Here is a 142,338-nt window from a genome sequence, read left to right as displayed (position 1 = left end):
GTTTAAGCGGAGTTGTTTATTTTCAGTAGCGCTGCCACCGGCCCGGCGGGGCAATATGGCCGCTGTGGGAGGTGGAGGAACGGCGTTCGAAAAATTGACACGCCGGCACGCGATTAAAGTGGCTCCGGTGGTCAAATGCTCGGTGGAGGAGTGCTGCCTCGCGGTAGGTGAGCATGTGGGCTATGGAAGCATCAAATCGGCGTCCAGAATGAACGGTGCAGTAGTCATGTTTCTGGACAGTATTGATAAGGTCAACCAGGTGGTGAAAAGTGGTGTGGTGATTAGGGACATGTTGACTCCCGTTCTGCCGCTGGTTAACCCAGCCAAGAGAATCACCATTTCCAATGCTCCCCCGTTCATGAGAAATGCAGCTTTTGAGAAGGAGCTTGCAAGATACGGACAACTAGTGTCCCCCATAAAAATGGTCTCCTCCGGTTGCCAGTCTCCTCACTTGAAACACGTTGTGTCCCATAGGAGGCAAGGTTTCATGATTTTGAAAAATAATGCAGAGGATTTGGATCTGAAGCTGAAATTCAGGATTGATGACTTTGATTATATTGTATTTGTTACTTCTGGTATGATGAAATGTTTTGGCTGTGGGTCAGAGGGGCATTTAGTAAGGTCTTGTCCCGAAAAGAGTGAGGGTAGATCTGAGCCTCAAGGGCCGCCTTCGTCCACCGATGCCGCCGCGAGCGGCGCATCTCCGGCTGGAGACGGCGCGGCCGAGTCGGCACAGGGCAGACAGGAGGCTGGGGAGCGAGGGGTGGGAGAAACAGACCAGGTGGTGACACAGAAAAAGACCGAGGCTGGGGAACATGAGGAAAATGGACGGACTGAGCAGGCAGGAGAAGGAGGTGTACAGGCTGAGCATATTAAAACCGTTGAGCACACTGAGAAGGTGACAGAACTTGGGCAGGTCACAGCTGATGGCCAGGATGAGCAGGTAGGGGAGGTTGAACGGAATGAAACGGAAGAGGAAAACAGCGAGACCAGGGATCATAGCAAATTGGCTGGGCCAGATACGAGTGGTGGTCGGAGGACGCAAATACAGCAGACTGCTGTTAGAGTGGCAGAGTCTGTACTCGAAGAAGAGGCAGAGATTATGTTGGACGATGAAATAAAATCAAAAAAGTCAATTAAAAGGAAGCCGACTGAAGGTAGACAGGAAAATTTAAAAGTGAAGAGGGGTTCAAAAGATAAAAAGCCATCCTCCTCTTTGTCTGATGAGAACACAGACGAAAGTGAGTGTGAGTTAGGTTCCTCTCCTCGTACACAGGTGGACACAGAAGGCAGCTATGCCTTTCTGAAGATCAGGAAGTTTTTGCAGGTTACCAAGGGTTTGAGGGCGGTCAAGGTGGAATTTTTTTTTCCAGACTTGCAGCTTTTTATTGAATCAGTTAAATGCTTTATGAAAAACACAGGGGACTTGGAGGTGAACACATTCACTGAGCAGGAAGTCTTCAGACTGAAAAAACTTGTACAGAAGGTAAAACTGCAACTTCATGATGATGATTAAGACACGTTTGGGTATTGTTATCTTTTTGGTCAGTGTACGCTTGTTTCTGGCACAGTTCAGCCCCACTCTCCTCATGTGTAATATACAATTAGGCACTTTAAATCTGAATGGAGCAAGGGATGACATGAAAAGAGCTGCTGTGTTTAAACTGGTTGAGCTGAAGAAAATAGATGTCTTGCTTGTGCAAGAAACACATAGCACAGCAGATAATGAAACTGAATGGAAGAGGGATTGGACTGGAAAATTGATTCTCAGTCATAAATCCAATATTAGTGGTGGGGTCGGGATTCTTTTCTCAAGAGATTTTTTGCCATGCTCCCTTGAGGTAGAGGAAGTAGTCGAAGGCCGGCTACTGAAAGTAAGGGCGCAGTATGACAACGCAACACTGGTTTTTATAAATGTTTATGGTCCAACCCTTGGCCCTGAAAGAGTAGTTTTTCTGGATGTGTTATCTGATGTTATTAGTAAATGTGACAGTGAGGAGTATTTATTTCTGGGAGGGGACTTTAACTGTACAGAGAATTGCAAGTTGGACAGGAACCATCAGGAACCACATCCTGCATCTCTTAGTCGGCTCACACGCTTGGTTAATTCGTGTGAACTGACAGATGTTTGGAGAGCTTTTTATGGGACCCAGAGGCAGTATACATGGACACATCTAAAAGATAACGCACTATCCATGGCACGGCTTGATCGGTTTTATTGTTTTAAACATCATTTTAATGTGTTTAAACAATGTAAAATGCTTCCAGTTTGTTTCTCTGACCACTCTCTTGTACAGTGCTCGGTTTTCATACGAAGTGTTAAAACAAATAGTGCTTTCTGGCATTTTAACACAGGCCTCCTAAATGATAACAACTTTAGAGATGCTTTTAAGTTTTTCTGGGGCCAATATAGGAGCCGAAGGTCTGAATTTATTTCTCTGCAGCAATGGTGGGACATTGGCAAGTGTCAGATAAAGCAGTTTTGCCAGCAGTACACTCGCAATGTCACCAGAGACATAGCCAGATCTATGAGAGATCTAGAGGATGAAATGGTGGAACTACAGAATTTGGCAGATTCCACAGGAGACAGAGGCCATGTGGAAGCTCTCAAATCCAGAAAGTCTGCTTTGGCTAGCCTGCTGGGTATTACAGCACAGGGGGCACTGGTCCGCTCGCGCTTTCTGAACGCCACACATATGGATGCTCCTTCTCACTTTTTCTTTAGTCTAGAGCGGAAGAATGGGCAGAGAAAAACCATTCACTCTCTGCATACTAACACTGGTGTGCAGCTGTCAGATTTTTCTGGAATTCTGAAATACGCAGCAGGGTTCTACAGTGACCTCTATAAGAGCGAACTCAGGCAGGATGTGCTGGGGGCTGAGTCATTCTATCATGGGCTAAAAAGGGTTGAGGTAGCGCTCAATACAGACCTCGAGGCTCAACTGTCCCCTGAAGAACTCCATGACGCCCTGCAAAGTCTGGAAAGTGGCAAGGCACCTGGTATAGACGGGTTACCTGTTGACTTCTATAAGTCTTTTTGGCCGGTGCTCGGAGGGGATTTGTTGACTATACTGAGGAATAGTGCAACTGAGGGGCGATTGCCTCAGAGTTGCAGAAGGGCCGTCATTACTCTCTTGCCGAAGAAAGGGGATCTGCAGGACATTAAGAACTGGCGGCCAGTGTCCTTGCTCTGCGCCGATTACAAGATCTTTTCTAAGGTGCTAGCAAACAGACTGAGAAAGGTGATGAAGGAGGTCATCCATGTTGACCAGACTTACTGTGTGCCCGGTAGGTTGATCACTGACAACATTGCATTAATTAGGGACGTTTTGGACATCTCTAGTTCATTGGGAGTTGAAACTGGTCTTATTTCCATAGATCAGGAAAAGGCTTTTGACCGGGTTGAACACCAGCACTTGTGGCAAACCATGAAAGCTTTCGGTCTCAGCCCAGGTTTTATAGCTACGATCAAGGTTTTGTACAGTGACATTGAGAGTGTACTTAAAATTAACGGTGGTTTGAGTGCTCCTTTTAAGGTTCAAAGGGGAATCAGGCAGGGATGTTCTTTGTCTGGAATGTTGTACTCCCTGGCCATTGAGCCCCTGTTGCATAAATTGAGGTGTGAGTTGTCTGGAGTTGCTTTTGCTGGTTGCGGCACGACTTTTAAGCTCTCTGCCTATGCCGATGATGTAGCTGTTTTTGTAAAGATATTGATGTCTTAGTAAAAAATGTTATCAAGTTTGGTCAGATATCATCGGCTAGGGTAAACTGGGGGAAAAGTGAGGCACTGATGGTAGGAGAGGGACTGAACAGTAAACTCATGTTACCTGGGGGATTGACATGGAAAAGGGGAGGGATGAAATATCTGGGAGTATTTGTGGGGAATGACACCTTCTCAAATAAGAATTGGGAGAATGTCTTGGAAAAGGTTGAAGGGCGTCTTAGGAAGTGGAAATGGATTCTACCACAACTGTCGTATAGGGGGCGCATGTTAGTAATCAACAACCTGGTGTCATCAACGCTATGGCATCGATTAACATGCGTTGATCCTCCAACCAACCTCCTGGCCAAGATTCAGGCTGTGCTGGTGAACTTTTTCTGGGACAACTTGCACTGGATTCCTCAGAGTGTGCTGTACCTTCCTAAAGATGAGGGGGGTCAAGGGCTAGTCCATCTGGCCAGCAGGGGTGCAGCCTTCCGCCTCCAGTTCATTCAAAGATTGCTCACTGGGCCTAGAGATCTAGTGTGGCGACCAGCAGCCTGTGCAATACTTTGACGGTGTTGTGGACTCGGAATAGACCTGCCCTTGTTCCTAATGGCTATTAAGAACTCAGACCTCAACGGATTGCCTGGATTTTATCGTGGGCTCATGAGAGTGTGGAATATGTTTAAGAAGGAGAGAATGGGCTGTTCTGACTCTCTGAGCTGGCTTCTAAAAGAGCCGGTGGTGTATGGTGGGCGTATGGACACGTTCTGCGACTTTGGACCCATGGTATCAAAGCTGTTCTGCCAGGCAAAGGTCGTCACATTGGGTCAGGTGGTGGAGCTGGCTGGGCCCAATCTTGACAACGCTGCCACTCTAGCATCTCACCTGGGAGTGAAATCTACGCGCCTCCTTAGTCGGGTACTACTTAAGTGGAACGGTCAGCTCACAGCAGTAGAACGGGGGCTTTTGACATCGTACTGCAGTGGTTCTACTCATCCCAATTGTGAGGATCCATTTCCTGTTTTAAAGGTTGTTCCTGATCTGAAAAGTTGTATGGGGCCACTTTTGGATTTGGGAAATGCTCTTAATGAAAGGCTGAATGTACTTAAAGGTAAGACCATGTATAGTATGCTTGTAAAAGTCTTGAATAAAGATAAACTGAGTGGTCGGACTGATACACCCTGGAGGGCCCAGCTGGGCTTGGGGGAGAATGTGAAGCCAGTCTGGAGGGGCTTATACAAACCACCGTTAATTAAAAAAAGCTGGTGATCTGCAGTGGAGGGTCTTGCATGGCATAGTCGCGGTCAATGCTTTTGTTTCTGTGCTAGACCCTAATGTGAATGACAACTGTCCCTATTGTGCCCAGAGAGAAACAGTGTTTCATTGCTTTTCAGAATGTGTGAAGCTTGCACCCCTGTTGCTGCTACTAGACCGCTTATTTAGATCATCTGGGGAAAGTTTCTGCAAACAGAATTTCATTTTTGGTTTCAAATATAGTCAACGTGTAAAATTTAAATGTCAACTCTTGGGCAGGCAAAGATGGCTATCTATGTGAGCCGTAAAAAGAGAATTAAAGAATGTATAGAATGTCATGTTGAACTGTTGTTCTGCAGGATGGTCAAGGCCAGGATAAAAGTAGACTTCAATTACTACAAGGCAATGAAAGACCTGGTCACATTCACAACCTTGTGGTGTTATAAAGGGCTGCTGTGTTCCACCATAAAAGATGAGCTGGTCTTTTCTAAAGAACTTGGATAAAAGAGGTCTTACCTGTTTTTTATTTTTTGAGTTGTCGGTGAATGATTGTTTTTTTGGGCTTGTAAAAATGCTTATTGATTGTTTATACCTCGACAAGTATTGTTTATGTTCGGAGGGATTTCAAGTCTGCTTTTTGTCTAAATTTTTCTGTTAAATAAAGACTTGGTTTGAAATTCAAATTCTCTCTCTCTCTCTCTCTCTCTCTCTCTCTCTCTCTCTCTCTCTCTCTCTCTCTCTCTCTCTCTCTCTCTAATTTGGTCAAGTTATAGGGATGCTGAAGGCTTCAGTGTAAACCAGAAGAGTAATCTGCTGAGGCAGGTTGAAGACTTGTCTAAATAATCTACCTGAGAAATTTAAGTGACAGTCTGAGAACTTTGGCCTCTGCTTGGTGAGAGAGGGGAGGATGGACTGGTGTGTACTGGAGAGATAGTGGTGGTGGTGGTAGGGGGTGGGGGGTTAGGAAGACATATGTACATGAAGCAAGGATCTGAACTGCGAATATAAAAAAGTGAAATACAGTACAGATAAATGTGTCAGAAGGCCTTGTGGTTCGGTTTAAATTAGATTGTGGTTAGTTGGTGGTTTGTTGTATAAACAAAACTGTGTTTTTCTATTTGCTTTGAAGGGTAATTGCTCTAAGCACATAAATAATGTAATCTATCAGAGATGAAGCTGGCATTGGTGACGATGCTGAGGATAATAATGATTATGAACCGGAAGGTATGGGAAGGGGTCATCCCAGCAGGAAGCTATCACCATAGGCTCTAGATAATTAACAGCTTTTGCATAAAAAAAGCAGTCAGAGAATTACAATTAACACACAAACTAACTCATGGGTCACTTCTAACTGTTATCAGTTCTGTAATGATGGTGACACACCAATAAAACTGTCAAAGGGCACCCTTTGTATGCATACTGACAGGCTTAATATCTTAAATCAATACCTACAAAGGACTCTTGACAGATAGAATCAAGTTAATTTCAGACCGCAGGGCAAAATTATTAAGCTGCCAATACAACCGTAGGCGAGGTGAGCTCCCTCGGAGGAGCCTCAGACAGGGATTTAGCAATTATCTCTAGCAAAACAGACAGTTTCATCTGCCCTTTTGCCGTTTTTGCAGATGATAAATGTGCTTCATTACAGAAGTGGTGAGGAATAAGCAAAAGATTGGGTAGGGAAAAGATTCCTGATCGAGTAGCACAAACAAAAAAATAAAAATTACATGCTCTAAATGAAGCCTTCCTACTGACAGACAGAATGCTCGGGAATAACATCCAGCTCCACTTTTTTTGCTCTAAATTCTTGTGTCTCTCCTCTTCCCTTGTCATCCTTGGCTCTCAGCATCATTTGACTTCACCTGCCTTGATCCTCCTAATTGCTATCAGGCACAGAGAGCACTTTCCAATCAGTCCGCTGTTGCTTAATTAGTCTCGTATTGCATTCTGATGGTCAATTTACAGAATCAAAACAGAGAGAGAGGTGCCATGTAGTATGTAGACTTGGGGGACCAATTTGGATGTAAATTTCCTCAGCGGGTTATCTCGGTTCAAGTTGACGCCTTTCAGTCAATGGATATAGTTCCAGGTCTTCCCTACATGCACAATAACTGCTTGTGGTGAGCATTAGCGTTCCCGAGCGCCTTTCACAAGACAGATTCAAATGCATTGATTGCCCTATGGCTGTCACAGTCTCCTCTTTAAAGTCCAAACCGCTCTTTTTCTTCCTCTTTCCTCATGCCCCCGAGAGGAGGCTGAGGATGACAATTCCAGCAGGGCCACAACAAGGGCTGTGTACACAGCAAAGTGCAGTCCCACTCCTCACATCTTTAACAAGCCCCGAGACCCCAAGCCAAGGGAATAGGGGAAAACAAAAATATGGCTTAGTTTCTCTGCACCAATTCACTGTGCGAGTTTAATGATGGAGACAATGTTGGAAAAACAAGTTATGTTAAGATATGGACCATGTTAAAGGCTGTTCATTATAAGCATAAATTATACATTAACTGCTACTGTTGCGTTGAGGCACGCAAGTGGGGATTCATGGCTTTCTCTCCAGGGCAGAATAAGCAGATGACATTTTACAGAGGCAATAAGGATAAATGAAATAACGATGGCACAATTTACAACTAACCTAAGTAATAATAATTCCATTAGCTATCGGGGATTACAATTATCGTAAGTTTTTTTTTTTACTGCTTTGCATGCTGTTGTACTCGTTTGATGAAGCAATTATATGAAAGCGAACCAGCTGACTGGGAAAGAGCCTCGTTTCGTTTGTTTGACTAGTCACGAAACAATGGTGAGAAAACTATAACTGATCTTGTTTAGAGAGAAATCTTTTTTCAAAGGAACTGAATGAAACAGAAAACAGATCAGGGTTTAATTAGACAGAAGGGCCTATAGCTTCTGGTCAAATTAACATGCCTGTTAGTTGAGCCCATTGCCATTTAAAAGCCAGGAATGTTGCTTGTTGATGTTCCATCTCTCATGGTGTTTGCATGAAAAACACATCATCCATTTCTGGTCGACGTTTCCTTTTCTCTTGGAGTCCCAGGACAGCCTGTCGCCACGCTGACCTGACCCCACAACTAATTACTGAGGGGGGTCACCATCCGCTGGCCTATTGTTGGCATGCATCAAAAAAATATAAGACAATATTCAACCTGGGACTGTTTCAACTTCACCAACTCTTGTTCTTCCACCGTTTTCTGCAAAACAACAAATCCCAACTGGTAACGCAGCCCTTAGCAAACCGGCAGCATACTCTTCTGTATAAGTGAGAACATAAGCCTCCTCTCATGAATCAGATATAGACAAGGCCCTCCACACAAACCATTAGCAAAGTCGAATGTGCTTCTTTAGCCCACGTGTCCAGGGCTAAGTGCTCAACGTGGCTCGTATGTCTCTTGCACATGAATTTTGACACTGAGAGGCGCTGATGCCAGGTTTACATTTTGTCTTCAGACGCTGCAACCCACCCACAGCCAACAGCCACAGCAAAGACAGCACTGATACTCCCACAGCAAATGTTTTCATCTTAAGCTCTCTTTCCTCGTAACGTTGGACTCTGCAGTGAGTCCTTTTGAATAATGTTCATGAGAAGAAAAGAAAACCCCGAGCTTTTTGGTTTTCTACCCCCTGGCACCACATGCAGCATTATTAGAATTCTGTTCGGCTGTCTTGCGGCCATTTCTGAATCAGCCACCTCCCCCACACAGTATATCAATACATACTGCCTCATGTTTCCACAAATCACGCACACGCACCCACGCGCGCGCATTCACGCGCATTCACGCGCACGTGCGCGCGCACACACACACACACACACACACGACGCTATCCTAAAATAGTTTCTTACAGCAGAGTTGCTAATGAAAATCAACCACGTCCTATTTAATATAATCAATAGTAACTTATTTGAGGGATATGATACTAAAACGTGAACCATCTCTGATCAATTTTGGAAATGTGAAAAACTGGAACTAGAGAGGTGACTGGTGGAGAGCTTAAGTTTATTTTATCATTTACAATAGCACTCTATGTCGGACACATTAATTTTGAAGCAAATGTTAAATATCAACTAGAACCAGTAAGTGTCGTGTAAATCATCACAGGATACTGAAGATAGTGTCAACATATCACTGGAAAGTTCAGGTGTTAGTTTAGATAAGCACTTAAAAGTAGCATTTATCCGTTTTTGCAGAGCTTCTGTTTTCCATAAAAGCACGCTGAGGAAATGCACCACAAAGACTTGAACGTTGTGTTGTGTAAGAACAAGTGAGTACGGAGAGCTGCAGCTGTTCATTTTAGTAATCGCCCTGATTATGCGGACGAGGGATCACAGCATACAACATCTAATCAAAAACAAAAACTCATTATCAGTCGTTCGTACATTCAAATTTGTTCTTAAACACCCATGGAATATTTTAGCCCTGAGGTTTGTCTCACAGGTCACTGCAGAACCCGGGTAGCCCCTGAATTGAGACACCAGTAGGACCAACACTGAAGTCTCTGCAAGTCTGGGTGATTGTTCGTTGCAAGAGGTGGAATATACATGTTAATGGATGCTAGGGGGAAGGACTTACAAATAACCACCAGGCTTTGCTGTCAGACAATTACCACCTCTCAGTCAAACTTCTAGGCTAAACAACATTCCATGGGTGTGTAAGAACAAACTTTACAGACAAACGATTAATGAGGTTTTTTAAAAAAATTAAAATCCCTTCTAAGACGGATATACATCGCTTGGATGTAAAAAATTGCCTTCATGAGGCTAAGTTTGGGTGACGTCATCGGTGCGGGTAGATGTGCATCTCAAATTAAACGAGAGGAGAAATTAAGTGCTTTGATGATGCGTTCATAAGTTTTGTTTTTGTTTTTTAATCTCAGTTGAGCACCAATATCCCATACCCCCTTTTTCCCCCTCTTTGGTTTGAGAGTAACATATCTCGAAATGTTCTTCCAAGACTGGCCTCATCACACCTAGAATTAGAAATAAAGCATACGTTCGGTTTGCATGTAAACGTATGAATGTGAAAATATAGAAATGACCCCCCCCTCCTCTGTAGAATAACACAAATTACACAGGCAATATAAATTGCCTGTGCAATTTATGTTCATTTTTATATTGTTGTGGTATTGGAGTCTCAAGTGGCTGCACTTGACTGTAAAACAAATTCCTCTCGAGGACAATAACTATCTATCTATCTATCTATCTATCTATCTATCTATCTATCTATCTATCTATCTATCTATCTATCTGTCTATCTGTCTATCTGTCTGTCTGTCTGTCTGTCTGTCTGTCTGTTGCTTGCATGTATTGCATACGAGAGGCGATACATTTGTGTCATTGGAAAAACGGAAGAGGAGTCATAAGACGGTTGGAAAGCCAGATATCTTCATTGGCAGTGGAGAGAGAGAGAGAGAGAGAGAGAGAGAGAGAGAGAGAGAGAGAGAGAGAGAGAGAGAGAGAGAGAGAGAGAGAGAGAGAGAGAGACAGAGGGAGAGGGAGAGAGAGAGACAGAGGGAGAGAGAGAGAGAGAGAGAGAGAGAGAGAGAGAGAGAGAGAGAGAGAGAGAGAGAGAGAGAGAGAGAGAGAGAGAGAGAGATCCTTTGGCTGACTAGTACATGTCTAATTCCCACCGTAGGGCAACGCTGAGCCGGCTGGTTTGGGTGGTGCCCAGCACTGACAGATTTCCCGGTGAAGCTGCGTCAGAGGAGCAGCTACAACCTGTCACCATGCAGCTCCACCGAAAACTTTGCAAGGCTCAGTGGTGCCTGTGCTGCTGACAGGTAAATAAAGGCTTGATGCTGCTTGTGGGGACACCTGTGTTTGACTTTGGTTCATTAAAGATCCTGTTTACACATGGAAATCTCAAATCTGTAGGGTTCAGTGGTTACCACTACATGCATCTTAATTGTAATATGAACCAAAACAACAACACGTATTGCTTATCTTGCTCGGCTTGTTTTTGAAGTGTCCTTTGTGTGCCCAAGCGCAACGAGAACTCATTCAAAGGACCTAATCGTGTTGATGTTTTTTTCTTTTTATACATCATGTTCGCAGCACACGGCAGATTTAAGATTATTTGCCCATAAACTGGGTTGAATCTCGTTAAGGAGTGAAGGAATCAAGTAGAGAGAGATTAACCTGAAGCACTTCACATCACTGGCATGACACTAAAACACCCAATTAACATTTGCTATGATTCAGCCACATGAGAGGGAGTTCAGTTTACACAACGGATCTGAAGGCAACAACAGGCTTCATCAGTTCGCCAACTACTTAGTCTGATGTTCTGCATTGTGCAAACTCACTTGTTGTTCCTCCACCCCTCTAGCATCGAACTGGCTAACGTTAGCTCAAATTCTCCCAAACATAATCAAAAATCAGATCCAGATGACATCCGGAGTTTTGCTGCCCATGGAAACGCCACTGATTTAAAATTAAACTGGGAATTCAAAGTTTGGATGTCATCACTAAAGGCTGCCAAGGCCTGCATGGCTGAACTGGACCGATTTACCAAGACTCCAATGGCAAGAGTACTGATCATGTTTTTCTTTTTCTTCATTCTCCATGGCCACTGCATAGGACTTCCTGCCTTGATTTAGACCTTACACAATAGAAACGAATCAGAAATGTTGCAGTGGCGAAAGATCCAAACTAAAAGAGACCTATGTAATATATGTTACGACAGTTTCACATGTCAGACATGTTAAATAACTACATTACGTAGAGTTCAGTGTAAGGCTTTATGATAGAATCAAAACGGGCAATGGAATGAACTGCTTTAAATGATGAAGATGATAATGATGATGATGATGATGATGATGTCGACGACAAATGTCCGGCACTTCAGTTCAGAGAGTAATTTGGGAAATGCTGAACCAGAGTATCAGAGAATACAAGAAATGGGTCGGTATACCTTGAATCCACAATAATAATAATAATAATAATAATAATAATAATAACTGGAACCCCACAGAGAACCATGACCAAGACTTGATTTCTCATTTGCAGACTAATATAGGATTCCCAAATAAGCGTTGAAATGTTCTTGATCATTAATACTAAACAACAGTCATTCAGGGCAAGTATACTAAAAAACAGGTGCCCCCCCCAAAAAAAGATTACTTTTTATTCTAAGCCTATGCAAGCAGACTATACTTTGTAGTATAGTACCGACACTTGTAATTTGGCAGAAGACTCACCAAATAATGGAAAGGTCAGACTTAAAAGCGTCCTATGGTTGTTGAGGTTATTGTCCCTAAGGCAGGGCATAGTTGGACTGTGGATCTTTCGGTTTTTTGGAGGGAGGTTGACAAACGACATCCCCACCTCCCGATTGCCACTTCCAAAAACTGGATCCTTTCCCACACCAGAAACAGTAAAGTATAGACTCTGATGCAGGTTTAGCGTATAGTTTACCTGAAACCGGGGTCTCCGGGACCCATTTGGCCCCCGGGTGGAGAGACTGGAACGCCGTGCGCACCTCGTGGCAGTTTGGCATGGGCACCTGTCCGCCCGGCAGCGGAAACAGCTGGAAGAAAGCGCACAGGAAGAGCGCGCAACACACAGGTAGACTCTCCATGGTAGGCGACCAGCTACTAGCAAAACTGGGGGACTAGTATAAGAGTCTGATTAAAAAAAAGAATAAACTCCCCCCAACCAAAAAAAAAAAAGTCACGAAAGGCTCCCGTGATTGTGCGGACGAGGTGACACTGCAGCCCCTGCGCCTCCCTCCATAAGCATCCTTCCGCTCTCCACTCAGGGCGCCGAGGAGCCGAGTGTGACCGTGTGCTCCATTCAGTCGGAGTCAGAGGCGGCAAGGTAGGTCTCCCACTTCGGCCGTGTGGTTGCTGGTAACTTGGTGTCCCTCCCCGCCGGCAGCGCTGCTGACTCTCATCTGGCTGCTTGAGACGGATGAGCCCGGGATAAGAAGTGCGCACTCCCCGAGGCGCGCGTCACCGTGGCACTATGCGCATCTCCAACTCTCCTGTAATGAAGACCTGAGCTGGCACGGCTCCCTCTGTGGGCGCGACACTTAACGCTTGGCAAATAACTACCGCCGTGGGCGCATAGATGAATCTATACGGTGGTTTATATATATTATAGAGCTACAGTACTGCGGCTCATGGGCACACTGACTGTGGCCATGCTCGTCTGATACATCAGTGCGGGTTATGGACCAGCAAATGTTATATTTATTTAATTTTCTGTAAATTTTGTGCAGAAATAAAAAAAGAAAAGGGGGGGCTCAGAAAACACTCCGACAAGATTTGCTCTGAATGACAGCACGAATCGGCTGTTCGTGCGGCCATTCAACATCTGGGATACCTCCAGCCCCATCAATAACATTTTATCTCATGCGGAAGACTCCCGATATCTTCATCCCATCTCTACCACACTTGACTTTTTTCCCCCCTTTCTGCTCGAGGGGGCCACCAATAAAGCTGCACGTGCTGCCATCTAGTGTTTACTCGGTCGGAGCTCACCGTCTCCCTTTCAGAGACTAAAAGACGTCATTTATTATGATTGATTGAAGCAATCTCACCTAAAATAGAAAAAAATCTGGAAAGACACGTGGAGTTGTTCGTGACATCTGGCGGATTACAGATGGATACTGTGCAATTTTTTTTTGTTTGTTTATTGAGATTTTGTCGAGTATTAAAATTGCGAAGTCATCCATCCGAAAACAGCAAGACAGATTGGAATGGCAAAATTAAGAAAAGATGCCCTTAAATACTAATATCTAAATAGGGTTTAAAGAAAAAAAATTAGCTTTTCATATGTGCAATGACATGAATTTCAAAAGTATTCACTTACAGCAAATGACCAATCAAACCCCCCCCCCTTTAGTTGCATCTCTGAGTAACAGAGAGCTTTGCATGGATTTGCACAGCAGAAACACATAAAAGCTGAGAGCAGACCACCAAAACTCCCTGTAAACCCACCCTGTGTCTACGTTCAAGCACCAGCTGATGAGCGATAACTCGTGAGAAAACGGACCGGAAATACCGGAAGTGCACACACTGCATGTATAGATACATTTGGACTACCTGCACTGTGAGCACTTTGGAGCTGCCAGGTCCATAAAAAACATGTTCAGATAGTGTAGCGTGCATTTACGTAAAGATAGTGAAATGGCAAATGATTTTATGACACTGTATAGCTGTACAGCAACACTATCGTGGGGGTCTCATCATGCACAGATGGAAAATTTGAGCAGACTAATATGTAAAAAAGAAAGAAAAAGAGAGAAAGCCACTTTATTTTGTCACTGTACAGGTTACAGTGAAATGTGTTCTCTGTATTTAACCCATCCTATTGTATAGGAGCAGTGGGCAGCTGCAGCGCCTGGGGACCAACTCCAGTTCTTCTTTCCATTGCCTTGGTCAGGGGTACAGACAGGAGTATGAACCCTAACATGCATGTCCTTTTTAAGCTATTAAGTTACAGTTAATATGCAGTTATGATTTGATGGGTTTGGGGCTCCAGGGGCGATAGAGAAATCTGGTCCGAGGCAGCTTATAACGTGGCAGAACAAGTCCTCCAGCCAGAAGGAGCAACTAGGGCAGTAGATATCAGACTAGTTCACTAACTACACTAGATGCACCTTAGTTGGAGGACCGTCAGACCAACAGAGATGGGAAAAGTTGGACGAAACCGTGTTCTTGCATTGCTTCCGACCCATGCTACCACAAATGTGGACCTGAAAAAAAACCCCAAAAAGAGTTAGGAAAATTATTAACAACAATATATTACAAGATATTGAATGATCTTCAACTCAAATGGATTGGAGAATGGAGACATTTCACTTGAAAGAGTGAACGCTGAAGCCAGATGTAGTTGGTTTACAGCTGCAGATCATGCCAGGAAACTCACGCACAGAGACGACTGAAACTTAAACAATATATATAAGCTGCAATTCATCTTCTTTGAGCTCAACAGGCAAGCATTTCATTGGATTTTCAGTTCAGATATAAATTAAATTTTTTTTTAAAGAGTTGACGTCACTTTTTGGATGGAAGGTAGGTAAGTCTGCCTCCCAACTTTCAAATGAGGTCTATTCTCCCCCACCCAGTGAGTTTATGGGAAGTCTAAAGTCTGCCACACAGGTCTTTCTAATAAATCGTTTTTATTGTTCAAAACACCGTTTCCACATGTTCCCTGAGGTTTGCATTGTCAGCCTGCCTCGTTTTCTCACGGCGCAATTTCAGTTCAGATATCCAGTCCCACTTTATATATATATACTTTTTTCCTGTATCCGTGTTGATATATATATATATATATATATTGTCAAAGGGCTCTCAGTGGGAAAAGTAGCTCCGGTGCGAGTGTGAATAACTCGTAACTTATTTCTGGATATCTAGGGTTGATAACATTGCCTCAAACCTGCATCAAGCACCCGGATGGATTTCGTCAAAACCCATCAGCGTAATAAAACAATCGAGCGCTACACAACGCTGAAGCCTGCGCCTAAAAAGACGCGGTTTGATTTCACCTTCGCTTTAGCTGAGGGAACCGAGTTGCAGAAAGTGGCGCGAACCACGTCTATACATACCTACACTCAGCTCAACTTTATGGAGCTTAATCTGTCTGCACCCAACAGGTCAATGAACCCCGCTACTTAGAGCAGAGTGTAGATGAATGAATGTATTAAGTATTGAAATTGACCAAGGGGGAAGCCAAATTGGTCAATAAAACACGCGCGCGCGCGCACACGCGGGATTAATTAAATAAATTTTACGTCTTCGGAAACTGCAAACCATTTTTTAGACTGTTTTAAAATACAGGAAGTAATTTTAACAGAAACAAAATACTTTGGAATGAAACCCGGTCCCATTAAAGGACGTGCCTACGACTCAATCAAGTAAAATTAAAAATTAAGGTTTAATGCTGTAGATATTGCTTCTGAAGAAGAAGAAAGGTTTCTTAAAAGTATCTATGATTAAAAAAAATGTATGAAAAAAAGTTATGTAGACAACCTACCTCTTATAGTACAGCTATTTGGTGGGACATTTGACAAAAAAAGAAAAAGAAAGAAAGGAAAAAAAGAAACGCACGGAGCAAATGCTGCAACCCCACACAGGATCCACACGACGTTACCTTTACCGCGTAGATGTTGTGTCCTCTGCAGCCCCTTTCTGCAATCCGTTTGGACCAACAAAAAGTTTTATCATGCACGAAATTGTGTGAGCATCTCTCTCTTTCTTTTTTCTTTTTTGTTGTTGTTGTTTTTCTCCCTTTGTGGGGGTTGGGTAAGGAGCGCAGCCGCCCCAAAACGTGTATGTAGACGTCCTTCTTTTTAATCCACAAGGCATCTCTTCACCATGGTGTTCAATCCGCACCACCTGTTTACGAAGTGCCCCTCTAAAAGCGTCCTGCAAGTCTGAAGTTTGTTAGAAAACAACAACAACAACAACAACTTGGAATCATTGGATCAGCATTTCGCTCTTTGCGTTCAGTATATCCCGGTCAAAAGAAAGAGACCCAGAAGGCTTGTGACCTGTAACCCCCCTCTCCTTTAAAACCCTGCCCCCCACATCCAGAGGCCCCGCTATAGCTACTCCGCAAGAAACGGGCGCAATCTGCACGGAGACCCTTATTACTACAACACACCTCCCGTCTGATGCCGGGTCTGATCCGGCTTTCATGTCGGTCTCAATGTGTTTCGTGGTTATTCACCGGTGCCGAGAAGCATCATTCAGCCATGATTTCAAATTTACGGCTCTTCATCTGCTGAGAGAGAGAGAGAGAGAGAGAGAGAGAGAGAGAGAGAGAGAGAGAGAGAGAGAGAGAGAGAGAGAGAGAGAGAGAGAGAGAGAGAGAGAGAGAAGAGAGAGAGAGAGAGAGAGAGAGAGAGAGAGAGAGAGAGAGAGAGACTCCCCTGTAGCCTTATTTGCCTTCTTCCCCCAAATGAACTTTGACCTACTTCCCCAGATTACATTTCCACTGTTCACACAGACCAGGCGACAATTGGCCGAGTTAAAGAGGGAGGGAGAAAAAAATGCTGCAGCTCACTGACGTTATGATACTCACGAAGCAATTAGATTCCAGTCCGGAAAGGAAAAATGAATCAAAATTGAAAAGTACAAGCAACCAAGTGTGGAAACAGCCATTTTAAAACGTAAGTGTATTTCCAGCATTAGATGTAAATCGGGAGTCAAACCATAATGGTTTTATGAACGGTTACATCATCAAGCTAGGCTAAAGCTAGGCCTGGCAGATCTGTGACGTTAAACTGTCAGTGAGAGGTGAACGAGGGAGAAGACCGCCATCCACAAAGCCCCCTTTCAGCGATATATTTCAGTCCGATACCAAAAGCAATGCAGTATCTTCACTCTTAATGATTTTGACTGTGGTGTGTTTTTATTGATTTTGTATTATATATTTTTGTAAATAAAGTTCCTATTCAATTTGTGATGTTAAATTTAATAGCAGCGATTTCACCCAGTTTCACATGGGGAATATTTGATTGTGGAAAGAATAGAAAAATAGTAAAAGTGAACTGTAGCTTCCAGTATCAGTTGAGCAGACCCACTCTGGAGACCATACATCATATTACGATGAGTGATGTTAACTGTTTGTCTGATTTCTGCCTTTCAGGTGGATGGGGGAGGTTGTTCACAATGCAGGTGACACCATCCATCCATTCATTATCTGAACCGCTTATCCTGCTCTCAGGGTCACACTTTCTCAATATTGTATTAAAACGCTGCCATATCAGTGTCTTTATAGTTAACCGAAGAATGTGCATTCTTAAATGTTGCTGACAGTAGCTGTTTTTGTCCAAATTAAAATGAAGATTTCAGATAGCATGGAGTATTATTTTATTAATAATCTGAATTAAATCGATAACACTGTCTGCACAGATGACTGAAACTGGACTAAGAAGAGTGAGAGAACCACTGGGTGGAGACATTGTTTCCATGAGCCATCCAACGTCCCCTCGATGAGCTATGATGGACATGACAAAGGGCAAAACTTTACTGGAGGTCTGGGCATAGTGGGACCATGCCGAGATGGATGTCATTGATCTTAGTGGGCGGAGGGAAGCGTCTACAAATCCACAAGGGGCACAGCAGACGTGAAGGAGATCGTTAGAGAGGTCTCGAGGTAAAGAGAAAAAGGAGGGAGCTAACTTTAAAAAGGTTCAGGTAATTTTAACTCGTTTCTTGAGACAAGATTGAATTAAACATGGCCGGCGTACCTGGGATGGCCGGGAAAGGTGGTCACGCTGCGTTGGTTGCAGTTGGATGGACGGTGCAGCTCCAGTGGGATGGGGGTGGGTGGGATGAGAAAGGATGCTGCGGGGCGAGGGCTAGCGGTCAAAGGCATTGGAGAAATGAGTGGCATGGGAGCCCTGATGAGCGACACCGAAACACAGACAGAGCTAAATAACTGGGAAGCAGATTACAATCTATTAATCTCATTCATGAGTCTCGCAGGAAAACATCTGGCCGCCTTATCAACCCAAACTAACGTGGAGAATTACAAAGAGACATTTAGATGTTAAGGGAGGGATTTCCTTTTTTCCGCCTTAATCCATTTTTGCTACACCTAAAACGAATTTTAGTCACCCTAGTGATATTACTGCCACACATCCCTTTTTCGTAAGGGGAAGGAACAGTTCTCTAAATAAGGAACCTGGATCTAAAGGGTGAGTCCAAGATAAGACAATAGAAGCAAAGAGACATCAAAGCAGAACCAGTGCAAGGGAGAAGGCGGTACGTTAGCGCTGCCTGGCAAATGGTAGATGCACTGCATTTATGTAGCACTTTCCCAGTCACAGGTTTAGTCGGGGATCTCCGGGGATTTCTGCGCCTCAGATTTAGGCCTGGGTGACATTAAATGAAAGCCACTTTATTCGACATTGTATTCTTACAACGAATTGTATTCTTACAATGAATTTGTGTTCAGCATTTTACCCATCCCATTGTATAGGAGCAGTGGGCTGCTGCAGCGTCCGGCGGCCAACTCCACTTCTTTCCATTGCCTTGCTCAGGGGGGCACAGGCAGGAGTATTAACACTAACATGCATGTCTTTTTTGATGGTGGGAGGAAACCGGAGCACCCAGAGGAAACCCACACAGAAAACATGCAAACTCCACACAGAAAGGACCTGGGACGGCCTGGGGTTCGAACCCAGGACCTTCTTGCTGTGAGGCAACAGCGCTAACCACTGGGCCACTGTGCTGCCCAGTATATCGATATCGCGATATAACCCTAGATATCACCTGGTATTTCGGCTATCGTAATGATATGACGTACGTGTTGTCTTTTCCTGGTTTTAAAGGCTGCATTACAGTGCTATTTGTTTCTACCTGTTCGGACATCATATTGTAACGTGCATGGATGAGTAGACAAGTTGGCCATTGGCTAACGGGTCGGACCCTTTAGTCGACTGGTTAACGTTGTCGCTTGCGTAGTGGGAGACACGGGTTCGCGTCCCGGCTGTGGCGGTTCCCGGGCTACCCCCCTGAATTCGCTACATTGGTGTCAGAAGTGGGACTGTGAGACCGTGAGGTCATCGGAAGCGTATGCGCCCAGAGGCGTGAAGGAGCTGATATGCTTAAGCGCGGGGACGCGCTTCCCGAAGGAGGGGGGTAGTGTAACGTGCATGGATGAGTAGACCCCTTGGCTAACGGATCAGACCCTTTAGTCGACTGGTTGACGTTGTCACTTGCGGAGTGGGAGACATTGGTGCGCGTCCCGGCTGTGGCGGTTCCGGGACTGCCCCCCGAATTCGCTACAATATACACATTACTAAAGAGTGTTTATCAGAAATGTCATTGTGTAAATATTTTGCGAGAGCACCAATAATCATCTCTACAATATCATCAAAACCTAGATATCCGGGTTTTCGGTCAAAAATATCGTGATATTTGATTTTGTCCATATCGCCCAGCCCTAGTTGGATTCCACACTTTGTTACCGCGTGTGATACAAGCCAATTCCAATATTGACGCGGACACCAAACATGTTTATGCCATAAATGTTTTATTTCTCATGAATACTTTCACTCTTTTCTATGTACACCTGACTTCTCACCAAGGCCAAGTAGAGAAAACATTTGGAGCACTAAGGTGTATGGAGGGGGAGAAAAGAAGGCAACAGAGTGAAAAAAATCAAAGCACCACAAACATTTACATTTTAAATCACTAAGAATCTAGTCTTGATCTTACATAGAGGAAGTTGCTTCGCTGCCCTAGCACCATTGCCACTGAATTATAATAAACTCATGTCACCAGAGGTAGGATTGCACAAACATACGACATGATTTCTTTGTACAACAGAAGGTGCTTAATGTCAACTCAAGGGTAGATTAGTTTTTGTTATTGGATGAAATTCTCTATAGAGTGGCTAAGTTGTTTACATCTCGGTTTGACCTATGTTTCAAGGGCGTTTCTATTGGTGTCTATTGAGTTAAAAAAATGCAGAATTATCTTCCAAAACAATCCTGGTGCTGGGGTGTCCGGATAGCATAGCGGTCTATTCCGTTGCCTACCAACAGGATTGTTGGATCGAATTCCCGTGTTACCTCCGGCTTGGTCGGGCGTCCTACAGACACAACTGGCCGTGTCTGCAGGTGGGAAGCCGGATTTGGGTGTGTCCTGGTCGCTGCACAAGCGCCTCCTCTGGTTGGTTGGGGCGCCTGTTCGGGGGGGGGGGCTGAGGGGAATAGTGTTATCCTCTCACGCGCTACGTAAATCCATCCATTATCCTAACAGCTTATCAGGGTCGCAGGGATGCTGGAGCCTATCCCAGCAGTCATTGGGCAGTTGCAGGAGGATGCCCTGGACAGGCTGCCAGGCCATCACACAGGGCTGACACAAACACACACGTACCTAGGAGCAATTTAGTATGGCCGATTCACCTGACCTACATGTCTTTGGACTGTGGGAGGAAACCCATGCAGACACGGGGAGAACATGCAAACTCCACACAGAGGACGACCCCGGGCGACCCTCAAGGTTGGACTACCCCGGGGCTTGAACCCAGAACCTTCTTGCTGTGAGGCGACTGCACTAACCACTGCGTCACCAAGCCGCCCATGCGCTACGTCCCCCTGGTGAAACTCCTCACTGTCAGGTGAAAAGAAGCGGCTGGCGACTGCACATGTACCTGAGGAGACATGGTAGGCGGCAGCCCTCCCAGGATCGGCAGAGGGGGTGGAGCAGCAACCGGGACAGCTCGGAAGAGTGGGGTAATTGGCCAGATACAATTGGGGAGAAAAAGTGTGTGTGTGTGTGGGGGGGGGGGGGTCCTGGTGCTAACAATTGCATAAACCTAAGAGGCCCAACCAATGACGGCCCATTTCAGTAACTTCAACATCCACACCTTGTCTCTTCACATTTCAACAATCTTCTGTCAATGTAAAGTTAATCAGTGGAAAGCCAACCTAATAACTATTGACCACGTTGGCTAGTGTAGCTGCAAGCTAGTTTTGAAGGAAGAAGAAAAATGGTAAACATAAGCCGTTACGTGTACTTCGCTACCAATTTGACTTAATACGCCCAAGGACATTTGGGGAAACGTTTTAGTGAAAGGACGTCCATGTTCAGTCTTTCAGAACAACAATGTGCTGTGACCTCATTAATAATCTATTCTGCACGATGTACCTCAGCTATAAAGAACTGCCAAAGGAAAATTTATGAAAATGGGGAGGGGGGGGCACTCAAAACGTCCTTTATCTTCTGGTTTTCATGGGCAAATATTTAAAAGCAGCCAATTGACTACAAAAATAAAATAAACCTATTTCAGAGTGTAGTCTAGAGTTCTTTCTTTTCGGCTCCAAACATCACATGTGAAGCATAATTCCTGCACTCTGTTCCAATGTGGGTCTTACAAATCAGTGCCAAATCTGGAAATTGACATGCACACATTTTTCCCTTTCATAACGATTTTTGATTTAGAAAGAAAAAAAAAGTTGGTTGGAATTTCACATGATCTTTACCAATCAATTACATTTCTTTAAGTGAAGGCAACATTCATAGGTACCATATGTGAAGTCACTATGAATTAACCTATGCGTGGCACCCAACAAAATGATTCAGTTAGAAATCTGGTTTTTGACGTGAAAGCTAAACCTTCATCCTTGTTTAAGTTAAAATATAAAACATGAACTTTAGGCATGCATACAAACCACTCTATCCAAAATATCAAATAAAATTTCTTATCGAGGAAAGAAAAGAGAGCACAGCACTTACAAACTTAAACCCCATGAGGTATATGCTAGAAGACTGTGCAAACAGACGACATATTTCTTCAAATACGTCAAATGAAACTAGTGACTGACGAGCAAGGCAATGTTCTGTTATTTCTACAGAACCCTTTTCAAGCTGTCCAACTGTCGGGCGAGGAAATTTATTCGATAAGCATCACCCCAAACAAACCTGTTCTGGGTTTAACAGTGCAGGTCATAACTTGACATTAAAGTGCAGAATGATGCATCATAAGCAAACTGCAATGTAATACAAACGGTGTGCGGAATCACAGACGACATCATTCTGCAGAATGTGGGATGAAATTTGAGTTACAGTCGTTCCTTTATAGTACTCACCACACTTGTGAATTTCTGTATAGACACTTTGTTGTGCAGCAGAACTATTTTGAGCTGTGATCGTGTGACTTCAGTTTGCCTCAGATCTAGGTCATGTAGCTTTTGTGGCTATTTTTACCAGAGTAAATAATCAAACAGATAATAAACCTTTGTTTTAACAAGATATTAAATAAAAAAGGTCCTCAGTGCATAATTTGCCTTTACTGGTTATTAAATGTACAATGGTTTCGAATGCTCAGGCCAAGCACAAAATCTAGTTGCCTTTTGAGTCCAGACAGGTGAAACGTGAAAAAGACATCCCTCTTACATTGCCATCTCTCTTGAAAACAGTGGCCATGTTTCTCTTGCAAAAATTTCCCAATTCTCTTTTGGGCCCAAACCCCTAAAGGGAGATAGCATATCATAGCAAAGTCTTTAACATCCCAAGTTCATTAAAATGATAATACATTCTTTCACGGTCTGATAAAATTATAATACACAAATAACATGCTTATGATGCACTATACTGCCTTGTAGGCACCACTCTAGTAAACTGTTAGCAATGCTAATGATTTTGTTCTGTTTACAAGTGCCTGTCTGCAAAGACGCAAAGCCTGAGATGGCATCCCGTCTGATGAAAATTCGCTGAATTTTTTTTGAGTCCTGAAACCTACAGTGCATTGCTATATGGCATTATTCATTCCCATACACCCTGTTCCATTTTCGTTTCTGAGAATTTACAAAGAAATGCTTCAAAATCCATTCTCATTACCAGGGTATACAAATGAGCACTCCCATTGAGATCATTGAGAACATACTGAGTGTCCATGTTAACAATGAACTGATGTCTGGTTGATACCCTGCAGCATTATTTGATGCATTGTTTCTATTTTAGTTTTGACCCTTGCTGGCAAGAGCCCAACTAAAAGTCAGGCACTATTAATTGATTCCTCCATGATTTTGATTTCTCTTTCAGTCCCAGCTAATGCACCAGCAAGTACGGCGGAATAACTTCTGGCCCCAGTAACCTTACACACACACACCAAAGATCTGCAGTATTCACTATAATAATCACTAAGACTACCATGTGCTAACCTTGTGAATATAATTCAAATGTAATTCTACTTAAATCATATTTCAAATCATTAGATTCCCAGGGCAATAACCAATGCTACATAGAGAAAGTGATGTATAAGAAAGATTTTGCGTCAGAATATTACTATTAAATTTCCATTGGTAAATTATTCAAAATCTTCTATATTATCATCTCAAATATTGACATTTCTCTAAAAAGAAATTATTTAAAAGGTAGAACAAGTAAGATTTTCCTAAAAACCAACGTATAGACTCATGGAAAAATAATCTCTCTCAATCATCACTTATGACCCACTAGACATGTGTGGCGGTGTTTGTATAGCAGAGACCCTGTCATCTGCCTGTATTTTCTTATTTTGCTGAGTACAGGATGTTTGTGGGTGTTAACCTTTGGAAAGGACAACTCTATGAAAACGTAGCGACCAGGTACCAGATCAAGATCGTAAACACGCATCGAAGAGGAAGCTATGACAATGGCGAACATAGCACGGAAAAGACACAAATATAGTGAAGTGAAACGTCAAAGTGGACAAAGCTTGTTCCAAAAAAAGAGTGAATCTGGGGTTGGCTTTCACCCACTGGCAAGCACTGAAAGAGAGGATGGGAATGTAGAATGACGTGGAGATGGCCTGTACACTACTGGGATGTGTTCGGGCAACTGCGGTCTGGGGGCACGTGCTTCTGGTGCCGAGTCAGGGAGGAGGTGCCAACTTTGAATGTTGTGTTTACAAACCGCAACCGGACAAATCCTACTCGTTCTACCTTTAAGGTGAATGGATTTGTTGCACGTGTTGCATTTGGCTATCATTTGTAATGTCCACCAGTGGCATCTCAGGGAAATGAGAGAGCAACAATGTTTGGTATAATTTGTGGTGTTATTGTACTTCAGTTAGATCAGATAGTGACCCAAGAGGTTTTTTTGTCAATGAATAAATAGTGCTACACATATTTCCTCCATATCTGGATAGACAAGGCTGACAAGACAGAAAAACTAGGCTACAGGGAAATCCGTCCAGAGGGGAAATTAGTTACTATATAGCAGTCATTTGTTCTGGGAAACTGAAATTTTGACTCGCAAGGGATAATATGATGTATTAATTTTTACATAAAATATCTTCCTAGTGAATAATATAGTTGATAATGTTCAAAAGTGTATTTCCACGCTTCACTGAGTTAGGAGGGTCCAGGGAAATAGACTTAAAAGTGGAAAAAGAATAGATCTGCAAAAATGCAGTGCATGTTCTGCTTGGCCCCCGCGTGGCAACCACACCCAGTGACAAAGCAACATTGGATAAAATGGCTGTGTGTCGGCTCCGACGCACACCATGTCAAAAACACTTGCGGTGGACAATGGCCTTTAGGATTTGCGCGTTATTTTAAAACGAGGCTTTGGATGTGATGGTAAGGTCTTTGCCAGAGAAACTGAGAAAATTGTTTATCTAAGTGTCACAGTTTATGTGGGATCCAATTAACAATCTCATTCAATGTATTTCAATGTCACTAGAAAAGCACTGTGGTTTAAATGCAGGTTCTTGTCCCATCCTTTGTGGGCCCTTTGGAAATCGCGTCAATGTCAACATTAATAAATCAAGAGTAAAGGATGCATTTTTTCACTTAGTACATTTTTATGTTTTTTAAGTAAATATTAGATCCTAGTGAAGCACGTCTCTCACGCTCTCATTTCCCATTCTCCAAGTGCTCTGTAACTTCAACCACCATCTGTAAAACCAATACCACCTGGTGGGGCAGTTATCCCTTATGCCTCGTCTGGTGCTGTGGGCCTCTTCAGGTCCCGTATCTGCTTTATCAGATAGTTTTTCTCGTCACAGAACTGCTCATCTTCTGATCTATCTGTCTGAAAGTGGCTCAGGAAGTCCACCAGCTTGGTTTGGTTCTTCAGCAGTATGTCCAGCACAGGCTGAGTCTTGTTGGGATTTGCAACAAATACCTAAGAGAGCAGAGAGAAATGGAAGGATTCCATGAATGAAGTCTCCACCCAAACTGAGTTAATTACAGGTAAAAAAAAATAGTAAAGGATAGTAGTAACTTCTTTGCCCACTTGCAACACTTGGTGTTTGATTCCAGAATTGAGGAACCACTGTAGCTATTTTACCAACAATGTTTTAAAATTCAAAAGAATCCCTGACATTGGCTTGGGCCAGTAAAAGGTGGCTGGTGTAGTAAAAAGACTATTTAGCTAGTGTTATTTTTCCACGTTGATTGTAGGCAACAAATCCTTTTGCCTTCAAAAGTTACAGCTTTGGATTCTCTATAACATAGATGTTGAATGACGAATTAAATATTTTATTTTCCACAAAATCAATAGATAGCATTTTAGACTATAATCCTCAATTTGTTAACAAAAAACACCATGGAGGACAGTCTGATTTTGATTTGTGTACTCTAAATTGTTGCAATGTCAACACAGAGTGTCTTGTAATTTATTTTGGTATCATGATTTTGATTACATACCTTGAAGACATGGAATGCTTCAAACTGAATATTGCGGCTATTATCTCTTAGTAAGTTCATCATCAGCTTCAAGTTTTCTGCCCGACTGATATACTTGGTCATTACAGTGAAGTTGTGTCTGTCCAGGAGAAGTTCCCCAAGGAGCTAAAAAAAAATATTAGCAAGTAATTTAATGGAAAACACTTTCTTTGGTTTAGTGTACAGTCAGCTAAAGACAGAGCATTTCAGTTACCCTTGAATCAGTAGCAAATACTAATGCTTATGAATATGGGTCTGGATATTATTTGCAAGATTTGACGGATTTTTTTTCCCCCAGCAGTGTGGTGGCGGTACCTTCAAAGACTGACGTTTGGTTACATAGTTGTCAGAATGCAGTAGCTTCTCATATTCTGTGAACACCTGATGGAGAAAAAATGGAAAAACACATTTTCTACATTTGTATATTATATGTTTGGCATCCATGCCTTTGAGGTCCAAACAAGAGTGCTCACCCTGTCATAATTGGTCTCCAGGAAATCTGCACACATAATCTTATGCCTTGTGAGAAGATCCTGATGAGAAACAACAGGGAACAAGTTTTCAAAATACATCTCAGAGTCAAGATACCGTAATCAAAGAGCATGTATAGCAGTGTACCTTGAATGAGGCAAATGCATCCGAGGCAATATCAAAAGTTGACAGCTCCACATATCGGAAGAAGGAATAGAATTCTTCAGAAAACAGGACCGTCCGTGCCAAAGGCTCATGACGCAAGCATTCTCTTAGCATCATTCCACAGTTCAGGGCCACCTCTGCACTCTCATATCTGTACAAGTTTATACATGTTAGGGTTTCAAATAAAATACTGCGCATTAACTGTCCATTGGCCAATAATTACATGTTGTATAATATTAGAGAGACATTTGAAAATATGCCACTCTTAATATACAAGAAGGGAAATATTACATTCTACAATCTCGATACCAGGGCAGATTAAGCTTACCCCCTCAGAAGCATGAAGAGAATCTGGGGGTGCGATGAGATGTATTCTACTGTGGGTGTGCGAGTACCGATTTGGCGTCGCACAATGTTGCTGAACAAATGCACCACATCCTTCTTCCCCTGTGAAAGTCAACCCAGTGAATAACTGACTGAGTGCTAATATGCAAACACAATTTTGCTTTAGGCTTAGCTCTCCCAATAATGCATGCACGCACAATGACCCTGGAAATCAATACTTTTCACACATATGGAAGCCATCCCAGCAAGAAGTACATTTTCTCCACCTCAAAGTCAATCCTCTGTAGATTTGCAATGAGAGCAATGAGGAGGTTGGTGTTGTACAGCTCTTGTGCAAGCTGAGCCACTGCCTCAGTTTGAGGCTCCTTGTCCCCTGTTCCACACAGCACCTCTTTGAGTGATGACAGATTCTTTGATACCTCCTCTGCGACCTTCAAAAAACAAAAATCCAAAAATATAAACCACAAATGACGTTAACAGTCAGAACCCACATTCATCCATAAGATATCCAGAGAACGACCTGTTGAGCAAACACGAGTCACCACAACTGACCTTTTCACACTTTTTGCTCTCGGTAACATCCAGCTTTTCCATGTATGCAACATTTTCTTTCAAAGCCTTGACTATCTCGGCTGGACTCTTTTGAGATTTTCCAAAAGGAAAAGGCATGATGGAGGTAAGGCTCAGGTAAGACACTGTTTCAAACGGGGATAAAAAGAGTCATTTGTATTATGCCATTTAGTAAGTCTAACCTCTGGCAGTTAAAGGGACAGGAAACGGAAGAGAAAAAAAACCCCACACACACACCTGAGGGAAACAAGGTTTTAAGATGGCTTTACTACCCCACATTCAGAAAAAAAACACATGCTGGATAAAATGCACCCTGTCAACTATTACAATTACATCTTAGAAAACGAACCACGCACCTTGACTTGTGACAATTTAACAGGTACATAAAGCTAAACAAAATTCTGCGTTTGTGGGATTTTCCCATTTCACTAAATGACGTTGAAGTTAGCAAAACAAATCAATACATTAAATCGCAAAGTAAAACATGCATGCCAAGGCACCAAACATCCAGAACAAAATGTCTTGAAGGCATTTCATAGCAAAGTTCCAACTTGCTTGTCTGTGATGTTATTGTCGAGAAAAGGGTACAGACATCAAAGTCAGCAGGTCGGTTGGCAGATAAGATGCAGGACGTACAAATACACGTTTTTAATCAAGTGTCAGATCGGTCTGAAGAGACTCACCCGCTGATTCCAAGTTTTGAACTTGAAGAAGGTCTGGTGGCTAAAATGTAGCTAGCTAGCTCGCATCAGCTAGCAAGCTTACCAGGAACTTGGTCCACTGTGCTGAGAAGTGCCTACCTGGACCTCTGGGATTTCTAACATTCGCTATGTTAAATTATAGTTAGAAATTGCCCAAATGGATGACATTGACAGTTAGAATTGTTCATGCAAATCACAATTCCCGTGACTACCCGTTACCTAACTAACTTGCTGGCTGGCTTGTCAGCCTGTCAACTTCATTTCCCCGTTCAGCTTCTGCTCTGTTCTTTTCTAAACTCGGGGACATTGGGCGGGCGTGTTTTGTTTGCGACATCGATGCAAAAGTGACTGACATGCGTTCTAACCAATCACAATCGGCGAAAATAAAACTTGGTAACGCCTCTGCCATTGAAATTTCGACGCCAATGTTAATTACCTGTGTAGCTCGAGCGGGCGGAGTAGGGAAAGAGATGAGCCCGGGCTAAGGGGAGGATGACTAAAGCTCCGAAGCCGGTCTACAACGTATATATAATCGTATGCATCCGACCGCCGGGGGAAAAGTTGACCTGGATTGTGTGTCCATTTGTCTATTTTTTGGTACAACTTCATGATTTTTGACTGCATTTGTTTACTATTGACTATTGTAATTGTTGTGGAAAATAAAATATACAGTGCTCCTTCTACTCTACACTCTTGCAATATACACCCTCTTGTAAGACAATCCTTGATGTTATTTTTTCATTGCAAAGACAAAATGCGGATTCAGCGAAATAGATATAACGCAATCATTAAAAAACAATATTGATCCTTTAAAACACTTCACTATATTTACTCGTTAAACTGTTCTAAAACACTGACTTCGCACGTGGTATGGCCCAAGTAATTTACAATTATTAAGCTGTACCCTATTGGGAATATATAGCTCAGACTACAGCGGAAACTAACAACCCCAAACATACTTTCTAAACGATTTGGAAAAAATAATGCATACGTGTGTGTGGGACATTATCTGAAACATGATTTTATTTGTGCAGCGCAACTGTTAAGCGCAACGCTTTGGCAACGTCACTTGAATGCTACGCAGTGGTGAAACGGAACAGAGGCGCAATCACTTCTCAGAAAGGACGGAAAAGACCGTAGTCAGTCCCGGCCACACCATTCGATCGGTTTTACGCACCCCAACGCAATAAGATTACATTACCAGGTAAGATTTGATATTACCTCTACGAGCTGGAAAAAAAACCCAACTACTGTTTCTGACGGCCTATTGTTGTCACAGGCCCTCGTTGCTCGCGGACAAGCACGCCGAGGTCCTGTTTTAGAGGGATCCAACACGTATGGCGCTCTTTACTTCGAAAGGGGTAGCAAAGACTCGCGCCTGTCATTATAATTTCCCTAAAATTTAAAGGGAAATATTCATAGTAATCGGTTTCCCGTCACAATCCAGTTCTGAGTGTCTCACTTGACTATGATCGACCTTTATTTTTCCGCAGTAAGGGCCAAGCAATTAATCCGCGGCGTTTTGAAGCCCGTACTACAAAATGTTTGCAGATATAGTTTGACGGAGAAACCAACGCACACCCCCCTTTTTTAATTCAAAACTTTGTGGAAGAAATTTGGTCGGCTTGCTTGTTCCGCTGCGAAATAATCTCAGTTGTGCGACGCGAGCATGTTACTCGGTGTTTAGCGGTGGCTGGGCAACATCTTTCTGTACGTGGTAGGTTGAAATTGGCTATACATACAGTTAGTATTTACCTGGTTCGCCCGTATGTGTTTGCACACCGGGGGCTCCGTGGCTTTTGCCGCCGCCCGCCGCAATGAACCGCTGGTTTCTGCTACCATGGCAGATATGGCTAAAACCAAGGCGTCGCAGCAGACTGCTATTGTGATTTAAAAGCAACCACTTTCGTCTCTTTCGACTATTTACGACACTATACACCTATATAGACCCAACACTGAATAGGTTTTTATGATTTAAACAAAAAAAGAAAAGAAAAAAGCTTTAGCTCCCTTCAAGATTAGATCTCCTAACCACCAAGTAGAATGTGTTTTCTATTGCAGCACACCGATTTTCTAGGTTTGATCTGCATCTAAAGACATGGTTTTGGCCTAGTCAAACAGTGAACGCTGAGAATATCTCTATCAGTTTAAATGAAATTATATTTTTCCCCACTTTTATTCTTTAACATGACCTAATATGATAATGCTGATGTCCAAGTAGACATTTGGATGAACATTGCCTTTGTTAACCTGTGTGACCTGAAGATGTGTTCACTCAATAACAGCATGAAATAACACTTTATTCAACAGAAATGGAGCCTATTGTTGGTGGTAACAAGTTAGGAGATTAGGTTGCATCGTTGAATGCGGTCTTAAATGCAATGTTTGCATGCGGGGCAAGAGATGTATTACCTCATTTATGATTAACTTGGGGAAATATTTTTTATGATAAGTTGGTCTGATGTTGTGTAGCGGATGCTACAAATGATGCTGTCTCAATATGAGAACTACCAGGTTGCACGCTGCCATACGTTTGCTGTGTAGAGTTATCACCTTCTGCTATACTGCAAAATTTAAATGTAAATATTCACTTCAGCCCCTCTTACAAGGAAATTAGTGGACTCTCTCAGAATGTTTTGTGTTTTTAAAATATTTTCCAATCTATGTTTTGGCATGATTTACAATTAAGGCTCTGGGACACATGACTGGAAGTCCATACCTTGGTTTGGCAGTAAGAAAAATGTGTGAACCACCAGATGCTTGTTTGTACGAGTCAGCTGTATTAAGAATGGCTTTTAGGGCTTGGGATACATCTTTTGTGATTGTCTCTACTCCGCAGCACTTGCCACACAGCAAGTCCACAACTTTCTATTCAGTATTGTCGCCAGTTGAATCATTTTCAAGTCAAGTCAAATTTAGCTCGTAGGCATGAATAAACAACACATGGAGATACATTCTCTCAAAATCAGCCACATCAGGAGGATGCAAATGCTAGAGAATGAAAATAATAAGTTTTGAGCTGGGACGTAAGGGGGGGTAGATCTTATAGGGAGGGTAATGCTGTACCACACTCTGGGGGCTGCAACCGCAAAGGAGTAGCCACTCCTGAGCTTAAGTTTAGACGGTGGGACAACCAGGAGTCCCAAGTCAGCTGACCTGAGGGACCTGGAGGTGGCATAGAGGGTGACAATGTCTACCATATAGGAGGGGGCCAGCCCATTTTGGGCTTTATAAGCAAACAGGAGAACATTAAAATCAATTCTGAACTGCACGGGCAGCCAGTGGAGAGAGGCCAGGATAGGGGTAATATGGTTTCTCTCCCAGGAGCCTGGCTGCAGCGTTCTGGACCAGTTGCAGGCAGGACAGGGACGACTGAATAATCCCAATACACATGGAGTTGCAGTAATCCAAACAGGAGGATATCAAAGTGTGGATGACTTCCTTCAGATCTTTTTAAAAGAGAGAAACGGCTCGATTTTGGCAATAGTATGAAGCTGAAAGAAACTGGTTTTCAGAGGCTAGTTACCTGGGTTGTTGATTTAATATTTCATATCAATTATCTTTTATTACTGGTAGTAAGAAGTAAACTATTAAATTATTATTCAAACAAAGAACACAGCAGTTTGCTCATTGGTAAATGATAGAGCTTACAATGTGTGGACCCCCAAACTATGGCCAGATGTGCATTCAAAAAAATTTAAGCCATTTATTATTGTGCCGTTTTAACATGAACATTTTGCAACAATTCAACGTGTCATAATCTTACTTTGATGCCATTTTAATGCATTGTATTTTTCATTACATCCCTTACTATCTTTACCCACTTTTAGTTTCTACTTTAAAAGACTTTGTCTAACCCTCTTAAGTGAATTTTATATACTTGAGTTGGATGTGGTGGAGCTGAACTAGGTGAACCGGACTGAACGTGACCCAGACACCACTCTGACTTTTGTCTAACTGATGTTGTTGAACAACTGTTCTGTTTTTAGCAAATTTGCCAGTAAGTCACATTGACACACAGTTTCTCTGTATTCATTGAATTCACTTTCACTCAGAAACTTGGCCTCACAGAGAGAGATTAGCCATGTCGGGACAGAGGAAAGGAGCTGCAGCGCGCCTGCCAAAATGTGCCTTCTGCAGAACCAACCGGGAGAAGGAATGTGGACAGCTGCTCATTTCAGACAACCAGAAGGTGGCAGCCCACCATAAGTGCATGGTGAGAGAAGCACAAAATCAGTATCCGGGAAAAGGCTCGCTCCTTTTGTTCTGTTCATGAAAACCTGTTTTTCATTTAAAAATGCACCATGTGGCAATTTTGTCATGAATATTTTGCTGTGTTGTGACGACACAACGCAGGATGAGCAACATGCAAATATAATGCACCCTCCATGCATGCACTACGGCAGATGTACTCGCATACATGCACACCTGTTGATAGTCCTGATGATCTTTTTTTTTCCATTTCATTTAATTTGTGAGTTTTGAGGCTCAATTGTCAGCAAAGTCAACAAAGACTGTCAATTTCTTCACTGCAAATTGTCAAGGGAAATGAAGGAACATATGATTGGATGAAAACTCGCAGGCCGTCATAGAATGTCACAGTGACCGGGAAAACGGTGCATAAGAGAAAATACCATAAAGTTTATCACCATCTTATGCTTTTTTTTTTTTTTTTATAAATATCACTTCTAGCTTTTCTCTTCTGCCCTGGTCACATCTCACTCAGACAGTGACAACATTGGAGGGTTTTCCATTGAGGATGTAAAAAAGGAGATCAAAAGGGGGAATAAACTGGTGAGTATTGCATGCACCATAACACTGGCTCAGACTTGTCCAGTAGTCATCTTGTAAACCACTAGGCGGTGTTCTGGGTCGCCGCTGGATCCATGACTTAGAATGACATGTTTAGTGATTTCAGATGTCCTCTACATGTAACCAATACTAAAGGTTTCTTTCTTTACCATTATTTAGCACAAAAATTAGTCCAGGTAGGGTTTCACTCAGATTTTATTCAGATAAAGTAGAACAAATGTGTGAGGTTTAAAAAATAATTTTTCATGATGTGATTGTATGATGTGATGGCTTTATCTACTACATTATACCATTTTCTGTTGCGGCAAATGGGCTGAATTTAGGATATTAAAGCAGTATCTGTATCAGTTTCATGGTATTTTGTATTTGCACATCTTTTTCAACAACCAAATGGCGGTGGTAAGGACGGATGTGTGCTGACTATAGTGGATGTTTGTTTTTAGGGGCTGTTTAAAGGTCCACTTTAGTCAATTACTGCTCCAATACAATAAAACACATGTTTTCTTAGGTCTACAGCAGGGGTCGGCAACCTTTACTATCAAAACAGCCATTTTTGGCCAAAAAAAAACTGTCTGGAGCCGCAAAACATATTTGAGCCTTATAATGAAGGTAACATGGCCTATTAAGTCTAAATTAGCCTGTCAACATTACTAATAATGGTAAATGATCATTCATTAATATGTTTTACCACATGTGGCTACTCTGCAGTGGGCTATTTATGATTATTTGGTACTTTTGCATTTCCATTACAATAATGCCATGTTTTGTTGCATTTATGAAATAGAGCTACAATAAAGAAATCTGTTTACACTGAACAAAAGTCCAGTTCACTGCGAGGTGATCCTCATCTTTTCTCCTCAGCCACATATCAACGCTTGGACCTGAGCATAAAACACAACAGTCATTCACTTTATTGACAAACTCACGACTTGCTAAAACAGATACTTTGTGGCAAAGTAAAAGCCTATTAAAGGATAGCGTTCTCACCCATTTAATGTGATTTCTGTTTCTGAACGTCACTGCAGATCTTCTCCATATCAGGGTTTTACAGCAGGCTCTCATCTGTGAGACGGGAGCCATGTTTGGATTATGTAGTTCATGTTTGAGGTACAGAGACTCGAGACCGCTATTGAGGTTCGGCAAAATTTGGAGGGGAAAGGAGCCAGCCGTCAACGTAGGCTATGATGCTCATTTTAATTGGCGAAATGTTGAGCTATTTTATTCTGTGTGGCGAATGTAAGAATCACTAGGCCTACAACAATGATAAATCAAAATTAAAATGTTAAAAATAACCGTTATTCATTTCCATATAATTTGGTCAAAGCCAGAGGGAGCCAATGGGAAGGGGCAAAAGAGCTGCAGGTTGCCGACCTCTGGTCTACAGTTACTTTATCTAATGGTTTAAGTCCAAAATTGCATATTTGCTTTGTTGCGTTTTTGATGTATTGGCCGTGGACCACAACCAATCACACCTGCTACTTATCACATAAGACTTACGACATGATGACGTGGGGGTGTTTACTTTTTCTTCGAAGGTTTTGTGTGTGTGTGTGTGTGTGTGTGTGTGTATGTGTGTGTGTGGGGGGGGGCACTTGAGTCAGGCGGTTGTTTGCAAAGCCTGCTCATTTGTGTGTGTTATCCTTGCATTACGCATACAATTACAGATATTTAATTTATTAAGGACTTCTAAAAACTAGAACCAAATCCAACTATCATCAACAACCACCACTTAAAAAAAAAAAGATGAGGAAACAATGGATTGAATTTCTGACATAATGTGCTCAAATGCCACATATCTTGAATGCACACACACAGGCAATTAACAATTTGAATGTGTTTTCCGATTAGCATCAGTGATTGGAGAAATCACGGAAGGTAATCTGTGCGCTAATCAATAAACCATAATTTGGCCCTTGCTTGTGTGAAAATAAACACTTCATTAAATGATTCTTTGCTTCGACTGAGGAGCATATGCATCGTTGGTTTTGGATGAAATAAATACTGGACAATTAGACATCTGGTGGCTTACTTCTCTCACTGGAAATGTGTAGTGTTTGGCTGCCGAGCAGTTCACGTTCCTTCCCAAAGGATGTTTAGGTGCACTTGTGTTTGTCATAGATGTAAGGGGTTTATATAGGGTATATTATAGGGCTTTCATATGTCCATGCAGGTTGCTCCTCTGACCTTTCACCCTATCAGGTATGCATGCATGGTCTGCATATGTTTGTGTGTATGTTCAGTTCATATGCTGTTATGCTGATCTGGTTGCTTGAATTCCAGAGTTTTGTTCTTAGTGACTTGGTGAGTTATTGACTCACTTGACGGTTAGATCCATTTTATACACATGGATGCATCACAGTGATGATCCCAGGCCCTTTTCCAAAAGGCAAGGTCGAGGAAGAGATAATTTCCCTTAAGCCTCCTACAGACTGTGAGATTTTAGCGATCCTATAAGTTTATTGCAAGCCACACTGTGATATGGATTTCATAAACTTGGGTACGACATCAAGTTTGATGTGTGTAGACTGTATGATGACAACACCTACGGAATCGCAGGCTACAACGAAAGTCCATAAAAACGTCATCAGTGTTCGTGCCACATCAGCGTGTGTAATCAGTCTACGCCGCTGGTAGAGCAACATGACGCCAAGCAGGAATCGAGTCCTTTCAATAGTCGCCGCATTCATGTGTTTGGAAAAACTTTTTTATGCGGTCGTGATAAGAGCTGGAGGACACATTATACAAACAAGGCTTCTGTTGCCACAACTCGATGGGGTTTTCCTCTTTGTTGGAATCCCATATAGTTCTAGCTCGTTTTATTGAATCCATCACATTTGGGTCACAGGCGCTAACAGTCTGTTTGTTTGTGTTTAGTGCCAGCAAAGGTTTTGCATCGCATTGATCAGTGCCTCATTTCGTGCTGCATTTCTGTTGGTTGGTTAGTAGACATAGGTCGTAGCAGCAGTCATGTTGTGAGATGGTCATCCTAAATTTCTGACACTGTCAGACTTTTTTCTCAGGTTATCTTCGGTCGCAAGACCGTAATTACGGCCGTCTTTGAACCTGTCTCACAGTGTGACATAGGACCACCATTTTGGAGCCACGACCAAAGATATTGCCACGTTTAGTCATCTTTCGTCTGAGATGGCCCAAATTCACATAGTGTATTAGTCATTAATGCGCATGTCGCTAGAGCACTGTGGGTGAAGGAGCGATCCCATTTGGTGAGATCTTGTAGTGAACAAAATCTTTAGTGAGAGAAACTGACTGGAAAATTTGGGGATAAGATGGATGTTTAAATGTCTATGCAAAACATTGGGGCTGAGTATTTGAAGGCAAGATACCATATTTTGCAGTTGAGAAAAATGAAGTTATATTCACATAGTCATTGCTCGGTGCGGATATTACTAAAATTAAAACTAGTCAACAAAAAAAAAACATCACTGGTCCTGTGTTTTTAATATGCGTTTTGGTGACCTAATCTCCTTGTAAATATGCTTGTTTTCCACACACTCCTTCAGTTTTTGAGTATTTTTCTTCCCCAAATATAAGCAATATGCTTGTCTCCTCATCAGTCCAAGACTCTGCAGCCATAACTACCATGTCCGTTTTAGTGGCAGCTTGTTATTGAAAGAGTTGTGCTATTTCATTATTGTTGCTAAGGAAGCAAACATTCTACCAGACTCATCCGGATAGTGTGCCCTCTGTTTGTGTTCACCAGCTTTCATACTTAAAAACAGACAATATGGGACTGATGCGGATGCTTTCCTCCCAGTGTGAAAGCCCTGATAAACAAATGTACCCTGTGGTGTAGGCACTCAGAGATGGTACATGCACAACTGATGCATTATATGAAAACTTACAGAGGACAGGCTTCGTTAAAATTGACCACTGTGTGGGCTCTTTAATAAGGCATTTGCAAAATGTAATTTCTTGGTCCCAAGTATGTGTGGGGAAGTATTGGAGCTGCAAACACTTCACTGACTCCAGTGCACTTCCAAATGTTACGAGCATCTTGTCCAGTTGGAAAATAGAGTGGCTTTCTTCATTTACGGACAGCCTTTTGGAGTTGGCGGAAACTTTTCTTTTTTCTCTTTCTTTTTTGCATCCTCCAAACAATTGCTTTATTGCAGGGATCTTTGTTGAGAAAACTGAAAATTACAGATGTGTAAAATTTGAATTTGCTTCCTCAGAACTCTTTATTGTGAGTATGTAGAACATAAAGGCATTTTTCTTAGTTCAACGTTAAAGATGGTGACAGTTTAAAAACATGAAATGTAATATAGTCGCACTACAGTGTATACAATATATGAAAATATACGAGACTACACAATACAAGCAAGTAACAATTTACAAGACAACAACAAAATGAAGCCAACAGCCTGTTAACAGCTATTTTGTCTGAGTAGTGTAGTAATATAAATAAGCTGTACAACCAGTGCAGTGCAGTTAGATTTGTTTTTTTTCTGAAACATGCAGCTTATTTTTCTTCCCTTTCAGATGTGTTCTTCATGTCATCGACCTGGTGCAACTATTGGCTGTGATGTAAAGACATGTCGGAGGACATATCACTACTACTGTGCTCTGAAGGACAGGGCCCAAATCAAAGAAAATCCTTCACAAGGGATTTACCTGTAAGTCAACTTGCCTTTGCGCTCTTTTGCAAGTTAAGCTGAGGCAAATATACGCGCTATTCATTGAATATAGTCTAAAAGTTGTATTCATTTTGCTCCTGCGTGTAGTGTCTACTGTCGCAAACACCGGGATGCCTCCCAGCCTGCCATTGAGGGTAACGTATGAATTAACATTTGTAATACCACTACAATGGACCCTAGATCAGTTGAAGACAGAAATTAATATTTATTTTGTTTGTTTCAACGAAACCAACTCAATATGATAGGCCTTGATCAGTCACCCAGCAGTATTACATTCGTCTTTGAACTGTCTAAAAAGCTGATAGGTGCTATGAGTAATAGTTTGGCTTTCCTGAAGCATAATATGACTAGTAAATATCCATGAAGACCCCCACCACCACCCACACACACTGGTTTATGGCTGTAACAGGCTATGAACCTACCTCCTTTCTTCCTAAAAGAAGTGCATGTAGGCGAGTGAAATGTCCGAGAGCAAAGAAACGGCGTGTAAAAGAATGCAACTGGAACCAGTCGCCTCCCACAGCATTACGAACATAGCAATACAATGCTTTCCTGGCAACAGCTGTTTAACTGCTCTTTGTTGTTCATTGTGCACGTAACACGTAAATTAATTGTGCACATAAATAATTTTGCTTTTTTTGATGGCTCCTAACAGTTTAACTTCATTTGTTTGAATCTGACACTTAGCATAACCGACCTGGGTCAACCGAGATCTTAAACATACCAAACAATCATGGTGGTTAATGTTGCATTAACTATAGTTGTGACAGTTACACGTGTCTTTTTATTGCCTTGCTCGTATCGTATAAGCTGCTTGTGCTGACTTCCAAGACGGGGCCATCCAGCGCATGCGTCCGGGTGCTAAGCTTTATAAGACAGATCTAATTCCCACATCGTAGGTGGACATGGTTTTGCCCAGGCAAAATTCACGAATGTTCACAGTCACAGTGGTCAAGGCTGGCTGGGTGTTTTTATTTTTGTTTGACATCTCGCTCCTAAAATGCTTTGCTCACTCATACTTGCAGTCCTGAGCAAATTAGACAGCTGTCACAGCCAACAAAATCTTCTGAGGCGTTCGAAATGGCAGATGTCTGTAAATATGCCATGTATCCTCTACTTTTTTGTCTGAATAATTTTTTCTTGCTCACTTTGATTTGTTGTTGGTCACTGAAGGATTTAAAAAAGATCAGGTTTTAAATAAAATAACACCTCACCTTTTGTAGCACTGTATTCAGTGCTGTTCAGAGCATCATTAAAAATGCTTACAGTTTGCTTTAGCTGCAGATTCGCTGGGATATGATAATACAGTACACTATAATAAGTTATAGGGCAGTCTAACAGTAGTTTGTGTCAGTATGATCATAAACTACTGCTTCTGTTTTTGTGTATAATCTCCTCAAGTAGAACCTATTTTGGAGCTTTTGAGTAGTACTTTTGACAATTTCCCTTCTTCATCTTCATCCTTTTAACTCTTTATTGTTTTCCATATTTCTTGGCTATAACAGATTTGGTGATGGTTGAAGTAAGATTTTCTCCATTAGTGAATTGTTGTGAAATACACTTTATTGACCGTTTGTAATACTATCAAGAACACATAACTGTTTGACCTGATATAAATTATTGGATATATTTTCCCCATAAAATCCTTTCCAGTAGACCAGAGTTTGTTAAACATCAAAAATGGCAGGGAGGAGAAGGAGCATGGCGATGGAGAGAAGCTACTGTTGCTTAGTGTGTTAAGCCCATTGTTGTTAACTGAGAGCCTGATATTTGCTTGCTGTCAGATGAGGAGGGAGGTGTGGCCAATGATTTGGATTCCTCACCTCCACAAAGTCGGGGCCGTGGAAGGTTTGAGAAGGGAAGAAGCAAGGCTGGATCTCGCGGACAATCGGAAGATGCCCGCTCTACCTCTTCACAGGGCGCAGAGGAGGAGAGTTCATCACATGTAAGGCAACATCCCTCCTCTTATACACACTCAGTCAAACTCACTTGGATTGTGTCTCAGTCCCACAGTAGTGTAGTGCACAATAGCTATTTGGTATATGTGGTCGCTGACAATACTTTGAGTTTACATTGTGTGTGTGTGCGCTTGCACGTGCACTTTTTGTGCTAGCGGGACAGGTCACCTCTGAGGGTGAGCCCCGGCGATAGCGGGCAGCGCTGTGGTTTCTGCCATGCTGGTGAGGAGGAGAATGAAACAAGGGGCATGCTCCACGCCGACAACTCAAAAAAGGTTGCTGCACACTACAAGTGCATGGTAAGATCTGTCGCATATAGTTATGCTGTTTGGTAAAGCTTTTGTTTTATGGAAGATATTGTAAAGTAGAATCTGCTGTACAGCTATCCACACCAGAGCCCTCCGGTCTATATTGGCTCAGTTGAGTTGTGGTGTCCCTCAAGGCTCAGTTCTTGGCCTCCTTCTCCTTTCTATTTTTCATGCTGCCCCTTGGCCAGGTCATTCAAAATCACAATGTGCTTTACCATTTTTATGCCAATGACACTCAATTATACATGCCACCAAAACCCACAGATCCTAGCGCCCTAGCAAATCTCACAGCTTGCCTCTTTGACATTAAACCCTGGGTGTCTGAAATTTAATAATGATAAGTCTGAGGTCATTCTGTTCGGTCTCGAAAATTCCATCAGCCCTTTTGTTACTAATCTTGGTGGTCTGTCAGGAAGTCTTAACCAGGCTGCTAGGAATCTTAGGGTAATATTCGATGCTAACCTCCATTTTGATAATCAAATCAAACATGTTGTTCAGTCATGCTTTCTCCAGCTCAAGCTAATCTTCAAAATTAGGTCATTTTTATCAATTTCTGATCTGCAAAAAATTGTACATGCTTTTATCTATTCTCAGCTTGACTATTGTAATGCACTTTATTCTGGTATCAGCAAGGGCTCTCCATCTGCAGTTGGTACAAAACGCCGCTCGGCTCATTACCGGGACAAAGAGGCATGACCATATCACTCCTGTGCTTGCCTCCCTACACTGGCTCCGTTATATTTCAAATTGATTTTAAAATTTTATTGCTCACTTTTAAGGCTTTAAATGATCTTGCTCCTACATATATTTCTGATTTATTGATTTGGTATATGCCCCCCTGACCATTAAGATCTGCAGATGGAGCCCTGCTGGTTATTCCCAGGTCTCGGTTTGTTTCAAATGGTGATCAGGCTTTTGCTGTTAGAGCCCCCACACTATGGAACTCTCTTCCTGTCGAACTAAGACAAACAAAGTCTCTAGCTTCTTTTAAATCTCATCTTAAAACTTCTTTTTTTTATGAAAGCTTTCACAAATATTTGATGTTTGTTTTTGTTTGTTTATACTGTTTTAACTCTTACTTATTTGGTCTTAAGTCAATTTTCAAGTCAATTTTATTTGTATAGCCCAATATCACAAATTACAAATTTGCCTCAGGGAGCTTTACAGCAACACAACATCCTGTCCTTAGACCTTCGCATCAGATAAGGAACAACTCCCTAAAAAAAAAAACCTTTAACAAGGAGAAAAAATAGGGTGAAACCTCAGGGAGAGCAACAAAGGAGGGATCTCTCTCCCTAGACGGTCTTACTCTTATTTTTGCATTGTCTGGTTTTATTTCTTTGTAAAACACTTTGTAACATTGTTTTAGAAAAGTGCTATATAAATAAAGTTAATATTATTATCATATTGTCCTTGAACCCTTACAGCTTTTTTCATCGGGGACGGTCCAGCTCACAACTACGTCACGGGCTGAATTTGGAAACTTTGATGTCAAGACAGTCATCCAGGAAATAAAGAGAGGGAAAAGAATGGTGTGCAGATTGAACCTTACAGAAATTATTTTGATCTTTTGTTTAGTATTAGTTACCAAAAAAGTTGTACATGGAATGTTTGAGGTGTGCTCATCAGTGTTAATAAAAAAAATTGTTTCCTTTTTGTGTGTCTTTCAGAAATGCACACTCTGCACTCAGTTGGGTGCTACAATTGGGTGTGAGATCAAAGCCTGTGTGAAGACCTACCACTATCACTGTGGGCTGCAGGACAAAGCCAAATATATAGAAAACATGGCTCGTGGCATCTACAAGTGAGCGCAACATCTACTAATGAATACTTAGATGAAAATTCAGTGTTCTTAACTATTGAAATAGTATGAAGAATTTTTCTCCATGAGCGGAATTATTCGTGTTTTAATGCACATTATTAAATAGACCCTTTTACAGTTGGTAAACAGTGATCACGTGATTTAGCTGCCAAAATGCGTGCGCATACTATGCGTGACGTAGGTCATAAAAGGGTCTACCGTTCAGTTTAAGCAACACAATTTTAAGTTAACAAAAACAGAATTAACTTACCCGATATAAAATGGACGCCACATACGCATGCATTTTTAATGATGTCTTCGGCCCAGTCCACTCGTTTTATAGACCCTTTTACAGTTGGTAAACAATGATCACCTGATTTAGTATGTGCACGCATTTTGGCAGCAAAAAATGGCGGAAGTACAGTCGTACCTACTATGTGTGACGTAGGTCATAAAAGGGTCTATAGCCCCTACCCATCATCTGCTTCCGGGGTGGGGTTTTGTATGATGTATATCCATCATTGTAGCTCACGTTTAATAATTTCATAATAACATGTTGAATCGACTTGGCAGGGTAACTATTAAGCAATGTGTTAAGGCACACATATGCACATCTCTTGATTTTTATAAGCCATGAATTATGAAGTGTTACATTTACATGCATGCTAATAATATGGTCATAGACCAATAAATACATTACTCTGACTTATGTAGACAGATAAATGCCTTTATCTGATTATCTTTATTGGGTAAAGTCAAAATCAGAATTGGCAAAACATTGTTAAAGACGCATATATTTTGGCTCAATCTTACAGTTTAATGGTATGTGCAAACATCTTAGTGGGGTTTCTTTTGGCTTTTTTAAAAACTGCACATGTGAAAGGTTATGGATGACGTTTATACAATACAAAGACCTAAGACGGCATGCTGTAGACTATTTAGAAATGGGTCTTTCATTTATTGAAAGAATCCATTTCTACCTGGGTGTTAGAGAAAACACTTTATTCCATCCATCCATCCATTATCCAAATTGCTTATCCTGATCTCAGGGTCGCGGGGATGCTGGAGCCTATCCCAGCAGTCATTGGGTGGCAGGCAGGGAGACACCCTGGACAGGGCGCCAGGCCATCACAGCACCATGTAAAAGCCTAATCGAATAATTGCCTATTATCCCCAGTAACTCGGGTTTTGGTATGCCTGAAAATATGCTGCATGTTAAATTTCATGGCAGTATCTAGGTAGCCTGTAACTAGAAGGAGGAATACTTTCTGTTGGCTGTCTGCCAAGCTTATGTGAACTAATAATATTCTGAAAGGCTGATAATTGTCCAAACAATGCTCATTTTACTGAGTTGGGGTCCTGGTTTGAAATTATATCAGAGAGGAAGCCACAGGTGGAATTACTACTTTATCTAGGGCTGAGCCCTTCTGGACTGAAAAATATGATAACAAGGCATTGCACAATAGAGCGATTGTGTGCACATCCAACCTAGGCCAGGTGCTGGATGACATTCAAAGACAAAGACACTTTATTTGGCATTGTATATACATACAATGAAATTCCTCTCTGCATTTAACCCATCCTGGTGTATAGGAGCAGTGGGCAACTGCCGTGCAGTGCCTGGGGATCAACTCCAGTTCTTGCCATGCCTCAGTCAGGGGCACAGACAGAAGTATTAACCCTAACAATCAAGTGACGAATAAAGGAAAAAAGTATCTGCACACTGTATTGTAGCTTCCGGATAGTCTTTATTGACTACAAGCAACGTCTCAACCTGACCGGGTCTTCTTCAGGCAAATTTGCTTGAAGAAGTTGGGTTGAAACGTTGCTTGTAGTCAATAAAGAATATCCATCCATTATCCAAGCCGCTTATTCTACTTAGGGTCATGGGATACTGGAGCCTTTCCCAGCAGTCATTGGGCATCAGACAAAGAATATCCATACTTTTTTTCCTCTATGCTTCATGATAACAAGGCATTTCCCAGTAACTTGTATACTGCTCAGAAAGGATAGCCTTTTTAAGACTGGAGAATGCAGATTGTGTATTTAATAGATAATACATTACAACATCAACTATTGTAAGGAGAGTATTTCTCTAGGCATCCAAAACTGAGACAAACCTCTCAACTCCTCCCTGGTTGAGATCAGACTCATGCCTAAGAATTTATCACATCTTTGGATTTTAATGTTTGTGGGCCTTCCTTTGTTTTTTTTTGTTTTTTGTCAGGCTGTACTGTAAAAACCACAGTGGCAATGAAGAGAGAGATGAGGAAGATGAGGAACGAGAGAATCGCAGTAGAGCGAGGGCGGCTATCGATCATGGTAGAACAGTGCCCCCATCACAAGTCAATGGCAACTAGGTGGGATACTGATTCATTCATTCAGTCATTAACTACACTGACTTAATCCAAATAAATTGAATATTTAGAACTTATTGATTGTATGTAGTGACTGTGATTAAAACTATATTTACAACCCAATAATTGTCTATATTATGTTAAACTCAAAAGCCTCATTGATTTTCTTCAATATTTTTGATTTACACCGGAGGAAGTGGAAGCAAGTAGATTTAAAGCACGGTCCTATATTTCACTGATGCCAGTCTTTTTACAGGTTGTGAACAAAAACGATGATTTCAAAGATGACGAAGAGACATTTTCTTTTATACTGAATAACGATCCTCACAAGTTCACGGCCTACAACCCTTCTCAGCTGCGCATACCCCCCCCCCCCGCACGCCACTAGACAAATACATCAGCCTGACGCTCATCTGTTCTCTTCATCAACCCTTCTTACCGTATTCCTCAATATCTGGATGAGCCTCTCGCAGACTGGTGGTGCTCTGCAGAGAGCAAAGGACTGCTCCAGGGTAACAAAGGACATGGCTAATCTTTCCCAAGCCTAAATTGTGGGCCTGCGTAATAAGAAGATGTAATATTGGCCATGGCTTGAGTTATGAATGGACAAATATCTTGATTGTTACCGACTGCCTCACAGTCTACATGAGCTAATACAGAACCAGTTTGGCTTTTAAAGGACTCACTTTTTAAAGGTAGAATGAGTAGGATTTTCCTAAAAATCAATGTATAGACTCACAAAAATAATCCCTCTCAATCATCACTTATGACCCACTAGACATGTGTGGCAGTGTCTGTATCTGCAGAGATCCTGTCATCTGCCTGTATTTTCTTGTTTTGCTGAGTACGGGACGTTTCTGGGTGTTAACCTTTGGACAGCGGGACTCTAAAAAACATAGCGACCAGGTACCAGATTAAGATTGTAAGCAGGCATCAAAGAGGAAGCTACGGCAATGGTGGACACAGCCGGCAGGGTTCCCACGTGTCATGGAAAACCTGGAAATCCTGGACTAGTTTTCCAGTCATGGAAAACACCTGGCAAATTCAAAAACCTATAAAATGTCCTGGAAATGGACACGATATCCTGGATAGTTACAGAAATTGTCTGAGATTACATTTTAAAATGTTTTTCTGAGCTCACATTGCACATTTTAGACACTGACGCCCCGTTTCAGCGTTGATACAGCTGTCGTCTTCACCGTTCTGCAGTGCCCTATTTGTTTGGAAGCGAAACGGGGCTTTGATCAACAGTGTTTATGTGAAATCAATACATTTGTGCATTGTTAGCATGTTGTTAAGCATGGTTTTTTAATTGTTTTTTTACATGTAAACATTAATTTCACGTAGTTTTGAGCTGTTGGCCACTTTGTCCAATTTGAATTATTCTTAGGTGACCTGTGAGCAACGGCAAACATGTATATAAATCACGGAATATGTCCTTTGAAAAATCATGGAAAATTATTTCCTTTAAAGAGTGGGAACCCTGACAGCGCCGAAAAAGCGCAAATATAGCGAGATGAAACGCCAAGCTGACAAAGCTCGTCGAGAGTGAATCTGGGGTTGGCTTTCACCCGCTGGTTAGCACTGACGGAGAGAACGGGAATGAAGAGTGACGCGGGAGTTGGCCTGTACACTGGGATGTGTTCTGGAAACTGCGATCAGGGGCGTGTCCTTCCGATGTCGTTGAGCCGGGGGGAGGGGCCAACTTCGAACGTTGTGTTTACGAACCGCAACCTGACAAATCCTACTCATTCTACCTTTAAGAGTGGGGCGCTTACTACGAGTCTCTGAAGTTGTGCGGTTTGATTACTTTGTTTTTGTAATCAAATGTCTTAAGAAACCTCTTTCCATGTTGGCCTCTATTGATATGTAATATTTTGCTACTGTATCCTTACCATAAATAATTTTGAATATCTGGTTTTCAGACAGTCGCAACTTTTTTGGGTCTTTTTTTTGCCAGCATGCTCTTGGATATTTCCACTTTTAAAAGGTGATATTTTTTATTTAGCTGCTGAGGAGCAATGTAGAGCTCTTTAGAACAAGAGGTGGCTTGACTTGTCTGTTGTGCTGTTCCTTGTATCTCTAAAATTGTATCCATGAATATTGGAAATAGAAGATTTTATTTTACACATGCCATGGGCGAATCGAGTCTTGACTTGTGAAATAGTTTCACCTTGGGTAGTGCTCTTGGGCAAGTTCACATGGTATTTGTCTGGCAGGGAGGAGGATTTGTGTGGACTGTATATGATATGAATGGTAGCGAGGAGACGAGGAATGTCACACTACCTGGATTGCGCCCCCTCAACAGTATGACACCTGATTTGTTCCATCCTGGAGCACATTTTTATATTATGTGGCTTTATTTAGTAGTAAATGTCAAAATTGCATGCTACCTTATTTTAAACAATAGCTCATTCCCTATATAGTATCAGTGATTTGGGAGTAAATCTTTTATTTAGTTGAGAATATTGTGCAATTGTAATTTTGAGTTTAAAAGTTTAATGAAGACTTGACAGGAAATTTCTTTTGGGTAGCACGTGGAAATACTTCCTCTAGGTAAGTGTTGGCTAGTGACGTCACTAATTGCACGTTTACCCCCCCCCCGTTCCCTAAACGACACAATTGCGAGATGTATTGATTGATCAATGTATGCGCAATCGTGTTCATCGCTTAGCCGGGCTATTGCACGGATCTGCGTAGTGAAACTAGCAATGTGTAGATTCAAAAGTATTTTTTTGGGGGGGGGGTTCAAGGAAAGGGCGGTGCGTTCAGCGTCCAACCTTGATTTGCCCGCCGTCTCTGCGTCAAACACGGCAGCAGAGCAGTATAAACCACAGCGGAGCGACGCAGCCCGACGTGTGCGGTGCGGTGTGCCTGCTGTCAAATAAAAGGTAAAGTCTCCCGTGACGGCGCCGCGATCAAATCGGAGGATTTACTTTTTTAGTATTTTGTTGTATTTTTTTTTTCAAATTGGAGCGCAGCCAAACAACAAACCAATGCAGACATGGCGACATCCAGCCCTTGTGTTGTGGTAAGTGCCCCCGACTGCCGGAACGGACTGGTTGCCGCTCGAGGTTCTGGAAAGGGGTAGCAGTTGGTTGCCATTCCTGACGCCAAAAAAAAAAGCCTTTTGCGGACGCCGTTGCAGCAGTCAAACTAATTTCAAACTAGTTTATCAGCCGTAAAAAAGAGGCCAAATGGCTCACCTCGCCGCCGGTGTCTTTTCTCGCGATGGTCGGCGTTGAGAGAGTTTTAGCGCGGCCTGAAGCACAATGCGTCACACGCGTGGTGAACGCATGGCGCATGTGACGTTGGCGGCGCTTCATTCATATAAATCGCCATGGGATGTTGTTGCTGTTAATCAAACTACATATAGGCAGGGGTGGTGCAGTTGATTTTCTGTGTTGTTTCAAGTGATCGGGAATTAAAAAAAGAAACCATGAGGTCCAAGTGGCCTGTAGTAAAATGAAATACCCGAGTCTACGCTCTTTTTCCGTGTGAGCTCCGTGCAGTAGGGGCGGGTCGATGTACTGTAGACACGTTTGCTGTGTTGTACTTTACACACTGCTGTAAAGCGTATGAGAGACAACGGATGTGAAACCAATTCGGATTTTCAAACACGATAGTAATGTACTCCCCGTACCCCGCTAATGGGGTCGGCAAGGTCTGGACCTCGGTATTTCTGTTTTTCCTCTCAGGCTGACGTTTTGCTGTGTGTGTATGTGCGTGCGTGCGTGTGTGTGTACACATGATTTTATCATGTGAACGAAAGCGTTTTGACATCGCCATAAATCCCCCTGCCGACGCATCTACTAGGTGAATGTTAGCATAGCCTTGGCAGAACAGTAAAATGTGAGCGAATTCTCTATAGGCCCTACATGGTTGTATCGATCCGCCACATCTGATAGTTGGAGGGATAACAACAACGAGAACAACCAGCAGTGAGTAAGTGTCTACCAACTAGTTCCCTCTTCTTCTTCTTTTTTAAACCAAAATATCCCTAATAACCCTACGTAAATATTAACGTTACATATTTACCATGTTAACATATGTTGAACCGGTCCGTTGACTGCCTGTGGGACAGCAGCAGTTACCCAACTCAGTGGGCTGTTTCACTCATCTACTATCCAGTTATCAGAGTCAGTTCATCTGGACACAACGTTTATTGAGAGAAATGTTCCATCACTCATCTAAATGACTTCTTCGGTCTAAACTGACTGCAGGTATCCCCGCCCTTATAAACAATACAGTGGTGTAATGATCGGTTTCATATGCAAATTGCCGTTTTCAGTTGTTATGCCACTGTGTTGTGTATAAGGGTGGAGATACTTGTGTCAGTTCAGACTTAGATGAGTGATGAAAAGTTTCTCCCAATAAACGTGTCCAGATGAACTGATTAAACGTTCAGTGATCTCCTTACCTGGTTTATTGAGCGTGCATAAAGTTAATCTCAGTTATAATGCACTACACCTTTGTCTACAATTAGGCTAACAGTCTAATTAATTAACAATTAACACTTGTCTCAAGTTGTGTGTGTGTGTGATGATGATAACGATGTAGATGAATAATCATAGGCAGTCAGATTATGTTGAAGTTAACTTATTTTATTGATTTATTTATCTAGGAAAATAGTTAAGATAAACTTTTCTTTTCCAAATATTTGTCCTAAAAGTTGATTTGCTGCCCATAGGTTGTGATCCTTGTGATTCACATGCATTAAAACTTCACCAGAATGTAGGAAATTACATGTCTGAAACTCAAAAAAAAGTACAAATGCACAGCTATAAAATAAAACTGCTCTGCTTATGCTTCTGGGCCCGAATTAAAAGTTTGCCCTGACTACGGCCCTGGTTATATATTAATTTCATTTATGACAAGCGCACACGCTCTCTTTTTGCATCGTGATTCAGTTTATAGCCGTACTGTGATCTGGACATGAATGAATAACAATTGTGGCATTTTCCATGACATTTTAAAATATTTCATATTGCTGATACAGACAGGTTAGTTGATTGCACATTCTACTAAAGAGACTCTTGCAAACTCCCCTCTTCTGTCACACAACTGCTGCTCCTATCAACTATTATTTTTCGGGGATGAAAGCTTCAACAGATGAAGGCGTTTTCAGCTGGGTGAGTGAGCATGAAAAGAGAAATGCCTTATGTTTCATTAGATGCTCAAGTTGAGAACGTGCATCTTCCTTTACTTACCATTCTGTTGCAATCTGAACAACACATAATCCTGTATGTTGTAAAATGCTGCTTGTCCGCCTGTGACACAATCGAACCTTCAGCATCTCGACCTCTGTCCTGGTTATCCAGCCATCTTATGACTCCAGTTAAGTTTTCTTGGTTCAAGTACAGAGCTCTTGTCCTTCAATAACAAATGTGATCTTGAGATATAGCAAACAGTTTACCCCTTGCACAGAATTAAGCACAGTTTAGACAGAGGTTGTGTCCTTTTAGCTTCTGAGAACTTTCTGTTTAGCCCGAAAGTCTATGACATCTTTCAGTGGTAGCAAAAGGAAGCATTCAATCACATCCTAGTGCTGATATGAGTCGAGCAATTGCTCTGCTTAAGAAACTTTGGTCAGCATTCATTGCACACTCCACACGACTGTCGTGGGTAAGTCTAGTATAGTTTCCAACAACTGACAGTCACAAGGCTATATTATAGTCTCTAGTATTGTCCTCAATGTTTTTGTTCTGTTGCAAGAAATCTGTTTCACCAGGGGAAACCATCGTGGGTGGGGTATTGTTGGGTGGGGGGGGGGTGAACCACCTTTCAGCTCTTGCCCTTTCTTCATTCTTGGCATCAAGTGATTGCCTAATGTCTAATGTTAGGTAACGCCACACAGCTATGTTTTAACCCTTTTTTGTTACGCTTCTCCATATCATGTCAATTCTTTGACTGAACACGTTGAGTTTTTGATCCATCTGTTTTATTTCAGATCAGCGATGAGGAGCAGGGGTATGACCTGGACCTTTTCTGCATACCAAAGCACTATGCTACTGATCTGGAGAGGGTCTACATCCCACATGGACTCATCTTGGACAGGTGAGTGGATACATAAGCTACAGCTTATAGTATTTCCAATCAAATGCCCAAACCAAGATAGGAGAACAGTGCCACATTTGGGCTCCAAGACCACCTCACCATAGTTTTTACTTCTGTTTAATTCATTGAACTGAAGTTCTTCATTAAATTTCCAAACCTAACAATACAGTATCAAACGTGAGTTTTAAACATGAGTCTCTTAAGGCTGCCGATGGATTCTTTCAGATATTGCTGCCTTTTTAAACTTTGTCTGAGATACATTTATCCTTGTAGTTTTCATATTTCAAAAATATCCCATGGAGCTTTAAGTTTTTAAAATCAATCAATCAGTCAAAAATCAACAGAAATAAAAAATGCTGATGAGAACAAAGAAAGTCAAATGTGTCATATTTATCTGTATGTTTGAAAATGACAGTTTGGCGATCCCCTTTTATCTGAAGAGAAAAGAGGAAACAGGAAGTAGTGCTTGGTGTTGCAGAAAACGAACTGACCATCCTCTCTTTCCTCTACATGACTCCAGGACAGAGAGGCTGGCCAGGGAGATCATGAAGGACATGGGAGGGCATCATATTGTTGCCCTCTGTGTGCTTAAAGGGGGTTACAAATTCTTTGCAGACCTGTTGGACTACATCAAGGCCTTAAATAGGAACAGCGACCGCTCAATCCCAATGACAGTGGACTTTATTCGCCTCAAGAGTTACTGTGTAATCACAATTTCCTGCTCTATTTTTAAATCGTCTCTTGTTCATATAGTTCTTGTTAAAAACATTGTACAAGTTAAATACATTTAATCTTAATTTCTTTGACTGCAGATCATATTTTAAAGTATATTACATATACAAAAAAACTAAAGATTCTTATTACATAGTATGACATGCAAAAACCTCAATAGATCTGCTTGTTCAGCACTTTTTGTGTGCCCTTGTGCGCAGTGATGAATTATGACCACTCATAACAAATGAATGATGTCAGATCTCAGTATGACCTGTCCTAATTGATCTAATGTCTTTACAGAACGACCAGTCAACAGGTGAAATCAAAGTAATTGGTGGGGATGACCTTTCAACATTGACAGGAAAGGTATGCAATGAATAGGTCTGTATTGTTATGGTAAAAATTATAATTCACTTTATTTTGCTGTGTAAAATGTTCATGATTTATTAATAGCAATCATAAGTCTTGATGATATGGGTGTAATTTTTACTGCAATCTTATCCGCTTACTCCAACATCTTGACTATTTTCAACTACACCAGACATTGAATGTGTTAAAGTTGTTAAAGAGATGTTCCATGACTATTATTTTACATAAATTAATATTCTGACACTTACACAATTTATCCTGCTGCACAAGCATAGTTCAGTTTTTAACCATGTGCTTCAGATAGGCTAACTATGGTTGAGGTCTTTCTCACAACTGTAGTCATATGGGTCCTTTTGTTACTTGGAAATTACTTTTTCAATGCCAGTGATATTTAGGGTAGATGGCAAGGAGAATTTTGCAGAAATTGTTGCCCTGGTCTCACTTCTGATTATGGGTCCCATGGTTTCTTTTGAGGAAATGTCTCTTTTTCGGTCATGCAGTTGCATCAAATGTCTTTCCCATACTTCTATATTTAATGGGTACAGCATGACCAATGGGACAATGATGGGGTCACTGAACAACATTCAGGTTCACATTCCAAGTGGGCTTAATCTCATATCAAAGTGAAATATGTTCAATGTATTTCTTATCCTTCTCTTGCCTCTTTTCTTTTCCCACAGAATGTCCTGATTGTGGAGGTAAGCCTTGCATTTAATTCCCTCCATTGATTAAGACCTTGTTCTTTGGCACTGTCATTGATAAAAAGATTGTCATCTGTTTTTCTATTTCAAGGATATAATTGACACAGGGAAGACGATGAAGACATTATTGCAGCTTCTCAAACAGTACAACCCTAAAATGGTTAAAGTAGCAAGGTGAAATTATCCTTTTACTACTTGCCTTTTATCATATCCGAATGATCTTCTGAACTATAAGCAGACATGTGACATATCACATGTGTGACCTTTGGTATGTGTGTGTGTATGGGTGAACATGTGTCCGTGTGACATACCCATAGGTATGTTACACACGTCCTGACCAAAATCTGGTCCTGATTTTGGTCAAAAAGCTGCCTAAGACTGTCATGTGAAATGTTTTTGTTTTGTTTTTTTTGTCCCTCAGTTTGTTGGTGAAGAGAACACCGAGAAGTGTTGGCTACAGACCAGACTGTGAGTCGTGAGCAAAACATTAAATGTGATCAGTAGACTCTTGGATTATACTTTGTGTGTCTAGACCACGTGTTATATTTCTGCCTCTGAATATTCTTTAGAATGAGTCTATGCACAGCTTAATGTTGGTGTTCTTTCATTTTTCTGTGTTCTTGTCTACTCAGCACTACTATTGTGTTTTAACTCTTCATATTTTCAGTTGTAGGATTCGAGGTCCCTGACAAATTTGTGGTGGGATATGCGTTAGACTACAATGAATACTTCAGAGATCTAAATGTAAGTATTTGAGATAAATGGTAATGCGCAAAGGAAAACGTAGCTCATGTCTCACAATCATTAGAAATTGTTTGAACCGGTGGTTTATTAGATCTGATGGTCATAACCATCAAAACAAAATAATGAATCCAAAGTGAATAATGTTCAATAAAATGATTGTAAACTGCATTTCACATCTTAAATCCCTTTGTTTTTCCAGCATATCTGCGTCATTAGTGAAACGGGGAAGGAGAAGTACAAGGCATGAAGAGCATGCCGCCGTTGTTGATAATGTGTGGTTAATTGTTTTGATCTTGCAATTCATTTTATATTTGATTTCGCTATGTTTGTCTCTTGGAAAAATATCCAGCCCAGGTACAGCTTGTGTCACATGTGGGTTTTATGCTCAGGGTCTCTGAGGAATCACTACTAATGGTGATACTCCTGAAATTTGCATAACCAATTTTAGTCACCCCACACTTCTCCATCTACAGCTGTGTCATTCACCTTTTGCTAAATTGGATTGCCTTTGACCGAGTCGTGACTGTGCACAATGGCATGGAGCCCAGCTTTGTCTGAAGTCAGCATAACGCTTGTTGCCCCGGTCACTGATTCTATCCTGTGTTTTTGTTTTTTAGCTGAGGAGTAATTTATTCAGAGAAATGCTGCTAGCTTGAAGTAGAATATCACAAATATTATGCTACTTCAAATTCTGAACAATTTATTTTTATGAAATCTTTCATCTAGTTTGTTTGGAGCAATCAACAGGACGCTCTTTTTACACTCTTAAAAATGATGCATCACTGTCCATACAACTGTGTCTCATTTGGGGCAAATGTCTTGTCGCAGTACAACATGCACCAACGTGTCCTCAATTGGGTTCGGACCCTAAAATTGAAGGAAACGAGCAAATGGAACATTTTGATGGACCTGTTTTTGTTTTTGTTTTTTTTGTGATCAATTTTTTATTGGTATCTAACACTAGAACGACCAAGGCCATCAGTTTGGAGGTTTTGGATTTTCAAAGTTTAATAACTTTGTGAAAAAAAAGATACAGACCTGCCACTCCCTGAATGCACATAAAATAGCATATATTTGCATTAAAATGAGTTTTAGATCAACTCCACAAAAAAGTTATGAGCTACCTAAAATGACCATGAGCGGTAAAAATGGCCCCACGTAATTTGGGCGTCATCGTGTATGTCATGTCACTATTTATTACGTGTTGGTTGCGTCATTTCCTTCGCGAAGTTAATTGCTCTGTCCTAGAAGCACATTAACATTCTCCAGTGCAGAGAAATAGTCTAAACTTGATTTTTGATTATTACCAACATGTCTGGGTACAACCGCCGTTTCAGACGCACCATGACTACCCCCGAGGCGTTGCAGTATTTATAGGCGTTGGACAAATTAATTGAAAAGTAGTATTAAAGTTGTTGAAATGTTAGTTTGGGTATCAGTCATTTCTTAACAGACATACGCAATGCATTAATATCTCAATTGGGTATTTATCTTGGCAGAATATAGAGTTTAAAAACTGGCCCACGGTCTTTCGTTTTTAAGTTCCGGTGTGGGTTCCATTTCTGCTCGGGTACAATATTGACTTGGGGGTCCTTCGACTACATATGACGTCACGGATTATGTTGCTAGCTAGCTTTATAGTTATTTAGCTGTTTGTTATTTACAATCCACGTTGACATAGAGTTGGTTAGTAAAGGTGCGAGGGCCGAAGGCCCAAGCTGCGCCTAACGTCAATCTACCTTTTCTTGCTGTTCCTAAACTGAACTAGCCCCTACCCAAGCCCGTATTTTTTTTATTGCATTTTTCCTTGTACAGATCAATTTCACAAAAAAGAAACAGAACATAAAAAAATAACCAGACAACAACACGGGGTATCATACAACAATCAACAAGGCACTAAACAAATACATTTAAGGCTTTACAAATTTCAACAGTTTTAATTGCTTTACTATTCTTCAAACCACGTAATGTGTCAATATAATATCTAAATTCTATTTTAAATTGCTGTGTGTGTGGATTTCTTTTGGACCACATGCACTTGTGAATATAATATTTTCCGTACAACAAAATGAGATTCAAGATAAACAGGTTTTTTATAATCAATGTCGTTCTTATCATAATAAAAATAATGTCTCGTTTTTTTCAATCGAGTAGTTGAACCAGTCAATCTCTTAAAGAAGTACTCTATGTCTAACCAAAATAACATCACCAGCCTCTGGAATGATGGCAGATGTCGATCACACACCTTTTGACATCTTCACCTTGTTCTTGTAACCCATGGAGCCTCAAGATTCCATCTCCTTTGCTAGCGCTCAACCTCATTCACCTTTTCTTCAAGCTCCGAAACCCTTTTCTCGTGATCGTCGGCTGCCGTCTTCACTGCTGTGACATCTGCTTTCATATCTTGGAAGAGAAATTCTGAGTTTTCTTTCAAAAGGCGTCGATAGTATCTGACTTTTTCTTGATGAGCTTCTCCAGATCACCGCTCTTCTTTTCTAAACCGTGAAGGAAGCCATCTATGCAAACCTGGGAAAACCATTCCTCAACAGAGGAGGAGGTCTGCGACACCACCTATCTCGCCGTCCTTTCATCTCTACCCAGGAGACTCAAGAAGCTTAGCCTCCAAGAACAACAGTCGATCACTAACGGCTCCAACGAGTCATGACAACTGAATGGAGCACTAACGAAGTCGAAACTAACACACCCAACGACCGTCGCTGCTTAACATCGGATCACAAAGAGTCACGCATATCAATAGCTCTGATAACGACGGGCGTTGCTAAACATCGGAACACAAAGAGCCATGGACATCAATAGCTCTGATAACGACTCCAAAGAGGTTAAATATCTGAGGTTCATCACCAGCCAGTCAGACTAGCTTGGTCTAGTCAGAAAGGAACGAACAGATGAAGCCTCTTGGATGAGAGGCGAAACGTCTTCACGGATATATACCAAGTCCAGTTGCACTCGTTTCAATTCCGTTGGAGAACCATGACCTGGATGAATGAGAACGGTAACAGACCATCAGCCCTCTCGTTTATTTTGTCCACTAGTAGCCTCACAATATTGTCTTGCACTTCAGCAAGGGTTGGTTCAGACGTCCCTTTTTTCTGCGCGAGAGAGCTGGGCACAGAGTCACGAAACGAAAAGTCAGAAAACGGCACACAATCACGGCTAATGTGGCGTGCATAAAAGTGCCTATTTTCATAGGTGACTCCCATCTCAGAATCGAGTCTTATCTGTCTTGTTTTTTTATCCATTCCCTTGTCTCATCCTCTTTTCTCAGACATTGTCGTATTTTTACTTGCACGAGCGAAGCCAGTTAATCACAGAGCTAGCTAGCAAGCCAGTTAATTCGAGAGCTAACGTTAGCTGAGGGTTCGGTCGGCTAAATTAGAGAAGGTGTAAGATGTTAGCTCCTGTGTTTTCTGCCTCAATACAACTAAATGTCTTATAGTATGTGGTCAGATACTAATCCAAAGATTCTTAACAGGATTGAAAATCAAAGAAACGTCTTCAGCCACGAGTGAACGCGACCGAACTGGTCGCCATGCTTTTTTCTACCCAAGCCCCAATGATAATGTGTGAAGTAGTGATGTCATCTGTAGTCGCAGGGCCCCAAGCAGGGCCAGTAAATCAATTATCGACACCGGTCGTTGTGTGAAACTATTTCAATGGTTATTTACTCTTTTTTTTTTACATTTCAAGTTTTATAGGCCTTGTTAGGTTTCTTATATTAGCAATATGTGTTTTCCGTTTGTTTTCCAGGTAATTTCACTTTTTCAAGTTTGCTATTCAAGTGCGACCATGTCTCTCTAAAGTTTAAAAACAGTATTATAACTGTTAATTTTGGTGTCAGTCGTTTCCTAACACACATACTGACATATTGTAGCGAATTCGGGGTCAACCACAGGAACTGCCGCAGCCGGGACGCGAACCCGTATCGCCCGCACCGCGGGAGACATCGCTGACCGCTCGACTTATCCATGCACGTTACAATATTATGCAATGACTTGATATCTCAATTGGGTATTCATCTTGACAGAATGTAGAGTTTAAAAATCGGCGGTAATTTTGACCGCCCATGGTCGCTTTAGGTAGGCGTGAAAACCCGGTCGTTCTTAATCATGGTTCTTGAGGGTTGCGGTTACAAGTCGATTGATCACAAATACAGTAGACGGGTACAGTCATAAACGTCCATGTATAAATCAGCACAAAATTGACAACCAAAAATAAAACAAAATAGAAGAAAAAAGCATTTATTTTGCCCCCATATCCCTCCCTTTCTTCCCACCCCACCCCACCCCACACCTCGTGGACACTGGGAACAATTATATTAAAGATTTTATTTAAGTAATCGCTCGTTCCCAGTATGCAATGTTTTCTGTTTTTGCCTGGTGCATGTTGGCAGCATTCAGTGTTGCATGCTTGCTATGTTTATGAAATCACGAAGCCGTCTTTTTGTATATTGACAGAATGAGGAGCTTTCCATCTACACGCGATTACTTCACCTAGCAGCTTTAAGGCCTGCTAGCCACAGCTGTCTCTACTTAAACACAGTTCCACATTTTGATGAACTTTGTGTACTTTTAACAAACAAAATCCATCAACAGAATAAACAGGCTCAACACTCTGTCAGTGTTTCCTTTTCAGGTACTGTTCAAAGGATTATTCTCCCCACTCACAGGCACACCGCAGTTCACTGTTGGATGCCTTAAACAGCCTCATGCCTGCTGAAACACACACACACACACACTGCATATACATTGGCAGAGGTTAATCATACACAGGCATTCCTCGTTGACCAAATGAACCGTTACTGACCCCATACTAATACCCAAACTACACCCTGTTATTATATCGCACTAAAATGTCCTGTGTCGACAAGTAACACAATTGTTTGTTGTCCCAGACGAGCCACAGTTGTGCTGAAAATTACACACTTTGAGGACACGGTGTCCATGCATTACATTTCTTTGTATGTTATGGAGAACCCAGAACCTTCATTTGGTAAAGAGGAACCCATATTAAAAGTCGCACTTGTGCAAATGTTGAATTGTTACTTAACTGAACCTATGGTCAATGAACCTGACAAAATTTTAAAATCTTGGATTGAATCAGGAAGACCTATGAGTTCATTTACTTTCAATCGTATTCTTGAAGGAAAAAAGTTATCTGTTGTAAGCTTTAATATTTAATAGAATATCATCCAATGGTGCCATCACTGTAAACCAATTACAGCTGCATTTTACAGCATCGCTAATTAAATGTTCACCTTCCTTTCACCAATGGGGTTTCCTAGTTTTTTTTTTACATATCAGGCAATTACTGATTTGTCATAATACTCTTGTGAATACATTATTTGCTCATTACATTATAATTACGTCATGGTTATAAAAGACTACCAAGACTGGAGTGATTAAAGTTCGAATAGAAACAAAAAGGCTCACTTGGATTAAACTGCACACTGGTAAACATTCGCGTTTGCATTTGAATAATTACTTGTCAATAAATACCTACGTCAAAATAAATAAATAAGTTGCGGTACCATAACATTGCTTTCAAGGCTTGCCCACCCGAGAGCTGCTCTCTCGCGGCGAAAGAGATTTCGTGTGGGCTCCGGGACAAAAACAGAAAAGTAGGTTAATGTTATCTGTTTGTTTTTTTTGTTTTTTGCTTTTTTAATCAAGCATTATTTGGACATTTTGTTAGTTACTGCAGCAATTAATATACTTTGAAGTGCTATGGTTGTCACAAATGGGGGGCTTTCTGAGAACAGCTTATTAGGACTGGGGGGGGACCATGCAGTTTAACCAATGCTGCCTGTGCACGCCGGTAAACGGTGACATTTCATTGGGCCGGTTTGCTAGCGACAACGTTCAATTGGAAGGGGCGTGAAGTTTCAAAGCTAGGCTTGGGCTAGCTACTGCATGATCCCGTTCATTGTCGGCGGCGTCCGGGAGAAAGGCTTTACCAAAGTAGCTGAAGACCTTACAAAATCTACTGTAGATAACGGCGTAGTTGCCTTAAATGTGCCGCTGCAGCCACCGGGCTGAGGGGACGTGTAGTGACTTCGTGAGCCGGCCTGCGGAGATGGCATTGTGGCTAATGACGTTAACGCTAACTTAGCTAACCTATCCGGCTAGGTAGCCAGCTAGTGTTAGCTGAGTGGATGGCTCTAGCTGGAACAGAAGTATCGCGTTAGCTCAACGTTAGCGTAGCATTACATTAGCACACTGGATTAGCCATTTGATTCACTGACTACATCAACAGCCAACACAAACGTCGGGAAATCGATGTTGTCATTCGTTAGACCAAAGCGTAAAATCATTTGTAAACCAACCTCCTTGATGGTTTAGTGATCGTAACACTTAATACTAGCCTAAAGCATGCAGATGTAGTTTGGCAGAGCCCCTGCCGCTCTGCCCCAACAAATAGCGGGTCGTTAGCCAGCATTCACTGGGCATTGTGCTGTGTGGAGTGTTATAGGCAACGTTAACACACACACGTTGTGGCGGAGTTGGATTCATCTTAGTTACTTCAACAGCTGGTTGTGTTTGACGACTTAACTACATGACTGGTGGTGATCTAGTACGTTGGGTGGCCTTGCAGATTGTTGTGAGTTAAGTTTACCCTAGCTTGCTTGTTTGCCTCTCTCGAATGTCAGCTCGGCGATTGGCTAAGATAAATGCCACTTTAAAGATGTAAAGTTTTGATAGCTGGTTAGGCTGCCCAAAACTCGTTAATGTTAAAACCATAGCAATACGGGGTTGTTTGGCCAGCTGAGTTGGTTAGCTACGTGACGTTAGCTAGCAAGATGAACAACCCAGCAGTCCTGCCACAAGAAAAGATGGAGCTGGATCTTGAAATCCCATCTTCACTGATTCAAACCGATGGACATCTGAGAAGATCCAACAGTGCACCAATGATAAATGGCCTAAGGTTCTACTTATTGACTCTGTTACAAGAACTTACTTGTAGCGTGTTTCATTACATTCACTGTAACCTATATGAATTGACAGAGTAACGGTAATTAACATGTGTACTTAAAAGAAGAAGCACCGAATGTGAATGTCATTAGATGTCAAATTGTCATTACAGCGACAGTTCCCAGGTGTTCCAGAGAGAAGTTCTACGCAGCAGGAGGAACAGCACCACTGTCGTCCAAAGGCCCAACATGGTACTAAATTTGTGACTTTATTAATAGGTATATAGTATACGAAGAGTTTTGCGTTGATATTATATTGAGTGTTTTAGTAATATTTATTCAGAGGGTTGAGATTATTCAATGTTTGACTCTTCCATACACATCTCCAAAGGAATTGAATCAAGTGCAACTGGACTTGGTATATATCCGTGAAGACGTTTCGCCTCATCCATGAGGCTTCCTCAGTTCGTGCCTTTCTGACTAGACCAAGCTAGTCTAGTCAGAAACCATGACCTGGATGAATGAGAACATTCACAGACTTCCATACACGTCTGTCTCTGCAGGTCCCATCATCACCCATTCGAGTCCCCAGCACAAGACTCCATCAAATAAAACAAGTGAGAAATATATTTAATTCTCTTCTCTCTTTAGGTAGTCTGGACACTCTGGAGATGCTTAATGATGGCCTGCATGTCAGACAGCCAGCTGCTTCTCGAACCATAGAGAGTAGGGGTTATTAAAAAAAAAACACGCAAGAGCAGACTATCTTTAGGTAGCCTGGACACTCTGGAGATGCTTAATGATGACCCGTATATCAGACAGCCAACTGCTTCTTGACCATAGGGAGCAGAGGTTATTAAAAAAAAAACATGCTAGAGCCAGAATAGTCTTTGGAGGTAGCAGGGCCATTGATTGTGCAAGATTGATTGGTATTTATCAGACTCCAAGCCTGTTAAATATTTTTCTGTCCGTGTCTTTCACTTTAACTGTATGTCCTTGTATTATATTCAGAACCAACTTGATAATGCGGCCCTATTGGGAATGCATGGCAGTGTTTGCCACTAAAAATTAAACTATTTACTGAATATAGCATAGCTTTGAGAAAACTAACTTGATTTTAAAAAAATCTACTTTGGTAAACTGACACGTGTGTGTGTGTGTGTGTGTGTGTGTGTGTGTGTGTGTGTTTCTGTAGGAAGAGGGTGTCGATGTGATGAACAGAGAGACTGCTCATGAGCGGTAGGTAATACTAAAGTATGAATGCAGTCTTTATGCATGTTCAATAACCAGGTATGGAAATCACAGAAAGGTGAATCAGTTCATCTAGACACAAAGTTTAGCGGGAAAAACGTTTCATCATTGAAGTGACTTCGTCAGTCTCAACTGACTGTAGGTATCCTCCAAACATATAAACAGCACAGTTGCATAACGACCGAAACCAGCGATTGGTTTCATATGCAAATAGGCATAACCATTAACTAGAGTTTCAATGGCCATGTGTACTATTGACAGAGGACTGGGGACTAGTTGCAATCACAGCATTGTAAGATGGTGACCGATGTATAGGGAGTCAAAGAGGCCATCTATGTGAAGAGGGAACGACCATCCCTGAACTGGGTGAGGCAAGAGTACATCTGTCGCCATACAACGTTGCCTTACAATGTTGCCTTACAATGCTGTGATTGCAACTATTCCCCAATCCTATGTGAATAGTACACATGGCCATTGAAACTCTAGTTATTGGTCATGACTATTTGCATATGAAACCATTAATTGGTTTCGGTCGTTATCCAACTGCACTGTTTATAAGGTTGGGGGATACCTGCAGTCAATTGATACTGACAAAGTCACTTGGATGAGTGATGAAACGTTTTCCCCACTAAATGTGGTGTCCAGATGAACTGATTAAACTTTCTGTGATATGAGTACATGAATTGATACAAGGATTCACTTTGGAGTCTTGCTTGCTCAGCAGTGCAAATTATTCAGGCTAATATCAATTTGGTTCCTTTATTAATTTTTTTCTTTTTATCACAGGGAGGTTCAAGTAGCCATGCAGATGAGCCAGTCCTGGGAGGAAATTCTTAGTCTGGTAAAGAATAATAAATATATCATAGTGTCCTGGCTCAGAAACTGGGCTTTTAATATTCCACCATTGTGGTTGCATGCATTTCTGTGCCTTTGCATCGCATGTTATGGCCTATGGCTATTGCTGACCACTCTGTTTGTAGAGTGTGGAGGGATAAAAACATGCTATATTACAAATCTTGGAGTTAACAGGGCCACCAGTCTCTCAAGAACAGACTGAGTTGGTAGTATAATACTCCTACACTTACCCCCCCCTTTTTTTTCCAAAATATTTCCCCCTAATTTTAGTCAATCTCATCAGCCGGCAGGTTATAAAAGCACATTACAAGTCAACCTACACAAATATTAATCATAAAATCTAACAGTAGCGCTGCAGTTGCAAGTTTTAAGACTAGCTGCTGATCTTCTATAAAATTGCACCTTGATTTTTTTTTTAGTTTTCTTTCAACGGCAAATTCAGTAAATGAAACCCTAACCAAACAATTTAAATGCAGACACTATAAATAAGGTATACAGTGCCTTGCAAAAGTATTCAACCCCCTGACAGTCATCACTAATTTCTGGATTATAAAAGATACTTGCACATCTCTTCCTGAACAATATTATTTTTGTGAACCCATAAGCTCTAACAGCATGTTCCCAAAGCCAAAATGAGTCATGTTTCGCTGACTTTGATAAATTAAAAACTAAAATATAGTGATAATAAATATAAGTCTCTAGCTTCTTTGAAATCTCATCTTAAAACATTTTTTATGTCTTTAGGCATGCTCAATAATCTAGGTAAGAAAATCAAAAATTAAGTTTGATATTTGTTTTTATTTATTTACAGTTTTTATTTTTACTCTTATTTTTGTAACTCACAGAAAGTTGAATCAGTTCATCTGGACACAACGTTTATTGAGAAAAACATTTCATCACTCATCTAAGTGTCAAGTCAATTTTATTTGTACAGCCCAATATCACAAATTACAAACTTGCCTCAAGGGGCTTTACAGCAACACAACATCTTGTCCTTAGACCCTCGCATCGGATAAGGAACAACTCCCTAAAGATAAAAAAAAACCTTGAACAGGGAGAGAGCAACAGAGGAGTGATCTCTCTCCCAAGATGGACAACGTGCAATGGATGTTGCGTTTACACAATTTACATAATACAACAATTTAAAGAGGATAACAGAATTTTAAATAAATGAAGAATACGATGAGGAGGATGCCAAGCAGTGTCCAAACGCCTCCGGAACATCCCAGGACCTGAGCCACATGACCAGCGTCACCATGGAAAAAAAAAATTAGTCTAGTGAGAAAAGGATATAACATTAAAACAGGATAACAAAATTGCATGGATTTATAAGATATATAAAAAGAAAATGTAATGAGGGGGATGCCAAGCAGAGACCTGGGAGGAGGACAGACTGCATGTACACATGAGAGACTCGCATCACACCATTCACACACAAAAAGAGAAAGAAGGCATTCAGAGAGAGAAAAGACATGAGAAGAGAACAGTTTGCAGTAGTCAATAATCTATATGCTATAATCTCGTTGGCAGAACAGTGCTTGGAAAATTCATTGAGACAGAAACCAATCCGCCATGCAATACAGGTTGTGAAGCATTCAACTACAAGGCAACTAATTGTAGGCTAAGGCAAAAAGATGAGTTTTAAGTTTGGATTTAAAGGACTCAGCAGACTTTGTCTGATGGCAGCAGGCAGGTTATTCCACAAGAACGGGGCCGGATAGGAGAAGGCCCTGCCACCAACTGACTTCTTTTTAGCTTTGGGTACACACAGGAGCGTGTTTTGAGAGCGAAGAGCTCAAGATGGAATGTACGATTTAAGGAGATCAGACGGGTAAGATGGGGTAAGCCCATTTAGGATTTTATAAGTCAGCAGGAGCACCTGAAGTCTGATCTAACATGGATAGGAAGCCAATGAAGGGAAGCAAGAATTGGTGTAATATGGTCAAATTTCCTACATTTAGTCGGGATTCTAGCTGAAGCATTCTGAACCATCTGAAGACTTTTAGTACTAGCAGGTGGCAGACCTGAAAACAAAATTACAGTAATCAAGTCTGGATGAAACAAATGCATGTGTTAGAGACTGCATCAGCCATGGACAGGGGAGACCGAATTTTAGCTATGTTACATAAGGGAAAAGCAGTCTTGGTGATTTCTTTAATGTGCTCATCAAAGGAAAGGCTGGGATTAAACGTAACACCAAGATTTTTGGCTGCTACACTTTGTCAAATTAGAGTTGTCAAGCGTTACTGTTGCTTGATCAAATTGGTGTCTGTGTCTAGCAGGGCCAATGACCAGCATCTCGGTTTTATCCGAATTTAAAAGCAGAAAGTTTAGTGACATCCAATTTTTCATAGCAGCCAAGCAGGCCTCTAAATTAGATATTTGAGTAGGATCATCAGCCTTTATAGGCACATACAGCTGAGTATCATCAACATAGCAATCGGAATTTATTCCATGACTGCATATAATTTGGCCAAGAGGTGAAATATAAAGAGAGAAAAGTAGAGGGCCAACAACTGAACCCTGAGGTACACCATATTTAACGTCAGAGAATTTTGATGTAATGTTCCTATAGCAGACACAATGTGTTCTTACAGATAAGTAGGACTTAACGCCAAGAGAGAACTAAACCAGAGACACCAAAATTACAATTTAATCTGTCTAATAGTATACACAGTGATCAGTGGTGTCAAAGGCTGCACTGAGGTCCTTTAGTAGAAGCACAGAAGTGGAATCAGAGTCCATAGCTAGTAAAAGATCATTCACCACTCTGGTCAGAGCCGTTTCAGTGGCATGACAGGCCCTGAAAGCCGATTGAAAAGGTTCATACAGTAGATGGTTTTCTTCTATATGGGTCAAAAGTTGTTGATACACAACACTCTCTAGTACTTCAGAAAAGAATGGAAGACTAGAGACTGGTTGATAGTTATTAAGAGACCCTGGATGGAGGTGTGGTTTTTTAAGTAGAGGTTTAACCACTGCTAGGAACTGCTAGGAACAGTGCCAGTAGTGAGTGATAAATTAACAATGTCTAGCATTGTAGGCCCCAAGAAAGGCCAGAGGTCTTTAAAAAGTTTTGCTGGTAAGGGGTCAGATAGGCAAGTAGTTGGTTTAGAAGCTGACACGAGCTTAGTTAAAGTATCAAGAGAGGTGGTGTCAAAAGCTGTAATAACAGGGACTATCAGTGACTCATTGTATAGATATGAATTTGGTAAGACAGGATCTGCATAAGTAGTTGGAGTTGAAGAACTAAGTTTGTTCATGATTTTATCAACCTTATTGCAGAAAAAGTCTAGAAACTCATGGGCCATGAATGGTGAACAGCTAATAGATGGGTGCATTTTAATAAGTTCAGATACAGTGTCAAAGAGAAATCTGGGGTTATGTTTATTAATATTGATTGAGAGTGATACGCTGCTTTTGCAGAAAATAAAGCACGCTTGTATTTCAATCAACACTTATGCCATGATGGGTAAAAAAAACTTTCATTTTTAATTTTCGCCATTTACGTTCCATTCTCCTGCAGGCCTGCTTAAGAGCACGTGTCTCGTCGTTAAACCAGGATGTAGGCCTCTTTAGTTGCCTAGCTCTGGTAGTGAGAGGTGCAACTGAATCGAGGAGACTAAAGAGGGCCACATTTAAGTCTCTAGTGAAATTTTCAATTGAGTCAGTCACTATGGTGAAAGGAGCCAAGACTTCATGTAACTGCTGGCCAAATGCATCTACAGTGGGGGGACCAATGTGGTGAGTGGCAATTACATCTGTGCCGACATTAACTGGACAGGCCAATAATGCTTCAAATTTGATGAGAAAATTATCTGACATAGCAGATGTGGTTGGCAAGACATTCAGATCAGCAACAGCTATCTCTTTAGATAAAACCAAATCAAGGGTGTTACCACTGCAATGAGACCCCTCGAACCAAGTGAGCGAACCCAAAAGTATCAACTAGTGCCAGAAATGCTTTGCTTAGAGAATCAGCAGCCTTATTCAGATGAATATTGAAATCACCAAGAATTAGAATCTCATCAGAATGAGTAACAAGACCTGAGACAAATTCTCTGAATTCTTCAAGAAATAGTGAGTAACAGACCGGAGGTCGATAGTAGCACAATTTGGACTGAGCTGAGTCTATTCATGGCTGAGGGAGATGGACCAAGAACAAGAGCCTCAAAAGACTGGAATTTAGATTCAAGTCTGGAAGTCAGATTGAAAAGGGATTTAGATATTACGGCCATGCCGCCTATTCTGTCCTCGGTCTTGTGTGTCTGAGCAAGGCTAGACAGATAGCGAACAAAAACGCCAACAAAACTGTGTTCTGGGAAAAAGGTGTGGCTTTACTCGTTGTTTCTGAAAAAAAAACAATACAAAGCATGCATCAATACACTGCACACAAAATGACAACAACAATGTAAATAATTCTATGTACAAATGCTAATGCTCATTAACTCAATAAACACAGTAAATAACTCGGGCTAGCACACGAACTGTACAGCCATTAGCCTAGCATAGACCTCCATAGCAATAAGCTGAAAAGTGAAACAAATGACTAGCATGTGTAGCCATCTGACAGCTAACAACATTTTCCTTCCACAGAACAATTTCCCCATGAAAACATTCATTCTACATCTGTACTTACAGACATATCAACTCCAAGGCTTAAACGAAAGGAGAGAACTGTTCAGTATACACACTGTAGATCGTTCTCGGTTCGACTGAATAAACAAAATAGAGGATGAAAATGAAACTGAAGAAAAATAAGCACTACCTCAGATATCCGCTAGGGACCATTAACAGACCAGTAATGTAAACTAAACGGGGATCAGAAAACTCGTCGCCTGGTATATTAACAATAATACTTATATTATTTAGTTATTTTATCCCTTCTCTGACAACAGTACAACAACCTTTGTAACAGACCTGAGGTAAGTTTTGGCAGGCCCTTGTTTCATGAGTCTGACCTCAACTTTCTGCACCTTGTTGTCACCACTAGGTATGGCTTTGACTATAAGTCCGAGAGGCCACTTAGTCCGCCTCACTGGACTGTCCTGAAGTAAGACGACATCACCTACTTGAATGTCTGGTCTCTCTCCTTTCTACTTCTTCCTTGTCTGCAACGTCACAAGATACTACTGCCTGCATTTCTTCCAGAAACAGTCTGTGAGACTTTGGACCTGTCTCCACTGACTTTTGTAGAGGTCTTTGAGCTTGAGGTTCCCTGGTGCTGCTGACACAAAGATGGCTTTCTGAGTCGGAAGTATTGCAGGTGAAAGAATTTCAGGCATTTCGGAGTCAGTTGAAACAGGAACTAGTGGTCTGGTGTTCAATTATGGCCATGACTCCTGCCATAAGAGTGGTCAATACCTCATGTGTGAGGCCGAGGAGTTGAAGTGTTTAGCAGCAGGCCATCCAGAATGCATCGAACAACACCAATCATTCTTTCCCACACTCATCCCATGTGAGATAAATGAGGTGCATTGAATGTCCAAGTGCAGCTGTGGCCCAGCAAGTATCCTTTGATCTCTGGATCATCAACATTGATTTTCAGTTCCTTGCAGGCTCCAAAGCAGTTGGTGCCTCGGTCTGACCGGAGGTGCTTGACTGGTTCTCTAATTGACAGGAATTGATGCAAGGCATTTACAAAACTGGAAGTCGACATTGACTCTATAACCTCCAGATGAACTGCTCGGGTGCTCAGGCAAATAAATATCACAGCCCACCTTATGTTTTCAGCACTCTTCCGTCTAGTGCGGTGGGATGTGATACCCTATGGCCCAAAAACATATATGCCTACATGAGTGAATGGTGGATCCACAGTGACTCTGTATGTAGGTAAATTGGCCATTTTTGTTCTTCTAGCTTTCCTCTCAATTTCCTGCAAGTTAAACGTTTATGGATTACACTTGAAACAAGCCTCTTGCTTCCGACGACCCAAAGTCCTAATGTGTGCAATGCACCTTCAGTGTTCTGATGGCCTTGGTGAGCTACTTGGTTGTAATAATGCCTGACTAGTAGAGTGGCTACATGGTGACTGGCTGGGATTATCAGGAGGTGTTTTTCCAGTTTTGACGGATCAGCTGACTGCAAGCGATCTCAACTCTCATCATCCCTTCCTCATCAATGAAGGGATCAAGTTTCTTGAGATGGCTTTGGTGGGAGAACTCTTCCTCTTTTGTGAGACTCTTTAGCTCTATGTAAACTTTATGCTGTATACACTGAATGATGGTTGTCTTTGATTGTGAGAGTTCTGTAGTGTGCAGATTGTTGCAGCTTCCTGTGCAGTTTTCTGTGTGAGAAGCCTGAAAAAGTGAACTTGCAATATGAGTAAGTGTTGCATACCTCTCACAAGGGACTTCCAGCTTGAGGAGCATTCAAATCTATGTGATCCAAGCAACTGTTCTGTAGCATTTGTGACAAGGGTAGTCACTCGTGGATGGATCTCTTCATCCCATGATGGCTTCATGAGCTCAAAGGATTCAGTCTTGTATTCCTCCGAATCAGTCTATCTGATCATTGTCGAAGATTTTCTGCATAAAATCAACAAAATGTCTTCTCATATCTGGCTTATTCTGGAGTGTACGCTGCAAAGTAGCGAGACGTTTCAAAGCTTGGCCCCTGTTGTTCAGAAGAGAGCTATGTGGTGAGCAGAATAGCAAGGGTGCCACCCAGTAGTTTGCTTCATCGATGTAGACCAGGGGTGGGCAATCTTATCCAGAGAGGGCCAGTGTGGGTGAAGGTTTTTGTTTTAACCAAAAATTTAGACACCTGCATCTCCTAATCAAGTTCCTCAGCAAAGACTACTGGTTGATTAGTGGGATTAGGTGTGTAACTGCTTGGTTGGAAGAAAAACCTTCACCCACACTGGCCCTTTCTGGATAAGATTGCCCACCCCTGATGTAGACTTCTCTGTCCATTATCTCCAGGAAGATGCCGCCTTCAACAGACAGAGCAGGTTTGTCATCATCTGGATTTCTTTGAAAAACCTTGTCTCCAGGGTCATATGTGTTGGTGGCAGGAGCTACCTCATCGGGACAGAAAAGAGGGTTCAGATGATGTTGTTTTATATGAGCACTGAATTTCTCCTTTATATTGATTGTTCCAGTACAGGGCATGAGAAATGAAGTGTGTCCATTTTGTAGCACATTTGTCCGGAAGACATTCAAATCGGATGGCTTGTGAGCTCCTCCAAGGCAGACCTCACCCACAATTACCATCCTAAATCCAGTCACGGTGCATATGGTGTGTTATGCGGACCATTGTACTCTTTGCGTACCTTGTGTACACTCAGAATGTCCCGCCCTATTAACAGAAGGATAGTAACATTGGGGCGAAGTGGTGGAATTTTGTCTGCGACTGGTTTAAGATGAGGGAAGTACTGTGTGATATCAGGTGTGGGAATTTCAGATCTGTCATCTGGCATCATATTGCACTCTAGGAGAGGGGGAATCACTTCCTGAGTTTTCCCATTGAGTGATGCAACAATGAAATTGCGGGTTTTCCTTTCTGCTGTCTCCATTATGTCTGAGCATGTCTTCAGAGGATGAATCTCCACTGATGCCAAACAGGTTGAAGAACTCCAACTTCACCAGTGACCGGTTACTTTGGTTGTGAACACTGCATACATCCTCTCAGCCTTGTCAGTACGGTTGGTGGGGTACACATGAATTAGGCACATTTTGGAACATGGTCTGGGCCTAAAAGTCTTTCCACAGATTTCAGTGCACTTGGATGTGATGTCAGGCAACGAAACACTCTCTCGCTCCCCGCCGTGCTTGCTCCGTTACCAGAGCCTCCACTGATTAAGGAGCTGGACCTGAGTGTAATGCAGAGATCTGCTTATCACCATTACACTCCTTGCACCTCATAGCTGCCTTACAGTCTTTAGCAACATGTTTTGTAGCTGTGCAACACTGGAAACAGATGGACATTTCCTTCAGATAGGCTTCCTTTCATCTAGAAAGATGCTTGTCTCTAAATCCATGGCACTTTGATAAAGGGTGTGGCTTGTTATGGATAGGACACTGATTGTCTGGTTCGTCTGCTTTCTTCCCATATGTGTTGTCCTGGTAAGCTGGAGGTGTGGCTGACACTTGGGTTTTTCTTACTGACACTGGTGTCCGATTACTGTACCTTACAGGTTTCTCTGGCCTTGAAGGGGTCAAGATACTGGATGTGGAGAACGCAAAACTCGGATCATTGTATGGCTACGTATGAATCTTACAAAGAAACTGAATGATGGAAAGGAAACACTATGTTCTTCTTTGTATTTGGAGCCTTGCATGATCCACCATTCCTGCAGGCCATATGGAAGCTTTTCTATGACTGGATTAACTCCTCTTGCAGTGTCGAGATATGCCAGACCAGGTAGGAGCCTGCTTGACTTTTGCTGAGTCTACCCCCAGAAGTGTCTCCTAGTTTGAGCTGCTGGCTGTCCGTTTTGGAGATTCTTGAAACATTCTCCAGTTTTTGTAGCAGGGAATGTTCAATCATCTCAGAACAGCCATAACTGCCCCTCTAATCACTGCCAAATCATGTGGATACCTGCTGTTGGATTGTGTACATGAACCGATCTGATTCGCATCACTTGTGAAGATGACTCTGGGCTGAGCCACTTAGTGAGTAAGTCAAGCTCCTCTCTGGCTGTTAAATTGAGATCTCTTGTGACATCTTGGAAAGACATTTTCTATGCCCAGTAGTTTTCTGGACAGTCATCGAATTTTAAAAGCCCAGAACACACCATCTCTCCCCTGACCAGGTATTTTGCCAAGTCCATCATTTGTGGTGCTTCACATGCATAGTCTCTAAGGTTGGATGTGTGAGACATTTGCGGTGGGGGACAACATGAGTAGTGTGCTCTTTGCATGTCATCTACTGTCTCGTCTTTAATGCACAACTTCGGCAGAATATTTGCTGCCTTTGCAGGTGGATTGCTGTGAACTGTATGCTTTCTGCGTGTGTGGGTGCAACAGGCAGTAGTTGTGAGACTGGAGCTTGTTGCCAAGCATGTGATACCAAGGAGTGAGTCTGCACATACTCACTGGTACGTTGAGCATGAGCTTCAGGAGTGATCTGGGCTAAGTCTTTGAGAGGTTCCTCTTCCATTTCAGCTGCTGCTTTGTAGACCTCTGCTTCAGCTGAGGCTGCAGTTACACTCCTCTCTTTTTGTAGCACATACAGACTGGCTTCCACCTCTGCTTGGAGGTCGCATTCTGGAGGTCGCGTTCTGATGAAGCCAACAAAACCACATCATCTGTGAAGAGCAGAGATGCAATTCTGAGGTTCCCAAAATGAACATACTCCTCACCTTGCTTGGCTGCACCTTGAGATCTTGTCCATGAATATCACAAACAGAATCAAGAGACAAGGGACAACCTTGGCGGAGTCCGACACCCACCGAAAACGTGTTTAACTTTGTGCCGAGAATGCAGACACAGCTCTCATTTTGGTTATACAAGGACTGGATGGCTTGTAGCAACTGCCTCAGTACCCCATACTCCCACAGTATCCCCCACAGAGTGCCTCACAGTACACGGTCGTAAGCCTTGTCCAGGTCCACTCAACACATGTAAACTGGCTGGTCAAACTCCCATGCCTCCCTCAGCACTTCCACAAGGGTAAAGAGTTGGTCCGTTGTTCCACGGCCATGACAGAATCGGCGTTGCTCCTCCTGGATCCGAGGTTCGACAGTCGGTCGGAGTCTCCTTTCCAGCACCCGAGAATAGACTTTCCCTGGAAGGCTGAGCAATGTGATGCCCCAATAATCGGAGCACACCCTCCAGTCCCCTTTTTTAAATAGGGAACCGGCTTTACTGGTCGTTTCTGTAAATCTAAAAAAACACAATACAAAGCATGCATCAATACACTGCACACAAAATGACAATGACAATGTAAATAATTCTATGTACAAATGCTTATGCTCATTAACTCAATAAACATGGTAAATAACTCAGGCTAGCACACGAACTCTACAGCCATTAGCCTAGCATAGACCTCCGTAGCAGTAAGCTAAAAAGTGAAACAAATGACAACTAACAACGTTTTCCTTCCACGGAACAATATCCCCATGAAAACACTCATTCTAACAATATTTTACATCATACTTACAGGCGTATCAACTCCAAGGGTTAAACGAAAAGAGAGAACTGTTGCGTATGCACATTGTAGAGGCTACTTTGGCCAATATATCTCAAATTGCCTTGTAATTCTCTTTCAGCGCTTTGGTGGAGTCTGCTCTATAGCTCCATCTGGTACTGCAGAGGGATTTTAAAGTGTGGCTAATGTAATAGTCGCTGTTTTAGAGTACTGTATTCCAGCGTTGGGTTGAGGCGCTGCAAAATGTAAACAGAGACTGTAGCAGTTCAAAAAAAAAAGAGTCGACCTCCTCACAGCAATTATCTATGCTATTGACACCCACAAGATTCAACGAGTGGGCAGCACACGGTGTATAATGGATCAGTGGGTTGATTCGAGTGGGCAGCACACAGTGTATAATGGATCAGTGGGTTTTCTTTTTTAACTGCGCTTGGAGTCCGTTGTATTTGCCAGACATGTTGCTCGCATTATCATAACTTTGTCCACGACAGTTTGACAAGTCCAACCCCAGGTTTCGCACCATATTAATCACAGTTTCAGCTAAGCTAACTGCTAAGCTAGGTTAAGCTCAAAGCTAGTAACAAACTGGGAACAAGAAGCTGTCTACTAAATACAAGATCGTATGAGAAAGAAAATTAGAGAATCTAGCGATAAGTGAACTAAGCACAGAAAATAGCGAAATCAGAACAATTGAAGAGGTTAGAGCAGAATATAGAGAAGAGATAGTAAGAAAATAAACAAAAGTTATTGATCTCATGAAGCCGCCTCTCAGGAAGGCGGAAGCTGGAAACAGCTGAGAGTGACATCCACTGACCAACACCGAAGGAAGAGCCACCGCGAAGGAGGAGGTGATCTCTTCAGTTTCAACTGACTACAGGTATCCCCTCCCTTATAAATAATATCGTGGCATAACAAAAGAAAACAATGATCGGTGTTATATGCAAATTGCCGTGTCCAAGGATGTACACATCCTATATAGGGAGGAATGCTGGTTTGAACGGGGAGTCAAAGAGGTCATCTATGTGAAGAGGGAAGGACCATCACTTAACCGAGGAAGGGGCCTAAGAGTACGTCTGTCGCCATCTTACAATGTTGTGATTGGAACCATTCCCAAATCCTCTGTGAATAGTACACATTGCCATTTAAACTGTAGTTAATGTTCACTGCAAGTTGCACATGAACCCGATCATTGTTTTTGGTCGTTATGCCACTGTATTGTTTATTAGGGTGGGGTACCTGCAGTCAGTTGAAACTGAATTCACTTAGATGAATGATGAAACGTTTCTCTCAATAAACGTTTATGTCCAGATGAACTGATTCAACTGTCTGTGATTGTCATACCTGGATTATTGAGCATGCATAAAGATATTTTTGTAACCGTTTTGATTAACAAATTGCTTTCTTCCCTTTTGCTTTTTTTATGGTTTTATTTAGTGCTTTATGTTTATCCTCTTAGGGTTTCTTTTTGTATGTGTGACATTTTTCCAGTTATGTGAAGCACTTTGTAACTTTATTTAGGAAAGTGCTATATAAATAAAGTTTATTATTATTTAATTTGCTTATCAAAGGAAAGGCTGGGATCAAGTGTAACACCAAGATTTTTGGCTGCTACATTTTGTCAAATCAGAGTTGTCGAGTGTTACTGTTGCTTGATCAAATTGGTGTCTGTGTCTAGCTGGGCCAACGACCAGCATCTGTTTTATCAGAATTTAAAAGCAGAAACTTTAGTGACATCCAATTTTTCACAGCAGCCAAGCAGGCCTCTAAATTAGTCATTAGTCATATGATCATCAGCCCTTATAGGCACATACAGGTGAGTATCATCTGCATAGCAATGGAAATTTACTTCATGACTGCGTATAATTTGATCAAGAGGTGAAATATAAAGAGGGAGAAGTAGAGGGCCAAGAACCGAGCCCTAAGGTACACCATATTTAAAATCAGAGAATTTTGATGTAATATTATTATAGCAGACACAGTATTTTTCTAGATACATAGGTAGGACTTAAGCCAAAAGAGAGCTAGGCCAGAGACACCAAAATTACAATTTGTCCTGTCTAATCGTACACAGCGATCAGTGGTGTCAAAGGATGCACTGAGGTCCAGCAGTAGAAGCACAGAGGTGGAGTCAGTCCATAGCAAGTAGAAGATCATTTACCACTTTGGTCAGAGCAGGTTCAGTGGAGTGACAGGCCCTGAAAGCCAATTGAAAAGGTTGATATTGACAGTTTGCGTCTATCTGGGTTGAAACTTTAAAGTTGTCGATGCACAACTTTCTCGAGTACTTGAGAAAAGAATGGAAGATTAGAGACTGGTCAGTAGTTATCAAGGTTGCACAATTTTCTCTAGTACCTTAGAAAAGAATGGAAGATTAGAGACTGGTCGGTAGTATTATGAAGAGACCCTGGATCGAGGTGCGGGTTCTTAAGTAGAGATTTGACCACAGCTGTCTTAAAACTGCTAGGAACAATGCCAGTTGTAAGTGATGAATAACAATGTCTAGTGTTGTAGGTCCCACGAAAGGCCAGAGATCTTTAAAAATTTTTGCTGGTGAAGGGTTAAGTAGGCAAGTAGTTTGTTTAGAAGCTGACACAAGCTTAGACAGAATATCAAGAGAGATGGTCTCAAAAGCTGTAATAACAGACAGGATTTGCAGGAGTAGCTGGAGTTGAACTAATTTTGTTTCTGATCTCATCAACCTTATTGCTGAAAAAGTCTAGAAACTCATGGGCCGTTAATGGTGAGCAGCTAATAGATGACTGCTTTTTAGTAAATTTAGCTACAGTGAGAAAGAGAAATCTGGGATTGTGTTTATTAATTCTGATTTGGCGAGAGATGTACTGCTTTCGCAGCAGATAACGCACGCTTGTATTTCAATAAACACTCATACCAAGATAGGTAAAAAAAACTTCCAGTTTTGATTTTTGCCATTTACGCATCAGTCTCCTGCAGATCCACATAAGAGCATGTGTCATGTCATTAAACCAGTGTGTAGGCCTCTTTAGTCGCCTAGCTCTGGTAGTGAGAGGTGTAACTGAATTGAAACTAGAGAGGGCCACTTTTAAGTCACTAGTGAGATTTTTTTCAAAGGAGTCTGTCTCTACAATGAAAGGAGCCAAGACTTCAGACAGCTGCTGGCCAAATGCAGCGACAGTGGACGGACCAATGTGGCGAGTGGCAATTACATCTGTGCCGACATTAACAGGACAGGCCAATGATGCTTCAATTTAATGAGAAAATGATCTGACACACCAGATGTGGTTGGCAAGACTTTCAGATCAGAAACAGCTATCCCTTTAGATAAAACCAAACGGGGGACGTTACTACTGCAATGAGTCGAGTCTTGAACAAACTAAGCAAACCCAAAAGTATTAACAAGTGCCAGAAAGGGTTTTCTTAGAGGATCACCAGCCTTATTCGGATGAATATAGAAATCGCCAAGAATTAGAATCTCATCAGAATGAGTAACAAGACCTTAGATAAATTCTTCAAGGAGGTCGATAGGAGTATCACAATGTGGACTAAGCAGAGTCTGTTTGTGGCTGAGGGAGATGGCCTTAGAATAGGAGCCTCAAAGGATTTGAATTTAGTTTCAAGTTTAGCAGTTAAATTGAAAATAGACTTAAATATTAAGGTGACACCCCCACCTTGTTTATTTGCCCGGGCTACATGGGCATAAGTATAGTCAGGTGGGGAAGCTTCATTTAAGGGAAGGAAAACATTTGGTTTCAGCCGTGTTTCACATAACCCAGTCATATCAAAACTATGTTCAAGAGTCAGATCATTTATTAGTAAGGCTTTGGTAGACAGTTACCTGATATTTATGAAACCAAATTTAAGCATTTTGTTGAAGTAATCAGTAGTAGACAGAACTTTTAGAGCATTCAATAGGTGAAATATTATTTGGAATTAGACACCTTGTATTATTTAGTTGAAAATTTTGAGGACCTACGCTTTGGGCGATGTGTGGTCACATTTTAGATAACATTAGATGGTTGATTCTGTAGATTATTAGGTACTTCATTGCACATTTCACCACCACCAGTGGTAGGAATTATTATTAGATTATTGTGATTCACACATTTAGGAGAGGAGAGCTTGGGAGCAGGTTGGCACGGTGGCACAGTGGTTAGCGCGGTTGCCTCGCAGCAAGAAGGTCCTGGGTTCGAGCCCCGAGGTAGTTCAACCTTGGGGGTCGTCCTGTGTGGAGTTTGCATGTTCTCCCTGTGTCTGCATGGGTTTCCTCCGGGGGCTCTGGTTTCCTCCCACAGTCCAAAGACATGTAAGTCAGGTGAATCGGCCATACTAAATTGTCCCTAGGTGTGTGTGTGTGTGTGTGTGTGTGTGTGTGTGTGTGTGTGTGTGTGTGTGTGTGTGTGTGTGTGTGTGTGTGTGTGTGATAGTCTTGCGGCCTGTCCAGGGTGTCTCCCCGCCTGCCGCCCAATGACTGCTGGGATAGGCGCCAGCATCCCCGCGACCCTAAGAGTAGGATAAACGGTTCGGAAAATGGATGGATGGAGCTTGGGAGCAATACAGCAGGGAAGGGAGAGGGTCTCAATATTATAGAGCAAGCTGTCAGTCAGGAGAAATTCCCTGACTAGACATATTTTCTAGTTGACACCACATCCACGGTAGGTTTAAACCTAGCAGGCTTTCTAATCACCTGCAGCCCGCTGAATGATAAGTCCCTAGTGTCAGACTAGATGTAGACAGCTATCTATATTGCTAGACAAATTTTTTTGTCTTGTTCCACTTTGAAATGTTTTGTTCATGTCTTTTTTTAGGACCATCCCACCAAGACAAATTTCTCTCTTAGCTGTCAAACTTAAACTCAGATACGAAATAGAAGCGAGTTAGGGGCTCAAACACCTTAAACAGGGGTGTGCATGGTAGTCCTATATTCTATTTGCCTTTCTTAACACTAGAACGACCAAAGACGGTCATATGACCGTTTTGGATTTTCGAGAAAAAAAAAAGATACAGCCCTGCCGCTCCCTGAATGCTCCTAAAATTGTGTATATTTGCATTAAAATGAATTTTAGATCAATTGCACAAAAAAAATGTACAAGATCTACCTAAAATGACTGCACGTAATTTACGCGTGATCGTGCGCGTCATGTCACTTTACGACAAGTGTTGGTCACATCATTTCCTTCACGAAGTTCATTGCCCTGTCCTAGAAACAAGCTAGTGTTCTCCAGTGCAGAGTAACCGTCTAAACTTGATTTTTGATTGTTGCCAACATGTCTGGTTACAGACGCTGTTGCAGACGCACCATGACTACCACGACGCATTCCCGTATTTACAGGCGCTGGACAGCGGCCATTTTAAATTGGTTGAAAAATAGTGTTAAGTTGTTGAAATGCTAATTTTGGTGTCAGTTGTTTCTTAACAGACATACTAACATATACAATGCATTAATATCTCAATTGGGTATTTATCTTGACAGAATATAGAGATTAAAAACGTTCTAGTAGTTTTTAAGTTCCAGTCATTGGGACTGTTTCAATATTTATTTTGAGGTTTTTGTTTTTATTTTTTTTACATTTCACATTTTATAGGCCTTGTTACGTTTGTTAGATTAGCAATATGTGTTTTTCGTTTTGTTTTTCAGGTAATATTTTCAATTTTGCTATTCAAGCTTGACCATGTCTCCCTGAAGTTTAAATTGTTTAAAAATAGTATTATAGTTTTTAAAATGTTAATTCTGGTGTCAGTCGTTTCCTAACAGACCTCCCATGGTTGTTATAGGTAGGAGTGAAATCCTGGTCGTTCTAGTGTTAAGACTAGCTTTTTGAGTATGTCCTTCAGCCTGGCTCTGTTTAGTGCTCCCTATCTGTATTGACCAGACCAGGCTTTTTTATGTCATTGCCCAAGTTCTACATTACACTGGAGTACAAGAGTCATAGCAATGTGTCATACACTGTAGTGTTTAAGGTACCGTATATAATGCGAGATGAGATGCCCACCAATGCACTGAATATTTCCACATTCTTACAGAGTGACAATGACTTGGAGAAGTCGGCATCATCATCTCCAAAACGCATTGACTTTGTGCCTGTGTCGCCGGCCCCATCCCCTACAAGAGGCATTGGAAAAAAGGTACATCCATTGTATCAAGTTTTGGTATTGTGATCTTTGGGTTAATGATTCAATGGTAGACCTATTATTTAGTATTTTGCTCTCAGGTTACAAGCTAATTGTTTTCTTTCCCTTTCTTACAAGTAGCAGTGTTTTTCTCCTTCCCTACAAATCCTTGTGAGCAGCAATGGCCTAACCCCCAGCCCAATACCTAGCCCAACACGTCGCTTCAGGTAAGTACCTTGTCATCATTGCTGGCTGTGATCAAAGAAAGTTGAATCGGTTCATCTGGATTCAACCTTCTTTGATTTCCTTACCTGGATTATTGATTATGCATAAAGACATTGCTGGCTGTGGTTACTTTCAACCTAATGAATTTCAAGTTTATTTTATTATTGCTTCGACCAGCATTTTAGAAACATCCCAGTTCTGTACTGGACTGTGATAGCTTAGGAAGACCCAATTTGATTGAAATGTCATCCTTATTTAATTAGACGGGTTCCCTCAATCTACTCAGTATGGAAGCAACTAAGTAGTTTTCCTCCCATCTGATAATTTTTGAAAGTTAGACATGTTTATATTATTATGAAGGCATTAAATGGTTATCCATTTACATTGCGGGTAAAGACAAGACATTACTGTGTTCCAGACTGAAATCTGGTCAACTTGAACCAGTTGGCTTTGCTGGGCTATTGCTATCCCCATTACTGTTTGTTGAAGTCAATATCTATTCTTGTAACATGCCATTTTTGTAAATGAATAACACTAATGTGACGTTTTATGGAGGTAGTCTGAGTGAAATGTTAGTTATACGAATGAAGTCAAACTGTAAATGATTATAAAAATGTAGTCAAATTACAAATGTATCTATTGTATTTCAAATGAGCTGATTTGGGAATGTTTGTCCCTGAGCTTATATATTTCTTTGTTGTTGTTTTTTTTTTTTTTTTTTTACTTCAGCAGCCGGCGGAGTCAAAGCCCAATCAACTGCATTAGAGCCAGCATACTAGGGCCAATCAAACGCAAAGGTGGGGTAACTGGTAACAATTTTCCCAGTTTATGTTAATCTCTAGTTTGTCCCAAGTAGATGTCGATGAAGTTAGTGGTTGAAATTCCACCAAAGCAACAGGCATTTCATTTATTAACATATAGCATTTACGGTTAACTGTTTTAAAGCCTATCAACGCTACATTTTGAGGATAAAGATGGAAAAATATGCACTCAGATGAAATGTTAAATGATGGCAGTTGTTTTTTTTATGTTTATTTTGGCAGGGGTCAGTTTTCATTAGAAAATAATATTTTGGAAATGTACAGTTGGCTGTTGATCCTAACTACTTGAAAACATTTTAAACCATAAACTAAAGAAATAATGCAGATTTCATCAGCGCCCAAATTCCAGGTGATCATAATTATTAAAACAAATTTTAAGTAAATTTGAAATACTTGAAGACAATGTCACATTGTACGAGCAGTGAGGCTACAACCCATGTTGGCCAACAGCAAGTCAACTGCACCTTCCCAGAAAAGACAATGCTATCCCAGGGACATTTTAAAATTATCTCACAGAAAAAACATACAGATGGGGCAATGCATGGCGACTTTTTTTTTTTTTTTGCCTCAAGAAAAACCTAGAAAGAAGAGACAACATGGGTTGGCAATTCTCCAAAGTAAGCTTGAATTTCTCCTGATAGTTTTCATGTGACTGTCTGCACAAAGTTAATTTAGCCTAGTGGATAGGCAAAATTATCTTTGTGCTAAATTATCTTAGCCTAGTGTGTACTGTTGTGGGGGACTCTTGTTGATTCCCCCACAGCAGTACACACACACAAAAAGAGACGTTCTGAGCAGCGTGATCTTTGTTAAGCACAGTCATTACAATGTTGTCATTTTCTTCTGTGGTCACTCACCAGAATGGTATTGTGGCTGTAAATGTTAATGTCTCCTGCCACGCTAGGCAGTGATGGCTGAAATATTCTGACTGTCAGAGTCTGCAATGGCTCTGTCGGCTTTCTTTAACTCTGTTACACTGAACACCTTGAGACAGCCGACCACTACTCACAATGAACAATTGGCTCATATCGGGGAAATTTTGTCTGAGACAGCCTTAAGAGTGCCGATATTGCACAGTGTGTGTGTGTGTGTGGGGGGGGGGGGCTTTAGTCACTCACTGTGTACCATAGTGGGGTTTAAGGGTATTAATGTCATGACACTTAAATCGGTAGCTTTCACTAAAATTGTCAAGAATATTGATATGTTTTGGGGCTTCCGGGTGGTGTGGCAGTCTATTCCGTTGCCTACCAACACGGGGATTACCGGATCGAATACCTGTGTTACCTACAGCTTGTTCAGGCGTCCGTACAGAAACAATTGGCCATGTCTGTAGGTGGGAAGCCAGATGTGGGTATGTGTCCTGGTTGCTGCACTGGCGCCTTCTCTAGTCAGTCGGGGTGCCTGTTCAGGGGGAAGGGGGAACTGGGGGGAATAGCGTGATCCTCCCATGCACTACGTCACCCTGGTGAAACTCCTCACTGTCAGGTGAAAAGAAGCGGCTGGTGACTCCACATATATCGGAGGAGGCATGTGGTAGTTTGCAGCCCTCCCCGGATCAGCAGAGGGGGTGGAGCAGTAACCGGGACTACTTGGAAGAGTGGGGTAATTGGCCAAGTACAACTGGGGAGGAAAAAAAAAGAAGAATATAGATATGCCAATAGGCGACGAGCTGCATGAATGGTACACAAGTGGAACATCACCAAATATGAAACTACAATTCTGTAGATTTGCATCCAACAAAATATTTTCATTAGTTTTTATCCCCGGCATATTTGAGACAATGGTAATTTCATGAGTAAATCAAATGCTTCTGTGGTTGCTCATTTGGTTACTCTGTAATAGGACTTAATCAGTGGGAAATGATGTGACACACGGTGTTCTTCATCTTCCCCACAGTAGCCAAATATGTGCGACTTTGCTGAAGAAGCAAGGTTATATTGGCTTACCAGTAGACATGGCTGACCAAGCAAATAGAACACATTTACCAATAGATATCACATCAGTGTCCAAAAATCAGATTCACCCATGTAGTTTGTTTGGCAGTGAGAAAGGTGTAACCTTGCCCAGCTATCTCTTTATCTCATGAGCTCAGATGTCGCTCTTGATATAGATCTAGAAAAGCTGTCGTTAATATGAGTTGAGAGCAAATTGGTGAACTATGGGGATTTAGATTTGGGTTTACTCAACGGGGGCGGTACCACCCAGTGGGCGTTCAGAGGATGGTTGGTGCACTGGGCATCGGCGTCGCTAGGTCATTTTGCCGGGGCTTAAGCCTGAACGTGTTGAGTGTAGCCCCGAATATAATTTTACATTTAAGCCTATGTGAAGCCTGACAAAAAAAACGTAATGTGTGTGAATGTCCGATAGTCTTTGTAACATAAACAGCCTGTCAAAATAACTCCGTGTGTGTGTGTGTGTAAGAAAATTTAATATTCCAATAAACTAATGTTAACATAAATACATTTAATTTTTTTTCTCTAGTCTGGTACTGTAGCCTGTCAATAAATGTTTAATGATAGCAGTTGTGAGGTATTCTGCTTCTACTCAATACTAATGCTAATTACTAACAACTACTAATATTTTTAACATCACAATTCATAATTAATCTGGAGAGTATACAACAGTTTTTGAGGTACACATTTCAATTTTTCAATGATTTAGACATGTACTTTGAATGTAAATAAGGTGCCAGAGTGCATGAAAAAGTATCAAAATAGAGCTTGTTTATTTAAAAAAAAAATTCCGGGAGAGAATCCCCCCAATAGAAGTGCAGGCTAAGCCCCGAAGCCCTCAAATCCTGGAAATGTCCCTGGCGCTGTAGAGTAAGACACCAGACTGGGGGGGATTGGGGAGCAAATGGTGGGGGGCATTCATTTCAGCTGACATTAGTGCTTGAAGTGGGCTGGTACTCACTGGTACAATGAAACTGGTTTCCTTTCATATTTGGTGATCTTCCTGGCAAATTCACCCGAGAGTCAAGCTGCTCTCTTGCATGCTGAAACAAATGTTCACATGCACTTTATGTAGCCTACGTTGGGCTTGTTTTGTGGCTCAGCACTGCAGCATTTTTCAAAGTTTGCATTTTGTCTTTGCTTTCATTCTGTTTTTATGCTTTTATCAAAGATTTGTTTCAATGTCTTAATTAGATTCCATGCTTAATAATAAAATGGCTTTTGTCTGTTGTTTTCCCATAAAAAGTGTCTCAGAATGAAATAAAAGATGCAAGGCATACTTTAAAAAAATGCAGCAGGGCGTCCGGGTAGTGTGGCGGCCTATTCCGTTGCCTACCAATGCGGGGGACACAATTGGCCGTGTCTGTGGATGGGAAGCCGGATGTGGGTATGGGTCCTGGTCGTTGCACTAACGCCTCCTCTGGTCGGTGGGGGCGCCTATTCGAGGAGGAACTGGGAGGAAGAGCGTGATTCTCTCACATGCTAAGTCCCCCTGGTAAAACTCCTCACTGTCAGGTGAAAAGAAGCGGCTGGCGACTCCGCGTGTGTCGGAGGGGACATGTGGTAGTCTGTAGCCCTCCCCCGGTTCAGTATAGGGGATGGAGCACAGACCGGGAAGGCTCGGAAGAGTGGGGTAATTGGCCGGATACAACTGGAGAGAAAAAGATGGAAAAAATCAAAATACAGCAGCACTGAGACTACGAACTTACACTCCCTACAAACCTACTAAGCTTGTTTTGTTACAGCATGTAAGCAAATTTTATGGTCCATAGTTTCAAGATAAAATGTCTTGAAATTCTTTTTAACTTAACCCCCCCCCCCCATTTCAATGAGTTTACAAAAGTCATTCCACCAAGTACCCATGATGCAGTCATGATCCAGCGCTGACATTGGGTAAATTACAGCACTGCAATATCATCTATGTAGTGTAGCCTCCGCCTCAACTGATACCATACCTACAACTCTCCACCGGTCTTGCTTTGTGTATGATTACACTGGTCTTATTATGTTGCCAGTTCAAACTTAAAATGCAGCCAAAATGCAGAAAACAAGGTTTGAACCCCCCCCCCCCGGGTAGGACCCTCAGACCTCCCTTTCTGGGAAAGGGAGGTCTGAGGGTCCTACCCGAACCAGCCATCGGAAATCCATCAATTCTCAATGGATCCTTTGTAAACTAATATAGCGAAAAAACTGAGTTGACAAGATGTAGGCTGGTTGTGCGAGGCTAGGAAAATTGCCAACAAAACCATTCTTTTCAAAAGTATTTCTGGAATTTTAGAACGGTCAAACACTAATGTAGTTATCATTGGTTTAAGTGGGTTAGACAAAATGACAACCTTCAGACTGTAGCTTTAAAAAGGTGCTGTAGCACTAATGCCAGCTATCTGGGGACAAATGCATAAACTCCAGTTTTCAAAACTAACATTTGAAAAGATGGGTCATAAGCAGTAAGGCAGGTGTTACTTGCATATTCTTTCATAAATTAATTGGTTAGACAAATCAAACAAAACTTATTGCACTTATCTATTTTTATGGAATTTACATAGACAATGTGGATTGACAGATTCCTGGTTGCTGGATTGTTTTTTTTGTTTTTTTATGGCATTATCCCTTTTCACTGCAGGGGAGATGGAGACCGAGAGCCAACCTAAGCGGCTCTTCCAGGGTACCACCAACATGTTGTCCTCCGATGTCCCCCACCTGTCAGATCTTGGTTCTTGGTAAGGCAATGAGAAGAAAGGAAACCTGCTGGAAAAGCAGTCAAATGCACAAAATTTTGCCAACTGCTTTTAGGTCTGGACTCTCTTAAAGGGTTTAGTACCTCACCTGTTATCATCCTCTACCACCTTGATGAGATAATATCGTTGACACGAGCTACATCTTGTAAATTCATAGAAAGCCAGAGTTGATGCCACACAAATTCTTTTCAGTCTCAGTGAAACTCTTTATCGGCTGTTGGTATGAATTATCATTATTTTGTGTATCAATACTTTAGGCTACAATCGTGAAGACGCCATTTTTGTTTAATTTGCTCACACTTAATGTTGACACTTGTAACTGCATAATTGCTTGACCACTCAAATACCCAGAGATTGTTCAAAATTAAATTTTTGGTCAACACTTTACCCACCATTGAACAAAACAGAACAGAACAGAACAGAACAAATAATGGGGGGTTGCAAAACCAAATTAAGCCAGCAGTAAAACAGAGTAATGCTTGCAAAGGGCTTACCATTGAGATATGCAATTAACGCTATAATGGTCGCCATCATAAACATACAACAAATGACAAAAACCCACAATGCATGTAGGGCTGATTAATTCCAGGACCTGGCTACCCAACACTGATGTGGATATGATGAGGGCATGTCAAATAGAAGTTGAGAAAGCTTCAAATCATATAACAGAGCCATAACCACATGAAGTAGCATATTTTTGTTTATGTGCAGATCAAAGTTCTGCCGTTCATATTTTTTTCTAAATCATGAGGTCCCTGATAGGGGGAGATGATAATGAGTGGTCTGTAAGAGAAGATCCTTGAACGTGTCATGACGTCTGCACAGCACACGCCTTAGACACCACAGTGGTGTTGTATTTTCATGATACAGGCATAGCTTTAATGTTATTAAACGACTAATCATGGGGTTTGATTCTATACTGTTGCCTTTGAATGCCGTCAATTCATTACAACCATGCTGCACAAATGCCCAGGCTATATGCCTACATAAAAAAATTACAATGCAACGACAATCCCCCGTTAACCAGAGTGGGCTACCATATTATTTACGAGCAAAGTTTATACACTTTCAGACAAGTAAAAAGAAAAGGTGAAGAATTACAGTTGCCTTTTGGCCATCACAACACCCACATTGAATTTCCGTTGCTGCATGTTTACTTGGGACTGAAACTGTTTGTTTACAGATGCGTTTTCATTATCAAAAGGTTCATCACCTGGAATATAACAAAGCATAAAAAAAATGATTTTGCTTACTGCGAACCGTGTACATATATAATGTAATAATAATAATGTATATGTAAGGATACTTACTATCCTCACACATAGGTGCCAAAAACACAGGTGGTCCAAAACTAATAGGTGCAGGATCCTGCACCTCACAATTAAGCAGCATTTCAAAATAACAAGATAAATCTTTTATTTTAAAATAAGGCTGATGTGGCTATTTGTTGTGAAAATTATTTCACCCCACAAAAGAGGTTCAAACCCTGGTCCCACTTTTCGCGGTCATAGTTTAACTTAGTTTTAGCAATTGATGTGTGGTTTGTTAGTAAAGATACTTTTACTACCATGAAATGAGCAGCTACAATAGTGTTCAGAGTACAGTACTGGAGTTTAGAGTACACTAGAGTGCGGCATGGTGGCGCAGTGATTAGCGCTGTCACCTCACAGCAAGAAGGTCCTGGGTTTGAACCCCGGGGTTGTCCAACCTTGGGGGTCATCCCAGGTCGTCCTCTGTGTGGAGTTTGCATGTTCTCCCCATGTCTGCGGTGGGTTTTCTCCAGGTGCTCTGGTTTCCTTCACCATCAAAAAGACATGGAATGTTTGGGTTAGTACGCCTGTCTGTGCCCCTGACCGAGGCATGGCAAGACAAACTGGAGTTGGTCCCTGGGTGCTGCACGGAGGCTGCCCACTGCGCCGAGCTACACAGCTAGGGTGGGTTAAATGCAGAGAAGGATTTCGCTTTGCAGATCAATAGAGTATACTACTACTACTACTTTCGGCTGCTCCTGTTAGGGGTCGCCACAGCGGATCATCTGTTTCCATCTCTTCCTGTCTTCTGCTTCTTCCTCTGTCACACCAGCCACCTGCATGTCCTCTCTTGCCACATCCATAAAGCATCGGCGACAGAAGGCGAGAGAGCGAGACAGTTTGTTTGAGAGTGTGTTGGATGTGATGTATGTTTAGAGTTCAGATAAGTAAGTTTAATAGCGATTCTGATATCAAAGGACACACACCACACTGGTCTCCCATCAAGACAGTTTAAATGTACATTTGGTAATAGAAACATTCTGGGCATTAGCTGTTTCTTTGTTGGTCTTTTTCACAGGAAGGTCAAAATCCTCCGGTGGGGTTCATCTATTTAGTCTCCTCTGTACAAAACCAATAGAGTATCGCAAAATTTTAAAAAAAAAAGCAAAAAAATAAATTTCACTATTTGGAGCTTTGTGAATTGGCTATTGATTAAAATATACCAGCATATTGATTAAAATATACCAGCATTAGACCATTTGTCTGCATCCATTTCTGGATGGTTGCTTAAAATTCAGTGTTAGGACATCAATTTGGGATCTTGGAATCACAAGGGAGATTTTTATTACTAGAGACGTTGATGTTGTACCTTATTCACCAGAAGACTGCTTGTCACAGTATCTTGGCTCTCTTTTCAGTCACTCCCCAGATTTGCTGGATGGCAGCCTTAGCAGTGTAGGCTCATCCACGGGCTCCCCAGGAAAGATGGAGGGAGTCTCGCCTTCTTCCAGCATTTCACCCTTCACCTCCCTCCAGGACCTATCCCCAAAGTGAATGAGGGATTGCAGGAGACGCTATAGGACAAAAATTGGCACAAAAGGAGTTTCCTTCTCAGACCCTCCAACTCTCCATCACCTAGCGTTAGTTAGGAATATTTTCCATCTTGCTTTTAATAGGCTGTTTTCTTTGCTGCATTTTGGAGGGTCTAGGTTATGTCTGAGTTAAAGGAAACGAAAAGCCATGGATTTTTGGTTTGTACGTAGAGGCACTGGTAAGCCAAGTAATATGGGGGAGGACTGAAGACAAGCACCAGCTGCTAGTTGTGGATCCTTTATGGTGCTTTAGCCCCCATGGTGATACTGTGTTTATGTGTCTATCCTACAAACGTATCACACCAGTATACCCTTTACTGGAGAGACATTGAGCACTGGACAAAAAATTGACTGTGTGGATGTGTTAGAGTGCCCTGTTTTGTGCCGGAAACCTAATGTCCACGGGCCTTTGTATGTTCACAGTTTGATTTAACTTTAACTTATTGTTTTCTTGCTTTGTTTTGTAAGTATGTACATATTAACCATGTTAAATATAGTTCTAATTTGGTAATTGGCTGTGAGGTGAATGCAGGCAAAGGGCTTCAACAGCAAACATTTTCTTTTATAAAGGAGTAGATGAGAGAAAATTAATTACATCCAGGGTTCAGACATGGTGATTACCTCACCATTTTACTGTAGAAATTGCGCTTTCAGCGGATATTCTATTTACTCTAGTCTGTGAACTGTGGTGGAAAACTCTACCTGTTGCCCATAAGCCAGCTCATCTTTGACTTGCTGCATTTTCATTGTTCTTTGTCTGGGCAAAAGACTCGCCAAGCAGAATATTACATGGAGAGTGTGAGTGTGGTCACCACTGTTGGGATTTGAACACTATTGAGCTTATTCTGAATCCTGTGTTCCTGTCAGGATAAATACTGTGGACATGCAGAGTAGTTAATGTGCATTCAGCTTTCTTTCTCAAATGCTTTCTGGCACAAGTTTCCTGTTTATTGAAAAGCATATTTAAAAAAAAAAGACAGTGATAGCTTTATATTACCAATAAAAAAAAAGGAACTTTGTGTTGTCGTTCACTTGAAATGTTACCAGTTTTGAATTGGTGGAGCATGCTACAAAACAAAATGGTGCCATTACATTTGTAAAGAGGCTGCAGTTTCTGCTGTGGTTAAATTTGTAAGCGAGTTTGATCCAAGAGTTTTATCCTGCAATAACAAATGTGATGTATGCAGGAATGAGTGAAAATTACACAAGGCTTCAGTTATTTCTCTTCAGAGATGATGCTGCGGTGTGTTGGCGAGGCCCAGATTGTGTTTTGCACCCAAGATTGATTGTTGCTAATTTAATGGTGGTTGTCCCCAGTGGAGGTCATAAGTATGTCTAAAGCCCTTCAGCCTTTCATCTATATGTAAAAGCAAGGGAGTGATTGTAAATCATTTTTATGAAAGTGTTCCACCTTTTTCTTTTTTTGAAGAAAACAGTGCATTTGCAGTTAATGAAGCAAATGTCTTTTCTTTACATTAATAAGACAGAAAAAGCAATCAAATCCTCTTGTCCTATCTTTTGACTTTTTTTTCCATGTTGTGTCAAATGGACAAACTGTACTGCGTCTAATCGGAAGGCTATAAATCACCAAAGATGACCATCATCTTATGCTTATGTCCTTCATGATCACCATCATAACAGAACATCTGGACTAAATACATTTATAAAATACCTTTAATAGTATAACTTTTTAAAAATCATGGTTACCGGCTTACTTATTAAACTTAATTTTGACCTTGCTATGGTGCAGCATCCCACAAATTTATGCAAGATGAAGACCGCACTAATGATCTTTAATAAATACAGCTGCTAGTTAAACTATTCTGTATGAGAGAATTGTTCTTACCATCCTGTCACCATTAAAACTGGGCTCCCTTCACTACCACCAAAACTCAAAATTCCTAATTAGAAAATTTGGTAGATCATGGAAGGTATCAAACAGCCAAACATCTCTTGCAGAAAGCACAAAGAGTTCATTAATGTTGAGCAGTTCATCCAAGAACCAAGTTAAGAGCATTAAAATAGCTGTCTGCCAAGCAGTGAGAATGCACTGGTTAATTATTAAAGCTGATAATGTCCCCTTTCTAGGATGACCGATTTCTCAAATAAAATTGTCATATACACAGACGCACACATGTATCTAATGCAATACAGATGTTTGAGCCTTTATTAAATATTTGGGGCACTTTGCAGCATTGATTTAATCCATGTAAACTGTCTTTTTATAAGACTTTCATTTAGTAGCATGTAAATGTCATTACTGCTTAACAATACTCATTCAGACGTAGCCATACATGCAGTGCACTGCATTTAGTCATGAGTCTACACTACCTTTAAAAAAAAGCTTTAATTAGACAATACTACATTGGTTACAAGTGAAGACCGTAACAAAATTTTAATGGCTTTTTACACATGCGTCATGTTTTCTTTAAACACCATTCACACTATGGTATTCAAGTTTACTATAATCCTTTACTTAATGGCAATGGAAGTACAGATGGATTCAAGTTAATATGATGCCATACAACATTTTAAATCAAACGTCCTTATCTCTTCACGGGCCCCCTCTCAAGGGCAGCCCTTCTCACCGAAACCAATCCTTTGACCCCTATAATGGGGTCTCAATTGTTTGCTTCAATTCAACATAGTAATGATAGATATTTAAATATATATTTGAAAATAATCACATTAAAATGTACGCTTCGGAGAGTGGGTGGGTTCACCAGATAACATCACCCTACTCTCCTCTTGTCAACACTGCCCAATGGAGCGGGTCAGAGCTTTGAGTGTGACAGTGTTCTCTTCATCCTTTGAATCCTAGATCTACCATTCTCTCTCCAAGCCCAGGGCACTTCATGTACGTAGGATGACCATTGTAAGAAGACCTTGAGAGGCAAAGACATGAAATTGAATGATTCATCACGAACACATTCAGCAACGCAACTGATAGATTTCGTAAAGAAGAATGAATATGGCTTATTGTGGAGCAAGGAGAACCCCAATCCTTTCCATTAGTAAAACTCATTGCAAAAGTTCTACTTACTTACCAAGAACATAAGCAGCTACAAGTTTCTTGTTAACACTTAAGTGGAGGTAGACAGGCACGGTAGATTCTTGCTCCCCCAGGGTTGGGAGCATCAGGGCGGCCATACAAATCAGCCCAAGCAGCACCGTCAACAAACTAGGCCCTCCAGAAGCAGGCCGACTCTCTGCCAAACACAAATTCACGAGACACTGCTGTTAGCGGTTATGTCCCAAACCATGGGAAATCACCATTCATGACTTAAGAGAAAAATTATACACATACAAAAATTGTATGGATCATACAATTTTTTCGAAAACGCAAAATCAGACCTGCAAGATAGACAGCATCTTGCACTAGACACAGAAAAATGAACAAGTTAAGGTTTGATGAATGTTACAAAAGAAAATGTTTTGTTTAATTAAGAATGTAAGAAAATGTTTCAGGTTTTGTCTTGATGCATGCTCAATAATCCAGGTAAGAAAATCACACTAAGTTGAATCAGTTCATCTGGGGACAATGTTTATTGAAAGAGAAACATTTCATCACTCATTTAAGTGACCTCTTCAGTCTCAACAGACTACAGGTATCCCCACCCTTATAAACAATACAGTTGCGTAATGACCGAAACCAATGATCGGTTTCATATGCAAATTGCTGTGACCATTAACTAGAGTTACAATGGCCATGTGTACTATTCACAGAGGATTTGGGAATGGTTGCAATCACAGCATTGTAAGATGGTGACAGATGTACTCTTAGCCCCCCCCCCCCCGGTTCAGGGATGGTCGTTCCCTATACAATGCAATCCATCCATCCCTCTTCACACAGATGGCCTCTTTGACTCCCCATTCAAACCAGTGTTCCTTCCTCTCAAGGAGGCGCACATCCTCATCCTTGAAAATGCCATTGGTCTGTAGACTGCGGAGTCTTGGTATGACGCATTAGCTCTTCTGTGTTGTGTCATCCTCCTGGCCAGCATCTGTTTGGTTTCCCCAATGTACAATTCACGGCAATCCTCCTGGCACTGAACAGTGTACACTATATTGCTCTTTTTGTGTGGGGGACCCGATCCCTGGGGTGGACCAATTTCGGGCGCATAGTGTTTTGGGATTTGAAAGCAACTGAGACGCAGTGTTCGGAAAATATGCATCTCAACTGTTCTTGCACTCCCGCGATATTCGCAGTCACCACTGGTTTATGCTTAGACAGCTGTTGTCCTTCTGTTCTCTTCAATCGGCTGGTGCACTGGGTGTCTTCCTGGCTTTGACAAATGCCCAGTTAGAATAACCACACTTAACCAGGACCTGTTTGATTTGGGATTTCGCCCCTTCCCCGGTCGCTGTGTCGGTGGGGACGTTGTTAGCTCGGTGGTACAGCGTCCTGATGACTCCTAGTTTGTGCTCCAGTGGATGATGAGAGTCAAACCGTAAGTACTACGTAAGCATCAACAATTAAATGTCCCCCATCACCAATTGCAATTTCACAGTCTAAGAAAGTTGTAACCATTCCCAAATCCTCTTGTGAATAGTACACATTGCCATTGAAACTCTAGTTAACGGACACGATAATTTGCATATGAAACTGATCATTGGTTTGGGTCGTTATGCCACTGTATTGTTTATCAGGGTGGGGATACCTGATGTCAGTTGAGACTGAAGAGGTCACTGACATTAATGAAACGTTTATCTCAATAAACATTGTATCCATATGAACTGATTCAACTTTCTGTGAGTTTCAGGTTTTAGAAGTATAAAACTAGTTCCATGATATTCTGAACAAAAGGCAGGACTCAATTCTGGCAAAAAGCACCAGAAGACAGTTTCAATGCAAATGTTGCCATAGACACCTAGAACAACAGTCGATGTTGTCATTATGTAGCACTACATTACCCTTTCTACAGGCCATAAGGGCACTAAACACCAAATAATAACATTAACAACTTATACTGTATATACATTACTAAAAACTGTTACTACTGACACTTTCCTTCATACAGACTTTTGAACATTTGTACATTTGCATATTTGTATCGATAAATATCACGAGTATACCTTCTGTGTACTCCCCACATTTTAAACTTTTTAATTTTTAACATCTAAATTTTATTCCTACCTATTTGTTGTTCTACCTCTACTTGTTGCACAGTTCGGAGTTTGCCAAAAAAGCATTTCACTGCTCACTGTACTTGTTATAAAGATTCCAAATGGGTGTGTGTGTAGATCACCATTGGTACCGCCTCCCGTTGTGGGGCGGAACTTTCCTTTAACTTCTACAAGAGTGTCGAACCTGTTTAAGTGACAGACCAAAAGCCAGCGACCTAAGGATTACCGTGGAAGTTAAGGGAGAGTCTGATTATAATCTTCTCCTGTCCCCCGAAAGACCTGTTGTGTTCGTGTGTGTCCAGAAAAATAACACACGCCTACTTGTCAATAAACATTTTTGAAGATAACATCTTTGCATTCTTGCCAATGCACCACAGTGGTCACATACTCCCAACCAGCTATGGTTACAGTCCGAGTTAGCAAACCTTCATTACATTTGGTCCTTCGAGTTGGATGACGTCACCACTGTGGAGAGTAAAGATGTTTCTATATAATCGAAGTGAAGCAACGCAGCCGGCTGATACCCGACCCAGATGTCAGATAAGTCCACCAGTCTGGGTCGCTGATTATGACATCTCCCTGCCTGCCGTCGAGAGACCTCCCCTTGCTGCTGCTGCAGTGCTTTCAGTCCAGTGCCCCTAACAGAGGCAGGAGTACTACCACAGTATCGAGAGGATCGCTGAGATGCTACCTCTCACGCCCTGCCCTTTGATAAGTGGAGTCCAGTGGGTGGTACCCGTCCAAAGTATCCCAGGGAGTCAGTGTACTCAAGACCCCAGCACAAAAGCACCCCAGACCCACCGTCTCCCCAAGACATGCCAGAGGCTTCACCTGCAATACTGGAAGCACTGCGACTCACCATGAATGAGATGCAAAGGCAGCCTAATAGAAGTTGAGGGCCAGATCTATCACTTCTTCTTCCACCCTCCTCCATGGTGCGCAGCCCACTCGCTCAGTCAGCAGTGCACGCTGCTGCTTTCAGTCCTCCAGGCCCAGCACCACAGGCCATTGCCCACTTTTCATCAGTGCCTGTGCATGCTGTCAGCAAAAAAAAAGGATGGAGACTGGCCACCCCCCCCCCCCGTGGCAGAGGACACGAAACCTCAGCCCTCCACTATCACACTGCCCACAGATCTAGTGGCGGAGCTGACTGCATGCCTCAGGAGGATGGGGATGACTCCAGAGCAGCCACTCAGCCAACCGACGTCTAAAAACTTTGAGCCTTATGCCGAGTCGGTTGTATCAGGTCTTGTGGAGAGGTCACACCATCTGACAGAGCTACTAGTCTGCTCACATAAATCACCTTCTCCATTAACCCCACTGCTAGGCCCCCTTGATGACCAGATACATGAGGACTTCCACTCCAGCCAACAGACAAAGTGTATATCGGGGCCCTAAATCCACCATCCCAGACTTCAGTAGGGGGGACCCGCGTGAGTTTGCCAGGCTGAAGATCTCCCTGGAGAACCTTCTCCCTAGGGACGCGACGGAAAGGTTTAAATATCAGATCCTGGTAGACCACCTGAAATTTGAAGACGCACTGCTCATTGCAGACTCGTATACAAACTCCACCCAGCCCTATACAGACACCATGGCCTCTTTAGCAGAGCATTATGGGCAACCCACCAGCTGGCATTAAGGCGCATCGCAGACCTAATGGAGGCACCTAACATCCGTAACCATGACACAGCTGCTTTTAAAAGATTTGCCCTCAGAGTCAGAGCCTTGGTGGGCATGCTCGACCAGCTGGGAGGCCATATTGAGCTTCAGTGTGCTTCCTCTGTCACCAGGCTGATGTCCAAGCTCCCACAAGACATGTGGGCTGAGTTTATGAGGTATTTGTACCCCTTCCATGTCCGTATCCCTACTCTGCTAGACTTCACCGACTGGCTGGAGTTTCAGCTGAAGATTCAAGAATATGGTTACGAAGCTCAGCACAGAGGGGGTGAAGAGAGCACAGGGGTAAAGGAGAGGTGGAAGGACTCAAAGGCCGGTAGGCCAACCACAGTCCTCAATGGGGCTGAACAGACTTCAGACGGCCTTGCCGTCCCAGAGTCTTCATTCACCAGGGCCAGTCCACAAAGTAAAGTTGTCCTGTTGTGCCGGTACTGCGTCAATGACCAGCACTACCTGAACCAGTGCACTAATTTCAGCCAGCTTACCACTGAGCAGCAGAGTGCATGGGTCAAGAATAACAGACGGTGCTGGCATTGTAGCTGCTCTCAGCAGGCCGCACAGTGCAGACTGAAGGCCCGGTGTAAAAGATGTGACGGCAGACATATGGAGGCTCTCCATGACCTCAACACTAAGCCAAACCCAGAGAACACCTCATGCCTAGTGAGTGCTGCCAATGAAGTGCTTTACCTGGACAGAAAGTCTGGTTGCAGTCACATGCTCCTGAAGGTGGCCAAAGTTGTGCTACATAATGGAGAGCAGGCCATGGAGACCTACGCAATACTAGATGATGGATCAGAGCGGACCATCTTCCTTCCGGCCGCTGCTAAGGAGCTAAAAATTCAAGGGGAGCCAGAGCACCTTGCCTTGAGTTCTAAAATGGTATGTCCATCTCCTTTTCTATTTCTCCTGCCAGTCACCCCCAAAAGACTTTCAAAATCCAGAGGGCCTTCACTGCCTATTAGCTTGGACTGGCGGAGCACTCACAACCCATTAAGATGCTCCAGCGCGAATATAAGCACCTGAAAGGCCTCCCCCTGCAAACACTGGATCGCGTCCATCCCATGGTCCTCATTGGGTCTGACTACACCCATCAAATTACCTCAGTAGAGCTGTTCCATCTGGGACCTCCTGGAGGACCAGCTGCTGTGAAGACCCGGTTGGGCTGGACCATCCAGGGGCCCGCCAGAGTTGTCCGCTAGCAGCTCCAGCCACAGCAGTGTCTGCATATAGCCATACAGTCACCCTCTAAGGAGCTCCTTCATTGTGTGGAGAAGTTATGGCAAATGGACGTATTGCCATACAGGAGTGAAGGGATGGTGACACGATCACGGCAAGATCAAGAAGCCGTGCATATGCTGGAAACTAGAACAGTGAGGGTGGATGTAGACGGAGTGCATCGTTACGCTACCCCCTTGCTGTGTGTGAAGAATATGCCTCCATACCCCCAAGGACACTGTACTGGCAAATCGGCGGAGCACTGAAAGACACCTGATGGAAGACCCAGGATGAGCATCAGACTATGGGGAAGAGATCTCGAAACTGGAACAGGCTGGGTATGTAAAGAAGATAGCAGAGGAGGAGCTGAGGGAGACAACAGAGTCCTAGTTTATCCCTCACCACATGGTGAGTCACAATGGAAAAAACAGGATTGTATTCAACTGTTCCTTCACACACAAGGGCCATAACTTGAATGAGCTGCTACTACCAGGCCCCACTTTGACCTCCAGCCTACTAGGTGTTCTGTTGAGATTCAGGGAGCATGTCGTTGCCATAAATAGGGATATTAAAGGCATGTTCCACCAGGTCGGGTTGCTGCCAGAAGATAGGTCCCTGCTCCGTTTCTTGTGGAGAGACCTGAACAGAGAGGTGCCTCCCAACATCTATGAGTGGTACGTCCTCCCTTTTGGAACCACATGTAGCCCGTGCTGTGCAGTGTTTGCACTACAGAACTATGTGGCCGATCACAGCCAGCCAGAGGAGGATGTCCAGGTGACCATCGAGCAGTACTTCTATGTGGATAACCACTCACAAAGCCTCTCCTTCCCCACAGCAGCCAGGCAGCTGGTTGACAAATTTAAGACACTGTTAGCCACTGGTGGGTTTGAGCTGTGCCAGTGGACAAGCAACGTCCCAGAAGTCATCAGTTACCTGCCGAAGGAGGCGAGATCTCAACAATAGTGAGTTATGGTTCACAGAGTCAATGGCAGATCCACAGGAGTTCGCACTTTGACTCTGATGGCTTTGTGCCTCGGACACTCTTGGCTACAAGTGTCACCTCACTGACTGCCCCACACTGACTATGAGAACCATCTACCGCACACTGGCAAAGCTTTATGATCCACTGGGCCTCCTCGTCCCCTTCACCACGCAGGCCAAAGTCATTGTGCAGCACCTGTAGGACAAAGAGAATGGGACGACCTGTCTCTGACAGATGACAACCTTAAGGCGTGGCTTACCTGGGAAGATGAGCTGCAACACCTTCCAGAGATCATCTTGCCATGGTGCTACACAAGCTCCTGTTTGGATCACCTCAGCTCTGCCAGAAGCCTCCACATATTCTGTGACGCCTCGGATAAGGCCTACAGCTCAGTTGCGTAACTGTGCACCAAGGGCCCAGGCAGGAAGGTGGAGGTAGCTTTCCTGACAGCATGGTTGAGAGTGGCCCCCAAGTGCCAACAGTCGATGCCCGATTGAAGTTATGTGCGGCGCTGACTGATGCCCAGTTGGCAGCGCTGTTGCAGCATGAACTCACCCTGTAGCTTCACGATGTGGTGCTCTGGACAGACTCCACTACGGTTTTCGCATGGCTCCAGTCAGACTCCTGCCGATTTAAGGTGTTTGTGGGCACCAGAGTCGCTGAGATCCAAGAGCGGACTGAAGCTCAAGCCTGGAGGTACGTGGACTCTGCACACAATCCCGCAAAAGACATTACCCGTGGGAAGACCCTAAGGGAGCTGGTTGAGAAGAACCGGTGGAGCCATGGCCTGGCATTCTTGTGCCTGTCGCCTCAGTGCTGGCCTACCAAGCCAGAGGCTGAGCCTTTGGATGGCACCAAGCTGTGTAAGGCTGCCTTCAGCGGCTCCATCACCACTGCTCCTCTTCCTCACCTAATCGATGCCAGCCAGTTTACATGTTTCAGGGACATGGTAGAGGCTGTTGTGCGGTCATGTCACGGGGTGGCACGTAACCAGTCCACTCCAGTTGCAAAAGACTATCAAGAAGCTGAAAGAGACCTGCTGAGACAAGCCTAGACAGACTGTTTCACCAAGGATCTCCAGCACCTGTCAGACAAAAAACCTGTACCCTCCACCAGCCATTAGATCACCCTAGCTCCTGAATATGACAACCAACTGAAGCTGATCCAGGTTGTAGACTGCCTCATTGTGACCTGCTGGAGCCAGAGACCATTCACCCCATAGTCTTGGACATGGCCCACCAGGTGACCAAACTCATCATTCAGGATGCTGACCGAGATCTCCGTCATTCCGGCTCACAGCGACTCTTCGCAGAACACCATTGAAAGTACTGGATCCTCCGCAGAAGAGAGGCTGTAAAGCAGTTGTTGAAATCACCATTCTTCTCTAAAGGCATGGATTGCTTCGGGCCTTTCATGGTTAGAGTTGGACGGCGTAATGAGAAGCGTTGGGGCGTACTATTCCAAGTGCCTCACCACCCATGCTGTTCACATAGATGTCCTGAGTAGTCTGGGCCAGGATTCATTCCTAATGGCGCTCCACCAATTCAACTCATGCAGAGGAAAACCAGCGGAGCTTCTATCGAACCAGGGCACAAACTTCAAAGGAGGTGAGAGAGAGCTCCATGACTCGTTTAAGGCTTTGCACCCCATTCTAAAGTCAGAGCTGGCTAAACATCAGGCCAAATTTGTGTGCAACCCTCCAAGTGTGCCTCACTTCGGTGGTATATGGGAGAGGGAAATTAAATCGATCAAAGCTGCCCTGTATGCTACGATCCAGACTGTAACAGAAGAAGTTCTGTGTACAGTACTGATGGGGCATGTATCCAGTGATGTCGCAGACCCGGACCCAATAACACCGAACATGCTTTTGATGGGGCGGCCTGACCCCTCGTTGCCTCAGGTGGTGTACCCGGAGTCTGATCTGTTAAGCCACATCACCACAGTCATCCCAGGCGCCGATAGGAGGATCAGGACAGCAGAGATTCAGGTGAATACCAGGAACTACACCCGGCCAGTTGCCCGTCTAGTCCTACTTCCTGCCATACCTGAGACAGCACCAGAGACCACCAGTCCTTCTCAGGGACAGCAAATTTGACAGTGCAAATTTAGGGGCGGCTGTTACAAAGGTTCCAAATGAGTGTGTGTGTAGATCACTATTGGTACCACCTCCTGTTGTGGGGCGGAACTTTCCTTTAACTTCTACGAGAGTGTCGGACCTGTTTAAGTGACAGACCAAAAGCCACCAACCTAAGGATTACCGTAGAAGTTAAAGAAGAGTCTGATTATAATTTTCTCCTGTCCCCCGAAAGACCTGTTTTGTTCATGTGTGTTCAGAAAAATAACACACCCTACTTGTCAATAAACATCTTTGAAGATAACATCTTCGCATTCTTGCCGATGCACCACAGTGGTCACATACTCCCAACCAGCTACAGTTACAGTCCGAGTTAGCAGACCTTCATTACAGTACTTGTACATTAAGTATGTGCCAAATAAACCTTTGAATCTTAAACAACAAATGCCATCTCTTCCTGGATTGCATTGGTTTGTCACTTATCATTTAAAACGTGCAAAAATGTACCTGAAGTCTTAAAAGGGACAGTTCACCCCAAAATCAAAAGTACATATTTTTCCTCTTACCTGTAGTGTGCTATTTATCCATCTAGATCATTTTGGTGTGAGTTGCCGAATTTTGGAGATATCAGCCGTAGAGACGTCTGCATTCTCTCGAATACAATGGAACTGGGTGGCACTTGGTTTGTGTTGCTCAAAGTGCCAAAAAAAAAACGTTTGAAAAACTCAACAGTATTATCTCTTTCCTGAAATCATGACCCAGTTACTCGAGATAATCCACAGACCTTGTTGTGAGCAGTTTCATGTAAGAACTATTTTGTTGGACCGAACTAAACCTACATGAAACTGCTCACAACAAGGTCTGTGGATTATCTTGGGTAACCAGATCATGATTTATGGAAAGAGACACTGCTGTTGAATTTTTCAAATGTCTTTTTTGGCCAAGTGCCATCCGGTTCCATTGTATTTGAGAGAAGGTAGATATCTTTACAGCCGATATCTCCAAAACTCAGCAACTTGCACCAACACGATCTAGATGGATAACTAGCACACTACAGGTAAGAGGGAAAACGTGTATTTTTGATTTTGGGGTGAACTGTCCCTTTAACTTATGATAGCCAGGTAAAACTAGGATAGTGTTATTTGTTACTTACCATTACATGGAATCAGCGGGCTGGCTAGCCACCATTGATCTACCAATAGTTGTTTTGCAGTTAACATTAAGTATTTATCTAAGAAAAAAAGCTGTTTATATTGTAGCAAATTCGGGGAGCAGCTCGGGAATCGCCGCATCCCGGACGTGAACCCAGATTTCCCGCACCACAGGTGACAACGTTAACCAGTCCACTAACGGGTCTGACCCATTAGCCAACGGCTAACGTGTCTACTTATCCGTGCACATTACACTACCCCCCTCCTTCGGGAAGCGCGTCCGCACGCATCCCACCTCTGACACCAATGTAGTGAATTCGGGGGGCAACCACAGGAACTGCCGCAGCCGGGGCGCGAACCCGTATCTCCTGCACCACGGGTGACAACGTTAACCGGTCGACTGTCTACTTATCCATGCACGTTACACTACCCCCCTCCTTCAGGAAGCGCATCCGCACGCATCCCACTTCTGACACCAATGTAGTGAATTCAGGGGGCAGCCCGGCAAGACAGTCACAGCCGGGACGCGAACTCGTGTATTCCGCACCGCGAGCGACTGCGTTAACCTCTCGACTAAAGGGTCTGACCCGTTAGCCAACGGCTAATGTATCTACTTATCTGTGCATGTTACAATATGTTCTCTTGCAAAATATGAAGAATAGCCCTACACATCCAAAATGTCCTCAGGTACGTACCTATTCAAACAACAGCGTATGAAATATTGGGAACGACAATCTCAACAAAAACAAGGACCATACAAGGTCCCCGTATTCATTGCCTCAGCAGTGGCGTATGCCGCCATCTAGTGGCGCTGCATGTTTCAAGTACCGTTGTTTGCCCTACCTGTCTGAAACGCAGTCTGTTCAAAGAAGATGCTGTCGGCAAGCTGCTCTTTCATTCTGCGTTCCTCCTCTTGGGCCCGGGGGCTGACGGGCTCCTGTGAAGCAGAGGGACGCAACGTGGCGGTCACCTCTTTGCGGCCCAGAGCTTTCCGCTGGCTCTGCTCGGACACCTGCAGCCGGAACTTATCATACACACCATAGTGGCAGGCCCGCACATCTCTGTGTCTTATCACTCTGAGATACATAGACAGACAGTTTAAAAGGGCATGCTGTTTATCCCTGTTTAAAAAAAAAACAAAAAAAACTTGCAACACAAACAATACAGGATAAGGAAAGGGCAAAGGAAAAAAATCTGGAATTGTTTCCCATTTAATCAACCTGACATGAACATTTGAAATCCCATTCAGTGTTACTCCATTATTATCATTTGGCAAATAAAAACAAATACAGGAAACTAAAATGTATTCAGGACCACATGTTGCAATAACAGTGAAGAGGTACAGACAAGTTGAATTTGCATGTGACGACTACTCACATGTCCACGCAACACTGTGGTTTTACAGCTCCGGTTGAATCCACAACGGTATATTTGTTTGGCGCGGTGCACAGCACTGACAGAGAACAAAACAATGAATAGTGGAAAGTCTCCACTCATAATAAAGGATGACACTGACTTAAATTTGTAAAAAAAAAAAAAAAAACAACAACAATAGCAATTGTACAATGTGTCTCGCTGCTCCTGCTAACCTTTGAACTTGAGGGCGAACTCATAAGGGTTGTAGAGGGTGAGCACCTGCTTGTGAGATGTCTGATTGTCTGCGTAGAACACAAGCTCAGTAGGGAACACGAACACGGGAAGGCTTCCTTCCACCAGCTCAGGCTGTCGACTCTGCGGCTGCTGCATTGGCTCCAGCTGAGCTCTCCTCCTCTTCCCGTTCACTGTCTGGCTGGGGCCCCCCACCGCTCAGGAACTCCACGGATGCGTCAACTCCCTCGGGTGGAAACGGCACTTCCCGCTCTCAGTTCCTTAGGGCCATGACATGATGTGGGGCTACATTAAAGAAAAGAAGCCAAAGGCAAGAGGGCTTGACCCCATATCTACTCGTCGATCCACTTGCACTGGGGGGGGGGGGGGACAGCACCAATATACCTTTCACATCCACGGCAAGAGTGAAGCATATGGCGAAGTGCGAGGGAAGGGTTTTGAGGGAAAGTGTTACAAAACCTGGACGTGAAATCAATAAGTCACGCTCTCACATTGAAAGACCACGCTCTTGGATAAATCTAGGAAAGAGTCACCATAGAAGCAGGGCAAGAGTTCAGTGAACTCCACGCTGCTCAACACGTGTGTGTGTGTGTGTGTGTGTGTGTGTGTGTGTGTGTGTGTGTGTGTGTGTGTGTGTGTGTGTTTACTTCGGGGGAACCAGACGCGTGGCGGCACAGCAGTTTTGTTCTCCGAAGACAATTTAATAGCGGTGGAAACATTCTTCTACTCGTGTTATTCAACTAACATAGAGGACTTAGCCCCATCCAACAGAAAGCGTAACTTCAAATGAACATATAGCGGACGTCGCAGATTAAATGGCACTATTAAGATCGCATGGCGCTTTTGTACCTGCATCTTGGACCACGTGAATACAGCCAGGCTCGCTAGGACAGACAGACAGTGTATTGATCCCAGGTGGATTTTTTTTTGACACCGCAGCAGGACAATATACAGTGACAGCGCAAGAGCACGACATACATATGACAATAACACAATGAGGGTTGTGACCAACTTATTTATCAAGTAAACAACTACAGGGGACACTTGAGTCACATATTAGTAATAAATAGACCAATAAGCCCTGGAGCACGGTACCGATATCCTGTCTTTGACCCGTCTGAGTGACACGAAAGGAACAGAATTATTCCGTCTGACTGTAAAGCTAACGTTGGACAACAGTGTTAACGTTGGACAACAGTGTTGACGTTAGCTAGCATTAGCCTGCGAACAAAACCCAGTCACTGTCACACGTTTGATGAGCACCGACACTGTCAAAGTTACAACAGACTGATTTTATATCGCAGGAGTAGCGAGACAGTTAAAGACTTACCTTGGTGTTGTCAATACACGGGTTTATCTCAGGGTATCGCAAGTGTCTTTCGCTTATCCCACCCTGTTTTCGTTTCTCTCGCCGTTTTCTTTGTCAATATTACGACGCAGACGGCGCGGTGGCTGCTGGGATATTGGAGGATGAAGGAATTCCGCCGGAGTAGGTTCGTGACGTCATCAATATGGACGCCAATATGTAGTTTTGATCAATATGAATCGTAACAAAAACGCTTGCGGGGGAATCGCGGTGGACTTGAGTTGTTTTTTTTTACGACCCGCAGGACTTCACAGCCCGTGGCGCCTGTATCGTTTTGTTCTCCATCAATCGGTTAAATCGTTGAATGGTTAAATGCCAGACAACTATTAAAAAACGAAAATCAAGACATTTTTCACTTGACTGAGTTATCGCACGTGATAAATGTGTAAAATCGTTAGCAGATCAAGTCACATCACAGCGATTTGTCAGTTTGTGCATGGTCGTAAAAACACGCAGATGGTGGGAGCAAGGGCCTGTCAAATGGGTGGTGGTGGGGGGACTTAAACCTCAAGTAAACACGTCTAGTGATTACCGGAGTTCAACCTCCAACACAAACCTGGATCTCCGCCTATTTTATAGGGTGACAGAGAAAGTACGGGAAAATGTGATTTTGATTAGGGTGCCTTCATATGGTGTTATCATGATTCCCAACCCCCACGGATTACTGGAGACTGTACGAGAAGCAGACAGGGAGATCGAACGGTATAGGGATGGGGTTTTGAGTTATCCGTGTTATTTTCGTACGAATTGCTTCCAGATGATTTATCATCGGGGCAAGAAGTAGAGGACATCAACAGAGAGCAGGAAAGCGCGGCGCGGCGCGGCGCGGCGCGGCGCAACGCCCCCCGGCTCCGTTCACGCGTTGTGCGGAAAATGGGAAGTGAAAAACGAGCGGATAAAGAGAAAACCGTCCCGGCCTCATTACATATTTATACATTAACAGGGAGGGGCCACTGTGGCGGGGCTCAGCCAATACCGCGGTGGCGGCGGGACGGAGGCGTTTCGCTCCGCTCAGAGGAGAACTTCAACAGCGCGATCCCAGGCATTGCTTGGGAAAGGCAGATAGAGAGGGCAGCGGCGAGGGGTGGCTGTACGACCCTCTTTTGGGGGGGTCTGATTATAACAAAAATATATAACACACATGTGTGGACGCCCCAGCCGCACGATAGGTCATATGTGGACCATAGGTATTTTAGAAAGCATATAGCTGCAATAATACATCTACAATGCCTATTTTACTTTTCCTGTTAGACACGTCCGCTTCTATGAATCAGCGCACTTATTTGGGTACGACGTATCTGGACATTGCTAAAGGCGCGGTTGAGGTCTTTATGAAGGTAAAGATTAATTTTACCCCGACATTTTTTTCAGCGACTCTGTGGCTTTGATGGAGAGCATAGGGTCCCTTTGACAAGATCTATCAAAATTAATATTGTATTGTTTGGTTTTCTTTTGACAGCTGCGTGCCCGAGACCCGGCTAGTAGAGGCGACAGGTACATGCTAGTTACATTCGATGATCCGCCATACGGAGTAAAGGTAATTAGCAACTGGTGCAATTTTTTTATTTAATAAGTCGACGATATTTTTCTGTCAGCCTGACTTTACTGTCCCTCTGATTTGTAGCCAGGGCTGGGCGGCTTCCCGTTGGCGAAATCGGCATATATATATATTTTTTTGCTTTCTAACCTGCAGACCCGGAGCAGCGTCCCCTCTGCACAACAGCGGACATTTTGCTTTTGTGTTGAGAAAAGTCTCGGGCGTCGAGATGGAGGCGGAGAGATTTATTATCTTTCCTGACGTCTCTGGTTTTTTTCTGACATTGCACAGTCTGGATTGGTGGATTAGCCTGCACATCATCCACCTCCACTCCCCTTGCATCCGCTCTATGCCCGACCTCCGTGCATTGCCATTGGTCAATCAGGACAGAAAGTTGATAAACCCCATTCCATCATGAGGTCCTTTTTCTTTTTTTTATTATTAAAACATGATTGTTCGCCAAAGGGAATCTGCCATTAATCACACGATAGTCTTTGTCACGCTCAAATAAGCAAGGTAGAAAGCTCATCATTTCCCAGCACATTATCTCTCTCTCTCGCTCTCGCTCTCGCTCTCGCTCTCGCTCTCGCTCTCGCTCTCATAAAACACTGGCACACACAGACAGCATGTGAAGCATTGCAATGATTTCAGAGGCTTATGTCAGACAAACTATTCGCAACACAAGCCTATTGAGATGCTTGCGATCTGACACTACATTTGCACTCAGTGAAATACTTTCTATGGTAGGACCCTTTGCAGCTCTCACATCCACTAGTCTGCTTCAGTGGTTGATATATATATATATATATATATATATATATATATATATATATATATATATATATATATATATATATCAGCGATATATACCAGAACTCCTCAGGCTAGCTAAACAGCCAAGCCCTTTTTGCAAAGAATGCTCTGATTGCAGTTTGTTTTAGGTGCACTCCATCCCATTTCATGAACTCTTGATGACACACTGAACTATTTTCTTTTCTCGTATAATTTGATTTCCCCCCCCCCTGCTTGATTGTCCCATGAGGGCAAAGGTTACACTCTGTCAAAAATAGAAAGTAATCAGGCAGTTTTAACTCCAGTACTATGCTGTGACAGTCATAAGGTAGGGTACAGGCAAAAACGAGCCCTCTAAGGATTTTTTACATCCATCAGTGCTACAATTTATAATAACCAGTTGTTTTGTAGATTGCCATTTAAAACATAAACTACTCACAATATAAGTTGTGCACTTAATCAATAAGATATGGGTGGGCATCTTCCCTGATGGGGCATTTTCACCTCCCCTACCCCACTGTAGGTGGGTATTTAATCCCAGGGGATAATTTTTGCTTTTACCGTAGCCTGTTTGAACACAAGTACCTGTAGCAATTCATTGCTGTGATGAACATGGGTTTATTTAGAAAAGACTACACATTTATGAACCCCCTTTCCATTTGAAGCCAGCCAGATGAAGAAGACATAACCCAATTCCTCTGATATTACTTTCCTCTGCTTATGAATTAAACTGTAATACAGAGGCATTGTGTTCATTTCCACCCATAGCTGAAATACAAAATATAGAGTGGTCTCACAATTAAAACCTGTATGAACACCGATACTTTTTATTTGCCTGTTAAACCATATTAGAAACATTAATTAAAACAAATAGGGATAAAAAACCGCAACTTCCACTCACTTGTAACCTACTTTCAGTTGTTCTGCTGAACAAGCTTTACGAAATGAAATTAGTTCTAGCTCACAATTAGGCCTTCTGTGTTGGACTTGAGTTATGACTGCTGTATGTTGTTTGTCGATAAGAAAATCTACCAATTGGTGCTGTTTGCCATTTAATAAATCACTGTCCTTAAATGTTCTGAATGTCAGAGGAGACAAGCTACAGACTACATGAAGCTACTTATATGTGATTAACTGCACCTTCTCGCATAGCACGGTCTGCTAGTATCCCACCCCCATCCCACTCCTTCCATAAACCCAATCCAGGTGGTCCTTGGTGACGCACATTTCTCTTATTCTAAAGTCTGTTATTAACCCTGCCAGTTCTTAAACGCCACACCTTGTTGCACCAAGGGTTACGATAATCAGACAAGGCTATCTGCTATTGGGCTACTCTGATTGTAGGTTACTGTTACACAGGCAATAAATTGTTGATGAGTAAAGGGGAAGAGGAGGTTGAGCGGGAAGAAAATGAAAATATTCTGTAGTCTGAATTATTGAGTGAGAGCCAAGTCTGGCATTTCTGCAGGCTTACAGAAGGAATTTTCGGCTTCAGTTAATTTAATGCAAGCTTTCAGTCACTGATTTTAGTGTTTGCCCTCTGCTACTTACTTCAGTGTTTATTGTTGTACTCTTTTTTTTTTTTTTGGTTCAGTAGCTTGGTAATGTTGCATGCATGGCTTGTAAACTGTGTACTCAATGTCACATTTGTTACACCCCGTGGGCTTCTTTGTCAGAATGGTATCCCATGATAATCTTAAAATCTAATCATTGGCCTGATTCATTGATTCAAAGCAAATCAACATGCTCTCACCATCTCTTCCAATCTCCCTCTCTCTCTCTCTCTCTCTCTCTCTCTCTCTCTCTCTCTCTCTCTCTCTCTCTCTCTCTCTCTCTCTCTCTCTCTCTCTCTCTCTCTCTCTCTCTCTCGCACAAATTCCCTCCCTGTATCTCTCTCTCCCTCTCCCTTAAAAAGCATTGTGGTAATGCTTGCCATTAGGCTGGTAAGCTCGCAGGTTATCCTTAGATTACTACGTGTAGAACTGGAGCGGTAAGGTACTTGGCCTCGGTGGAGGAAAGAGCAGGAGCAGTAACACAGACACCTCCTCTCCCATGAGGCTATGTCTCGTCTCAGAGGACAGGCAAGACTGGGAGATATATTCTTGGATTCTCATCATAGGGGTACATGAATTTGGATTCACTATCCCCAAATGAGATCCTTTAGCTAAATTGTGGAGCTGGATGTTTCAATCTGACCCTTGACAATAGCAACCTACCCCCCCCCCCAAAAAAAGCAAGACTGAACCTAATCCAATAACCTCATTAAGATGTAATAGTTTATGTGGAATTAATGGGTTATTTAGTCATCAACTCTGTACTTGGGCCAAAAGTCATGTGCCCCAAATAAGTAAGTCTGAGCTTGTCATGTGTAAAAAGACACATTTCTATAATCTCTTAACATGTGCTTCAGGGATAGTTTCTTTTCTTTACAATGTTCACCAAGATTGAGGCTTCACTAAGAATATGCTACACATGTTTATTTCAGGCAGGCTGGAAGGAGAACCATGCCACCTTCATGAGTGAGCTGAAGAACCTGCAGGCATCTGGGTTGACCACACTTGGTCATGCTCTTCGCACAGCCTTTGACCTGCTTAACCTCAACCGGCTTGTCTCAGGCATTGACAATTATGGACAGGTATTTTGCACAGACTCCCTAATATGTATTTCTTACCTGTCAGCAGTACCGTGCATAGCGGCTATTTAAAATGTATGGATTCATTGTGGGTGCTTGCTATTATAGTATATACATTCTTTTTCATTTTATAATTCATGCACTAATTGTTTGGGCCCATTGTTATAGTATGTACATTATTTTTTAACTTGTAGCATTACAGTTTCGCAATTATTATTTTTTTACCTTAAATGGTCCAAATAAAGTGCAAAATATGTTTTGGAAATCTGCATCAAAGTTTTGAGGGGTTTTTTTTTGCAACCACATTTCTCAAGTTGGTACTACATTGTCTATACTTGGAAAAAATGTCCCCCGATATGAATCTCCCTGTGACTCACGTTTGGGTCATGGCCCAGATATTACCAAAAAAAAAAAGTCTGCTGTAAGAAAGGGTTAAATGAAGCTACACCAGGAACTTCAACTTGTACAGTTATACATTCATTGGTTACCTTGACAAGACAAAGAACAAAAATCAGGAATATCTACTTTTTAATTACAGCTTAATCCACTGCAACATGTGTCAATCAATACTGGCACCGCCTCCTCACTCACATTATTTCTCCTAACCTCTGCCTTAAATCAATGATGGATTAACACAGTCAGATGGGTTAGGCTAGTTGTGTGCATCAGGAGTGTGTAAATCTGCTTAGGTATTCTGACGGTGTGTTCAATGAGACAAGGCTGACACCTACAGAAAGTAAGTGAGGCCCTCTGTCCTCGGTGGCTAACACTGGGACAATAAGTCAGCCCTATAAAGGAACACTAGCATCACAGTCATCAGCGGCTCACACTCTATGTGGAGGTAACATGAGTAATGCTCATGTATTTACAACCATAACCACACAGCTGTCTGTCATATGTTTTTATTTAGCGGCGGTCAGTCTCCAGTGTCACTGTAATTACATTGTTTAAGTGTTGTACTTAACCGCTTTCCCACATTTTGACATAACCATAAGCATGAGACACAAATTAAACATTCTAGGGGAAGAGTCTTTGGTTTTTGTTTGTTTGTTTTTTTAAGACCAGAGAGCAGGAAGCACACCGACCTGTTGGACCTGTGATGTAGAGGAGGGAAGACAGAGTAGTGGGTCTGAGGTAGAAGGGGGAGGGGGGCTGTTTGCTTGCGCTCTCTTGTAATCGATGAACTTTACTGTTTCCCCCTCAGGGCCGAAACCCCTTCTTCCTGGAGCCATCTGTGATTGTCACTATCACTGATGGGAACAAGCTGACACACAGCTCTGGGGTGCCAGATGAGGTGAGAGCATTAACAGCTGCCAAATTAACGCTGCCCTGTGGCGTTTTTAATACTATCAGCGCTGTCACAGCTATTAGCAGCATTTTGTACCTAATCATGGGATCATTTGTAATGCCCTCACAACATTCCTGATGGGTTTCTGCAAAGTTACGCGGTTGCTGATCTAAGATAATTTTCTGATGTCTGTCACCCCACCTCATCATCCTATCCTGCTCTCTAGCTGCATCTGCCGCTGAACTCTCCCCTGCCAGGAAGTGAGCTGACCAAAGAGCCCTTTCGCTGGGACCAGCGCCTCTTTGCTTTGGTGCTGAGGCTGCCAGGGGCAACCATACCAGACAGTGAGCAGCTAGGTAGTGTCCCCACAGATGAGTCTGCCATCACCCAAATGTGCGAAGTCACAGGAGGTAAAGATGCCCCCCTCCCTTTTGCTTTGGTGCACTACCATGGCACCATTATATCGCAATGTTCATCATAGTACAGCAGCATCTAGACATTATTTGTTTAACTGATGTGGTTGTTTGGAATGGCAGTCCTCATTCTCTCTGTCTTAGGACGATCATATTGTGTGCGGACGCAGAGGATGCTGAATCAGTGTCTGGAGTCGTTGGTCCAAAAGGTTCAAAGTGGTGTTGTTATTAATTTTGAGAAGACTGGGCCAGATCCACCGCTTGTAGGCGAAGGTATGTTCTTTAAGGTAATAAACAACATGCAGTGGGCACAAGGCAAGCACCAATTGTTTGCAGATATAATTGCAAAATGTGATTCAGAGAAAATATAAAGCTTATGCAAATAATGCATTTTATTCATATCTGCCATCAAATAGCTCTTGATTTGCATTTGCTCTTTACTTGTGACCACAAATAAAACAGCCTACAGCCTACAGCTAAATTCAGTGTGTGTGTGAGTGTTTTATATATTTTGCTATTTTTATATATTCTGCTCTGTTGTTACTTTTAATTGATCAGTGTTTATGGCACTTTTATTTATTTTAATAAACTTTATTTATTTTACTTAAACTTGTTTGTACTTTTATAAAACTTACCTGTACTTTTATTTATTTATTTTTGTGGGGGGGTGGGATTTTATTGATTTCATTGTTTTATTGTGTGAAGCACTTTGTGTTACATTTGTTTGTATGAAAAGTGCTATTCAAAAAATCTGATTGATTGATTGATTGAAGTTGTTTAAGCCATGAATCACATGGCTAGTTATCTGATTTTCTGAAAGTAGAGCCTTTGTGGTATCCTTAACGAATATCTCATCACATATCATGGATCAAAGGCTCTGTTTGCAGAAAAACATATTTGAATTTAACATAAGCTATGAGGTCACATGGCAAGGCTCAATTTTCCTCATGTGTTTCTTTTATACAAATTATTGCTGTAAAGTATGACTCATTAGAAACAGTTGCTTTTGGCTATTAAAAGGCAGTCTTTACCTCAGTTCAGTTACATGATATTTAGTGCACCTCATTTACTGTATTTTGTCCCTGTTAATTCAATTTTAAAGTGTTTTCACCTCTGTAATAGCACGGCAAACACAGTTCACCATTTTAGTATCTTGATTAGTAAAACTTTCATTAGCTGATACCATCATTAACACATCACAATATTAATTATTTATCTTCAGTACACCAGTAGATCTGCCAGATATGAAGCAATGTGATTGTGATACTGTATGAAGGAAGATGTTGTGTGAATGTAGATATTTGTGGATTATGTAATATAGTTTGACATCCATCATAAATCTTTGCCCTGATAGGCATCACAGTTATTCTTTCTTTCTTTTTATACAGATGGATCAGTTGAGCCAAGCCGTCCTGCGTCGTCTTTTAGCCCTCAGCCCTGGCACAGTTGCCACAAGCTCATCTATGTGCGGCCCAATCCCAAAACAGGGGTGCCAGTTGGCCACTGGCCTATTCCAGAGTCCTTCTGGCCGGACCAGAATTCTCCTACTTTAGTGAGTTGATGGCACAGGTTCAAAAGTATCTCAGTGGGATGTTTGACGTTTTACAAATATGCAAACTCAACCGTGTATATATATATATATATTTATTCACGAGCAAGTCGCCGTTCAAGTCTTAGTTTGATGTAACAGCTACTGCTAATGCCAGTACCTGGGACCAGTAGGTCTATTGTAATTACTTCTGCACATACACACTTGTGCACAAACAAGTTCTCACTCTCTCCCATAATCAGTCCTGTGCCGACATTATTTCACTTACATTTGGTCCTAAGCATTGTAATCCTGCTGTTTTTAAATATTGTGCGCTGTAGTAATTATCATTTAGTCTTTCACTTATTTGTTTTACTTTTTTTGTATCACTGTTTTTACAAGACAACATGTATTAGAATGTTCAAGAGAAACAGAGAACATAAAAAAATGGTGGCAGAAACTTATGACATATGTTGACACGGTACAATATATCACTTTTTTTTTTCCTTTAATCTCTTCTCTTTCTCTCCCATCTCTGTACTTCATAACTCCTGCCACAGACCTACACACCCCGGATAGTATTAATTAATTTCACTGATTTTTTCAACCAATACATGTCGCCTCACTCTTATCTTATTGTGCAAGAAAGATTTGATTTTGCATCAGTACAACAGAGAAAAATATCCCCTCAATGCTTTTTCTGTCTTCCATCTCTCCCTCTTCTGCTCCTAGCCACCTCGCTCTGCCCATCCCATGGTGCGTTTCTCTTGTGTGGACTGCGAGCCCATGGTGATTGACAAGTTGCCCTTTGACAAGTATGAACTGGAGCCCTCGCCTCTCACCCAGTACATTCTGGAAAGGAAGTCTCCACACATGTGCTGGCAGGTAGGATAGATTTTCACACACTCAACAACACTGCAGGTATGGTCGTTGCCTGAGGGTTTGGCCTGAGAAAGAGACGTAATTACGTATATTGCTAGCTTAGTTCAGAACAATCATTTACTAGTTGTTGTTGTCTAGCAAGACATGATGGTGAAACCTCAGCGGTGGCAACCCTTCAAAGATCCCCAAAGGTTTTCTCAAAAGTTACAGTTTAAAGCTGAAGAATGGAAAACACTATTTGATTCTGCTTTTGATTTTAACCCAATCTTATTGGTGGTTGTGCATAACCTTCTTCACTGTCTTCAGGTGTTTGTCAGCAGCAGTGGGAAGCACAACGACTTGGGCCAGCCCTTCGGCTACCTTAAGGCCAGCACCACTCTCACCTGCGTGAATCTTTTTGTCATGCCTTATAACTACCCAGCCCTTCTCCCACTCCTTGGTAAGTAATAGTATGTCCATGAAAATGTTTTAGTCAGTCCCCCTAAAATGTTTTCGAAAGTCAAACCGGTGTTTTTCTAGAGTTCCTCCTCCTGATCTGATGACTTCTGTTTTTAAAGTTTACAGCATTAAACATAATCACCAATAACAGTATTTAGGAATACAACAACTGGGCCCAGAGGAACAGTCTAAAGCTAAAAGAATGTTGGCTTTGTGTCCTGGGAGCACACACACATCTTAAACATCGACTCTGTGTCTTGTCATAGTCACCTTATTCCCCCCCCCCATCTTTTCTCAGATGACTTGTTTAAAGTGCACAAACTGAAACCAAACCTGAAGTGGCGACAGGCCTTTGAGATCTATCTGAAAACCATGCCTCCCTACTACCTCTTGGTAAGAGGGCATACTACATCTCATCTCATGCTGCCATCCTTGTGTACACTGATTATGTATTCCCTTTAGATACACTACCGTTCAAAAGTTTGGGATCACCCAAACAATTTCGTGTTTTCCATGAAAAGTCACACTTATTCACCACCATATGTTGTGAAATGAATAGAAAATAGAGTCAAGACATTGACAAGGTTAGAAATAATGATTTGTATTTGAAATAAGATTTTTTTTACATCAAACTTTGCTTTCGTCAAAGAATCCTCCATTTGCAGCAATTACAGCATTGCAGACCTTTGGCATTCTAGCTGTTAATTTGTTGAGGTAATCTGGAGAAATTGCACCCCACGCTTCCAGAAGCAGCTCCCACAAGTTGGATTGGTTGGATGGGCACTTCTTTGAGCAGATTGAGTTTCTGGAGCATCACATTTGTGGGGTCAATTAAACGCTCAAAATGGCCAGAAAAAGAGAACTTTCATCTGAAACTCGACAGTCTATTCTTGTTCTTAGAAATGAAGGCTATTCCATGCGAGAAATTGCTAAGAAATTGAAGATTTCCTACACCGGTGTGTACTACTCCCTTCAGAGGACAGCACAAACAGGCTCTAACAGGTACTATTTAATGAAGATGCCAGTTGGGGACCTGTGAGGCGTCTGTTTCTCAAACTAGAGACTCTAATGTACTTATCTTCTTGCTCAGTTGTGCAACGCGGCCTCCCACTTCTTTTTCTACTCTGGTTAGAGCCTGTTTGTGCTGTCCTCTGAAGGGAGTAGTACACACCGGTGTAGGAAATCTTCAATTTCTTAGCAATTTCTCGCATGGAATAGCCTTCATTTCTAAGAACAAGAATAGACTGTCGAGTTTCAGATGAAAGTTCTCTTTTTCTGGCCATTTTGAGCGTTTAATTGACCCCACAAATGTGATGCTCCAGAAACTCAATCTGCTCAAAGAAGTGCCCATCCAACCAATCCAACTTGTGGGAGCTGCTTCTGGAAGCGTGGGGTGCAATTTCTCCAGATTACCTCAACAAATTAACAGCTAGAATGCCAAAGGTCTGCAATGCTGTAATTGCTGCAAATGGAGGATTCTTTGACGAAAGCAAAGTTTGATGTAAAAAAAATCTTAATTCAAATACAAATCATTATTTCTAACCTTGTCAATGTCTTGACTCTATTTTCTATTCATTTCACAACATATGGTGGTGAATAAGTGTGACTTTTCATGGAAAACACAAAATTGTTTGGGTGATCCCAAACTTTTGAACGGTAGTGTATATTGAATCTCTATATTTACCTCCCTGTCTTCCCACAGCCCTTGAAAAAGGCACTGAGGATGATGGCTGCTCCCAACCTTATTTCAGAAAACATGGATTGTGGCCTAAGTTACAGTGTCATCTCCTACCTGAAGAAGCTCAGTCAGCAGGTAAAGCTCTCTTGCCATCAGACGCATTGATTAAATCTATTAATCTCCTATTAAAATATTGTAGACAGGTGGCCCATTGATCACAAAGACATCCTTGCATACAGATTCATATCACGCATTTGCTGATTTGTCCATGAATAGCCAATAAAAGTGACCGGATTCATCATTCCCCTGAATTTAATCAAAATTGGACTTTAGGTGTCTGAGACATTGTGTGTCTAGATTTTTTTTTTTTTTGGCCTGCAGGAGATGCCATGTTTAGGACAAGTATTCTTATTCTAAAAATGCCAGAGCACAATGTCAGAATGCGTTATTCCCCAGAATTTCATTGAAATCAGACAGGTTGCGCCTTAGATATTGTACATAAAGGACTGCTGGACGGAGACGGAGACTGATCAATAGCCCTCCCCCGATCATCTCAAACACCGGGTACAAAACCATTGTAAGCCCATGTGAATGAAAAAAAAAACATGAAACAAAATTTACACTCCAACTATGACTTTCAAACGTTCTCCTCAAACAATTTTAGGAGAATGTAAGTGAGACGGCTTTTGTCATGTAAGAACAAATCATTAAATCAACCCCACTCGTTAACCATTAATTAATTTAGGAGAAAATGTGAATGGAAAATTATACTGCAGCCACCACCATGCTTTGCGTTACTGAACATTGTACTGCAATCAAAGCAGAATTTCATACTATCATTCAAACAGACAATAACATCAGTGACGTTATTGTAGGTCCAAGATTCTTACTCAATTCATCTACGCAATGTTATCAGCTCAAGATGGTAGGAAAACAAAGAATGTGCCCTGTCCATTATGTGGTGATGTAGATGTGGAACATATATCCTTTTGGTTATGGCTAAAATTTCTCTGTCTTGTTTTATTTAAGTAGAGAAAAGGTGTATAACATAGTAATTGACCAATCGCTCAGTCCTGCCCCTCGAATGCAGACGAGCCAATGGCAGTGTAGTACCAAATGCACGCAGGAGTTCACTCGGACATCTAGAGCTAACGACTCCATTAAGTAGCATCAGAGTTGCATCAGAAGTCGTGGTTTTTGTGATGTTTTATGGATATAATTTGAACAAAAATGGTCAAACGATGTGCATGAGGTACATGCAACACTGATACGAGGTATCCTGAGAGGATAGGCAATGGAGTATATTTTATCCCATTTCCCAAACCAAAACAAGACAGAACCAAATGTCTCCGGTGGATTAAGCTGTGTGGCAGCCCACACAGTCAACTCAACGTAACGAAGATAATCAAGGATGTCTGCATTTGTTCTACATTTGTGCTAGTTAATAAAATAAATTAATACACGTACATGTCAGTGCCCCTCCAGGATTATCTGCAATCGTGATGACCATGAGATGAGGCTTTTCCCTCTTGCATTCTGATCTGTAAACTCTCGCCTCCAATTAAAGCTTGTCACCCACCATATCTAGTTTTAAATTTTGTACATATCCCTCCATAGCATAGTGAAGTCCTTTTTGATGGCTTCTAGACAAAATCAGGTCCTTCTGTCTCCAAAAGTTATGTATAGCCTCTTGGGATATAGTTTTGACACTGATAGCTGCCATTGTAACTCTCTAGTCAGCCCGGGTAGCTTTCCGAGTTAGCAACAGTAACTAAGGAGGCGGGGCTTAGCGATAGGTTCATTGCTGTTACGACTTGACATGAACAATAATGGCTGAAATTCCGATTAGTGGCTGCAAGTGTAGGAAACAATGATTTCTTTAAAATACATACATGTATGTGAATAATAAGGAACGAAATGTAGACACATAAAAAGCAATGGTCAAACTATAATTTCCATGTGACTTGAAGGACCTGAGCAGCTGTAAAAATAATAGTCTCTCTCTCTACTCCTTCCTGTTTTACAGGCAAAGATCGAATCAGACCGTCTGATTGTGTCAGTGGGGAAGAAGGCGCCCCAGGAGACCGGCATAAAAGTGAAAAACCACTCAAGCTCACTGTCTCTCGCCCACCACCGCGACTTCAAACAACTACTGCAGGGAATCACAGGGGAAGTGCCCCTTCGCCTGGCAGACGTCAACTTGAAAGAGTTTGCTGGCTTTCAGATCAGCCTGCTTAACAAGGTAGATGTAGGTAGTAGTGGGATCATTCTCGAAATGTCCATGAGAATATATTGCTTGTGAAGAGGCGAGAGAGAGGGAGAGCAATGTTTGGCGTTTCATCTAATGCTCAAATTTACCACCTGTCCACAGGATCTAAAGCCACAAGCTTATCGAAATGCTTACGACATCCCAAGACGGAACCTTTTGGATCAGCTCACCAGAATGCGATCCAATTTACTACGGACCACACAAAAATTGATCAGAGGACAAGACGAAGGTATGTGAGTGAGATATTAAAACTGAAAATTAAGTACAATGTCTGTTAATTATGCATGTTTAGCCATTGCCTGCCATGCTGAAGAAGTCAGTGCTTATTGGCCAAAGTGGAGACGGTAGCAATTTACTCAAAACTTTTTATTTGCAAGGCTTCTGCCCTCTGAGTGATGAAATTCTGCATGTACATGCATTCTGTCCTATCACCATTGCACTTTACAGACATTAAAATTATGTGTGCATGTGTGTGCACGCACACATTGCAGTTTGAATGCAAACAAGACGGGGCAATTACTTGGCATGGTAGCCAAAAGTAATAGAAATAGAATATATTGAAAAGCAAATAAATGTCTGCATCATTGGAATTTATATAAAGAATGAGAGCCATTGCTCTAGACATATAAAACCTACTACTTCCATTCACGTTTTCTTTGGTAGCTGACCATTCATCATTTCATCATCTCAGATCGTTGTCGTTTACAGATGCATGTTGAGGTCTTAAACATCATAAATGCCCTGTTTATTGTTAGACTACCTGCACAGTATTCCAGTTGCTCAGATGGGCAATTATCAGGAGTACCTCAAGATGATGCCGTCTCCACTGAGAGAGATTGACCCTGACCAACCTAAACGTCTACACACATTTGGGAATCCCTTTAAACAGGACAAGAAGGTATTGCAACACCGTTGAGGAAACTCTGGCTGACACAAAATATGCATAAATACCATGATATTAATAACCTTTCAGTGTTGAAGTCTGTTAACCTGTTATGTATTATTTCTGTCCACTGTATTCATCTTAGGGGATGATGATTGACGAGGCAGATGAGTTTGTTGCGGGTCCTCAAAACAAGAAAAGAGGACATTCGGGTGATTCCAGCTCAGGTACTGCACTGAAGAGAAGGCGGAGCATGTCTCCCTTGTTGCGGCGGCCTCAGACTCCACCAGTGAATGCCAACCACGTAGCAGGGAAGAACCCATCAGGGGTCACAGGGCAGCAGAGCCCCATCCAGCCCATCCCACAACACAAAGGTAGGAATCCAAGAGAATAATGGACCATGGTTTTATGTGTCGACAGTAGAGTGGACTAGGTGCATTTTTTAGCGTTCTCCCTGTAAAGAGGATGGGGATTAACTCAGTAAACTATGTATTGTGTGTAAATAATGCAATCCATAGTATTTTCAAAGTAGTCTTAAATTAAATTTTGTGGTTGCTCTTAAAGTTAGCTTTTAAATGAATGCACTTCTCCTTTCCCATACAGGAGCAGATGGCAACATTGTGGCAGTTACTGAAAGCAATGGTGAAGGGGGACTTGGTCCTGAGTCAGGGGACAGCTGGCCTGCTACAGCAGACTGTGCTGCAGGGAGTCCTGACTCCCTCAGCCAGGGGGAGAGGGCTGGGCTGATTGCATCTGACAGGGGAGAGGACATTTGTGGGATGGAGGACGGGCTAGTTGAGGATGGTATGGATGAGCTGACAGTGGAAGGAAAGCAGAACTGTGAACGACTGAGCCCACAAAGCCAGAAAGAGGTGTTAGTGGATGCTGACACCAACCGAGCATTGCCTGAGACCATAATCATAGCTCCACTAGATGGCAGCCAGGCAGAGTTGCGGACGCGGGTAATCAAAGAGGTCCGCAAACCTGGCCGCAGTGAGTATAAATGACACTCGAGCTGTTTGGACCATGGATTGAGATGTACTCAATGGTGTACTGATACATTTCAACACATTTTATGTATTACAAAGTATCATAAAAAGTATTATTAAGTATCAGTACTATCACATCAGAGAAATTACATTTTGAGTCACCACACAGCAGTGACATTGCAAATTTACATTCTAATCTGTTCAGGCACGCATCACACCAATATCTTTTGAAAGTTTTGTTCACCTCTAGTTGTTTCTGTTTTTTTGTCACAGACCATACAGCAATATTTAGACTACTAGAGGAGGTGAAAGGACCAGTTAATGTCCAAAGGTACTTCATTCATCATGCTATCAAAGAGGCTGCAAGGTAAGAGACAGTGTCCTTAGGAAACCCCTGGCCTTGTGAATAAATTGAAATCTTTTGTGACAACTCATAACATTTTTTTTCAATGTATGTGTGACTGATTAACACAGTGTAAGTAAAATCCTTACTTTGACAGATGGTATACTAGCCTCACAGCCACTAAGGTCTGTCTTGCCTCAGTCTTATCCTGTTTTAGTTTGAGTGCCCTGACAGTACAGTAGTCATTAGCGCTGGGTCTTAAGTACATAGTTGGCACTGTCAATGAAACAAGATTGTTTAAATGAGTACATCTACTGGGTTGCTTGGTTCATTAAAATGAACAGAAAATTCAGTATATTTATTTGAACTCATCAGTTTCCCCATCTCCTCCGCTCTCTCTCAATTTCATCTTTCGCCCAGGTTCAAGAAGCGGGTGCTGATCCAACAGCTGGAAACAGCCCTGATGGAGATGGAGAAGAGACAAACAACAGCTGCCCGACTCAATAATGATCACGGCAGATAGTGAAGAGATCATGGCTCCGTGCAAATAAACACAGCCAGAACAGAGGCAAGAGAGGACTCCTGGTTTGAGGACAGGGCAGAGAAGCACCACCTTTGGACAAAAAAAGACCCTGTTTTGTGACTTTGATATGAAACAGAGGGGAAACTTAGGCGGAAAAGAAAAATGTCCAGACTGTAATTTCCCTGCTGTCCTTGTCCTGTTACATCACATCCTGCTAGAGGTGGAGGTTAAGGGGTTTAACTGTAGGAGCGGTCTGGGGCAGATCTACCGGGGATGAGTGAAGAGACTTTAATTATATAATCCTTTTCATTTTGACTGATGCCATCGACATCCATATGGCTCTTGTCTGTGTCCACACATTGAATCGCCAGACACTCAAGTACTCCATACAATAGGGACACCATAAGGAAGCAAATCCTTTAACGGCAGGGGACTGGATTTTTTTCATGTGAGGCCTTCACTGCAGCTACTTTTGCCATGACTTTTTTTCAGGAAAAGGGCTGCAAGACAGCTAATTATTACTATTAACAGCAAAAAGGACCTATGTTCAGCTGGCCTGAAATTTAAATGTTATTGTACTGTCAGGCTGTAGGTATACTTTCTACAAGTAATACAAAGTTGTGCACTGATATAGACCTGTGGCTCACATGAGAAACCAGGTCTACCTCATATATTTACAGTCATATCCACAACACCATCTTTGGAGCCAATCTGTTGTTTCCTCTACTGAGTGATTAACAATGGAGCATTGTGCTGGCTCGTTTATTGATCAAATGTAAAAAAAAAAAAAGTTAGACAGAGCAATATGAAATATGTTGAGCAGAACTTGAGAGCCTTGACTGCGAGGACAGCAGCTGTTGGGAGTCCATTTTAAGAGGCTGGTGTTGAGCCAAAGCCCCCCTCCCCCCTGCACTCCCTCTCCACAGCACTACAGTCACTCCATTGATTCCTCCCCAGAAGTCCAATTGTGTTCAATGGAATCTGCATCTGCCTCGACGCAGTTGACGGTCACCCGTTCACAGCTGGTTGTCCGCCTCCTGCTGCATTTTACATAGACAAAAGGATCCAATTCTCTGTTTCCCCTTTTTTTTAAATGAATAATGTACACTACTTTTTAATGTTCATAAGGACTATAGAGTATTTTTTGACATTTATTTCAGAGCATAAAAAATATTTTAATAGTTGTTTGTCAATTTTGTAAACTGAAATATATAACTGAAATTTTTATGAATCTTACCTTTTTTCAACAAAACAAAATAAACTACAAAGGTAGAATGTGTGTGCTGGTGTACATTGGGCAGGTTTGACAGCCTCTACATTTAGCCACTTGCACTTTCAGAAATTAGGAACCTTCAGTAATCAGATCAACTTGTATTGTTTCTATCTATAGGTGTGTTACAAGTGAAATCAGCTAAAATGGAGAGTTTTGTCCCATTATTTCCCAAACAGTAGAGGAAGAGAATATAAATGAGTCGTGGTTCTGGAACACACAACAGCTTGACATGTTCGAATTATCTCTGATCTTTACACACATCTGTAAAGCCTGGAAATGGTGTGAGCAACTGCTGTCAGTTTATTTACTCATCAAATTCAGTTATGAAAAGCTTTCCTCTTCAAAGAAAGTAATTGGGACTGATGATAAATTATTTAACATAATTTTTACATAATGAATTTTTCAGAGTTTGGAGTTTAAGTTGTGTATTTATGCATTGCCTACCAACACGGATCGCCAGTTCGAATCCGTGTTACCTCTGGCTTGGTCGAGTGTCCTACAGACACAATGGGCCGCGTCTGCGGGTGGGAAGCCAGATGTGGGTGTGTGTCCTGGTCGCTGCACTAGCGCCCCCTCTGGTCGGTCGGGGCACCTGTCCAGGGGGGAGGGGAAACTGGGAATAGCATGATCCTTCGTCCCCAGGCAAAACTCCTCACTGTCAGGTGAAAAGAAGTGGCTGGCGACTCCACATGTATCGCAGGAAGCATGTGGTAGTCTGCAGCCCTCCCCAGATCGACAGAGGGGGTGAAGCAGCGACAGGGATGGCTTGGGAGAGTGGGGTAATTGGCTGGGTACAATTGGGAAGAAGGGGGGAGGGGTGTATTTATGCTACTGATGATCTTTGGAACCTGATATCCACCACATGTAAATGCACCTTTGCCAATTTAGTATATGCTGATAAATTTCTGCCAAGTGTCCTATGCATGTTTTATGCATTAGTCAAAGGTGGAAACGATCTAGCTAGTCTTTCACGCCTGATGCAGATAAGGGTTAAGTATCTCGTTAAAAAGATACTTTATCATCACATTGGCCGAGGAACTTCATCAAAATCATGCCCTCCAGACTTGCAACAAAATAAATTGGTGACGATGAATAAAACTACACTGACGCAACCGTAAAATCAGTATGCATTTATTAAATTAAAAACAAATTGTTGAATCTTAAAATGTAAAATGAAAAAAATACCTATCCAAATGTACCATTACTCTCTACATATAGTGTTCACAGTACTAGATTTGCTGTGACACTTCTTCCCTCAGTTCAATTGTCACACCTCTCCTTGGTTTGATGTTCTGTGACAAAACAGAGCACAACTCTTTATTGCATAAAGAATGTACAGATAAGCCTTTATGTCTCCTGGAAATAATCAAGGAATTCTCCCAACAGAAGGCTCCTTAGTTTATACAACAATTCTCATTCCTGTTGACACAAGATTAAAAGAAAAAACTGTCCAGTGACAGTTGCTTAAGATGGATGCCTGATGACTGAAAAATATTTAATGTACCCTTGTACAACAAGGGAACTAAAAATCCCAAATCTGCTCAAAAGGGACAAGAGAAAAGGGGGAGAGGTCTCAAAATCTTAAGACTCCAAAGCGATGCGATTCTACAAACAATTCTACAAAGAAATCAGGTTGAAAAACTGAAGGGTTGGCACAGTCAGTGTTAAATATGGTGTTGACCACTTCTATGGAAAGAGATGCACATTTGAACAACACGTTAGTTTATGTACAAAGACAAAGTAAAATAGGGAAAATGAATTCTCACTTTAACCCTCCAGCTAATCAAAAAGCTCATCTGTGCACACAGTTTTACATTGAGTGCACGGGAAGGCCAGTCTCAGTGCAAATGCTCCAGCTTGCGTAGTCGTATGGGGTTAGGAAGGGCTTGTTGGTTGCGTGCCGAGGAGGGCTCTTGCTCTGGTGTGCGGAATAGCATCCTACCCCGGTGATTGAAAAGGTAAAACGACGGGTGGTTCCTCAGTGTATCAAATGTTCTAAAAGAAGGAAAAATCATGAGCATGTGTGATATTTTTCAGTACTAGTAGGGAATGAACAGGTGGTAACAATTTGACAATTATTACAGCAGATTGATAATAGTATACACTTCTCATTTTAGCTCTGTCCTTGCCAAAAGATGGTTTCAGAGTTAAGTGCAAATGAATGAAAGCCTTTGGGATGCCAAGTCTAGCACTGCACACATCAACGCTTGTGTTATGTTTGTTGTTGCTTAACTTATAACATAAGAATGATACAAAGGCAGTGCTAGTATTTAGGGTAGCTTACTACAAGAACGAGAGAGACAGAAGTTGCAGTCAATATACATAGGATGATGTCATCAGAGTCAAGTCAATAGCACTAATCAATCAAGGGATGTTCAGTCGATTACAGGCGAATGTATTCTATTCAATACACCATAGCTTAGAATAAAAGTAATGCATGACTGCCCTGTCATATGAAAAGAGGACAGGGCTTCTTCCACATCCCAAAAGAACTGGGTATGTCATTTGATCTCAGAAAGCTACTGAGTAACATTTTGTATGTGACAAGTCTTGAACACAGGTCTATCTCATCAAAAACATCAAGACTATATTCTATAAATTAGATTAAGGCAATGCGTTTTTCCTGTGACTAAAGGCAAACATCATCCCTGGTATCAAGGAAACTTATTCAAGTTAGCGGGCTCTGATGTGATGAATGAGGCTTACTTGTTTTTCAGCTCTGAAGAGGCATCCATGTCTTTGAACTCCCCGGCGATGTGGACAATGCCATAACAGGTCAAGACAAATGATAGTAAAGTCTGTAAGACGATCTGCAAAAAGAAAATTAAAAACGTTATTATGAACGCAGATAAATTGCTGGGTTTTGTGTAGATGTTAGAATGTACCCAGATGAAATCGCTCACATCTATTGGTAGTGTTTCGTTTTCCTTCTCTGTGAGACGCATGTATGATCGATCTAATGGAGGGGGGGGGGTAATCGGGGAAAATAGAGAAAGATAACACGATTACAAAATGATTGACATTACAAGACAACGTGCTATGATATAATCCTTCTTCTATTGCCACAGTTAGTGGCACTGAAACCAAATGAACAGTGATTATATTCTAAGTTATATTTCACTTGAGGGTGAGCGCTTTCCGACTTGAGTCTGAGCGGAGCTAAATTGCGGTAGCGGCCAATCGGCTATTGATAGAAAGGCCGCACTTGAATCGCAGGTTTGCGAAGCTACTACTCGTGATAACGATGCTCTCGAGATTGTAAATCATCACAAAAAAACAACAATCGCCCCGATATTAGACACCTGAAACTTACGTTGCGCCGCTGAGAAAGCTGCATGAGCCAAGGCAAAAAGTCCAACGCCGACAACACCTTTCCAGAACGAAGACGCCATCTTCCACCAGGGCAGTGAGAACTGAGCCCAACGTCGCACTAAAATGACGACACCAATCGAAACTGACGGATTTCTGATGGTTCCTCTTGCCATTACTGAATTGTTTTTTCTTTCTTTCTTTCTTTCTTTCTTTCTTTCTTTCTTTCTTTCTTTCTTTCTTTCTTCTTGGCAATTGGAAAATAACAAAATCTGTTTTGACCGCCCCTATTGTATTGTACCGGTTTTTTTTAATATATATTGTAGCGAATTCGGGAGGCAACCACAGGAACTGCCGCGGCCGGGGCGCGAAATATATTACAAGATCTTGAAGAAATAAAGTTAAATAGTATAAACTCAAATTCGGTCAGCCTAGTTGTTCGAAGAAATAAAAAAAAGAAGAAAAGAAAAACACCCTTAAGCTCTCTATTGATTTCTGACAGTGTACATCAGGCTAGTAAATTGTCACAACCAACGGAATATTGTTAAAGCGTAAATACAGAACAGAATACGCAATTTAACCTTACTTTAACTCATACTTGATTCTTCTTTCTTTTTTTTTACCTCTTTTTATCACTTTTCCCCCCAAATCCTCAGAGTAGTGCGGGTTCTTATTTTGAAGAATGATAAGACATCCGGTAACACCACCATCTTTCCTGTTAGCTAAATCAGTGAAGAAACGTTCATGCTGTGTTAAATTTAGCTAATTCGTCTTCATTAGATTCTCTTGTCTTATACACAGTATATTTGGGATATAAAGTAAATATGGCAGAGGCCATTCAGAAGAAACTGGAGCTGGAGTTGGAGAAATATAAACAAATCCAGAAAGGTAAATGTTAGCGTTGAAAGCTAAAACCATGTTGTGGCGAGCTAGCTGGCCGTATAAGGATAGCAAACGATAAGTCATTCGCTAAGTTAGTCAGTCATTTACATTTTACTGTCAAAAGATTTAGCACAGTATCAGTATGTAACTACACATACGTAGTTTGGCTTCATTCGCATAAAAATTTGATTGAAAAAAATTCTATAAATAATAACAATGTGTGTTTGCAATGTAGATGTCAGTAAGAGTATGTCAGCCAGACAGAAGTTGGAGGCGCAGCTGACGGAGAATAACATAGTAAAAGAGGTAAGAGCTCAGTCCCTTATATTTTAATGTTTTTTTATTTGCGTCAGTGTCGTCATGCTGAAACAGTATTATTGAAAATTAGCACTAATGTTGTCATCCCTGTTTTTGCAGGAGTTGGATCTGTTGAACAGCACGAACACAGTTTATAAACTAATTGGTCCTGTTCTAGTAAAACAAGACTTAGATGAGGCAAAATCCACTGTCACAAAGAGGCTTGAGTATATTCATGGAGAAATGTAAGTTGCGTTTTTATTGATTAAATGTATAAACAATTGATATTAAAGTGTGCTGGCATGCAAATCGTCACAAACTAATCACATAGTCATTCCAATCATACACCTCTCCATCAGTCTTGGTCTCAATTAAGTTTTGACAGAATCTTCATGTTTGACATCCGAAGTAAATCGGAGAGAATCAATGTTGCCAAAAGGAGTCACATCATGGTAACCGAAGTGATATTTATTTATGTGTCGCATCTTGAACTGGGGGGGCGGCACGGTGGTGCAGTGGTTAGCGCGGTCGCCTCACAGCAAGAAGATCCTGGGTTTGAGCCCCGGGGTAGTCCAACCTTGGGGGTCGTTCTGGGTCATCCTCTGTGTGGAGTTTGCATGTTCTCCCTGTGTCTGCGTGGGTTTCCTCCGGGGGCTCCGGTTTCCTCCTACAGTCCAAAGACATGTAGGTCAGGTGAATGGGCCATACTAAATTGTCCCTATGTGTGTGTGTGTGTGTGTGTGTGTGTGTGTGTGTGTGTGTGTGTGTGTCTCGGCCCTGGACGATAGTCTTGCGGCCTGTCCAGGGTGTCTCTCAGCCTGCCGCCCAATGACTGCTGGGATAGGCTCCAGCACCGCTGCGACCCTGAGAGCAGGATTAGTGGTTCGGAAAATGGATCTTGAACTGGACTTAATTATTGGCACTCCGTGAACCACACATTAAATGTTATGGTTACATTTTTGACATTACAGCCAGTTATTCACTGAAGAAGAAAAAAAATCCTATTTAGTTGTGTCATTGGTAGCCCAGTATCACCCTGTTTTCAATTTTTATAAAAAACATGCAAACGCTACAAGGATGATATATTTCTGTCCTTCGGATGAGACATTAAACCGAGATCCTAACTCACCATGGTCATCAAAGATCCCATGGACCTAACGCAAAGAGTAGGGGGTTCCCTGGTGTCCTGGCAAAATTCCCAACCTGTCTCTCTCCATTTGGTCACCTAATCATCCCCACATGTAATTGGCTCAATGATTCCTCCCTCTCCACCTCAAGCTGATGTGTGATGGCGCAAAATGGCTGCCGTGCATCACCCAGGTGGGTGCTACACATTGGTGGTGGTTGAAGTGAGTTTCCCCCTTCAATGTGAAGCCTTTTGGGTGTCTAGAAAAGCGCTATATAAATGTAATGGATTACTTATTTATTTATTTATTATTTCAGTGACATGATTACAAAAATGAAGTGTTTGACATTGACACTATTAAGCCGAAAAGCTAAAAAAAAGAGGTTGTGCACCTTTTGCATACATTTTTTTCCTTTTAGAATGTCATACCTTCAACTTCATGTTAAAAAAGGTTTTACTTTGAATATGTAATATAGTTTTGTAAATTTCAAAAATCCCTAACAACCATATTTTGAATTAAATTTCAAACCATTTTTGACAGTAGGTTCTATATTAACATTTTAACATGATTGTAAATAATGAAAATGACTAATCAAGCATCATTTTTAAATTAATTTAAATGTATAAAATCAGTTTGATTGTAATGCATTTGCTTGTGCCCATTGCTTATTTTATCTAACCTATTTTTTGCACTTTGTGTTCTCCTCTGCTTTAGTCAAAGGTATGAAACACTTCTGAAAGACATGGAAAAGAAATCAGAACAGCATCGGGAAGTCTTATCTAGTCTACAGCAAGAGTACCAGAAAGCTCAGGGCCGGGCTTTTGGCAAAGTCTGACCAAATATAATGGAGATTGCAACAATGCTGTATGCACGCTAACAGACACTTGGAGAAAATTCCACTAAAAATTAGTTGATATCATTTCTTCAACAATACAATACCAACAATTAAAAAAAGGCTGAATTGAAATGTTTGTATCATGCTATGTATATGCAGCAGTGCATAGTGTTATTGTTTCCTGTAATTAATAAAACTTTTTTTTTCCATTATTTAACATGAAACCCTCTTCTCTTTTTCCGCACATTTCATTATTTTACAACTGTCAGTCATATTGCCTACATGTAGATAAACCACCGGGCGGCATGGTGGCCCAGTAGTTAGCGCTGTTGCCTCACAGCAAGAAGGTCCTGGGTTTGAACCCCAGGTCGTCCCAGGTCCTTTCTGTGTGGAGTTTGCATGTTCTCCCCGTGTCTGTGGGTTTCCTCCGGGTGCTCCAGTTTCCTCCCACCATCAAAAAGACATGCATGTTGGGGTTAATACTCCTGTCTGTGCCCCTGACCAAAGCAATAGGAAAGAAGAACTGGAGTTGGTCCCCAGGCATTGCTGCTGCCCACTGCTCCTATAGAATTGGATGGGTTAAATGGAGAGAACAAATTCGTTGTAAGAATACAATGACAAATTAAAGTGGCTTTCTCTCATAAAGGGTAGGTGATTAACCTAAAAGGGAGCTACAAAAATGTGCACCTAAACGTAAAAAGCATAGTGAGGAAAAATGTTAGTCGCCCTCAGATGTAGCCTTCATACCTCAGTGAGAAATGGTCTGTATTATCCAGAGGGAGTTTTCATAAAGAAGTTATGTGTTAGGCTACAGTGCAAGACTAAGGCAGTGATTCCGCTTGGGTGTACTTGGACTCAGTTGATTGTGATGATGTACATCTGCAGACAAAATAAAATTTGCAACAATTTTTGATACATTTTTAAACAAATATTTCTTAATTCATTGCTGCATATTCCCAAGTTTGCGGTTCCAATAGCTGGTATGGATTTGTAATAATTTTTGCCCAACAAAAATTGCCCAATGGAATGGATATTGTTCTGTTGTAAAAAAACGCAACCACTAGAGGGCGTACGTTATCGCTCTCCCACGATACGTGCTGTTGCGTTTGAGAGAACAGACTTGTTTACAGCTGACATACGCTGCCGTACACATGGAGCTCGGGTTGTGGGTGAGAAACCTGTTGTGAAGGGAGGGAGGACCAAAAAAAAGGGGGGAGGGGGAGACAAAACACCTGTAACTGTATTTGTTCATTGATACACCGATATCTTATGGAAACAATTACCAAAAAAAAAAAAGATGTTCCTTCCGCATCTTTCCCATCCTGCTGTCCTTCCTGCAGGGACAACCAGCAGCAGTGGGCATCCTTTGTCTTCGGCGCCTGGGGACCAGTTTCAGGTGGACATCAGTGTCGTGGTGAGGGACAGGGCAGGACAGCCTCCTTTCTGCATGCTTTTATTGGGGTTCTTCTTTATGTTGGAGGAAACTCAAGTGAGCATGGGAGAACATGCAGAGTACACACAGACAGCCCTGGAGAAAACAGGGCCACTCTCCCAGTGCCAACTTCGTCCCAGGCAGGAATCGAACCCGGGACCTTCTTGCTATGAGGCAGCACCCCCCCCCCCCCCAATTGTTGAAAGCACGGCGTGGAGCACACCTCCTAACTGGATTATGTCGTTTGCATTAATCATAGGGGCAGGCAAACAGCCCACCGTCGCAGATGTTGGAGTCAATGGGTCCGTATTGGTAGACTGCGCACAGGCGTGCACCACCTCCAGACCGACACCCCCCTGCTTGGCCTCCCTATTCTTATTGCAGTAGGAAGTGGAAAAGGCGCAGCGGTGCCTCATTGTTCGCCATTAATTGCAGTCGCTCTCCAGCATTGAAAAAGCCCCTCCCCATCTCCCCCATCGTCAAACAGCAAACGGAGGATTAAAGCAATGTGAATGACCAAAGCAACCATCAAAAGAAGTCATTTTGAAGGATTTCGTTTCGTGGCCGCGCCCCTGGGCCAGGCACAGATCGAGACTATAAGATGTTTGTAGACAGACCGTTGTGGGCTGAGACAACTGTTGAATAGCGCGTATATCCGAAATCGGCCCGACAACGAAACTAGCCTGCAAGTTCGTTTCTGTTGGATGAAGAGGCAACCAGGAGACGAGATTTGCATTGTCAATACTTTGCAAGCTTGTCTGTATCCTATGAGCACCCTGATGGATAGTGGGTGGACTGATAAAAACATAAAACACGACACGTCAGGTGCATAGGCAGCATTGATCGCGGTATCACGCGTCGGTCAGGTGTGTTCAGACGAGGCAAGAGAAGGTGGTGAAACAGCGCAGCGCGCAGCGACGGTCCAGAGGTGGGAAAAACCACTGCGTTTTGCCCGCCACTGTATTATGAGTCTGCACTAAATCCATGCCAACAACATACTCCAGTATTTGCTAAATGTGAAATAACGCTGCGTTTATTAGCGTGCTGTGTAAATGTGACGCTGTGTGTTGGCGATCAAGCCGAGCGTCACGGCGCGTGGGAGCATACCCATTAACACCTCGGGTGTCGCGAGTTTTTTTTTAGCACCTCGATGGCTGTGAAGCGGTTCGACACGTGGCAAGAGGGGATGCTAATATAGGAACCCGATGCGTTTTCTCTTGGAAAGATGCGGTAGCATGTTTTTTATTTGTGAAAACTGGAGGTGGAGTTATTCTTATTAGTGTCTTTCTGTTTCATTATTATTATTATTATTATTATTATTATTGCTGTTATTGTTTGAGCCGTGGGTGGCTCCCCCCCCCTCTGTGCGTCGTGGGGAATTAGGAGAGGTCTGGTGCCAAATGGCTCGAACACTTTTTATAACCAAAAGGTGGACAGCGCGCTCTCTTCACGCGCGTTTGTGGTGGGAATAGATTTGCACCGTTACGATCCTCTAACATGTTAAAATCTACCGCTGGACTAGAAGTTTTCCCCTCGACAATCAAAAGATCCAGTCCTGTCAATGATCCATGTTCCTGCCCCCGTTGTCTGGATTAAGCAAACTGGAAAACGGTTAAGCAGAAATATCCGCAAAAAGCTTTTAATCCCCGCGAGCCTTTCAGGGAACCTGGCGCGTGGAATAAAGTCTCTTGTAACAACTGTTTAATCTTCATTGAGACAGATGCTCCTCAGATGAAACCTTTAGTCCGATTCTAAATTAAATTCATTTACTTGGGCCCGCGGGCTTTTCTCCGAGGGGAGAGGAGGTTGGAAGCGCACAAAGGAGCGTCCTGTCCAGGAGTCACCGCAGCGCGACTAACGCCTCCTTTGATGCGGGGCACACACGAGGCTGCGGGGACATGAGCTGCTTTATGATGTCATCTCTTTTTTCTTTTTCCCCCCCAGAAGCTGCAGATCGCCGCAACACAGCAAACAAACAAACAAACAAACAGACAAACAAAACGGATTTGCATATATGCAACGTGTAGCCTGTTGTAAGGTTGGTTATGTCTGACTGCTCTCCCCCAATCAGATCACCGAGTGAGACAAAAATTACATCAAGGGGTCACGTTCAACTATCGAGTATGAAATCCGGTTTAACACAGTCGAGTTTAGGTCACCCACGCAGCTTGGCTGAGCGCAGACGCTGTTTGCCATCATAGCCCTGCTTCAACCTCTACTTCCCAATTTGGGATCTGCGAAACACAAACGCAGATCTCCTCTGCTGAATACTACTTAATTAAGCAGAGCACCGTACACACACTCACACACACACACACACACACACACACACACACACACACACACACACACACACACACACACACACACACACACACACACACACAGTACGCTCTGAGGATTTTTGTTTTTGTTGTTTTGCGAGACAGTTGAGCCTTATTCATTAATCGTTCGTACGTACAGGTTTGTTCTGTCACACCCATGGGATATTTTTAGCTCTCAAGTTTGTGTGACAATCACGAGCAAAGCCTGGTGGGTATTTATAATTCATCCCCCCTGACGTGTCTGCTTCTTGTAACGAGCACTCATCGCCCAGGCTTGCAAAGACCTCAGTGTTGGCCAACTGGCGTCTAAATGCGAGGTTGTGAAACAAAGTCCAGGCTAAAATATCCCATGGGTGTGTTAAAAAACAAATTTGTACGTACGAACGCTTGATGGAGTAAGCCCATTAATGTATCTTGTTTTTGTTTTTTTTGGAGATGTAATAGGCACCGGAAATGAAATGCAGCCAGGCGAGATGACTTCCCCGATCGCTCTTCAGCAGCGCAGACAGTGGTGGTCTCCGGAGTGCTCTGGCACCCTCAGGGTTCGGTCAGGTGTTAAAATGGCTAAGTAGCCTATAGGCCTCCCACTGCGGCAATCCAATAGGTCGCCTATAGGCTACTTATTGGATTGTCGCAGTGAGAAAATGTATCGGGATAGTGATGAACTAGGTTAAGGATAAACACAAAATACAGTCCTATGGATCCTTCACTATACTGAGCTGGCCTACAGAAGGACAACGAGACTCAAAATTGCCAGGCCTAGTCATCAGATCTGACTCAAATTACTGGACAAATACTGTTGGTGTACTGAATTAGGCAAATCAATACTTCAAGCTAAATACTGTGACCTGCTGGAAAGCATGGGCAATACAACTCAGAGGGGGAAAAAATCGAAACATTTGGGTTTTATTTTTTTCCCCAAAAATAGAATTAGATTTTAGTTTATATGTTTTAAAACGCTAGAGTTAGTGCGAAGGGAACTTGTGCTTTGTGCTGGGCTGACATTTCACTAGCTACTATAATACGTGGTGATGGATTTTCCTGCACACATTTTACACAAATGGCTTTTTAATTCATTTTTTGAAGATTGGAGACGACGACACTTAGCTCAACCGTTTGTCTGAATGCGACACAGTGTGCAAAAGATCACCCAAGTGTCTGTTAATGTGCCTCTCTACATGTGAAAAAACCCACATCAACATGTCAATGCACAGCTGAAGGCATTTGACTCCAACCAACTAGTGTCTGGCTCCAAAGTATGTGTGAACAAGTGCTGCAGATCTCCCCCATTTCCCTTCTTTAAAGTGTGGAAATGGCTGGCTGATGGATTAGTGAATGCTACCTTTATTGTAAACGTCACTGAAGCATTTACAATTTAAGCACGTCTCCTTTGAAAGAAAAGAAATTCGAACCCATTTTGCAATATGAGGCAGTAATGTGCAGCAGCGTTTTGCAAAGTTTGTCTATTCAAACCCCAGGAACACAGACAAAAGCCATGTCAGTACTTTTTTTAGATTATTTTTTGGCATTTTCTGCAAACACGTTTAAGTATTGATCTTCAAAACAGGAATACAAAGACCATACCAGGCTAAAGCTTGCAAAAACTGTCTAAAAAACAAACAAACATTAAAAGTAAAAAAAAAGATACTTCAATTGAATTGGACATACGTGGTGCTAGATTGCCTTTAAAAAGACATTAAAGTTTATGAATGCAAAAAAAAGTCAAACCTGTCTCGTCTCGAACCTCTAAGAAATAATAAAGGTTTTGTGAGGATATTTTTTTTGACAAGCACTAAAGGTCACACAGAAAAGCAAAAAATATCCTCACTTTACAAAGAGTTCATTCATACAGTACGACACATATATACACCACAGTTTGCTTGTTTTGCCCATCCTGCCGTTGTCAGTAGAAGACAGAGTGCTAAACTAGGGGGCCGTTGGTTCATCTTTCACTGCGGCCATGGCCTCCACACAGGATCAGTGACCTCTGCATTTGACTTGGGGGAAAGCAGCTTTCGGGTGTTATGGTCACAGTCAAGGCCAGTCCTCCGGCTAGGGCTCCCCATCAGACCAGGGGATGGGTGGGACTGGGACACCTGCCTTGGTAAATGTTGATGCTGGGACATGCGTGGAGACGGAGCAGTTTGGTCACAGGTGGAGGTGGTGGTCCCCAGCGCTTTGTGGACTTGGTCAGGAGCCATGTTGTTATGGGTTTGCGCACCGGGGAACCCCAGAGAGGTCTGATGTGAACTACTACCGACCCCCCTGGTCTCCTCCAGCTCCTGGGTCTTGGTGGCTATGAAGTGATTTACTCTCATTAGACATGTTCTCATGCCCTCACGGTAGGTCTGCTGCTGCTGCTGCTCCCCCCCTTGGCAATCCCTGGACTGGACTCCTTTCTTCGACTGATGCTCCTTTTCATTTTCTTTTTCCTTTTCAGTCTTGAGAAATTCAACCACGCTCTCGAGAATTTCTGCCTTTTCCACTTTAGGATTCTTTAGTTTCTGAATCAAGAAGGGAAAAAATGTCGATTACAGCGACACTTTAACCAACCACTACTGGGACGCTGAAGCATAGCGACGGATAAATGTGGAGCATCACTATCCACGAGGGAAGATAAAATACAACTTAGGGCTAACAGGGAGAAAACACACCTCGTTGCAAGTGTTCTCCAACAACAGCAGTCGTAATGTCTCCAGGCTGTGGTTGATGCGGTCTCGCCGGCGTTTCTCCATCATTGGTTTCGGGATCTGGCAATGGAAAAAAACAAAAAAACGAATGAGCCCTTTTACCTGGCGAGGCGGACCAAACGAACTCGCGCAAGAGTTTTGAGTAAACCAGCGGGGGAGAGAAAAAAAACAAATACATTTTTCGAATTATTTTACTTTTTTCTTACCCTTCTCGTCTCCGTTTGTCCGGAAAACTCGGGGAGTGCAGTTTTCATGCTGAAATTAGGCCCTTAATTCGAGTTCAAACGCGGTGGGTGAACGAGTCGGCCTGCGTCGCGTCCCTATCATAATTGGTCGCTGAGGAGATCCGCCGACGCTAGTCTCGCGGGACCGGACTTCTGGCAACGCGAGACTACCCGGCAGCCGACCCAATGGGCGTCCAAGCACGCGTTCGTTGGACGCCTCAGTGTCACAGGAGTAGTGCCCGTCCGTGTTCCCCGTTTCCCATGTAAAAGATGGTCATGTAGTTGCGACACAAAGACAACGAAACGCTAGGGGGGGGGGGGGTTTCTGTGGCGTTTCTTGTCTTCCGTTCTCTCCGATGGAATGAATTCAATTGATGCCTTTAAGGCCGCGAAGTTTGCTCTTATTGGTGTATTTACATTTGTGTAATGCTTTTTTAAGTAGTTTTTTTGTTGTTTTGTTTTGTTTTCCTTCTTGCAGTGATGACTGAAATCAAACGGAACATTTTCCCCAAAATAATGATAAAGGTCTTTGACAGCGGAGGTTTTAGATAATAAATCGTTATAGCAACATTTTGGCAGAAATGTCTGTGAATGTTCTCATTCATCAAGGTCATGGTTATCCAAAGGAATTGAATCGAGTGCAACTGGACCTGGTATATATCCGTGAAGACGTGTCGCCTCTCATCCAAGAGGCTTCCTCAGTTCGTGCCTTTCTGACTAGACCAAGCTAGTCTGACTGGCTGGTGATGAGAGGATAAATAAAACGATAAATTCTGAGTCTCATCACCAGCCAGTCAGACAAGCTTGGTCTAGTTAGAAAGGCACGAACTGATTTTGGCAGAAAGTTTTTTGTACAAATCTTTTGGTGTTTTAATATGAAAGCGAAAGCAGACTTCTGCTTTCGACAATAGGGAGAGTTGCATTGTTTTTTTATGACTTTCGACGTTTGAGCACCTCTTTATCCAGGAAACATAAGTCTTTAAAACGGTATACTTGAAGTACCCTGTATGCTGGTCGTATTTTTGTTATTTGTTCAGGGGTCCGGCAGACCCGCGAACATTTTTGGGGGATTTAAAACAATACATCCATGAAATTATGAAAACAAAACTTAACAGATGATGATTTTATTGCTATTAAATAAAATGTGATTTTTGTATAAAAAATCAATTGTAAACAAATGAACAAATGAAACAAGGTTTTCATCTCTTATGATGTTTATTGCTTTCAACTGACCAAATTGGGAAGACAAATTTTACATTTTACATACAAGATTTGTTTAGAAGTTATGAATGAGCCCCATTGAACACACATACATCGTGGTTACACATCACATGAGGGATGGAATTTTACTCTGTGTGTGTGTGTGTGTGTGTGTGTGTGTGTGTGTGTGTGTTGCAAATGTATTAATTGCACTTTAGAAAGAAGAAAGAACGCCACTTTATTTTGTCATTGCAGGTTGCAATGAAATTAGTCTTCTGCATTTAACCCATCCTGTTGTATAGGAGCAGTGGGCAGCTGATTCACCCGGGGACCAACTCCAATTCTTCTTTCCATTGCCTTGGTCAGGGACACAGACAGGAGTATTAACCCTACATGTCTTTTTGATGGATGTGTGCTGTTGTACTGTGTCTCCCTGTCCTTCTTGAGTCCACATACATTGCATGGCTTCTTCTTGTTGCTACCAGCTGCAACCTAGAATGATAAAAACACTCAGATTAGATATTTTACTACTCACTCACACACACATATATGTAGTTACAGCAGGCCAAGGAGAGTCAGACACACACATGCAACAAGTTCAGGTACTGGAGTTGATGGTTCTTTTGGTTAGGTGGATGGGGTATCAACAGCCTCCTGAATCCTTCTCACAATGGCTGCAGAAGCTGGAGTCCTTGGAATATGTTTTCTCCTCTGGATTTGAGGTCTTACCAATGCTTTGTCCAGCTCCCAGAGAAAGAACCGTCTCCTCCGGAGATCCCATCTGTTCCAATCTGGGTTCAGTGCGATCCAGATGACAAAAGCATTGTACGCTGAGATGTCCAAGATGTTTAAGAATGTCCCAAGTGGCCTGTGCAGGGTTCTTCTTTTGCAGCTGTAGCCAGTCACCAGCTTGTCTAAATTGTCCACCCATTCTTTTGTGGCATTTTAATACATTATCATTTCTGGTTTTTGATGCTGCTGGTCACAGAGTCTCCCATCCCCATGTAGTATACTCATCAGTACCACATTTTTGCTTTTCTTTGTTGTGAGTAGTCAACAGTTGAGGTGGGAGCTCTGCCTTGTTTTTTCCACAGTGTTCCTACCATCATCAGCTTCCTCTCGAGGAGCTCTTGTCCCAACTTGTGTGAAGTAAAAAAAAGTTATTACACGAGATGTTGTGGCCATGGAGTCCCTGTGTCATGTCCAGGACAACCTACATCCCTTCTCAGGGACTCCGGCTTCCCCGTATACACTTGCAAGTTCCACATATGGTGAAGGAGCATCACAGGCAGCCCGGATCTCGATTCCATATCTAGCAGGTTTAGACGGGAGCAGACAGGTCTCGCATGTGAAATGTAACAATACTGAAACCTCGTGTGTGTGTGTGTGTGTGCGCGCGCGCGTGTAGTTTCACACACTAAAAGAGGGTAAAGAGAAAAGAGGGTGAAGAGTGTGGGAGATAAGGGAGCAGACAGGTGCTTGGAACACACACACACACACACACACACACACACACACACACACACACACACACACACACAGGATTCAGAACGGGTCACACGGACACTACACAATTAAGGGTGAGTCAGGTTAAATGGTCTTTGTATAGCCCTAAATCATAATCTAATCTCATGATCATACTCAGCTATCCAGCAGATGAAGAAAGATTAGATGCAAATGAATGGCCACCCTCATTGAGTGAATGAATGACCCTCATTTCGGACGGACTTGAGTTATTTTTGTCCACTACGGCCTGCTGTTTCAAACAGCTCATCGCTCCAGGCTGAATCCCAAACCAAACCCCAAACCGATTTTCACGTTGTAACAAAACACGTTTTATTTATGATGGCGTGAAGGAATCATAGTGTGACGCCCCCTACTCCCTTCATCTACACGTGTAGCTCGATCTTTCATCGCTTCAAAGCTACTGTATTTCACCCAATACATGGGGTCCACGTTTTGGGTTAAGATTGCCATGTTTTATTTTCTTTTTTTCTTTGCTGACCTCGGAGTCAGCTGCAGCCTGCTGTTGCTGTGGGCATTTTTGTAATGACCTTAATTACGTGCAATTAAACTTTGATTTGATGTGAGGGGAATCATTTCTGACTCGCAAGTTTCCGCTGCCACTGTTTGCATACCCCCCCCCCCCCCAGCGAGCCGGTGCAGCAGCGCAACTTCAGCCCCCCCCCCGGGCTGTCATAAAGCGACAAACTGAGCGCACATGCTGCGCTCACATCGTGACGCTGCGGTTTGGGAAGGGCAGGGGGGGGGGGGATGTCGGAGCGGAGTCTTCATGCACACAGGGATATGTGAACATGACGACAACATACTCACACGTCCTTCCGCATAACCCCAGCGGGGACACTAGTGGCTCATGCAGGGCCCGTGCATGCTCGGCTACATTTTCGTGTCGGGGCGGTTTAAACCGTTCGGCCTGCGCAAGTTTTTAAAAACGACTTTGTTCGCTTTCTTTTTTTGGACTATCCCACGCCCCCCCCCCCTTGAATTTCGGCCGGCTTTCCCCAAACACTGCATTTATGGCCGCTCTGATCCCTCTAATAGGCTCAAGTGTGCAGATAACACCGGGATGATCGGATCAAGGGTATCCCAATGAGATTAGGCCGTCTTTGAAAGGCAATGATATTTCCGTTTAGCATAAAAGAAGGAGCCATCGGTTTAGTGACCGGCGGAGGCTTTTGGTGGATAAGACCCTATACTACTAAGCCAATGGTGCATCGGGCAGGCGACAGGGTCACTAATGGCGATGGACACAACACCAAACACAGAGGTTTGTGTCAGATACACGTTGGGCCGATGGCAGCAGGGGTATTTACCTTGGAGACACTATGAAGCAAATGGAACCGACAGAGTTTAAAGTCTCAGTAGGAGACCTGCGCACACTTAACACCAAGGTGCAACCGTGATGCCAACGCTTCATTTCCACCGTCTCCCCATTTGCTCCTCTGAACTCTTCCATGTGGGACGTCGTTTGTGTGCATCGAATCCTTCGCAGACCTTTCATAAATATACCGAGTCGACGAATCATTATTTGCTCGATAATGTCCAACAGGAGCATCTGTAAGGAGGAGGAGGAGCCCATCGCGCGGTGTGCACAGCGGCGTATATAGATAGGCTCAGCTCGCGGAAGGTTTGGCCTTCTGCATCGCTCTGCAGACAAGGTGCCGACGGCTCACACGCCATAAAAGTCATCAGTTGTGGCTCAGTTTGTCACTTCAGGTCTGTTCCCACGAAGCAAAATGTGCTTTCCCATCGCCTCACTTCCCTGGTGCCAATTCGTGTTTAACGGAGAACTAGGGCACATTCCTATACCACACGTGCACGATATTCTATTGTTAACTAACGCGAGATTTCTACTCGGTGTCGATACGAGTTTCAGCCCTTTAGTAATAAAAATCCACTGCATCTTGTATCTTTTACCCCCCCCTCAAAAAAATCCAGTTACTGTTTACTGTGATGGGTCATGATTTTAATTGTTAAGTTTTATTCATACAGTGGATGTTGTTGAAATGGTTACTTTCCGTGTCTTGTCGAGAGAAAGAGAGAGAGAAAGGGAGAGAAAGCTCGAGAGAGAATTGGATTTAAAACAAGTCTTTATTTAACCACAAAAAAACCCCACTTTAACACATCTTTTTCACAATATGAACAAAGTCACTCCTTCACAATAACCTGTCCAATAAAGACTTCATTTTCCATCACAGAACCGATTCACATATCAATTGGGAGAGAGAGAGAGAGCGTGTGAGCGAGCGAGAGAGAGAGAGAGAGGGGGGGGGGGGAGATTTTTTTTTGATTTTTAAAAAGTGACTTTTATTTTAGAAAAATACAATCATATTCAAACCACGAGCCAAGAAATAAATTGCGTAGAAAATAAAAGGCAAATCACATCAATTCTCCAGAAAAAACAAGTTGGTCATCTTTTACTGAGCACATCACTTCCCTGTAAGCCCAGATAGCACTGAATTGCTGGGTATCTTTCATTTCTTTGTAATAATTGAAATCAAGAATCCTCCTGGCTTTTACCATTCTAGTAAACAGCAGCTTTACATCAGTGTCTACTGAGTCTTCTATCTTTCTTTTTCTGCTTACATATATGGCCAGTTTCGCTTGTCCCAGGATGAAATTCATCAGTTGACATTTGTCTTTCACAGTACGTTTATACACAAACCCCAGAATGAAAGTGTGCTTGGAGAAAGCCTCCCCTACCTTTCTGAATAAACTCTCCAACAACACGAACAGTGGTACCAGGCGCACGCACTCCAGGTAACAGTGGAAAACAGTTTCTTTGTAAGGGCAAAAAATACATTTATCACTCACACCCTGACCAATAACAGAGAGAAAAGCATTAACTGCTACTATCCCATGCACAATCCTCCACTGCAAGTCAGCAACCTTCTTTGTTAATGGCGGTTTATATAAACCCCTCCAAGCAGGTCTGACATCGACTCCCAAGCCCAGATGACGAAAAGGGAGAGAGAGAGAGAGAGAGAGAGAGAGAGAGAGAGAGAGAGAGAGAGAGAGAGAGAGAGAGAGAGAGAGAGAGAGAGAGAGAGAGAGAGAGAGAGAGAGAGAGAGAGAGAGAGCGAGCCGCTTAATCAAGCGCACATTTCTTGAAAATTGAGAATGAATTTGTTTTACGGGACCCAGATGGGAGAGAGGACAGTCTTCAATTCGGGTAGGCGCGTCAGTCACACCTCTCCACCAATGTGCGAGACTCCTCCGTGGTCTATATAAGCTTGGGCCATTTACGACGTGCAGTCTTTCTCAGCTGGCCGCCCAGAGAGCCGGAGGGAGGGAGACGGGGACAAGACCTCACTGGCCAAGGGAAAGTTGACAGGGGAACCATGACGAGGAAACTGCGTGGTTCAAACCTGGGGGATGACACGGGTCGAAGAAGGGTAAGGCCTATACTAATTTTCACCCACCTGAATTTGAATATTACTAGAGCCCCAGCACATTATAGGGGGGCTAAATGCAACACACGGCTAAGGAAGTGATGGAAGCGTCACTTCCCAAGACTTACAACTTTCATTGATACTCGTGTCACCCCACTTTTCCCCCAGATATTGAAACCAGTTGTAGAGAAAAAGAGAAGAGATCGAATAAATCAAAGTCTTAGGGAACTGAGAACTTTGTTGTTGAATTACACGTCCGATGTGGTGAGTTGTCATTCTGTGGTGATGTCCCCATATGTGTACGTACATGAATTTCAGACGTGTTGCGATGACATATTCACCGTGTTCTCTGTATTTCACCGTATCATCATCCACAGCGGTTGCAGAATCCAAAAATTGAGAAAGCAGAGATTCTGGACTTGGCTGTGGAGTATCTGCGAAAGTGGACAGACAGGCAGTGTTTAAGCAACGGTTGGTCAATCAGAAGTTAGTAGAATAAATTGGAGGAATTGTGAGTGGAAGGGGGATTATGGGAGGGGGGGCAAACAACATCAAAAAAGGTTGAATCAGTTCATCTGGATACAACGTTGTATCCGGATGAACTGATTCAACCCTCTTTGATTTTCTTACCTGGATTATTTAGCATGCATCAAGATAACAACAACAACAACTTTTGTGCACTCTAACCTGATCTATCTGCATAATCATACTCTCAACCCCCGTCCTCGTGTCTTTTACTTGTTACAGATTCCAGCATTGATAACCCAGGTCAGATGAAAGCTCTGTGTGCTCCCACAGTAGGCCTTCCTCACTCCTCACAGTCCGCTGTTTCTACCCTCCTCACCATTGAGACTGCGGGTTTTCGCCAGTGCATGGCCCAGTTGGCCAGCTACATGCACAGAATACCACCAACGCAGAGAACTGGCCTCATTCAAGAGCTCAAAAGTTACGTGGACAGCCAGTACCAAAACAACATGGGGACAGACCAGCTCTCTCCATCTCTAATTACAGACTTCCGTCTAAGGGTGAATGAGAGAGAGATGATCACGAAGCATGACACTGCATCTGCGGATAAGGTCATTTGCAACTCAGAAGAGGCTTCTAAGTTGACTTTCGTCGGCCATCCTTCCACCAGTCAAGCGGGTGCTGCTCCTCTCTATTCCATGTCATGCCACGAGTACCTCTCCCCACCCCCTTCTCCCTACCTCTCCTGTTCTCCGTCTGCATACGCGACCCCCCCTCCCTTCCCCTCGCTCGCCTGCCACTTCTCATTCTCTCCCAAACTGTCACCTCTCTCTTCCAACACCTCCTTCGCTACATCCTCAATGGCCCTGCCCATCATACCTGCCCCTGTTAGTTTCTCACCAGCGCTTCCTCTCTCGAGCCCTCTCACCTTCCGCTTCCCACTGCGGACGACTCTCTCCAGGTCCCTCTTTCTGACATCACAGGAGGGACCACTGGACAGCAACCCTTCATCCATATGGAGACCTTGGGTTTGATTAATGCTCTGATGGCAGGGAGTCCGGGGACTTGGATGTTTTCTATACAGGGGATATTGGGTGGAAATCAAGATTGAGATGGCTTAGACATGTGTGGAGGGGAGATGATGGGTATATTGGGAGAAGGATGCTGAATATGGAGCTGCCAGGGAAGAGGAAAAGAAGAAGGCCAAAGAGGAGGTTTATGGATATGGTGAGAGAGGACATGCAGGTGGCTGGTGTGACAGAGAAAGATGCAGAGGACAGGAAGAAATGGAAACGGATGATCCGATGTGGCGACCCCTAACGGGAGCAGCCGAAAGTAGTAGTAGTAATAGTAGTAGTAGTAGTAGTAGAATATTGGGTGGAATGGGTGGTGAGCCACCTAGTGGAGGTCTGCTGTAATGGCTGGTTTAAAGCAGGGCTCCTGAATTCCCTGAATGCACATGCTTCTATTTAACATGAAGGCTTCTTCACGCTCAGAATGCATGACGTATATAGTTTTAATGTGGCCTGTTTTTTTTTTCATTTTATGAATTTAAGATATAAAAAACGATTAAACTCTAATTTAACGTGTGTGTCCTAACATTCATTCAGTTAATGTTGATCTGTAAATGTTGTTTGCAGTTAAGGGTTTCGGGTAATCATTCAAGATCTTCACATTTTTTGTGGATATGTTTTTACTTGGTAAATCAAATTTCCAATAATTGTGCCATGAGATACTAATTATGGATTTTTGAAACCAAGCTAAATACCAAGACAAGAGGCCATTGGAACGTGTATGAGTATTTTTCTCATGTCAAAAGTGAGAAGAAAAACAATCTTTCTTTGCCCCCCCCATAAAAACAACAACAAACAAACAAGAAAAGAAAAAAGATAGAGGCGGACTGACCAAAGACAAAGATTTTCTGTAACTGCAAAATTTGTGTGATATGAAGACCAAATTTATCCATAAAAAGCATGACTGCGATGAAAGGGGGAAAAAAACAGAAAAACAGAAAAAAGGAAGGAACACAATAAAATCAGAAACACTAAAAGGAGAAACTGATAATAAGAATCCCTGGGGCATTATCAGGAATAAAAAGGTGTTGATCTAAAAGGATAATAAGAGTATGATTCAACTCTCTAGCCTTGGGATGAAATAGAATTTAATTTTTGTTTTTTTACGTTTCAACTTTATTTGTCATATATGAAAAGTGAGTTTGCACTTATTCTAATAATGTTATACTTGTTTTGCTGGCTCAACACACAAGTGGAAAATAAAAATAGTTAAAGGAGTCAGTGTGAAAGAACAGGATACATGTGCAAAAACAGTCAGTGCAGACTTTGAATGTACTTTGTTGGACAGTGTGCCAGTAGAGAACGTCTGTATAATAGTAAAGGTAACATATGCAGTGATATTGTAAACAGTAAACTTGTAAAAACAGCAGATTGTGCTGTAGGTAAGAGTCACCTTAATGAACAGGTATTGTAACAGTAAAAAGTGAAAATAGCACAGTTGGTGACAGGAACCATAATGAAACAGATTGTAAGCGGTAAACAGTTGTGTAAATTGCAGATTGTGCAGTCAATATCAGCATCCATAAAATACAGTTCAAGTGTGCATTTCCAATAGTGAAGGGGCAGTGTGTGATTGAGTGATCAGTGTAAGATGCAACGGCAATTAAGAAAAGTCATGTTGCACCTATTGGCCCATTCAGGCAGCACCCATATACGGTACAACTACAGTATTGTCTCCGTCTCGACTTTGTAATGAGGAGAACACATAAAGTTGGTACTTTCCATCTAACTCCATATTATTTTCTCTTGCAAAGTAATTTCTAGACCTCATTCAATCAATCTAGTATTTTATTAGTTTTGGGCCACTGCAATGATGTGTCTGAACTGGGTTCAGGACAAAAATTTTTTACATGTGTCAAACATGCATGTCAAGGGTGTGATCATGTGGCGCCTCTATGAGCTCCATGGATATGAACTACCCCTGGGCCAAAGATAACTGGATGCAACAGTAAAAGTGACGATTTCTCCCTATGGGTAGTAGAAATGGTTGGCATACATAGAATAATCACAATAGAAAATAATCAATAACCACGATACTCCTGTTTGGAGGAGTTCATTAACCCTGAGATACTGAAATCATTTTGACGGTTAAAAAAAAAAAGAAAAAAAAAAGCAACAACACATTTTTGTGATGGCTGGGAGTCGAACCCGGGTCAACTGCTTGGAAGGCAGCTATGCTTTTTTCTCTTTTATTTTATAGAAAAAACATTAATAATACAACATACACACATAAAACCAATAGGGAAATAAAATATTTCACAAACCTATCGAACTCTATAGAATCAA

The 142,338-nt window shown here is 42.4% G+C and overlaps 9 protein-coding genes and 1 non-coding gene across 18 annotated transcripts in view; 5 read left to right on the top strand and 5 right to left on the bottom strand.

Annotated features, from left to right (window-relative positions):
- gpc3 (glypican 3) overlaps window positions 1-12,555 on the bottom strand; it is a 139,888-nt gene extending 127,333 nt beyond the window's left edge. Inside the window, exon 1 of the mRNA XM_056277264.1 lies at window positions 12,393-12,555. Within this exon, the coding sequence (XP_056133239.1) occupies window positions 12,393-12,555 (163 nt within the window). The remainder of the gene's footprint in view (window positions 1-12,392) is intronic.
- A 9,663-nt stretch (window positions 12,556-22,218) lies between these two features.
- Window positions 22,219-29,667, bottom strand: cab39l1 (calcium binding protein 39, like 1). Of its 2 annotated transcripts, XM_056284153.1 has the most exons (10): window positions 29,568-29,667; window positions 28,329-28,472; window positions 27,628-27,770; window positions 27,342-27,506; window positions 27,059-27,177; window positions 26,713-26,881; window positions 26,568-26,627; window positions 26,410-26,475; window positions 26,077-26,220; window positions 22,219-25,552 (listed from the first exon to the last, which is right to left on the bottom strand). In XM_056284153.1, exons 3-10 carry the CDS (start codon window positions 27,742-27,744, stop codon window positions 25,361-25,363), a joined length of 1,032 nt encoding a protein of 343 aa, XP_056140128.1. In that variant the 5' UTR covers window positions 27,745-27,770; window positions 28,329-28,472; window positions 29,568-29,667; the 3' UTR covers window positions 22,219-25,360. The 2 variants fall into 2 exon arrangements, with proteins under 2 accessions (XP_056140128.1, XP_056140127.1); XM_056284152.1 differs by lacking the exon at window positions 29,568-29,667 and having other exon boundaries at window positions 28,329-28,607.
- On the top strand, window positions 29,433-46,354 carry phf6 (PHD finger protein 6). 2 transcript variants are annotated; one of them, XM_056284137.1, is made up of 11 exons: window positions 29,433-29,550; window positions 32,402-32,562; window positions 33,039-33,140; window positions 37,659-37,792; window positions 37,901-37,947; window positions 39,598-39,758; window positions 39,927-40,070; window positions 41,507-41,611; window positions 41,750-41,883; window positions 44,108-44,240; window positions 44,494-46,354. In XM_056284137.1, exons 2-10 carry the CDS (start codon window positions 32,431-32,433, stop codon window positions 44,238-44,240), a joined length of 1,092 nt encoding a protein of 363 aa, XP_056140112.1. In that variant the 5' UTR covers window positions 29,433-29,550; window positions 32,402-32,430; the 3' UTR covers window positions 44,494-46,354. The 2 variants fall into 2 exon arrangements, with proteins under 2 accessions (XP_056140112.1, XP_056140121.1); XM_056284146.1 differs by lacking the exon at window positions 44,494-46,354 and having other exon boundaries at window positions 44,108-44,427.
- A 694-nt stretch (window positions 46,355-47,048) lies between these two features.
- LOC130114044 (hypoxanthine-guanine phosphoribosyltransferase) lies at window positions 47,049-88,571 on the top strand. 6 transcript variants are annotated; one of them, XM_056281981.1, is made up of 13 exons: window positions 47,049-47,268; window positions 50,188-50,294; window positions 50,815-50,998; window positions 51,309-51,374; window positions 52,058-52,075; window positions 52,170-52,252; window positions 52,500-52,546; window positions 52,746-52,822; window positions 59,924-60,002; window positions 60,314-60,367; window positions 60,946-60,989; window positions 61,788-61,842; window positions 77,949-78,019. In XM_056281981.1, exons 1-11 carry the CDS (start codon window positions 47,242-47,244, stop codon window positions 60,984-60,986), a joined length of 783 nt encoding a protein of 260 aa, XP_056137956.1. In that variant the 5' UTR covers window positions 47,049-47,241; the 3' UTR covers window positions 60,987-60,989; window positions 61,788-61,842; window positions 77,949-78,019. The 6 variants fall into 6 exon arrangements, with proteins under 6 accessions (XP_056137956.1, XP_056138030.1, XP_056138186.1 ...); XM_056282211.1 differs by lacking the exons at window positions 47,049-47,268; window positions 50,188-50,294; window positions 50,815-50,998; ... (2 more) ...; window positions 52,170-52,252; window positions 52,500-52,546 and adding exons at window positions 78,177-78,262; window positions 78,990-79,057; window positions 83,657-83,753; window positions 86,440-88,571 and having other exon boundaries at window positions 52,804-52,822; window positions 77,949-78,050; XM_056282136.1 differs by lacking the exons at window positions 47,049-47,268; window positions 50,188-50,294; window positions 50,815-50,998; ... (3 more) ...; window positions 52,500-52,546; window positions 52,746-52,822 and adding exons at window positions 58,754-59,440; window positions 78,177-78,262; window positions 78,990-79,057; window positions 83,657-83,753; window positions 86,440-88,571 and having other exon boundaries at window positions 77,949-78,050.
- Window positions 61,937-62,084, top strand: LOC130127681 (small nucleolar RNA U109). Its single transcript, XR_008811846.1, has one exon. It is a non-coding gene; the product is annotated as a small nucleolar RNA U109 (small nucleolar RNA).
- Window positions 88,572-88,764: 193 nt separating the features above from the next.
- mospd1 (motile sperm domain containing 1) lies at window positions 88,765-102,322 on the bottom strand. 2 transcript variants are annotated; one of them, XM_056286292.1, is made up of 6 exons: window positions 101,778-102,322; window positions 100,429-100,732; window positions 100,217-100,292; window positions 99,683-99,915; window positions 89,661-89,822; window positions 88,765-89,498 (listed from the first exon to the last, which is right to left on the bottom strand). In XM_056286292.1, the coding sequence occupies exons 2-6, from the start codon at window positions 100,583-100,585 to the stop codon at window positions 89,467-89,469; spliced, it is 660 nt and encodes a 219-aa protein (XP_056142267.1). In that variant the 5' UTR covers window positions 100,586-100,732; window positions 101,778-102,322; the 3' UTR covers window positions 88,765-89,466. The 2 variants fall into 2 exon arrangements, with proteins under 2 accessions (XP_056142267.1, XP_056142274.1); XM_056286299.1 differs by having other exon boundaries at window positions 100,429-100,707.
- Window positions 102,323-102,771: 449 nt separating this feature from the next.
- On the top strand, window positions 102,772-119,271 carry ints6l (integrator complex subunit 6 like). Its single transcript, XM_056285023.1, has 18 exons — window positions 102,772-103,150; window positions 103,273-103,350; window positions 106,628-106,777; window positions 107,979-108,068; window positions 108,289-108,472; window positions 108,620-108,748; window positions 109,864-110,027; window positions 110,736-110,888; window positions 111,192-111,324; window positions 111,622-111,716; window positions 113,026-113,136; window positions 115,028-115,243; window positions 115,373-115,499; window positions 116,026-116,168; window positions 116,299-116,527; window positions 116,757-117,146; window positions 117,416-117,509; window positions 117,906-119,271. The coding sequence occupies exons 1-18, from the start codon at window positions 103,040-103,042 to the stop codon at window positions 118,006-118,008; spliced, it is 2,700 nt and encodes an 899-aa protein (XP_056140998.1). The 5' UTR covers window positions 102,772-103,039; the 3' UTR covers window positions 118,009-119,271.
- A 1,130-nt stretch (window positions 119,272-120,401) lies between these two features.
- On the bottom strand, window positions 120,402-122,711 carry mmgt1 (membrane magnesium transporter 1). Its single transcript, XM_056292306.1, has 4 exons — window positions 122,595-122,711; window positions 122,185-122,237; window positions 121,988-122,091; window positions 120,402-121,276 (listed from the first exon to the last, which is right to left on the bottom strand). Exons 1-4 carry the CDS (start codon window positions 122,671-122,673, stop codon window positions 121,120-121,122), a joined length of 393 nt encoding a protein of 130 aa, XP_056148281.1. The 5' UTR covers window positions 122,674-122,711; the 3' UTR covers window positions 120,402-121,119.
- A 597-nt stretch (window positions 122,712-123,308) lies between these two features.
- On the top strand, window positions 123,309-125,940 carry pfdn6 (prefoldin subunit 6). Its single transcript, XM_056291702.1, has 4 exons — window positions 123,309-123,478; window positions 123,708-123,778; window positions 123,890-124,014; window positions 125,611-125,940. The coding sequence occupies exons 1-4, from the start codon at window positions 123,415-123,417 to the stop codon at window positions 125,729-125,731; spliced, it is 381 nt and encodes a 126-aa protein (XP_056147677.1). The 5' UTR covers window positions 123,309-123,414; the 3' UTR covers window positions 125,732-125,940.
- Window positions 125,941-131,436: 5,496 nt separating this feature from the next.
- Window positions 131,437-139,994, bottom strand: her5 (hairy-related 5). Its single transcript, XM_056277251.1, has 3 exons — window positions 139,908-139,994; window positions 132,142-132,237; window positions 131,437-131,991 (listed from the first exon to the last, which is right to left on the bottom strand). The coding sequence occupies exons 1-3, from the start codon at window positions 139,992-139,994 to the stop codon at window positions 131,437-131,439; spliced, it is 738 nt and encodes a 245-aa protein (XP_056133226.1).
- Window positions 139,995-142,338: the final 2,344 nt, after the last annotated feature.

Source organism: Lampris incognitus, chromosome 1 (genome assembly GCF_029633865.1).
Source record: "Lampris incognitus isolate fLamInc1 chromosome 1, fLamInc1.hap2, whole genome shotgun sequence".
Classification (NCBI taxonomy): domain Eukaryota; kingdom Metazoa; phylum Chordata; class Actinopteri; order Lampriformes; family Lampridae; genus Lampris; species Lampris incognitus.
This window is presented reverse-complemented; position numbering and strand designations above follow the sequence as displayed.

Coding starts and splice junctions, on each gene's coding strand:
- phf6 (XM_056284137.1), top strand. CDS start 32,431: ATGTCGGGACAGAGGAAAGGAGCTGCAGCGCGCCTGCCAAAATGTGCC. Junction 39,759..39,926: donor AGGAGGAGAGTTCATCACAT/GTAAGGCAACAT, acceptor TTTTTGTGCTAG/CGGGACAGGTCACCTCTGAG. Junction 41,612..41,749: donor TAAAGAGAGGGAAAAGAATG/GTGTGCAGATTG, acceptor TGTGTCTTTCAG/AAATGCACACTCTGCACTCA.
- LOC130114044 (XM_056281814.1), top strand. CDS start 59,640: ATGAACAACCCAGCAGTCCTGCCACAAGAAAAGATGGAGCTGGATCTT. Junction 61,843..77,948: donor GGGAGGAAATTCTTAGTCTG/GTAAAGAATAAT, acceptor ACATTCTTACAG/AGTGACAATGACTTGGAGAA. Junction 79,058..83,656: donor AGGGCCAATCAAACGCAAAG/GTGGGGTAACTG, acceptor TTTTCACTGCAG/GGGAGATGGAGACCGAGAGC.
- pfdn6 (XM_056291702.1), top strand. CDS start 123,415: ATGGCAGAGGCCATTCAGAAGAAACTGGAGCTGGAGTTGGAGAAATAT. Junction 123,479..123,707: donor ATATAAACAAATCCAGAAAG/GTAAATGTTAGC, acceptor TTTGCAATGTAG/ATGTCAGTAAGAGTATGTCA. Junction 123,779..123,889: donor AGAATAACATAGTAAAAGAG/GTAAGAGCTCAG, acceptor CTGTTTTTGCAG/GAGTTGGATCTGTTGAACAG.
- her5 (XM_056277251.1), bottom strand. CDS start 139,994: ATGGATGAAGGGTTGCTGTCCAGTGGTCCCTCCTGTGATGTCAGAAAG. Junction 132,238..139,907: donor TCCGCAGTGGGAAGCGGAAG/GTGAGAGGGCTC, acceptor TTCCATTGCCAG/ATCCCGAAACCAATGATGGA. Junction 131,992..132,141: donor TGGAGAACACTTGCAACGAG/GTGTGTTTTCTC, acceptor TTCTTGATTCAG/AAACTAAAGAATCCTAAAGT.
- cab39l1 (XM_056284153.1), bottom strand. CDS start 27,744: ATGCCTTTTCCTTTTGGAAAATCTCAAAAGAGTCCAGCCGAGATAGTC. Junction 27,507..27,627: donor AGAGCAAAAAGTGTGAAAAG/GTCAGTTGTGGT, acceptor TGTTTTTTGAAG/GTCGCAGAGGAGGTATCAAA. Junction 25,553..26,076: donor AAGCATTCCATGTCTTCAAG/GTATGTAATCAA, acceptor CTGCTCTCTTAG/GTATTTGTTGCAAATCCCAA.
- ints6l (XM_056285023.1), top strand. CDS start 103,040: ATGCCTATTTTACTTTTCCTGTTAGACACGTCCGCTTCTATGAATCAG. Junction 103,351..106,627: donor ATCCGCCATACGGAGTAAAG/GTAATTAGCAAC, acceptor TGTTTATTTCAG/GCAGGCTGGAAGGAGAACCA. Junction 113,137..115,027: donor TGAAGAAGCTCAGTCAGCAG/GTAAAGCTCTCT, acceptor CCTGTTTTACAG/GCAAAGATCGAATCAGACCG.
- mospd1 (XM_056286292.1), bottom strand. CDS start 100,585: ATGCAGCAGCCGCAGAGTCGACAGCCTGAGCTGGTGGAAGGAAGCCTT. Junction 100,293..100,428: donor GTTCGCCCTCAAGTTCAAAG/GTTAGCAGGAGC, acceptor GTTCTCTGTCAG/TGCTGTGCACCGCGCCAAAC. Junction 99,916..100,216: donor CCACAGTGTTGCGTGGACAT/GTGAGTAGTCGT, acceptor TATGTATCTCAG/AGTGATAAGACACAGAGATG.
- mmgt1 (XM_056292306.1), bottom strand. CDS start 122,673: ATGGCGTCTTCGTTCTGGAAAGGTGTTGTCGGCGTTGGACTTTTTGCC. Junction 122,238..122,594: donor AGCTTTCTCAGCGGCGCAAC/GTAAGTTTCAGG, acceptor CCCCTCCATTAG/ATCGATCATACATGCGTCTC. Junction 121,277..121,987: donor TCTTCAGAGCTGAAAAACAA/GTAAGCCTCATT, acceptor TCCTTCTTTTAG/AACATTTGATACACTGAGGA.